At 39.6% G+C, this 114,085-nt stretch overlaps 5 protein-coding genes and 1 long non-coding RNA gene across 21 annotated transcripts; 1 reads left to right on the top strand and 5 right to left on the bottom strand.

Annotated features, from left to right (window-relative positions):
- Positions 1-8,801: 8,801 nt before the first annotated feature.
- On the bottom strand, positions 8,802-39,052 carry LOC309700075 (immunoglobulin superfamily member 8-like). Of its 12 annotated transcripts, XM_082523459.1 has the most exons (12): positions 38,953-39,052; positions 37,835-37,947; positions 31,616-31,749; positions 30,963-31,027; positions 29,962-30,091; positions 17,059-17,171; positions 16,348-16,606; positions 14,432-14,839; positions 14,018-14,071; positions 11,379-11,476; positions 10,726-10,767; positions 8,802-10,559 (listed from the first exon to the last, which is right to left on the bottom strand). In XM_082523459.1, exons 7-12 carry the CDS (start codon positions 16,589-16,591, stop codon positions 10,509-10,511), a joined length of 897 nt encoding a protein of 298 aa, XP_082379585.1. In that variant the 5' UTR covers positions 16,592-16,606; positions 17,059-17,171; positions 29,962-30,091; positions 30,963-31,027; positions 31,616-31,749; positions 37,835-37,947; positions 38,953-39,052; the 3' UTR covers positions 8,802-10,508. The 12 variants fall into 12 exon arrangements, with proteins under 12 accessions (XP_082379585.1, XP_082379580.1, XP_082379584.1 ...); XM_082523454.1 differs by lacking the exons at positions 37,835-37,947; positions 38,953-39,052 and adding an exon at positions 33,838-35,011 and having other exon boundaries at positions 31,616-31,754; XM_082523458.1 differs by lacking the exons at positions 37,835-37,947; positions 38,953-39,052 and adding an exon at positions 33,838-35,011 and having other exon boundaries at positions 31,686-31,754.
- Positions 21,737-29,947, top strand: LOC309700076. Its single transcript, XR_014274567.1, has 4 exons — positions 21,737-21,876; positions 27,852-27,942; positions 28,417-28,504; positions 28,608-29,947. It is a non-coding gene; the product is annotated as an uncharacterized lncRNA (long non-coding RNA).
- A 6,562-nt stretch (positions 39,053-45,614) lies between the features above and the next one.
- On the bottom strand, positions 45,615-72,344 carry LOC309701344 (uncharacterized protein). Of its 3 annotated transcripts, XM_082525468.1 has the most exons (9): positions 72,255-72,344; positions 69,043-69,160; positions 51,607-51,897; positions 51,298-51,377; positions 50,800-50,977; positions 50,609-50,671; positions 50,405-50,482; positions 47,674-47,930; positions 45,615-47,513 (listed from the first exon to the last, which is right to left on the bottom strand). In XM_082525468.1, exons 2-9 carry the CDS (start codon positions 69,110-69,112, stop codon positions 47,424-47,426), a joined length of 1,107 nt encoding a protein of 368 aa, XP_082381594.1. In that variant the 5' UTR covers positions 69,113-69,160; positions 72,255-72,344; the 3' UTR covers positions 45,615-47,423. The 3 variants fall into 3 exon arrangements, with proteins under 3 accessions (XP_082381594.1, XP_082381595.1, XP_082381593.1); XM_082525469.1 differs by lacking the exon at positions 72,255-72,344 and having other exon boundaries at positions 69,043-69,223; XM_082525467.1 differs by lacking the exons at positions 69,043-69,160; positions 72,255-72,344 and adding an exon at positions 55,563-55,707.
- LOC309701345 (T-lymphocyte surface antigen Ly-9-like) lies at positions 61,671-92,896 on the bottom strand. Its single transcript, XM_082525470.1, has 9 exons — positions 92,811-92,896; positions 68,187-68,471; positions 67,513-67,592; positions 66,977-67,142; positions 65,939-66,009; positions 64,901-65,075; positions 64,736-64,792; positions 64,531-64,607; positions 61,671-62,779 (listed from the first exon to the last, which is right to left on the bottom strand). Exons 1-8 carry the CDS (start codon positions 92,887-92,889, stop codon positions 64,537-64,539), a joined length of 984 nt encoding a protein of 327 aa, XP_082381596.1. The 5' UTR covers positions 92,890-92,896; the 3' UTR covers positions 61,671-62,779; positions 64,531-64,536.
- On the bottom strand, positions 72,788-82,997 carry LOC309700186 (uncharacterized protein; the record flags this gene model as incomplete). The annotated part of the gene is made up of 14 exons (XM_082523634.1): positions 72,788-73,666; positions 74,259-74,336; positions 74,466-74,522; positions 74,630-74,807; positions 75,324-75,403; positions 75,502-75,801; positions 77,596-77,764; positions 78,468-78,544; positions 78,854-79,159; positions 80,581-80,755; positions 81,290-81,369; positions 81,940-82,230; positions 82,337-82,627; positions 82,937-82,997. 14 exons carry the CDS (start codon positions 82,995-82,997, stop codon positions 73,590-73,592), a joined length of 2,220 nt encoding a protein of 739 aa, XP_082379760.1. The 3' UTR covers positions 72,788-73,589.
- A 6,162-nt stretch (positions 92,897-99,058) lies between the features above and the next one.
- On the bottom strand, positions 99,059-105,371 carry LOC309701346 (cell adhesion molecule CEACAM5-like). Of its 3 annotated transcripts, XM_082525472.1 has the most exons (8): positions 105,290-105,371; positions 104,668-104,955; positions 104,374-104,453; positions 103,750-103,915; positions 101,548-101,601; positions 101,388-101,456; positions 99,465-99,581; positions 99,059-99,323 (listed from the first exon to the last, which is right to left on the bottom strand). In XM_082525472.1, the coding sequence occupies exons 1-7, from the start codon at positions 105,348-105,350 to the stop codon at positions 99,466-99,468; spliced, it is 834 nt and encodes a 277-aa protein (XP_082381598.1). In that variant the 5' UTR covers positions 105,351-105,371; the 3' UTR covers positions 99,059-99,323; position 99,465. The 3 variants fall into 3 exon arrangements, with proteins under 3 accessions (XP_082381598.1, XP_082381597.1, XP_082381599.1); XM_082525471.1 differs by having other exon boundaries at positions 99,059-99,581; XM_082525473.1 differs by lacking the exons at positions 101,388-101,456; positions 101,548-101,601 and having other exon boundaries at positions 99,059-99,581.
- Between the last annotated feature and the right edge of the window lie 8,714 nt (positions 105,372-114,085).

Below are 114,085 nucleotides of genomic sequence, written 5' to 3'. Positions count from 1 at the left end.
AGGCCACCCAGGTGCAGGGAGACGGAAAGGCTCCAGCTGGCTCATGGATTCAAACCCAGGATCTTCTTGCTGTGAGGCGACGGTGCAAACCAGCAGAGCACCACGCCACCTGCACAAAGAGGTCAAATTCAAGTGTGGCATGAGAACTCATAGACGTGACAGCTGATCTCACTGGAACAAAGTCTCTCTTGTTTTTCTGTTGTTTTTCACTTTGAACAGTGTCTTCAGCGTGCGAGGCAGGCTGTGTACACAGCAGCTGATCCACTGTGCACTCGTTTGGTCTTACAGAGTGTTACAGAACTCCAAATATATTCTGGGTTTTTTTCTGCTTACATTCTGTTACACACCAAAGCTCAGTGTGTACATGCTAACAAATGTCATGTGTAAGTCTTCTCCAACACTGGAGAGCACATTGTTTTTGATCCAGGATTGTTTACATGGCTTTCTAGCAGCTAGCTGCCTTCATGCATGCTGCATCTAGCTGACTTTTTTTTTTTTTGCTTTTCATTGGAAGAGTGACAACGTGTCACCTGCATCCACTCACATGCATGTATCCTTGTCCACAAGAAGTATTACCAGAGGAATGCATTAAGATATTGTATCAAATCCTGGACAGCACTACTTCTGCATGCAAGTCCCTCAATAAAGCCACAGCATATAATTTCCCATCACTATCATATACACTGGATGGAGGTAATATTGCCCTAAAACAGAATAATCTCTTCAGGAATCAGGATGGAGATGTTTCATCAGGTCTAAGAAACCTCTTTTCTTATTGATTCACAGCGAGTTTTCCTTCTCCAGGGAACATTTTGGGAAGTGTAGCTTAATCCTTCCAGCAAAATAGACCCCAAAGAATAAAAGAGTATCTCCTAAATGTAGGGGTTAAGGCAGGGGTGTCAAACATTAGGCCCACGGGCCAGAATTGGCCTGGCAAAGACTCCAATCTGGCCACTGGATCACTTTTGAAAATGTGGAGGAGGGCAGAAATTTTGGACTTTTAACCATATTTAACCAGATGGCGCCGCGGATGGCAGCCTCGGTACTGCGCTCTCTCGCACTTTTCTTGTTTCTGTTTATTTTCTGCGCTTTTGGTCACTCAGACCACATCACTTTCTCCAGAGATCAACTGCTAAACATCAGGCAGTCGTCTCACTATAGTTCTTATCCATTTTTCACAAACCCGGAAAGTTTTTTGGAGATTTTAGTTGGAGGTGCAGCAGCTCTCTGTGGCTCCTGGAGAAGACGTAGACGGGGGAGTCGCGCTGGTGAAACTACGTCGGCGAGGATTCCGCACGGCACTCCCCTCCATTCACCTCGCGAATCTCCGCTCTCTTCCAAACAAAGTCGACGAATTACTGCTCTTAAACCGGACTAACAAGGACTTTGCACGCTCTGCTGCCCTCTGCTTCACTGAAACCTGGCTCAGTGAGCGAGTCCCAGACGCTGTCTTAAATCTGCCGGGCTTCCAACTTCACCGGGCGGACCGCGAAACAGAGCTCTCAGGGAAAACAAAGGGTGGTGGAGTCTGCTTCTACATTAATGAAGGTTGGTGTACTGATGTCACAGTGTTACAGAAACACTGCAGCCCACACTTGGAAAGTTTTTTCATCAACTGTAAACCTTTTTATTCACCGCGGGAGTTTTCTTCCTTCATGCTGGTCGGAGTTTACATCCCTCCACAGGCCAACGCGAACAACGCACTGTCCGAGCTGGCTGACCAGATTACCACCCTGGAGAGGAAATTCCCGGATTCCTTTACAATTATTCTTGGGGATTTTAACAGAGCAAACCTAAACTACGAACTCCCTAAATACAGACAGCATATAGACTGCCCCACCAGGGACAACATCATACTGGATCACTGCTACACCACTCTAAAAGATGCCTATCGCTCTGTGCCCCGGGCAGCTTTGGGACATTCTGATCACTGCATGGTCCATCTTATTCCAGTTTATAGGCAAAAACTCAAACGTGCCAAGCCTGTAGTCAAAACTGTGAAGAAGTGGACTAACGCAGCAAAGCAGGAACTGCAGGACTGTTTTGACTCCACTGATTGGACTGTTTTTGAAGCTGCATCTGAGAACCTAGATGAGCTCACGGACACTGTGACATCATACATCAGTTTCTGTGAAGACGTGTGTGTGCCAACAAAGACCTTTTGCACATACAACAACAATAAACCATGGTTCACTCCTAAACTCCAACATCTTCGTAAGGCCAAGGAGGACGCTTACAGAAGTGGTGACAGGGTCCTGTACAAGCAAGCCAGGAACACACTGACCAAGGAGATCAAAGCAGCTAAAAGCAGAAGCTGGAAGAACGGCTCTCAGCCAACGACCCTGCGTCAGTGTGGAGGGGCCTGCAGGAAATCACCAGCTACAGACGCCCCCCACCCACTATTGAAGCAAACAAAGACCTAGCCAACGAGTTAAACACTTTCTATTGCAGGTTTGAGACGGACAGACTCCCACGCCCCACCCTCCCCTCCCCAGGGACATTGCTTCAGACATTGACCCCCAACACACCTTCCACCTCTCCCCCCTTCACCCCCCCTCCCCAATCCAGTCTCAACGACCACCACCACCCTCCCCAATCAAGACTCAACGACTACCCCCACCCTCCCCAATCCAGACTCAACGACCTCCACCACACCTCTCACCCCCCTTTCCTCCTCCCTGAAACTAAGAATACACACTCAGGATGGGAGCCGACTATTCCAGAAACAGAAGCCCAGGAAAGCCCCCGGACCAGATGGCGTCTCACCCTCCTGCCTCAAAACCTGTGCTGAACAGCTGGCTCCCATCTTTACTCGCATCTTCAACAGATCCCTGGAGCTGTGTGAAGTTCCCTCCTGCTTCAAACGCTCCACCATCATCCCTGTTCCCAAGAAACCCACCATCACAGGACTGAATGACTACAGACCTGTCGCCTTGACGTCTGTGGTCATGAAATCCTTCGAACGACTGGTGTTAGCCCATCTGAAAGACATTACAGGCCACCAGCTGGACCCTCTGCAGTTTGCCTACCGGGCAAACAGGTCGGTGGATGATGCAGTGAACATGGGGCTGCATTACATCCTGTAACACCTTGACCGCCCGGGAACTTATGCCAGGGTCCTGTTTGTGGACTTTAGTTCGGCTTTTAACACCATTGTGCCTGAACTTCTCTCCTCCAAACTCTCCCAGCTCAGCGTGTCACCAGCTACCTGTCAGTGGATCACCAGCTTCCTGACAGACAGAAAGCAACAAGTGAGGCTGGGGGAGATCACCTCTGAAACCCGGTCCCTCAGTATTGGTGCCCCTCAAGGATGTGTCCTCTCACCACTCCTGTTCTCCCTCTACACTAACGACTGCACCGCCAAGAACTCGGCTGTCAAACTCCTAAAGTTTGCAGATGACACCACTGTCATTGGCCTCATTCAAGATGGTGATGAGTCTGCATACCGGCAAGAAGTTGAGCGGCTGGTACTCTGGTGCAGTCAGCACAATCTGGAGCTGAACACTCTTAAGACTGTAGAGATGACAGTGGACTTCAGGAGACATCCCTCAACTCTGCTCCCCCTCACCATATCAGACAGCCCTGTGTCAACTGTGAAGACCTTCAAGTTCCTGGGTACAACCATCTCCCAGGACCTGAAGTGGGAGACCAACATCAACTCCATCCTCAAAAAGACCCAGCAGAGGATGTACTTCCTGAGACAACTGGGGAAGTACAGTCTTCCACAGGAGCTGCTGATCCAGTTCTACACTGGTCATTGAGTCTATCCTGTGCTCCTCCATCACAGTCTGGTATGGAGCAGCCACTAAAGAGGACAGGAGCAGACTGCAGCGGACTGTACGGGCAGCAGAAAGGATCATCGGCGCCCCCCTGCCCTCCATCCAGGATCTGTACCTCTCAAGAACCAGGAAACGGGCAGGGAAAATCATCACAGACCCCTCACACCCTGCACACAGACTTTTTGATCTGCTGCCCTCTGGCAGACGGTACAGAAGCCTGCAGACCAGGACCACCCGACACAGGAACAGTTTCTTTCCCCTCGCCATCTCCCTTCTTAACAGTTGACCTGTCACACTGCTCCCACTGCCAGACTGCAGCTGCACCTTATGTACATTTTGTAGTATTCATTCCACCTCATTCATTTCTGTATTTTATGTATATAAGTAGATTCGTTATTTATAGTTGGTTTACACAGCTTTGTGTATGTATGTGTAATGTGTATATATAGACACGTGTGTGTGTGTGTGTGTGTGTGTGTGTGTGTGTGTGTGTGTGTGTGTGATTTACATTGCTGTGCTTGAGAGCCACCGTCTACCGGAACCAAATTCCCTGTATGTGTCTGCACATATACTTGGCCAATAAACACTATTCTGATTCTGATTCTGATTTTTTCATTTTACAAGTTTTCCTGCTAATATATCCCTCCACTGTGAACATTGAAACATCTAAATATTTAAGAAATATTTAATTGTATTTATTTTATACAATCTAAGCCCCCAAACAAATTCAAATTCAAATTTTATTTGTCACGTACACAGTCATACACAGTACGATATGCAGTGAAATGCTTGGACAACTGCTCGTGACCTAAAGGGAAAAAAAAGGAAAAGGCTATGAATAAGATAGGAAATAAATATGAAAAATTAAAAAGTGTAAATTTAACTAGGAAGGAATAAAATATAAAAAATTAAGGTTAAAAATGAAATAACTGTACAACACAAATTAGAATGAAGGGTAAATTTAACTGGGAAAGAATAAGATAAAATATATGAATTAAAGTTAAAAATAAAATAACTGTACAACAAAATACACCAATACACAATATAGAACTATATACCGGTAAGAATGTATGAGAAATATAAATATTATATACACAATAACAGCAGCTGTACAAGTATTAACTGGAAATGAAGAAATATAATGTCCAGTGTTGTGCAATCCACATTATGTCTTGTGCAGTGCAAATATGCTTAAAGTGATTTAAGTGATGAAGTGAAACAATGTCCAGAATGTCCAGTGTGTGTGTAAGAACTATATGTGTGGGTCAGTACTGTGTGGTGGTGTGATTGAGAGACCGTATCGCCTGCGGGAAGAAGCTCCTCCTCAGTCTCTCTGTGTTGGTCTTCAGGGAGCGGAATCGCTTTCCTGACCTCAACAGAGAGAACAGTCTGTTGTTGGGATGGCTGAGGTCCTTCACCATCTTCCTGGCCTTGGTCCAGCACCGCCTGCTGTAGATTGAGTGCAGGTCAGGGAGCTCGGAGCGGATGGTGCGCTCAGCTGAACGCACAACCCTCTGTAGAGCTCATCTGTCCTGCATGATGCTGTTCCCGAACCAGGTTAAGATGTTTCCCGTCAGGATGCTCTCTATGGTGCACGAGTAAAAGTTCCTGAGCACCTTGGAGGGCAGTTGGAAGTCTCTCAAGCGTCTGAGGTGGTAGAGACGCTGTCGGGCCTTTTTCACCACGGTGTTGATGTGACAGGACCATGACAGGTCCCGCGTGATGTGAACTCCGAGGTATTTGAAGCTGTCCACTCTCTCCACTGGGCACTCGTTGATGACGGGGGTCTGGTAGTTCCTCTCCTGCTTAGTGCTGAAGTCCACTATCAGCTCCTTTGTCTTACTGACGTTTAGAAGGAGGTTGTTCCTCTGGCACCAGTTCTCCAGATTCCTAATCTCCTTCAGGTAGGCCGTCTCGTTGTTATCAGAGATCAGGCCCACCACGACGGTGTCGTCAGCAAACTTGATGATGGTGGTGGAGCTGGTAGTGGACACACAGTCATATGTGTACAGAGAGTACAGCAGGGGGCTCAGAACACACCCCTGGGGGGCTCCAGTGCTGAGAGTGGTGGAGGCTGAGACATGTCCGCCCATCCTTACTGCCTGTGGTCTGCCAGTTAGGAAGTTGGAGATCCACTGACACATAGATGAGCTGAGTCCCAGATGCTCCAGCTTGGTGGTGAGTGTGGAGGGAATTATGGTGTTAAATGCAGAGCTGTAGTCTATGAAGAGCATTTTAACATAATTCCCCCTTCTAATGTCCAAGTGAGTGAGTGATGTGTGGAGGAGATGAGAGATGGCATCGTCTGTGGAACGATTTGGACGGTAAGCGAACTGTAGTGGGTCCAGTGTGTCTGGTAGTGAAGAAATGATGAAGTCTCTGACCAGGCATTCAAAGCACTTCATCACTACTGAGGTGAGGGCTACAGGGCGATAGTCATTGAGAGAAGCAGGGTGGGGTTTCTTCGGGACAGGAACAATGATGGACTCTTTGAAGCATGTGGGGATGACCGACTGAGATAAAGAGATGTTGAATATCTCAGTGAACACAGGAGCTAGCTGGTATGCGCAGTCTCTGAGGATACGACCTGGGATGCCGTCTGGTCCTGCTGACACTTTTTTTTCATTTATTGCAACAACATTTCTTGCATGTGGAAAAAAGTAAGACGTACTTTTAAAACTGCACTTCTTTTTCTTAGATGAAATATCTCAGAGATTTAAATGTGCAGTTAAACTTGGTCCGACCCTCTTAAATGTTGTCATTAAAAAAAAAAGAAGTTTATTAATGGTAATTAATGGTTTATTCCTTTATTCCTTGAACAAAATAAAAGAATAAACTATTTGCTGTTGATTATGAGCTACAGAAGAATCTAAATCATCCTCCCTCCCTCTGACAGGAAAAAATGGGCTACAATAGATCTAAATAATACCTACATGAATAACCTCTCTCTCTCTCTCTCTCTCTCTCTCACACACACACACACACACACACACACACACACACACACACACACACACACACACACACACACACACACACACTTTGTTTTTGAAGCTTTCTGTTCTGTGTATTTATTTGTTTAACATCAGCACTCGCTACAGACACATTTTGTTCTTCTTTCTTTCTTTTTTTTTGCCTGTCCCGTTTGGCTCTTTTGCCGTCAGAATTGTTGTCTAAAGGCAAACAAAGATGCCCAACGGATTTACTTTACCAAACTGACCATTCCAGCCTTGCCGTAATGGTCCATTTGATTCACCTTTTATTGTTTATTTTATTTTCACTTGCTGAATACGGGACAGACTTGACTGGGGGAAAGAAGGGGAGAAAGAAAGAGGGAAAGAGAAACAGCTGAGAAGAGGGACGGGGGAGAAGGGCAAAAGACAAAAACCAACAGAACGGGCAGAGAAAAAAATGCATATATCAATCACCTGGGTCACCTGTTGAGAAAGAAAAAAGAAAACAAGCAGAAGAGAACAAGAGTAATAGAATAAACAACATCACAATGATATATGGGAATATGACAGTAAATACTAAATATTAAACATTATTGTGCAGCACATAAGATCAACAGAACACAGTGTGCTTTGAGGTAGGAGCCAAAAAGGGTGTAGTTTGTGGGTGTGATCACCCGTGTGTACACCTGTGAGCATGGACGCGCTTGTTTTTTTAAAAGGTTCCTTCATGTAATGATCTGCTAGAGGGTGTGGGGGGGCCACAGCCCCGTCCTCCAGGGCATGAAGCAGGTATGGAGGAGATCAAAACTCCAGACATCCAGAGGCCCCCAGAACACAAGAGACCAAGGAAGACCAACAGAGGGGCAGCCGCGCCACTGTCCCAGAAAGAGCTGAGGAGAGTCCCAGATGAGGGCTCACTCAGCAGCCGCGGAGCAGAAGCCAGGGGGAGTTGCAGTGACGCGCCCGTGAGCTCCGCCGGCAGCCAGCTGTGCCTGAGTGACTGAGCCCCAGGCCGAGAGGCCGGGGGCACCCCACCTCCAAAGTGGCCCGAGCGAGCCCCAGGCTCCAGGCCCCGATAAGCGGCCGCCAAGGAGTGAGCCGGTGTATACCTGGATGCCCATCCCCGGACACAAAGAACCACCAACGCACCGATGTCTGAGGGGGTCCGCCACTGGCAGGGGAAGTGGTGGTAGGGGGAGATAGACCTCCAAACCTTGGAGGGCCTGAGATGTCCCCAGAGAGGTGGCGTCTGACACCCAACCTGACATATAGACACAGACATACAGGCACACACAGATACAAACATCCATTCCCACCCTCATGCTCTCATATGCACTTACTCCACACTCAACCAACGTGGAGACAGACATAAAGAGACGCTGTACACACGATCACACTCCCCAAGCGTACTCTACGAACCGGGTCTAGGTACCCTTGCCCCTGGAGGGGGGAACTGCACCCAGACCCAGGTGGTGTTACCCTTTTCCCTGCGGTGGGGGGAGGCAGACCGCCCCGACTCCGCAGCAGCAGGGAGGCCCCACACTCCAGACCGCAGTCGGACGGCCAACTCCTCCTCCTAGCCCCCCCCGCTCCAGCAGGCCGCAGAGAACGGGGGGTGAGAGAAGACTCCAAACCTCCCTCCACCCGCTCATTGTAGTGTTGATGCATGTGTGTTCTAAGGTGCATTTAAAACCCAGGAGGGCATGGAGCTACCTGCCAGATTTTGTTCTTCTTCACGGTTTAAGCAGTTTTACATGTCAGTAACACGTTTTTACAAATACTGAATACCCAACCCCCCCCCCCGATTGAGAAACAAACAAAATCATTCACTAATATGTGTTGTATTTAATCTCACAGATAGAATAATTGTGATAAATCCTTTAATCTTTAATTACTTTAACTGTGGTTTTTAATTTTCTGTAACAGTTTTTAAATAATTTCACACCTTAAAAAATAATCTTTATTTCATTCTAAAGATAACCTTTTATTTCTTTTATTTAAAGACCATTAAAGAAATTCATTCAAAGGTAGATGCAGATATTCCTTTAAATCACTTAATCAAGCAATTACGATTCACATATTCATATCTACCCTTCATATAATTCCTTATATCAAGATAAAATTGAGTAGCTTTCCCCCCCTGATGTATTTCACCTTAAATTCATTAGGTGGCAGAAATGTCCAAAATCTGCTTCTGTTTGCTGATCTGCAAAACTTCAAACCGAGTTTTACTGAGTTTTTTTAATCACAGATTTCATATCCGGAAACAAAACAACAACAACAACAACAACAACGACTCAGTTTTACAGATAATAATAATGAAGCAAACATTCATACAGGAACAAATTAACTTGGATTAAAGCACCATCTAACATGACAGGTCAAAGAACTTTGAGAAGTGTAAACAAACAAATTATAAAACACAAGACCGACAATATAAAAACTTAAAGCTGCAGCATTTGTTTTCAAAATGTTAAAAGCTGCAAAGAGTTCATGCTCAAAATGTTGAATATGAAATAAATGAATCATTAAAAAATTAACAATTAAATGAAATGTAAGAAAAAAATAGTAAAAGAAACAACTTTTAAACTGTTTAAAGAGTTTTTAATCATTGCTAATATCCTTATTTTTACTTACATTTATAAAATGCGTATAGCATTTCAAAATTTGTTTATGTTTGTTATTTTGCCTCCAAAAGTTCCATAAAGTCATCAAATTTATTCACATGTTGTGTTCATTTACTAAATCTTGCTCCTCTGCAGCTTTAAGAAATTTCACACAGATTTGAAAGCTGTTTCTCAAATTGGACAAGCTTTGGATATTAAATATTAAAAACACAGATAAAACTGCAGACTGTGTTGGGGCTGCATGTCTGCACTGCAGATGACCCTTAGGCCCCCTCAACAAAGTCAAAGTCAGCCCCTCTCAGCTGAATTCTACAAGTCAAATTCATTATTCATTGATTAGCTGACTAACTGCAGCTTTGATGAGTACACAAACTATTGATTAGAAATAAAATATATTTTTTAACATGTAATATTTATGTATAATTATTGTTGTTAATATTCTGGAATAGTTTCAGCTTCTCGTAAATGTTATATTTGACATGAAATACAGAAATCTTACTCATGTTATCATTGATATTTAAAGCCCTAAATCTACTTACAGATACATTCAATTATAAAGTATAAGATGACAGACGTGATTGGGAGAGGATAATTTAATATGTTATAGTAGGATCAATAAAGAATTTATCTATGAATCTATATGAATTAGGGTTACAGTCACTCCAATACTAACCTGTGGCTTCCGCCCTGAAAACAGATGTTGCATTATAGGGATCCTTTATGATAGTTCTGTTAATATGGTTTCTTATTGTGTAATCGTCTGAGGGGCTTAAAATAAAAATCAGTTCTGTGTTTTTTTGTTTCTCTTTCAACCTTTGATAAACTGAGAGCTCCTTCAATTCTTCATCACAATCTTAACTAATCCACAGAGTTAATGTCTTTGACACAAAGACCCAAGGAACCAAAAAACCTTAAGAGAACCTGAAAACTGGTAAAAGTCGTCTTAATAATATTCTGCTGCAGGATGGTAAATCACAATAAAGTCGGTACTGAAACATAAAGCTCACTTCTTTGGAATAAAACAAAAAACAGAGCAACAAAGACACATAATTAAGAATTTTGTTGTGACATTTCATCCTGTTACTTCAATACTTCAATCACATTAGCTTGTACAAGAACAGCAAACCTACTCTTCTTCCTTTGGGGTCTCATGGTCTTGTCTGCAGGGAGAAATTACCAGTATCCAGACCTTCCAGTTCCTGAACACAAGAACACATTTCAGTCTACACCATTATCCTCATTAACAGTTACTTACAGATTAGCTGTAGAGTACACATATTTACTCCGAAGACCTGTGAGCACAGGCAGTAACAAACAAGCTACAGCAAACACACAGATTACTGCTTGGGTTTCATTGTGACTTACACTGTTGACGTCCTGGTTTGTCTTTACTTTGGTGCTGAAGAACTACAGAAAAATGTGAAATACGTTTCCTCAAAAACAGTCTGCTGTTTACTGGAGTGTTACTGTGACCAACAACATCTCTCTGTCAATGCAAGTTTCAAGTCAAGTCAGCTCATAGGATTAAAAATAAAACCACACTGAACAAGTCAAAGCTAAAAGTCCCGATTCAGAGACAACTCAACGCTAAAAACAAGCAAAACCTGAATCAACCATTAAAAATATTGGGGTGGCACACCAACAGAATTTACAGCTTTAATATGCTGTCAGATACAGGTTGCTAGAAAAATATGGCAAAAGAGAGAAAAATAACATAAATAACAAGTTCATGCTTCAATTCATTGTAGGGAGTCTTCCTCTTTATTGTGCTCAAGTTTATTAGATTTATTACCAACGTAGTCTTGTCAGACTAATGGGGGACAACAAATTATGGGGGCTGCCCCCCCGGCCCCCATTGGTGCTGCATGACATTTATGATAAGAGGAAGTTAAATAAATATGTGGTAAAATGTTGCGTAGGTTTGGAAGTGATCAATAACACTCAGTCTGACTGTCTTTCCTCTAAATACCAGAATTCACTCAGAATCCTTTCAGCACTAAAGGAGAAACAGGACCCACCTCCTCTCTGATGAACATACTGGTGATGATGAGACAATAAAGGCTGAGGAAGCTGCTCACGATGTAACACGGCGTGGAGTTGTGTAAAATTACAGGCTCTGTGGAGGTCAGAGTCAATGGTTAAACAAAGCGCAAGCATGAGCAAAATCTGAAGAAATGTTAAAAGGAGACTGGTGTAGATGTTTCTTTTTCCTGCTGTATTTACTGCTGAAATACATTAATTGGGTCTGGGGCATGACTGACCTTGTGACCATCTCAAATTGCAGGGAAAAGAAACAATAAACACAACAAAAATGCAAAATTCCAGGTCCAAGTGTCGTACAAAAAATAAAGACTGAAGTGTTTCGAAACACTTTTTTTAATCTTTTTTTTTTGTTTACCTGAAAAAATACTCGAGCTAGGTCCTTCGAACTTGTTAACATTATGCTAAAGAGCCTCTGAAGCCAGTAATGACAAAACAAAACATGGAAGTAGGAGATAAATATCTGTGTGTGGTTTGTGCTTTGCTTTGCTCTGCAGGAGCTGATTGACGTGATAGACTGCATGAGCAACACCTGGGCCCAGTGAGCTATGAAAGCTCCGCCCCTGCAGCCTTAAAGTACGCATTTCAAGGCCGATTACGTCACAGCGGCGCGCCGAAGGCTGTCCCAATTCAAAGGCTGCTCAATGCGGCCCTGAAATGCGTCCTTCATTTCCCTGAATTTTAAGGACGTGGCAGTGTAGACTTCGTGGCCCAACATATCCCAGAATGCGATGGGTGTGGATAAATTTGCAGAAAAAAAACGGCGGATGAGGGGCGGCCGAAGAGTAAACTTTAAGTACTGAATATTATGTCACTTATTTATGTGCAAATGTTTAATAACGAAGAGCATTAAACATTACTGTTGGCCACATGTCGGCAAAGTTATGTGACATTAGTGACGTTTGTACTAACTTGCTTTTAAAGCCTTTACTTTAAAATATACGCCGTTCAATAGCTGAGCTCAATCTCACAGAGAATGATCAAAGCTCATGTAGAAAGAAAGAAAGAAATGAACAGAAGATTTTCTCCTTCATTTCTGTCAAACAAAGCTATGACACGTTTCCAGTGGTTAGTATCATGGTTGCTAGGCAACCTGGGCAGCGCAACAGAGGCTTTTTTTTTTTTTCACTTTATTGACAAACAACAGTATCAGTGCAACGGAGGCTAGACCGTCCCATTACACAAGCCGCTGTTGTGTTGCTTTGAAAGTTTATTTTTGGGAGGTTAAGAAAATGTGGTGTTTATTTGTTTAATAAATAATTTTGACCAGTAAACTCTCCTTGTTTAAACATGCGCCATGGTGTGGTCTTTCTTTGCTTGTGACTCCTTGATGTTGGTAAATACAATAATTGAAAAATACCACGTTACATATAATATACATATGATAATGTACAACACATTATGGAGTAGGCTTCTGCTGTGAGCATATATATAATATTATATATTAGGGAAATTTTCCTAGACATATTTTTGACCTGGGGGTAGAATTGATTGTGAAATGGAAAGGGAAAATGCTTATGAACAAAAACATGATGCATTTAAAGTAGCTCTTTTTCATTTTTATTTAAGAAGAGAATTTTTTCCACTGTGCGGTGACCAAACCTGTTCCTTTCGTGGAGATCATTTCTCCTGCCTTAAGGCAAATCCCTTCACATGGCACAGAGGAGGCTGGAGTGCAGAGACACTGGTAGAGATGCAGTTATACAGTCTACCTGAGCCCCACAAAATATCAGCTAAAGAGAATAAATAGATTAAATTGCTGCACATTTGGCAGACTAACATTTTCAGATTAACTAAACAATAAAATATATATTTTTATAACATTACATGTAAAGAGTCAAGTGGAAGTTTTTCTAAAGTTATTTAATGATATTTATACTATGAAAGCAGATTTTTTGACATTTTAAGTTTTTTCCCATTATAAGATAAAATAAACACGCACAAAACAAAAGCAAACGGCCAGAACACAAAGCTGGAAAACCCACCCAACTGACCAAAATCAACTCAAAATACTCCCACACAACAGAACCTCCTCTATTCCTCGCTGGCTCCAAATCTCTCAGTGGAATGATCAGTGGTTCGCTATCTGTCACCATCAAAACGCTCCACAAATCCCGCGAATGATTCGCTTCCTTATAAACCATTGAATCAGATACCGAAGCAGTTACGTTCTAAATGAAGCTTCGGACGTCACCGATCACGTGACTCTGGCCAAATGAATCAAGCTTTGGCACAGTGCTTCTGAAGCAGTGTGTTGATTTTTTTGACACACGTACCGGAGCTTCAGCTTCAAGTGGGCCATCACTAGTATTTGCTGTTATATTCACATAGATCATCGCGATTATGTTGTTTATTCTATTGCTCTCTTTTTCTTTGCTTGTTTTCTCTTTTTTCTTTCTCAACAAGTGATCCAGGTGATTGATATATGTATGTTTTGTCTGTTTGTTTTGTTGCTTTTTGGTTTTTGCCCCTTGTCACCGTCCCTCTTCCCCGCTTTTTTTTTTTTTTTTGCCTGTCCCGTTTGGCTCTTTTGCCATCAGAATTGTTGTCTAAAGGCAAACAAAGATGCCCAACGGATTTACTTTACCAAATTGAACACCCCGCTCCTTTTCTTTACCTCTTTCTTTCTCCCGTTTCTTTTCCCCAGTCAAGTCTGTCCCATGTTCAGCAACTGAAAATAAAATAAACAATAAAAGCAAAGGTGAATCAAATAGACCAATACGGCAAGGCTGGGATGGTCCATTTGGTAAAGTAAATCCGTTGGGCATCTTTGTTTGCCTTTAGACAATAATTCTGACGGCAAAAGAACCAAACGGGACAGGCGAAAAAAAACCCCCCAAAACATTATCATAATTCATTCAAGCAGGTCATGTATAATTGTGATGAAGCTTATTTCCAATATATAGTAATTGTAATATTACCAGTATTCATATAATTTGGTAGAATTGGTCTGAAAAATGTAATTCAAACAGAAAAGCAGCAATGGTGCCTTTAATGGTGTAACCAGTGCTTCATACATGTGTCCTCTTACTTGTAGGAGTAACTGCAACGGTTCCCATCTCTTTGGTACTCTCCATGATTTTTATCCAATTTCTTCCTCTTTCATATGTCCACTCCATCCCTTTGCATTCATAATTTCCTTCATCGGACATCGTCATTTTTGAAATCACCAGTTCAAACACTCCATTCCTGCCAGGGACCAATCGGATGCCTCCTTCTGCATAACGCTGGGCAAACCTGGACCCCGTGACCACATCCCCCTGAGGACCAAACGTCAAAATCTCCTCTGACGTCGTCCCCTTCTTCACCGACCAGGTGACAGACAGGTAGGTGGGGTGGATGAGCTCCCGGGTGACGTTGCAGGAGAGAGTTAGGTCACTTCCCTCAACGATGACAGGGGGCGGGGTCTTAGGGGACACCTTGAGCGTGTTAGGAATGACTGACGGGAAAACAAAACAAAAAAAATTTTCACACACAAACAATCTTATAAAAAGAAAAAAAAACTAGTAGTAAAAATGTTGACTTTATAAAGTAGCACGTGCCAAGCTAGCCTCTACAGCAGGGTTGGGCAATCAATTTTCCCAAGGGGCCTTGTGAAGGACCCTCTGAAGTCTAACATCCACTTTAGGATATCATTTTTTAATTTTGTGTTTCAAAAAAACCTTCCTGGAGGCGTTCCAGGCGATGGTGGAGGCATCCTGGTGGCTGGCTGAGGAATAGGTTTTCTGGCTGCTCCCGATGCCTGACACACGCCAGATTGGCCCGGGTTCAGTAAATGGTAAATGGCCTGCATTTGTATAGCGCTTTTCTAGTCCCTAAGGACCCCAAAGCGCTTCACACTACATTCAGTCATTCACCCATTCACACACTGGCAAGCTACATTAGATTAATAGTAGATTAATAGGGCAGTGTGTCCGGGTGCATTGACGGCCGATAGGGACATGCGGGGTCTGCCCTGCGCTAAGCGGTGATACGGGGTCATCCGACATCGGCTCTGGGAAGGAGAAGGAGAAAGCCCTGGAATTCACTCCACAGAAGATTTTCTACTGGAGCTGTCTTGTGTTGACACCCTACACTCAGCCTTCAACCAGGTGAGAAGAATTGATGGTCAGATGGTGCACCCTGAAGCAGCGCTGACATTTCTGCATTTTGTATTGATTAGACACTCGCACAGAGGAGGAACACATCCAGTTGTCGGTGCCTTGAAGTCGCCGGGAAATGATTTTCCAGGTGGTTCATTACAACCCAGTGGCCAATCACATTGGGTATGACAAAACTCTAGATTGAATAATGGCTCAATTTTATTGGCCGGGCAGATGTGCACCAATAGCGCTTGCCCTGCCCAGAGTGTCAGCTGGTTAACCAGCCAGTCATACAAAAAGGGCCTTTGTGCCCTTTACCATTAATGGATGTCCCATTTGAGCACATGGGCCTGGACCTTATCGGGCCATTTCACTGGAGTGCACGTGGATATTGCTTTGTATTAGTTCTGGTGGATTATGGTGAGGGGAAACCCCCTTTGTGAGCATTAAGTCAGTTTCTATAGGGACAGCTCAAACGCTTGACAATGCTTTGATACTGTGTATAAACTGGAAGCTATCTCCTCAGTTTTAACTTGATTTTACAAGGTTTGAGTGTTACAAGGTAAAGTACATCATTGCACAGCAGAGCTTTGTACTATGGCTCAAAGAAACCCGTCAGTTCTTCAAATAATATTGGTATATGACACTTTACAGTAACATTTTTTGTTTTTTATTATTATGTGCAAATAGAAATAATTTATGGCTTCCAAAGAAAGCTAGTATGCTTAGATATGTACTGTATGAGTGCCTGGATTTAAAGGTTTTTATTTTTTTGATCAGACATTTGTTAAATTTAACATTTGTTCAGGATTTAAACCTCTGTATTAATAGGTCAGAATGGTTAAATATACACACACTTTCATACCAGTGAGTTGGACCTGAGCCATATAATTTCCACTGATGACGTAGTCGGTGCTCGGTGTTTGACACTCGTAGAAGCCAGCATCCGTCAACTTCACCTCAGCAATCTTCAGCTCCACCTCATTGTCTTGGAAACGCACCACCGATATGTCGCCAGACGCCACGCGCTTGCTGTAAGACTGGTCGGAGTAGCGAGAGTCGAAAGAGGAGATTATCTTTGTCTTCTGCCCTTTCGCATCCTTTAACATATTCCATTCAAAATCCTGCAGGACAAGAGAGGAACAAAGACGATGTGAATGTTATATTACGGCAAACTTTTAACAACATTCAGACTTGAAGAAGAGGAGCATATGTTTTCTAAAAAAACCCAAAACAATAATAATAATAAAAATAATAAAAATTTATGTGAGGGACCAAAGTCTCACACATGACATTCTTGACTTCTATAACTGAAAATAAGCTCACAACAAATCCACTATTAGTTCATTTTTGAGGCACGTTCGACAATGTAGACGATGTTCAACAGTTTGAGGAAGAAACTAAAATAATAATAATTCACTAACTATATTTGTGACAGTAGAAACCACTGCACAGGGTGGCCATTTGCATCATTTCAAAGTGTAACCCATCTGTCAGACAGAACTTCAAGACTGATCTGTGTGTGTGTGTGTGTGTGTGTGTGTGTGCGTGTGTGTGTGTGTGTTGGGAAAATGACCTGCTCACTAGGCCCTGTGTATTCTTTGACATCACATCTGATGGAGACTGGCTGGCCCTCCACCCGGATTAATGGACCAGGAGGCACCGTCACCACACGGGCCGAGCACCCACCTTGAAGGACAGAGAAAACATTTTAAAAGATTAAAAGTCTATAACAGAAAAAATTATGTGTGGAGGCTGAGTTGGACTCTGAAACCTCTAAGATGAAAGAAAATCCTTCTGTATATGAAGCAAAAATAGAATTTACATGAAGAATACGCTGTATTTATATACATTTGCCCCTCAGTACAACAGACCATTGAGGTCATATTGAAGTTTGCTGGGCCTGTAGCAGCTTGAATAAGGTAATAGCATGTTTGACAATGACACTTCAATGTTTTAATCATGGACAGTCAGGTGAAAGCCACACTGGCTGACTTGCAACAAATCCTGGCTGAAGAACAGGAAGCCAAGCTTGGTCAGTGTGTGACCACACCTGGCATCCAGACCAGCATGAGGAGGAGCAGCCAGGCTGTTGTGGCTGTGTGTGGTTCTTCCACATGTTTCCACAACAAAAGAGACACCAAACAAGGCTCAATAGCAGAAATAGCTGTTTTGGCACTGGCACTTTCCTTAGAAATGCGACATCACCGAAGGTGAAATAAACAGGCCTTTGTCTCATGTGCCACCTTGCTGAGGTAACACTTGAAACAGGTGAGGTGCTGGGTGAAATGCGTCCTCCAGGCTTTACTGTGGCAGTCAGACCTGTAGAGCTCCTCTAAGAAGAGGAGAGCACTGTGCTGATGACTTTCTGGGGTCATCCTGTGCAGGCAAATCTCCTCATCAGCCCGGGTTTTTAGTTTGGCAGATCCCCAGATGCATTTGTCGGTGGCGATGGTGTTCGTGGAGTGCTTGATGTAGGAGACCTCAGATGGAGTGTACTCATCCAGGTTTCCCCAGAATAAAAAATACTCTTACATCTACAGACTTTATGTAACAGGTTTCAGAAATTGCAAACTTGCTTTAATACAGATTTTTCTTGCTGTCAAATCTTGTTATTGTTGTTGTTGTTTTTTTCAAAATTATTTGTTGTTTGTGGTTGTATTTTGCTGTTTCTTATATTTTCATTTATTAGAATCTATTTTAATCGGATGTTTTAGTGACGTCTTTTTCTCTTTGTGTGTGACCTTGGGTTTTAGAAAGGTGCCCTCAAATAAAACGTATTATTATTATTAATGTTAGAAATTATTAAGCTTCAGCAGTCAGCAGAGGTCTACAAACGAGGAAGCATTTTTACAGAGCAAGAAGAAATCTTCTATTTTTAAACGTAAAACAGAAATCTGGCCACAACGTCAAGAAAAAGCACGATGTGCATGTATGAGTCAGCCTGCTGAGTGTTTTCTGTTTCATAAGTGACAAAACTTCATAAAAGCCACATTATGTTTCCCTTCACCGTCTGTCAGCAGTAGTCTACAGTTTAAGCTGTCTTTATCTTCACATTAGGGATGGATAGTTGACATGTTGGTCTCAAGAAAGCTAATATGCAACTAATGCAAGTTACTATCATGTGACCAACCACCAACATCTTTCCGATTTAATTCAAAGTATTTTAAAACAAAATTTGAAAGTGAAGAAAATTCACACATTTGCAATACCAGGTCAAAGAACTCAGATGCAGCTCCAACAGTCCACTCAGGGTTTCTGAACTTCACCTACAACAGATGTTTTAAGTGTCCACTTGTTTGTAATTGATGGATTTGCAACAACGAACAAACACAAATCCCAAAATTGCAGCACCTTTTTTTTTTTAAAGAAATAAAACCACTAAAACATTTTGGTGGTGCACTCAAAAATATCAAAACAGAAACCATTAAAAAGGGAAAAAATGCAGACGCTTTATGGCTCGTTACAGGATAGGAAAATGAAAGTCTGGTGGTCACAGTAAAAGGGGAAGTACATTAAAGAGGCTTCCTCCTCTCCCAGAGTACTAATGTGATGTGTAATGGGACAGTTCCTATAGGGCATATATTCAGGTATGTCAGTGAACAGGTCCTGGTTTGTCCCTGTGGAGAAAACCAGGGAAACCAGGGAACTGGCCGAGCCTGATCATAATAATACAGCTCATCTTTATGGCCGGGCCATCACTTCTCAGCAGGTTAATGGGACCATGTCAACTCATGTTGGCTAACTGGTCTTAGTGGGAGTACAGTTCGCTCGGACTAATGAGAAGCTGAACTGGACAGAGACTGAGAGACATTTATTTTCAATCTCTTTGATTGACTTTTCAATTCGGCTTAATCCAACATACCAACCAAAACCTCTGTTTCACTCAAAAAGTTACAAATCAATTGGATGTTAAATGCACTATTTTTTGTTTAAATAATTATTTTTTTTTAAAAAGATAGTCCACCCTCAGACAAAAATGAAATATTAAATTGGCAGACTTCAAAACGGGGATTAATATTTGGCTTCGTGTCAAACGATCGCCTGCCCAACACTGTTGCAGTTATTTACCAAAAATGCCTGCGAGTACTTAAACTGTTTAGCACTTGTTTAGCTACAATGGCAAAATGAACTGATAAAGATGTATAAGACAGAGCAGGTAAATAATGCACAGTGATAACGATAGTTGCAAAAGTTTTTTTTTTATAAAACACACTTTCTTTTCTTCCTTTTTTTAAATAAAAGGGCACCAGCAGAGTTAATTAGCCACCAAGCAAAGAAGTGTCTCTTACTGAGCATGAAAATCCCAAAAGTGAGTGCAGTGACATAGGTTTCCATTTTCCTTCCACTTTTTTCCTTGTCCCTCGATTTCCACGTGTTTTCTCTGGAGGTAAGACCGGTCCTCTCTCGCCACTGACACTTACCACTGTATGTGAGTGCAGGAAATGCGTGACAGCATGACAGAGGAGAGAGAGTCTGTGAGTGTGAGAGAGACAGTGGATTGTGGTCAACCACCACACAGTTGCTTGGGGCCCAGACTAGTGCCAGCAGGTCTCTGACAGCAGAGACCTGGCCTCCCTGAAAGGACCCCACTCGTGCCTCTTACAGTTCAAGTGGCATTCATAGTTCTGTTTAAGTGAATGGCAGCTAGGAACAAGAATGAAAATTGAAAAGCAGAAAGAAAGAAGAAAAAAGAGGAAGAGGAGAAAAACCTAAATGCTGCCAGTTTATTTTTAACTTTAGGTGGCAGACATTTCAGTGAGGAACCTTCCACCAGTTTAACACGAGCTAGTTTAACATTAAATAACTCAGAGCGGCCAGCTCTGTGTCCAGCTCTGGTGGCTGTAACATGAGCGAGAGGCGTGCACAGCTTCCTTGGTGGTGTCAGAATACTTATAAAATAACTGACCAATTCTCCCAGTCAACTGTTGCACAGGGTAGGTTTTTGGGGTGTGTATAGGAAGGGGTGAGGGGGTAATATGGTGAAATCCTGTCCTGGTACAATACCACCATACACCCACAGCTCGCCATGCGTGCCTGATACACAGGGGCGGATCTAGAAGGGTGGCATGGGGTGGCAAGTGCCACCCTAAAATGATCTCTTGCCACAGTGCCACCATAGTTTTGCATATGACAGTGTTGTTTGTTAAAATAACATAGCATTAGCACTTTGAGCGTAGTTACAGTTAACAGTGAATATAAATGCTAAAACTGAATATATCGCATAGTGTTCCACCCCCCTCCATTAACAAATGGTTCAGCCCATAGCACAGACCGTCTTCTTTTCTAGTTTTCAGTAGCAAGCGATGCTTATGATTGTGCCAGAGCACATTTTGAACAACACCATGGGAATTTCAGATTTCACACAGGTGGTTGGTCGTTGCACTCTGGAAATGGAATAAAGGTGAGTGCTATTAACCCTCTGGGGTCCACGGACTCGCTGCACCTCCAAATCACATGACTGATTTAAGCTGACATAGCAACAAGCTGCAGCCACGCTGAGTCTTTCAGCCCTTGTTGAAAGATTGGACTTCAACACAGATCTTTGTTCATGACAGTGCAGATTTCTGACATTTTGTGTAATTTAAGCATGTAACAATTTGATTTTTTTTCTAACAAAAAACAGTGTGAAACTTAAGTTAGATTTGTGTTTGTAAATGAACCGCCCCATGTTGTGTAGCTTTCTGGATTTTATACTTATTGGGCTACATATTTATTTATTATACAAGCCATACAGTACATAAAATCACATGTTTTATGTAACTAAAGTGTTTAATTATGTGGGCTACAGAAAATAATTAAGTTATAGATGATATTTATATGAAAAACGTGTATACTTATTGCATTTGAATGTGTGTTTGTGAAAAAGAAGGGGGGATTCCCATGATGCATTCAGTATTTCCTTTTCAGCCACCTTTCTCACCCAACATGTGTTAATAGACCTCTCTGCACTGAATCACACTTTTTATTCACCTCTGTCTCTCTTCCACAGCATGTCTTTTGTCCTGTCTTCCTTCTCTCACCCCAACCGGTCGCAGCAGATGGCCCCGCCCCTCCCTGAACCTGGTTCTGCCGGAGGTTTCTTCCTGTTAAAAGGGAGTTTTTCCTTCCCACTGTCGCCAAAGTGCTTGCTCATAGGGGGTCATATGGGGGTTTTTCTCAACAATTGAATCTTTCAAAATCTTTCAAAAATGTTTGATAATTTGCATCTCTGTTTGGGACAACGTACTACTTTGAACAGTTCTCTTCAAAACTGACTCTTGTAAAGAGCCGCTTCTGCTCAAGACTAACTGACCCAAACTTGGAAAAGCAGCTTCGAGCAGGATCATCATCATCACAGCCAGCTGACATCAGACACCTCGCCAAAAAGAAACTGTTCCCGCCATCTCATTAGGTGAGTCTGACTAGTGTCACAATCAGCAGGGCTGACTGTGTGTAGAGTGAAGGGTGGACCCAAATGCAGACGGAAACAAAATGTGAAACATGACTTGAATAACAGAAAACGAGCCATTTATTGAGGCTGGCAAAATAACTGTAAACAAAAGGCAAAATGCAAGGCTAACAATAAACTAAATTGGGTGAGCTAAATTAACTTAAAAACCTACAACAGGAACATGGACTTAACATGAGGAGACTTGACATGAGGAAACTTGACGCAACTTCTTGGCTTGCAAACAACGCAGACGATCTGACAATGACACACTGAAAACACAGGACTTAAATACACAGGAGGTGATTAGGGGAAGTGGGAACACATGGAGGAACAGCTGACTGACATGAACCTAATGACAGGACAGGGGAAGTGAAACTAAATACAATGAACAAAGAGCACACGACTCCTTCAAAATAAAACAGGAAACACTGAAACTAGACATGACAACACAAGCTTAACAGACCTAACACGTAGAGCTGGGCGATATGAGATTTTTTCATATCACGATATGTTTTTTTCATTTCAGGCGATAACGATATCTATCACGATATAAGCCAAATAACTATATTTGTAAGATTTAAATGTGCCGTTGCTCACAAGTAAAATGTGAAATAATCAGCAGCTTGTTTTTAAATATTTATTTCCCATAATAAGTTCAACAGGGTAGATGTACTTAAGGAACATGAGACTTTTTCAGATAAATAAAGGCAAATATTGCAAACTACACAAAAGGCAGCCGCTAAAGCGTTTAAGTTTCAAAATAGAACAAACGAAACAGACTAAATTGTCAATTCCACTTAGAAACAAAATATTAATTCTAAAAATAAATCTTAGTTTGTTTTACAGAAGAACAGACAAAACTGACTAACTTTTGTCAATATCAAATAAACTGAGAACTAAAAGGAAATTCTCAATCTCTCCTTGTTGTATAGCTGAGCTTTTCAAACAGTTTTAACAGTTACTTTAGTCTGACAAAAGCCGAATGACGAATTAGCGCTTCCAGTCAGAGACTGAGGCTACGTCCACACGTACATGGGTATTTTTGAAAACGGAGATTTTCCGTTTTCGTTTTAAAAAATAATCCCGTCCACACATAAAGGCAGAAATGAAGGAAAACGCTGCTATGAACATGCCAAAGCAGCAGGTGGCGCTAGATTCCTAGCCGTGCAGAAATGTTGGCCAATCAGAAGTCTAGAAGCCTCGGTGGGAAAAAGTAAACAAAGCTGGGGCATAGAAGCAGAACCGAGTCGTATGTGTGGAGGGACAGTAACTGTGTGTATATGTAAGCATTTAAACACTGCAGAGAGTAGAATTAACAGTATTGTAGAAATTCATTTCACCGAAACAATAACGTGGCGCACAGTGTGACGCATGCACCAGTTTATTGTATTTCCAGACTTGCTTTCGGCACAATTTACAGTGCACGCTACTCTGTTTTTTGTCAGACTTGAAATAGCCGAAATACCTTCACACTACGGAACTTCTATGGCTCTTCCGTTCGACAATCTCTTCGGCATTGGAACCATCATCTGTTTTCTCTTCGGTCACGCTCGGTTGATTTTTCTAGTCGGCACACTCATTTCCTCCATTACCCGCTGGCTGCTTCCCAAACAAACACACGTGCGGCTTGGCACTTGTGCTGTACGTAACAAGTCACGCGACGTGACGCTGCGGCTGTGATTGGTTCAGCTCTGCGCTACTGAATTTGGATTGGCTGACCTTTTTTTTTTTTTTTTTTTTTTTTTTAGAGGACAAGAGCGGCGAGGTCTATCGCGATAGCTTAATTTCTCTATCGAGTAAAAGTTATATCGCGATACATATCGTTATCGTTCTATCGCCCAGCTCTACTAACACGTGATGAACGATACAAGAACTCAAACATAGAAACCAAGGAAACAATAAATAATAACTGCCTTTCCTTAACTAAAGCTAAATAGGAATGACACAAACTAATCACATATCTAAAATGAGACAAATACAAAATGAACTCAGAGCGCTGGGTCAGAGACCCAGCCTGTGACAACTAGCAGAAATGTAGCAGTCATGAGGCTTAGTAACACAGTAGTTACAGACTTTTCTTTTTTTTGTACAGGTAACCCGGGATTGCCGATAAAACTGGGGGCAGGGGTTTGTTGGGTCTGTGTTTCCACATGCCCCGCTAGTTTAGAGACTTATTCCTTATGAAGAACGCAAGACATAACAGAACATCTTCAACCGGTTATTTAACTCGCTAACGAGGGAGAGGCTTTGGTCAAGAATCAGCTCTTGAAGCCTAAATCCCTCAAAAAGCAGCTGTCCTCGTAGCCTTTTTATTGACATGACAGTTACAGTACACATCACAGCACAAGCACCTCCCTCCGTAAAACCCCCCAATGGTTCTAAGACAAGGCACTATGTATGTGTATGTGTAAGCACCTGTATGCATGAGCAAGAACGTGTGTGTGTGTTTGAGTGAGTGTGTGAGAATGTGTGTCTCTCTGTGTGCCTGACTTCCAACTGTTTCTAACAACATCCTTAGTCATAAAATGGTAATCTCCCCCACACCAGTTCATGGTGTTGGTTCACCATGAACAACACAGTGAAGCCACAAAAGGGCCGGAAGCTTACCACACAAGAATCAGATCTTCCAGATAAAATGTATATGCAATAAAACCTCCCCCAGCACAAAGTGGCTGGAGAGGTGGTCAGAGACAAAGGAATGTCTTGATCCTATAGATTGAACTAAGACCTTACAAATTTAAGAAACACAATGACAACATTCAACAATTAGACTTAACAGGTTTCTGCCCACTAGCTCCAAATGACACAATATTATGGACCACAGGCTGGAGGTCCAGTAGTGTCTGGCAATCATACCTCAGCAGAGACTTTGTTTCATGGATGACACTACTGGAGGTCCAGTAGTGTCTGGCAATCATACCTCAGCAGAGACTTTGTTTCATGGATGACACAAGTTAGAAATAATATAAACAGGAACAAACTTGGCAATGACAGACGAGCAGCCTCACACACCGGCACCATCTTGTCTCAATCTTTTCTCTAATTGGGAAAAAGTGACATGAACCTGTCGTGTCAAACTGCTCCACCTAGCAAACTGTTAACCAGGACATAAAGAGCGTAAGCACGTGTTGTCTTATTAATATCACTAGATGTGTCGATGTGCAGAATATTGGCAGGTTGAATGTATTCATGAGGCATGAGGATGTCGAGTGAATGGATAGTGTGTTAACCAGAGTTCTTTAGAGCACGGACAGCCTGCAGAGTGCAGCCGCACTGAACTCTTACGCCTGTGTTTGTGTGTTTGTAGCGCTAAGGAGCAACTAAAGTAAGTTATTTCAAACTTATGCACAACTCAACGTGCCTTTGTGTCCAAGTGAAATGTTGGTGGCATTTCTGAGGTGATTCATGTAGTGGGCAACATGGCTAAAACAGAGAAGTGTTAACTTTGATGGACATACAGGGGAGCACGCGGCTCGGGGGCATGACCACAGCGTGTACAATAGACCAATCTCAAAGCTTGTGGAGTTTCTATGGACACCGACTCAGAGGTGTTGAAGCCAAAATTCCAGGTGGAATTGTCACAGCATGCCAATCATTAACCAAACAAATTACAGAATCCATGGAAAATTTTGCTAATGATAAAGTCCATTATTTAAGGAAAATGTTCAACTGTGGACCCAACAATAGGTAGCACTGATGAGGCTGCTGGGGTGCAGGGTGAAATTAGCAGGGTGTGTCAAAGAGTGAACAGAACATTGCTAAGTCAGCTGACAGTTCCATAAAATGTGTTTCCTACAGCAGCAAACAGGCTTCAAGAAGTGACAGTAAGGAGAGGTTTCAAGATCTGTGGGCCAGTCGGCCTCTTGTGTAAAGGACACAGTGGTGCTGAAGTCATAGAGGCTGTGGTCAGTACAGTCAGCCCAGATTTCAGTATTCGTGACATGCCTGAGATAAAATGTGACCTCACTCCCCCTTAGTTAAAGGAAATAATGAAAACGCATCAAAAATCTCCTGACTTAACTCTTTGTGCTTGCATTGAGATGGCTCTCAGGAAGGGATCAGTGCAGCACTGTACCAGTGACAGTGAGGAAAGCTGCTCATCACTGGTTATGGGTCAAAATCTGCTCCAAAATCTAATTACCACCCCCGTTCCTTAAAAGTAGGCAAGGCAAAGTGGAACAAATTTCAAGGAAGAGAAAATATCTTGTGACCCTCCAGGTAACTGCACACAGATAGACTGAGACATATGTGAAGCATACAGTGGGTCTGTGTAATGTTTATTGGGTAGAAACTAGAGCTGGGCGATAGAACGATAACTTTTAAAATAACTTTTTCTCGATAGAAAAATTAAACTATTGCGATAGGCCTCACCGCTCTTGTCCTCTTAAAAAAAAAAAGAACAGCCAATCCAAATTAAGTAGTGCAGAGCCGAACCAATCACAGCCGCAGCGTCACGTCACGTGACTTGTTACTTACAGCACAAGTGCCAAGCCGCACGTGTGTTTGTTTGGGAAGCAGCCAGCCGCCGTGCCGCCTGGGTTATGGAGGAAATGAGTGCGCCGACTAGAGAAAAATCAACCGAGAGCGTGACCGAAGATTACCGAAGAGAAAACAGATGATGGTTCCAATGCCGGAGAGATTGTCGAACGGAAGAGCCATAGAAGTTCCGTAGTGTGAAGGTATTTCGGCTATTTCAAGTCTGACAAAAAACAAAGTAGCGCGCACTATAAATTGTGCCGAAAGCAAGTCTGGAAATACAATAAACCGGTGCATGCTCAGTCTCTGACTGGAAGCGCTAATTCGTCATTCGGCTTTTGTCAGACTAAAGTAACTGTTAAAACTGTTTGAAAAGCTCAGCTATACAACAAGGAGAGATTGAGAATTTCCTTTTAGTTCTCAGTTTATTTGATATTGACAAAAGTTAGTCAGTTTTGTCTGTTCTTCTGTAAAACAAACTAAGATTTATTTTTAGAATTAATATTTTGTTTCTAAGTGGAATTGACAATTTAGTCTGTTTCGTTTGTTCTATTTTGAAACTTAAACGCTTCAGCGGCTGCCTTTTCTGTAGTTTGCAATATTTTCCTTTATTTATCTGAAAAAGTCTCATGTTCCTTAAGTACATCTACCCTGTTGAACTTATTATGGGAAATAAATATTTAAATAAAAACAAGCTGCTGATTATTTCACATTTTACTTGTGAGCAACGGCACATTTAAATCTTACAAATAGTTATTTGGCTTATATCGTGATAGATATTGTTATCGCCTGAAACGAAAAAAATCTTATATCGCCCAGCTCTAGTAGAAACAGGCTCTAAACCAGGGCTGTTTTATACAATTATATTTGACCCTCGAGATAATTTCATATATCAATTATTAATGGTTCGTGGTATGTGGGAGCCAAATCCTCAGCCCTGCTGAGAATCTGCGCAGTGTTGGAGTTTATTTCGATGGGCACACCATGCAGCCAATCACATGCAAAGACAGATAGGGACTATATCATGCAGAGGGACGGGGGAGCTGGATTTAAAAGCTAGTGTGTTGGGAAAAAGTGACGAAGCAAGCGAAAACGTAAAGTGAGCAGCATCTGACTTCATTTCAATGATAGATGGCAAAGCTGAGTGCAGAACTAATCAAAGGAGCTGGATAAAGTGTTACCCGTTTGTATTTTCTGCCATTTTCCATTTTCAGACCTCATGTGTTCTCCCTAGTCGTAGTTAATGCATAAAAATAATGCTTTTAAGAAAACACTGAATAAAATATTGCTTTGTTGAAAAAGAAAATGTACATTTGAAATTGACATAAAATTGACATAAAATGCTCAATACAAATACACCGCCAGTAAGGATCTCAGTCACAAAGAGAAAACCTCAACACATAATATACGCAAATCCCAGCTGTCATAATGTGCACCAAATTAATCCTGTTTTTTCTCAGTCCTTACAGCGCTTTCTGTCACCTAGAGCCAGTTAATGTCTCCAGACCAGCCCTAAAGAAGTGCTCCCTGATCTTTGAAAATGAATCCACTGTGAGTGTGTGAACAACTGTCATTGTTTTAAGCCCCACAGATACAATCATAGTCTAACTGTACAATGCAATGTAGTCCAAATAATCCAGCACATATACAGCAGAAAAGAGACAGAGGGGTCCGTGAGCAGGGACCTTTCAAAATGCTACATTTTAGTTTTTATCTTTCGCCAGAATCACACTCTTACTTTTCTGTGTTCATGTATTTTAAGTGAAATTAAAGCTAATTATAGCTTAATGGCAAGAAAGCGAAAGTGGAAACTACTAAAAAAAAAAGAGAATTATCCTTTTAAGTGAATCTAAATATTTCCCTTCCTCTGTCTAAAAAAAGCATCATCTCCTCTCTCTGTTTATACCAACTCTATTGTCTGACTGGCTTTTGGAGACTCAGATTTGAAGTTTGCCGAACAGAAAAATCGATATTGTTCACTGAATGTTTTCTAACAGTAAATATTTTTCAAACATTTGTTCCCAGTTTCTGTCTTTCCATGTGTTGTCCCTTAATCTGAACTGGAACACAATGAAGCAGAGTGTAATCACCTCCTACGAGCCATCCTGTCACAGTGAGTGGAAGCTACAGTATCATATACTGGCTCATTGTGATTTACAATGTGAGCTATTCATGGTGGCCTAAAACAAACTGTGTGCATGCTCTTGTTGTTAAAGGGAATCACCCTGCGAAGCCACAAGTCAGCGTCACCTCTGTTTCCTGCTTGTCCGAAGTGAACAGTCATGAAAAGATCAATTCATACAGAAGTGAATTGTAGTGGAAGCAGCAGGATCAGTCATGGACGCACAAGTTTTTTTGCAGTCCGTTTTGTGGCACCACAAGGGAGCCTGTAGTGACTGGAGCCCCACTGGATCATCACCAGTAGGAAAAAAAAATCGTTGCAAATTTTCCAACACACACTGGATGTGATCTGGGAATGTAGTTTCTTGCAACATGTACTCATATATTTATGCAATACTTATGCTGTTTGTTTACTTCAGCTCAGCATTCAGTACAGTTATTCCCTCCAAGCTGATCACCAAACTTGTGGCTTTTAGACTCAGCAACTCCATCTGTATCTGGATCATGGACTTTCTGACCAACAGACCCCAGCATGTTAGGTCAGGCTATAACTGCTCTACCACCATCACACTCAACACTGGCACTTCACAGGGCTGTGTGCTGAGCCCGTTCCTCTATGACTGCAGACCTGAGTATGGATCCAACTCCATCATCAAGTCTGCAGATGACACCACGGTGACTGTCTCATCAGTGACAACGATGAGACTGGCTACAGGGAAGAGGTAAAGCACCTCGCTGTGTGGTCTGACAATAACCTGCTCCTGATTACCAGCAAAACTAAAGAGCTCATTGTGGACTTCAGGAGGGAGAAGACAGACACCCATGTCCCCATCTACATAAATGGCACAGCTGTTGAACGGGTCTCCAGCTTCAAGTTCTAGGGGACCCACATCTCTGAGAATCTGTCCTGGTCAACTAACACCTCCAGCCTGGTCAAGAAGGCCCATCAGTGCCTTTTTTTCTACTACAGGAGCCTTCAGACTAAAATCAGCAGGTTTAGGAACAGCTTCTTCCCCACAGCTGTCACCCTACACTGTTCACTATTGTAGTCTGTTCAGAGAGCTACGCTTCCACTGCTGCAGATATATTCATAGCACTCTGTAGATCTGTTTACCTCACACCGATACATCTGTATGTAGTACATCTGTATATTTGCTCTTATTGCACTTACTGATAAGATGCAAACTGTATTTTGTTACCCTGTATTTAGACATGTGTAATGACAGTAAAGTTGAATTCTAAATGCTATCCTAAACATTTAAACAAAAGCAGCTACACAGCTACAGGAGAAGTTTTTAGAAGTGATTTTTAGAAGGCCAGTAAAGAGCGCATGGAGACAGATGGAGGATGCCAAATCCACTGAATCTACACGCTTCCTGTTTCCACCTCATCCTTCCAGTGCTCTACTATACTCCCTGCTCTCCCTACCACAACTGTCTTAGAACTTGCCTGGGCCAGGTCTGAGTCCAGCTTTGCAACTCCAGCCAGGTCACATGACACAGGGGTTTGCTCTGATGTCAGCAGGCAGGTCAGTGGAGCCCTCTGGTGATGGATTTATGTCAGTGAAACAGGAGGAGGCCTGAAAACAGACAGAAGGCTTAACTAGCAGGACAAAGTAGCATGTAGTACTTGAAAGAGTCATCACAGCCAATCAGTTCTCAGGAAAATGGAACATCACATACATTTTCTCTTCTTTGATTTTCATCAATGTATTTCCTTTGAAATTTAAAAAATTATTATTTTTTTCATTTTGAAATATTTCCTTCTGTCAATATCTCTGCCTGATTAGAAGCTCATAGGCAGTTCCTGTCACTCTACAATAAAATAATGTAAAGGCTGCCCTCTCTGCCATCCCACTAGCTGACCTAACTGACACAAGTAAACTGTGTTAAGGTACCCTACATGGACTAAGGTTCTTGGCCACATACATATAGATTTGTGTGGTTGTAGAAATCATGCCATGAAGCTCCCAGCGCACATTTTTGATGCTTCTGTCTGTGGCAGAGGTGGTTTGGAGCTCGGCAGAGCCTTGGTGGCTTTTACTGACTATACACCCCTACCCATTTATTATGAACAAACAGCACAACTATTTGTGTTTTTTTTTTTTTCTATGTTACACTTGCATGATTTAGATTTATACTTATGTGGCAGCTATTCACTGGCCTGACAAAGCTATTTTAAATGATATCATGTCATGAATAACACAAGTTATTTTCCATGAAATCAAAAAGTGGTGAAATTCTCAAAAAATGAATGAGACGTGCATGTAATTTGACATATTTTGTTGTTTTGTGTGTGTGTTTGTCTGTATGAAATTTTGACGTGTATCTGACAAACATAATTTTGAAAACACTGGAAAGACCTCAAGACATTTTTTCTTTTGCTTACTATGTAAACAAAAATTCCCACCAATGCTTTTCAGTGTGAAATTTAGTGTGTAGAGAAAATACCTGTGCCAAGTTGTCTCCATCTAGTGGTGAATAACGCATTACCACTACATCAGGTGAGTTTTTCTCTGTGCACAGTGACACAAAACTCATTTAACAACATAAACTATTTAAAAAATGATGTAGGCAGATCAAGGCAATGTTACAGATTCAGTAAGAACAGAAGTTTATTGCAATCCTTCAAATATGCAGGGCGTCACACTAACACAGTTGCTTATGTCCAGCATAGCTCTGTTATTATCAATTTGATTCGAAACGTGTCCAGTTTATTGTCTTAAACTTGCATTAAAGTTTCAATGAACTAAAGTGGTCCCTCTGAGTCAGCACCCAGAAAGCTCGTCTCTTTTAAAAATGTGGCCATAAATACGAGCGCTGCTAGGATCTTAAAACACTGGGGCTAAATCCAGACCTGAAATCTTTGGAAGTTTCACTCAGTAACAGCACCTTTTTAATATTATTGACTATATTTTATAGTCACATTTATATAAAATGTCAAACATTATACGTTAGCTAAAGGTTGAAGTCACAGAGCTATACTGAACAACAATGCAATTTGAGTTTTTCTTGTTTGTACTATATATTTGATTTATTGTAAGCAGCGGGAGTAAAACCTAAAGAAAAAAACTGTAAAAACATGAATGAATCTCTGCTCTTACAGCTTGTGCTTTTATTGTGCCGTGATGTCTCCTTTGAAACTGTCCTCTTGCTCGTGTTTTGGATGCTCACCTCTTCTTCACCTTTCCTGTTCCTTTCACTAAACTGCTGCACTCTTGTTCTCTGCTCTCGCCTCCTGTTCTGGTTACAATTAGAATGCAGTCAGCATGTGCCAAATAAACTTGCTCCAAATCGATCATGTTTGATATGATGATGAAGTTTTTAACATCTTATTTATCAACTTATTTGATGCACTGTATCAATCAGTTATTAAACAAATATCAGACTGTAGAAAAGCCAATAATAATGCACGGAGCAAGTTCATGCCATAAGAGTTAAATGGCCATAAAAGAAAATCCTGAATGCCTAATACAGGACAGGCCAACATTGAATGCAGCCACAGATCGACATCAGTCAGCTTTCTGTACTTTCCACCTGATCACATCTGTCCTCAAAGTCATGTCATTTCCTCTGTGGTTCATTTATGTTTACTTTTACATTTGCAGTGACAAATGCTGGGTTATCTTGTTTTATTTAAGTTATTTTTAAAGGTGCAGTCAGTCATTTTTTAGGTTATTTGATAGAAAAAAAAGGATCTTGTACTCATAAATAAACATAGAATAGTGGATAAATATGACACACTGTTAAATGTGTCATTGCTCACTGCTTAATTTCCTCATTGTTTAAGCATTACTCATCCTTAGTATGTCATTTATAAATACAGATATACGTTCTTAGAAAGAACCACTTCTGAACCTGATCTCCTTACTCCAAGGAGCTTTTGTGAGTTATCATTGTGCCAGAGGAGGAGGGCATCCAATACTTCTTTCATTTCACCTGAGTTCGCCTGTGGGAAAGCACAGCGCCGAATACCCTGACTATTTCTTTGAATTCAGGAGTACTAGTGAACTAATCTTGAGTGATTACTGAATTATCTGAATAAAGCTAATGAACCAGAGAAATTCTAAACTCTTAAACATCCCAGAGATATCTGAATTTATGTCTGCACCTTCACACTCCAGATATGATGGATCATACCTGTTTTACCTCCGGTGTTGTGCCAAAAAGTGATCGTCTGACGAAAAACTGATTTCCAATGTCTGTATCCAACACAAAAACTGCAGTCGTGGTGCTTTCGATTGTACTCAGAACTCGGAAATTCTGCCTTCTGAATAGGAAGATGTAGGTAACACCAGACTGCAGATGAGCTGCATACAGGGCTGGACTGAGACAGAAAATTGGCCCGGACATTTTGACTAGAGACCGGCCCACCATTATAGGAAAAATCATAAAGCCTTTGAATGAAAATAAACACTGTTGTGACAGTGATGTTCACTGTTTTGATGGTATATATGCATCAATCTATCAATCGTTTGTTGTAAGATTCAGATAATTACAGTATTTTTTAAAAGCTAGACATTTTAAATGAGAATAAGAAAGAAAAGTATTTCCTTGTGCCCCCCTTTCCCTGTTAAAGCCCTACCTGGCCCCCTGGCAAAACTTTGCTAGATCCGCACCTGCACAGTTACCAGCTGTCAGCTACTTAGAAAAAGGATCCTGGTGTTATTTGTCTCTCAGAAACAGTTCATAACTTCCCTTCAACTCATTCATGTCACCTAAAAGGTAAACCTGTTTCTCCATCACAGCTCTGATGATCCAGTAAGGACATCTCCTGGTTTCATCTTCATGTTTCCCTCTCACCAGATATACCAACCGATATCATGACCAGCAGCTTTTTTGCAGCTGTGGCTCCAGCAAACATCAGCTGATAGTAGAAAGTAATATTAAATAAATTCTAACAACAGCTGATCAAGCTTAAACGTACTTCTGTTGTTTAGCGCGACATCCGCTGACTGAAGTAGAAACGGGAGAGGGAGGGTGGAGAATGAGAGAAGAAGAGGCAGCTGTGCAGCAAAGACACAGAATAACTCCAGCTTTGTGCCTTTTTCATTGTAGCTGAATTACGGGACTAACTGTTCCTTTTCACCTCAATAAGAAATGCGTAATATTTTCTCTGAATACCAGACCGGACGGTTGACAACTCTAATAACTTATGAACAAAATAAAGTTCAACATCATTAACTTCATAGCACCACCAAGCTGTATAGAAACTCCATCATGCTAGCTAGTACGCAGTACGGAAAAAGTCAGAAAAACGAAAATAAACTCCACCTAAACTTGGTTCATATCTGACCCAGATAGACTGCAGGTCATAACTTCTTACCTGAAGTTCAGTTCACACTTGGACCGGCGGCCGCCTCGGGTCTCTTTTCCTTCTGCGTCCCCTTTCCTTCATCCACCTGCTGGCCTCCACCACTTGCTAATGTTACTGAATCTGTGGAAGCTCCGCGATAGCCACCACACGAAGTAACGACCCTATCTAAATCCCAGTAACGACTAACGCGTTCCTGATTTTGTCATAACAACTAGTTACCATGCTCGTTACCACAATAATAACGTAGTTACTGTAACGCGTTACCTAATAACGCATTAGTCCCAACACTGCTTAGGATGTAACTACAGCCCATCCCATGCAGCAGTGTATGAATGACTAACCGTATTGTGGATGGATTATCTCAGTTGTTCTCCTGGCTGAAGTTTGGTCCTTTTACAGCATCCTGCCATGCGATTACATTTGTTCCTGACCACCGAGAACACTCACGTTAACTTTTATCGAGTGGAAAAAAAGTTAGCTTGTTTATATTATGCTAACATAGCTGTGTCGCTAGCGGTCACGTAGCACATCATTATATACCAGCTAGCCCAACTTCAGTAACCCTACAAATGTCACTGCTGTTTACTTTTCTGTCTTCATTTATGTTGGAAGTGATAGCAGAGCTGTACGTTTGAATTTGTTTCCAAAACCCCGCAGTCAGGACATGCTATATTGTATTTAGATAGAAGCTAGCGAGCTAACTCCCTGCTAACTTCTAACTCCGTTAAATGTCATAAATTCCGTTTTCATGGATGCCTGGATGTTAAACTCAATTGTTACACCTGGTAGAGCAGAACGCTGATCATTTTATTAAAGATGAAAGACTTTAGACAGTTTTTCAACTCTCAGTAATGCCATAGTGATCGTTTGATATATGGGCCTGCAGCGGAGTTTAGGCCCAGACACGGCTAGTGACGTCAGACTGAACAACCGGATAGCAACTCTTTGGTGGCAGAACTACAAAACAACCTGTTTGTTAAAATCAAGATAAGGAAGACACAGAGAGACGCAGACGCTGAAGCAGACACATATAAAATGGCAGAAGCACAGATGGAAGTGGTCGTGAGCCCAGAAATAACAGTTTTGCAAAGATCGGAAAATGACCTCAAAAAACCCCAAACACCAAATCCTGAAACACGTCCTCTGGCACAAGTTCAAACCGAAGTGGTCGTGAAAGGCAAGAAAAAAAGGGGGCAAAAACAGAAAAGAGTGGCTGAAGAACCCAGACGACCAATTACTCGGGCGTATGCTCGGGCTCTTCTAGAAGCCCAAAACAACGTGGCTGATGGAAGCAACGCGAGAAATGAAGAAGTGTCAGGAAACCCTGAAGGAACCTCTGAAAGGGAAAACCCTGGATCCCTCCCTATGTCAGAACCAAAGGACGACGTGAATATGGAGACAGAGGCAAACATGAATAACGCCAGTGGACAAAACCCTGGGCCAAATGGAGGGACGTGGCAACATCAGCCAAATCCCAGATTTATACCCCATGATGGCAGAGTCCAGTATGATTCATGTTGTGAGATTGCTGCTCTCAGGCATCAACTACAAGCTTCCCAAAACCACCAGAATGAGCTTTACTGGAAACTGGTAGCTGCTAATAAGAGGGCTTCTTATTACCAGTCTAAAGTGACCAAACTTCATGCACAGATGATCGCCGACAAAAAACAGCACGAAGAAACAATTAAAGAGCTCATAGAGCAACTGGAGGAGGCTAATGATAATAATAAGCCTGATACGAGAAAAACAGAGGTTCAAGCAAAGGACAACCAAGCAGTTGTCATGCTGGATGACATGATTCGTGTCCTGCACGAAGACGTCAGCGACCCTACCACAGAGCAGTGTGTGGATTCTTCTACACAAACCACAGAGGCTTCACACACGGACTGTGTAGGTCTGAAGGAGGCTCAATTTGAAGCCCAATACAAGACTCAACAAGAGCAAATAGGAACACTCCAAGAAGCTCAACACCAACTCAAGGAACAGGAAGATAAACATAGGCAGGACCAGGAGACACTGAACATGGAAATCAGTGAGCTTAAATCCCAGCTCTGCTCCAACAAGGAGCTTCATGACATGAAAGCAGAGACTCTTTATCAAGAGTTGAAAGAAGTCAAAGCGTCCTACATTAACATCACACAGCAGCAAAATGAACAAAATTCCAACACAGCAAATGGAAAATCTGAGCTTCTGGTGGAAAAAGACACCAAAGAACAGGACAAGGAAGAAGAAGGAGAAGACTCCCTGACATCAACTGAGATGTCTCTGCATGACTCTCTACAACAAACAGAAGACAGAGAGAAAACGATAACTACCAATCCAGCTGAACTCGAAACTGAAGCTAAGACTGTGCCAGAGAAAAAACCCAAGAAGAAGACGAAGAGGAACTGGCTGCGTCGGCTTTTCAGCTGTACCAGTCCACAGACAGACTGATTTACACAACTGTGGAAAAACTAAATAAATACACAAAAAAAAAAAAATAATTGGAAAACATAGATGTGTCATTATTTCATATAGATTTCAAATAACATACCATTTGATGTCAACATGTTTTAGTTGCATTTGCAGTGCTCGTGCTGTTATATTCTTATGATTCTGTTCATTTTATGAGTGTATCCTTCAGCCTTGCTTCACATATTTACTGCTGCTTGATCAGCTTTAGTCCTGCTAGCATCAGCACAGGTAGAAACAGATCACACATCAGAGAATCGGCCGTGCATCTAAATGCAAATGGAAACTAAAAATGAAAACATAGATAACTTAGCTGAACTTCATAGATCTGAAAGTTGACCAATGCATACATAGTGCTAAAAATCAGGTATCGGGAAAACACATTATTTTATATTATGCTGAAGTCAATTGTTATCCTTTTTTAAAACTATATCATATAATAAAGTCTGTTTTGAAGTTTACTATGGTAAAAAAAATATTTTAAGGCTTTTCAGATATACTGTAACTTCATAGGTATGAACCATCAAAGCATTTTCATCATAAATATAAAACTTCATTAGGTAGATCTGTTCAAATACTCATTAATGCAAATATCTGATCAGCCAATCACATGGCAGCAACTCAATGCAGGTGTAAAAGGTGAGGTCTAAAAAGAATAGGGATGGGTACCGGCATCCAGTGCCATGATGGCACCGGTTCTGACATAAACGGTAGTAACCAGACCGAAAAGCAGCGCACATTTCAGTGTTTTATTTCGGTGCTTTTTTTTCCTGAGCTGTGATACACTTTAGATTCTAGCCAATCATTTTACGTTTCCGAGGATAGTAGGCGGGTCCTGGTACGTACGTTCTTTTAGAGCAGAGCTACAGATTAAAAATGCCCAAGGCGAAGCGGTCAAAAGGTGAGGTCTAAAAAAAACCTTCAAGAAAATATGAATCCATCTTAATCAGTCTTTAATTATGAAGCAATCGCCTAACTCCCTCTGACAAACAGACCTGTGGAAAAATTTATAAACCACTTTTAACTTTTTCCAAGGTGAATATTGTCTGGCAGCAGGTGCCCTTCCCCTCCCAGATCACGTCAAGGACAATTACAGCAGCTATTACAAACATTATAAGCAGAATAAACCATGAAACTAAACATTTCTCCTCCTTGATATTCTTCATCCAAATCCGTGCCTCCCTGGTCCTCATTTGACATAAGCCAAGTACTCCCACCTGACATCTGCTCCCCACGCGTGTGACACTGTGTCGAGGTACGCGTGTCTATGCAAAAACCAAATTATACGCCAGTGATTGTCTGAAACCAGCAGGGGTGTTCATGTGCAAGAGGACACATCCATGGTCAGCAGAGCATTAGTAAGTTGTGGGGGATAGCTGTTAAATGGACCAGCATAACCAAATAGCCTCAAACACAAAGTAAAAACACAGCTACTCTGCATCAGAAGCTTCTTAATAATCTACTGGCCACAAGTAATACACTAAATACTCATACTCTCCAGAGGATCAACTCTTTCAATTCTAGTGTGTGTGTGTGTGTGTGTTGGGGAAATGACCTGCTCACTAGGCCCTGTGTATTCTTTGACATCACATCTGATGGAGACTGGCTGGCCCTCCACCCGGATTAATGGACCAGGAGGCACCGTCACCACACGGGCCGAGCACCCACCTTGAAGAACACAGAAGACATTTTAAAAGATTAAAAGTCTATAACAGAAAAAATTATGTGTGGAGGCTGAGTTGGACTCTGAAACCTCTAAGATGAAAGAAAATCCTTCTATATATGAAGCAAAAATAGAATTTACATGAAGAATACGCTGTATTTATATACATTTGCCCCTCAGTACAACAGACCATTGAGGTCATATTGAAGTTTGCTGGGCCTGTAGCAGCTTGAATAAGGTAATGACATGTTTGACAATGACACTGATGTTCAATGTTTTAATCATGGACAGTCAGGTGAAAGCCACACTGGCTGACTTGCAACAAATCCTGGCTGAAGAACAGGAAGCCAAGCTTGGTCAGTGCGTGACCACACCTGGCATCCAGACCAGCATGAGGAGGAGCAGCCAGGCTGTTGTGGCTGTGTGTGGTTCTTCCACATTTTTCCACAACAACAGGACAGAGACCGAGAGACATTTATTTTCAATCTCTTTGATTGACTTTTCAATTCGGCTTAGTCCAACATACCAACCAAAACCTCTGTTTCACTCAAAAAGTTACAAATCAATTGGATGTTAAATGCACTATTTTTTGTTTAAATAATTATTTTTTTTTAAAAAGATAGTCCACCCACAGACAAAAATGAAATATTAAATTGGCAGACTTCAAAATGGGGATTAATATTTGGCTTCGTGTCAAACGATCGCCTGTCCAACACTGTTGCAGTGATTTACCAAAAATGCCTGCGAGTACTTAAACTGTTTAGCACTTGTTTAGCTACAATGGCAAAATGAACTGATAAAGATGTATAAGACAGAGCAGGTAAATAATGTACAGTGATAACGATAGTTGCAAAAGTTTTTTTTTATAAAACATCTTCCTAAATCCTGTTGACTATAAACATAACATAAAAAATATTTTAAAAATACATCACTTTTTCTTTTCTTCCTTTTTTTAAATAAAAGGGCACCAGCAGAGTTAATTAGCCACCAAGCAAAGAAGTGTCTCTTACTGAGCATGAAAATCCCAAAAGTGAGTGCAGTGACATAGGTTTCCATTTTCCTTCGACTTTTTTCCTTGTCCCTCGATTTCCACGTGTTTTCTCTGGAGGTAAGACCGGTCCTCTCTCGCCACTGACAAATGTGAGTGCAGGAAATGTGTGACAGCATGACAGAGGAGAGAGAGTCTGTGAGTGTGAGAGAGACAGTGGATTGTGGTCAACCACCACACAGATGCTTGGGGCCCAGACTAGTGCCAGCAGGTCTCTGACAGCAGAGACCTGGCCTCCCTGAAAGGACCCCACTCGTGCCTCTTACAGTTCAAGTGGCATTCATAGTTCTGTTTAAGTGAATGGCAGCTAGGAACAAGAATGAAAATTGAAAAGCAGAAAGAATGAAGAAAAAAGAGGAAGAGGAGAAAAACCTAAATGCTGCCAGTTTATTTTTAACTTTAGGTGGCAGACATTTCAGTGAGGAACCTTCCACCAGTTTAGCACGAGCTAGTTTAACATTAAATAACTCAGAGCGGCCAGCTCCTGTGTCCAGCTCTGGTGGCTGTAACATGAGCGAGAGGCGTGCACAGCTTCCTTGGTGGTGTCAGAATACTTATAAAATAACTGACCAATTCTCCCAGTCAACTGTTGCACAGGGTAGGTTTTTGGGGTGTGTATAGGAAGGGGTGAGGGGGTAATATGGTGAAATCCTGTCCTGGTACAATACCACCATACACCCACAGCTCGCCATGCGTGCCTGATACACAGGGGCGGATCTAGAAGGGTGGCATGGGGTGGCAAGTGCCACCCTAAAATGATCTCTTGCCACCCCAAGTGCCACCATAGTTTTGCATATGACAGTGTTGTTTGTTAAAATAACATAGCATTAGCACTTTGAGCGTAGTTACAGTTAACAGTGAATATAAATGCTAAAACTGAATATATCGCATAGTGTCCCCCCCCCCCCCCCCCTCCATTAACAAATGGTTCAGCCCATAGCACAGACCGTCTTCTTTTCTAGTTTTCAGTAGCAAGATGCTTATGATTGTGCCAGAGCACATTTTGAACAACACCATGGGAATTTCAGATTTCACACAGGTGGTTGGTCGTTGCACTCTGGAAATGGAATAAAGGTGAGTGTTATTAACCCTCTGGGGTCCACGGACTCGCTGCACCTCCAACAGACTTCAACACAGATCTTTGTTCATGACAGTGCAGATTTCTGACATTTTGTGTAATTTAAGCATGTAACAATTAGATTTTTTTTTCTAACCAAAAACAGTGAAACTTAAATTAGATTTGTGTTTGTAAATGAACCGCCCCATGTTGTGTAGCTTTCTGGATTTTATACTTATTGGGCTACATATTTATTTATTATACAAGCCATACAGTACATAAAATCACATGTTTTATGTAACTAAAGTGTTTAATTATGTGGGCTTCAGAAAATAATTAAGTTATAGATGATATTTACATGACAAACGTGTATACTTATTGCATTTGAATGTGTGTTTGTGAAAAAAAAGGCTTTGATTTTGCCACCCCATGTGATTTCTTTGCCACCCTAAGAAAATTTCTCTAGATCCGCCGCTGCTGATACACCAGCTTAGCCCTGTCATGATTGCAAGTCCTTCATGCATACAGGGAAGCACATCCAGACACTGTCCCCTGGCACAAAGACCGGTCTTGGTACCTACTGGCTACTTTATTCTTTCATTACCCTACTTCATATTCATCACCTGCGGGCTCTGGTGAAAGTTGCAAAACTACAATGTTTAAAATAATTATGAAATCTGTACTGAGATGTTGCCACACAGTTAAATAATCTATGCCTAATAAGCACCTCACCTGGACAGCGCACAGCATTGTCTGGTTGTTGTAGATTGCCTCGATCGGTGGTGTCTTGTTGTTTAGCCCACAATACTTTGGCAGCCTGGGTGGTGTTTTGGACGTTGCTGCAGGCTGTCCTGAACTGGGGATGTGGGCCAGTAGAGGTGGGTTTGTTTTATTTTTATTTTTTTATTTTGGAAGGTGACGATACACTATGGATTTGTTGTATTCAGCAAAATTATCCTCCTCTCCACAAGTGAGCCATAGAGCCAGGGTGGGCTGACAATCTTGAACCATCACTGGCTGCTTCATCTGCTTCAGTTTTCCAGACGACAAACGTTCTGCTCAGTGGCTCTTTCTAGTTCTTGGGTCTCGCAATTTCCAGGCTAATCTTAAATCCCACTTTTGACACTAGAGTAGCAAGCTCACATCAAAGTGTTAAAATTTGCAATTCTTCTGATCAAAGACCGCTCAGCCTCAGAAATGCAGCTTTATTAGTGTTAACACACGCACACAAACAGGAAATAGTGGCCCCGGCGGTCAGCAATTGTCACGGCTGTCTCAGACATTATGCATTTTAGAGCTCACATACCCATAAATATGGAGCTAGACTGCCATCTTGTGGCCAATAAGAGGAACGATGATATAAATGCCCAAAACACAGGGTAGAATAACAGAAGGGAAACACAGAGGAGACTAAAAATAACCAAAAAACACCAAACTGGATGTTGGCATATAACTAACACCAAACAGGAACCAACAACTTAGATGCTGAAGCAGTCACTGCACCCGTGGCAGTCCTCTTAATCTGAAAAAAGTAGTGCAGCTCAAATTTGTAATAATCTCAGAAAAGCTCAGTCTAGTTTCAAAAAACTAGACTGAGCTTTTCTAGTAGTAATTTCTGCTGTTACAGGGTGAGAGGTGGGACTTTCAATAAATACGTGATTAAATCATATTGCATATGAGACTAAAACTTCATAATGAGCAAGTTATATTTTTGTGTGCAGCGGGTTGACATTGTGTGACATCGCTTTCCTGTAATCTGTTCATGGTGCAGGTGTGAAAGTTGCAATTGCACTATTGGAGCATGCAACACTAAAAAAGAGGAGTCAGTGTAAATGGAGTTAGTTTTTATAAGTGGCAGATAAATTTAGATACAACTTCTCAGCTCAGCAGTGCGGTTTGTCACACATTGTGTTTAGGATGCTAGATGCAGGCTTGCTGTAGTTTCTGGAGTGAGAGACAAAAACATTAACATTAGACTGAACGTTAGACTATAACCAGATCAACAATGCAGTCAAATATGTTATATTTCAATGAAACCTTTCCAACTCTCACTAAGTAAACAGAATAAATCGCCTGTGGTCTCATGCAACAGTCTTTATATACTCTGTTATTTCTGCTGGTGTTCTGTCTGGTACCAGTCTTTGAGTTTCAGCATCCTTTTTTGACCTATAGCAGACCTTTTAGCCATTTTTTAGCAAATTATGACACACATACTGTGTCACTTCACACCACATTTTCTCCCGTTTCCATCACATTCACCAAAATTTACAGTGTAACTTTGACTCTGTGCCTTTTTGGTATCTTGTGACTTTCACTGTACATAGCATTGGACACAGCCATAGCCAGTCAAAATGTGGGACATTGTCTCAAGATGTGGGACAGAAAAAATCCTGTGTAGTCCTACTTAAAGAGGGACATCTGATCTCCAGCTGCAGGGTTAACATACAGAGCCAGACAACCATCCACACTCACATTCACAACTATGGCCAATTTAGAATTGTAAGTTAACTTAATGCATGCGTCTGGAGAAGATCGGTGTACACACACAGGCACAGGTCACATGGTAACTTCACAAACTGAGGAAAGGGCCTAGCCAACCCACAGGTTCAAACCCACAGCCCTCTTGCTGTGAGGGGAGAGGGCTAACCGCTCAGGAGATCCAGTTCAAGTTCAGCAGATTATGAACAACGTCTGCGAAATTAGTTCCATGTATTTCCTCAAAAACATCAGAGAGCAGAATGTTTTTGATCCAGTGTTGTTTACACTCATTTACACAAGCTGACCGACCCACACAAATGTGGGTCGGTCTCCATGTCCACGTTCATACATGTTAAAGTCTCCATCCTGTGACCTTCACTTATTTTTATCCAAGGTGTGAATTGTTGAGCTTGCATGTTGCACCTGGTGGTTTTCACTTGAAGAATGACAAACTATTTGTGGGAATGAGTCACATGCAAGAAGTCACTTGTTTACCTTTGTTTACAAAAAGTGTAACTAGGGGAACTCCATAGGTATTATTTTACACAACATTGAGATATCAGGCCATCGGGTCCTACACATTGCTTGTGAATGAAACTGCAACCCTCTACATAAGAGGTAGGGAACGTTAGTCCTGGAGAGCCGGTGTCCTGCAGGTTTTAGATCTCACCCTGGGTCACCACACCTGAATCAAATGGTTAGTTCATTACCAGGAATCTGGAGAACTTCAAGACATGTTGAGGAGCTAATTTAGCCATTTAAATCAGCTGTTGGATCAAGGACATCTAAAACCTGCAGGACACCAGCTCTCGAGGCCTGGAGTTGCCCACCCCTGCTCTATATGATTTCTTCTACACAGCTTTTTTTTTTTTTAAACTGCATACATGAACATGACAACACCCAGAAAGAAAGCAAAAGCAAGTGCTTAATCTTAAACATCTTATTCCTCTCACACGACTAGAAAGCTTAAAGAGCTCAGTGAAACAGGCGTAGGCTAAGAAGGAAAGAGCAAACTGATATTTCCATCCAGAACTGCTAGCTCATTTAAAAGTGAGGAACAATCCTCTGAACATTTCGGTTAAACGATGGGCGGCGAAGACAGAACACAAGATGCCAAAGATGAAGAAGGCGATGAAAGGAAGTGAGAAAAAGGAAGAGGGGTGGGTTAAGAAAGGAAACCAAAATAGTGAATTGCAATTGTGTAATCTGTCAAAGTGCTGCTTGTTATGTTAACTTCACAATATTTCTGCTGTGTAAATGCAAGACACACACATGACACACACTCTCACACACCGTGCTCTGGGTTTCATGTTTATTACTTTTCAATGTACAATGTAAATTTCCCAGGCATTGCTCCAGCAGCGTGCCAGCTGCTCACAATATTGCTCCTCTTTGGTCCCGACACCTCTCCGGCTTCTCCTGGTGCTGCCCCTTCAACCATCCACGTCACCTCTCCCTCTGCAGCTGAGCCACAACACACACCTCCCTGCCACACTGCCAAACCTCGACAGTGACTCCAAAAGTGGCACGAAGGGATGAACAACCACTCTTCTATAAAATATTCAATCATTTGGTGTTTTGGAGACAGAGAAGCCAGAAAACACAACACATCAGTAAATCCTGCAGTAATGTCCTATAGTCTGTCATCTTGAGTGAGACCAGTCCCAGAACCTTACCAAACTTGTAGCAGATGGCTGCCCCTCCCTCAGGTTTCATCCTGTTAAAAGGGAGTTTTTCCTTCCCACTCTAGTGGGGATCGTCTGGTTCTCTTTACCTTGCAATATAAAGCACCTGCAGGCAACTGTTGTTTTTATTTGAGAATATATAAATAAAACGGAAATGAATCAAAGATGATCAGTTATCACTGTATTTAAACCATGCGAGTAAAACAAAGCTCACAAAAAATAGACGATCTCCTTCACTGTTGGGTTCAGTTTTTATTGTGTTACTGATCTATTCATTTTCATCACCATCACAACCCAGTCAGTCCATGCTGCTGATGCTTTTCAGTCAGAGAAACACAAACAATATCACCACACCATAGATTAATAACAGCGATGCATATCTTACTAATATAGCCACTGTGATATCAGTTTGCTGCAAACTAATGTGGTTTTGACAACACCGGGCCAGAGCTGCACGGAGCCACTCTGGCATCAACAAGGAATTTTCATCCTTATGAATTGCAGCTCACTGTATATTTTCTCCTTTTCAGTCTTTTCTGTGTAAACCTTAGAGATGGCTGTGTGGAAAAATCTCAGCAGATCAGCAGATTCTGAAATAGTCAGACCAGCTCATCTGCCGCCAACAACCATGGCATGTTCAAAGTCACTTAAATGTCCTTTCTGATGCTCAGTTTGAACCTCAGCAGGTTTGTCTCATTGAGCTGGTGCCATATGATTAACAGACTGGATATCGGTGTTAATGAGCAGCTGAAGGGATGTGTCTAGGAATTTGGCCTGTTTGCGTTAACAAATAATACTGAACTAAAACTTGGATCTTTTGAACATAGACTGTATAATTATTATCAAAATGCAAAGCTATCAAAATGGTTCCTCTTTTCAGTTTTGCACCACATAGATCACACCACAGTGCAGCAGGCCCTGCATTTTTCACAGCAGCTCTAGATGTCTCTAGATATGACACGAGGAAAATATGTAAAGATGCACTGGAAGGTGTGAAAATAAGCGAACAGCAGCATTGTGTGGGCGTGCCCATCATTCAGTCATTGTTGTTCACACACAATGAAGCCTGATAAGGCAGACAATAAACTAAAACATTTACAGTAACATAATATCACTTTAGTGAAGAAAGAACAGAATCTGACACTAAATGTGGCAATTTTCTGTTGCTATAAACCGACAAGTACAGGAAATCATCCACACACACACACACACACACACACACACACACACACACACACACACACACACTAAGCCTGCATGTAGAAAGCCACAAACACATTTTCAGCAAAAAGACAGGATATATGAATCACACACAACAACCGTCTGCTTGCATCGCTCTGTGCACTCAGAAAAGTGCAGAGGTGAAAATGACGCAGTTTGAAACATTCACTCCCAAACTTATACTGCAAATCATAACGACACCATTTATTTAAAAAGACCACTGTGCACAGTTTATACTGACACATACACAAATACATACAAATACAAACGCACATGTCAATCCAAACAATGCGGATAGTTAACTTTCTAGTAAAATTTAGTTAACTACAGCAGACAGCAGTCATAAGAAGGTGAGCAAAATTACAAAATAAAAAACGTAAATGACAAATCCTTAGCTTTTTGCAACATGTACACCAAAGGCTGTTCGCACAATGAAATAATCTGCAGTGACATTCTTTTTGTAGTTTGTCCAGAAAGAAGGAGCCTTCTAGATTGAAAATTGAATACTATGTTGTGTGAAAAGGTTTCTGCAGTGGCAGTGAAGCCACTCTTACATAATGTATACGTGATGGTAAAATTCACAATGTGCAAGTTTTCTTGTAGTATGCAAAACATTTTTGAGGTTTAAAAAATGTTAAAGTTTGATATTATATAGTTTGATATTTTATAGTTTGATATTTTAAAGGCACTTCTGCACTGCGGAGCCAATGCAGAGGTGCTTTGAGCCTGCAGTTTTACCTAATTGCCAACAGGGGGCGACTCTTTTGATTTAAAAAAGAAGTTTGGTTCTACAGCGATGTAAAAGAAAACGACCCTTTCTCTCCCTTGTCCTCAGAAGAAACTTTTTTTCTGATAAAACGTATCACAAGACACATGACCATAACATGATGCTTAGTTTGTAAAACATGGACCCCATTTGATTCAAACAGGGTGATAAAGCAGGGTATGCTTTAGGGCGTGGCTCTCGGTTTCTCAGTATGATCCACACCTTGCACATGATGCCTGGTTCCAAAAAGCTACACTCAAAAAATCCCATTCAAGCCCAAAACGATTAAGATACTTCAATTTTTGTGAGTTTTTGAGACCGCCATCATCAGTTTCTTTTTTATACAAAAATGCCAAATGTAATATGCAAACTGATATATATTGTTTTGCAGTTACCACTGTAGTTTGAAAAAAATGAGAATTTTCTGGCAATTATTTCATCGTTCAGGCTTTACTGGGCTGTGAGGGCCAAGAATATTTGTTTTGAGTATATAGTCTTTAGAAACTTTAGAAACCAGTTGGTTACATCATCTTTTATATGCAGTCTGACAGATTTTGCTTAACCTGCTTAACCTGGCAAAACATTTGTAGAAAGCCTCAAATGTTAAGAGGCAAAAAAAACCCTACCATTCTCAAATGAGCCACTTTATTTGAATCTAAGCTATTCTAAGCCAAGCTAAACTGAGCTAACCAGCTGCTGGTCTCAGCTCTGTATTCAACATACAAATGCCAACAGCAGTGAAGCTAAAAAACGGTAAACGTGAAAATAAGAGTATTTCCCAAAATGTAAAACTGTTTCTAGGATGTAAATATGGAATAAGTAGCAAAGAGTGACAACTACTAGCAATATTCTATATAATGTTGCATTAAACAGAAATGTCAATGTGTACACTTTGACAATTACTTTGTATTTAACATATAATTTACTCAAGTATAATGAAAAATTAAGAAAATAAAAAAAATTATAGTCTGATTGTTCATTTAAAACATCTCACATCTTTCAGAAGTCTGTTTCCTCATGTAGACTCACTTTCTGATCTAAGAGGATCTGAAATCTACGCAATATTTGTTATATACATGCAAATATTACAATATCTATATATATAATTCTTTGGCAGGTCAAGTTTCAGCATCACATTATCAGATAGATTTATAGTTTGAGACAAGCTTTTAAAAAGATGAAGAAAAAGATTAAAAATTATTTCCATATACTAAGCTCAAGTTTTTTCATTCTTTTGGTGCTTTTGGAGTTTTCTTCCTGGGCTGAGGAAGAGGAGGAGGCTGCTCTTCGCCGCCGTTACCACCTGGAGCGGAAACCTGAAGGAGAGTGAAAAAAGGTGTATCAGACCTAAATTATGTATTTCCACATGACTCACTGTTACTGTTTTCAATTTTCATTCTAAGCAGTCAGAATAATAGCAAAAATAAATCATTTTTGGTCTAAAAAACTTCTGTGTCATCTGCTTCTGTGTCCTACCTGCGTAGCCCGTCTGGGGCTGGGCTGAGGTTGGCCGTTGGCGGGCTCAGGCGCTCTGGGACGCTGCTGGGTGCGTGGCTGTTTAGAGCGATGTTGTCGGGGGCCGGTGTTGCCTGCCGGCTGCTGCTGATGGTGGTGGGGGTGATGATGCTGATCAGAATTATTTTGATTTGGATGTTGATGATGCTGATGATGATGCTGATGATGATGATGTTGTTGTTCCTGATTGCCCCACTGCAAGCGAAGCTCCCTCTCATCTGTTAAAGCAAATATAGGTGACAGGTCAGACCTGCAGAATCATAAGGAGGTGATGTCCATGATGGACGTTAGGTTAGACCAGCGGTCCCCAACCTTTTTTGCGCCACGGACCGGTTGATGCCTGACAATATTTTCACGGACCGGCCTTTAAGGTGTCGTGGAAAAATACAACAAAATAAAACTATTACTGGTACTGGAAAAAAAAGTTATTCATAACACACGTGAAAAGACCCAGGAAAACCGAGTTAATGATAAAAACGATAACAAAATAATGCTGAAAACCGATAAAAACCCTGAAAACCATACATTTCACACCTGAGCCTCAACTCTCGCGGCCCGGTACCAAACGACTCACGGACCGGTACCGGTCCGAGGCCCGGGGGTTGGGGACCGCTGGGTTAGACAACATCCTCTCCTCCCCAACCTGCTCGATGGACTTCAGCGGACAGTCCAGGACAGAGCTGGCACTCATGACCAGTTTGTTAAGTTTTTCTCTGTTCCTCTCTGCCACCACTCCTGCAGACCACTGCATAGAAAATAGCAGATGCCACCACAGTGTCATAAAATGTCCTAAGGAGAGTCCTGTTCACCCCAAAATATCTCAGCCGCCGTAGCAGGTGGAGACAACTTAGACCTTTTTTTTAGAGTGCATTTGTGTTTGTGGACTAGTCCAGTTTGTTATTGAGGTGAACACCCAGGTATTTGTACTCCTCCACCGTTTCAATGTCCAAACCCTAATCTATGAGGACAGCTGTTGGTCCACTCCCACTCCCTGCATCTTCTCCCTTAGCACTGAGGGTTTGATTGTGTTGAAGGCACTGGAGAAATCAAAACACATGACTCTCACAGTGCACCTGGCGCTCTCCAGATGAGAGAAGGCCCGATGCAACAGGTAGGTGACAGCATCATCCACCCTAATGTTCGGCTGGTAGCCAAATTTCAGCGGATCTATATCTCTCCCGACTAGTGGGCGAAGGTGAAGTATGATCCTCTCCATGGTCTTGCAACAGGTCTGAAGCATCATCAGTCAGGAAGAGCCACCAATAACCTCTGAATCCCAGAACTTCCAGGTGTATTTAGTGTCAGTTGATTTAATGCTAATGTCTTGGAAGGCATTAGCATTAATGTCCCATTATTGGATCATCTTGTTTAAAGACCCAGCCCATAAGAGCTGGTTTAGAGTCTGACAGATGGAGCACATTGTAAATGAAAGAGTGGAAAGTCAGCCACCACAGAAAACCATGGCAATAACAGGATGTATTATATGAGTGTTTCTCTAGAACGACATGTCACAAACTGAATGCATCGCTGTATTCAGTTTGTGACATGATAAGTGGCACAAAGTGTTTTGGAACAGCAACAAAAAAAGAGAACTGAGAGTTTTAACTATATATTTACTCACTTCTGAATAGCTCAACAGATAGTGAGCTCTGTGAGACACATGTCACATAAAAACCTGACTCAAACTCCACCTAGTGTTATAAAAAAGAATATGCTTTCTGACGATGCACAGACTTAACCAGCTTAAGCTGCAGGTGACTCTTGTTTGGAGTCAGAATTTATTGGATTGGATGATTGAAGTCTGAAGAAACAAGACATATTTGCAATTTATTCAGTTGTTCATTTAACAAACACTGGCCTCATTAGCCTCAGTAGCATGTAGAAGAAGCATACAGAGCCACAACAGCCTGGCACCTGCTCCTCATACTGGTCACCAGCTCGCTCATACACTGCTGTGGCATTCTATCCTATTCCTCAACCAAATGTGGATGTGTTAGTCACTTGAGCACAGGACTAGAGGCAAGCCATTTCATCCTCTCCACTCCCAAACACTGGAGTTATTCTCTGATAAACTGCGCTCTGTGCGGGTGAGCACTGTCATCTTGGAGGAAAGAGTCTGGTCCCAGACATCAGAAATAAAAGATTGCCACTACTGAAGAATCGTATCTCAATATCTCTCTGCACTGAAGCTGAGGCAGTCACACAACATCACGGAAACTGTTACCCTATTGGTGCAGCAATCAGCGTACCATTCTCTGTGTCTTCTCCACACCTTAACCCTGCGATTCAAGTGCTGTCGGAAAACTTTCAACTCACATACATAATGTCCCTGCACATGTTTAGGCTCTACTGCACATATGCTCAGACACCATGGCCTTTGTAGCAGTGTCCACAGGTGCTGACAGTCAAGTGCCTGAGTACCGGCATCAGCACTTGTAGCAGCAAAAAGACAAAAGGTCAAAACAAGTCAGTAGCAGAACAAGCTGTTTGGCACAGACATGGAAGATTTGGCAAGTTATGTAAATGAATAAGTAAATGAAAAAAATTGGAGATTTGTTTGGCCCAGTAAAAATATAAGTCATTTAAATGTAAATAATATATCAATAATATATATTATGTATTATGATATTTTGTGAGCACAGCAGCTTATATTTTAAATATGAATGCACAAACTAAATAAGCACATTCTTACCCTTTAGTCTCAAACGCCTCTTCCGTTTGGTCTTGATGCAACAAATGATGACAATTAGGATCAGCACCAGAACAATACCTGATGGTGAGTAATAACAGCAAATTGCATTAGATGTAAGAGTGAAAAAACAGAAGCTTTCTTATGCATTTTCACACCATAGCCCCAAATATGATGTCAAGATTTTAAGCAGAAGACAAACCTTACCTGCTCCACCACCCACAAAAACCCAGATGCTAATTCCAAATAGTGTGTCAGGAAAAGGAAAAGCTTTAAAATAAAAGGAGAAGAAAAGTATCTTGTTAACATATGAGCTCAATAAAATGACCACTTCAGTTCACGAACATGGAAAAAGGCACATTTGAACATTTGTACCCTTGATAACACATAATACGTACAGGACTTGCAGTCTTGTTGAACAGGCTCACTGGTCTCAGAGTTGACGCGGTTAGAAACATTGCAAAAGAAACGAGCATTCAGCACATCTTTGACTGGTCTTGTCAGGTCCTTGACAATCTCTTTTTCTGCCGTCTTTTTATCAACCATAAACCATTTGATCTGAAAAATTTTTTCACTCTGTAGACGAACAGACAATTAGTTAGTGGATTATTAGTTAGTTCAGATTTTAAGTCTAACAAGTCCAACCTCACCAAAATGAGAAATATAATAATCTTTTCATACATTTTCAATAATTTCCAAGCCTATATAATTAAATAATACATACAAAGAAACCCAACTTCCTGAAACAACATCTCTGAGTAAATGCTTGTAGACAGCACACTTCAAATCATGCTTGGTTTCAGTGGAGGAGAAATGAAGCTTATGCCCACATATTCTTCAACATCTTAATTATCAGTCAGTTATTTGTAGAGTACAACAATAAACAATGTCCTCACCTTACCAACATTGCAAGTAAAAGTGACTTTTGTCTTATCAGGTGTACATGTCCTCGTCACTGTGGGCTTCTGCACAGGATCTGAGTACAGAAAATGTGATTATATCAACATTATATAAACTACTGCTTTTCTACAATAACAAGTACTGTTGATTGATAAAACTGAACAGTGACTTTATAATAAAACCAAAGACTTTACTCTTAATTAAAGTATCTGACTAAAACAGCTTCTGATTGATCAGCACACTTGCTTGTTGTGACATAAGTAGTACAAACACAATGAATATATGTATAATGTGTTGTTACTTACCTAATACACACAAATGCACACTTGGTAAATTTTCCCCCACATTTATTCCATCTGTGTTGTGAACCTCTGGTCTGTATCGTCCTGACTTGTCTTTGGTCAGTTTTGTCAGCTTTAGTGATCCAGTTGAATCAACATCATCATTTTTCCCTTCGATCATCTGTTTCTTTCTGCGATGAAAGATTAGACTTGTGTCCTTGAACCATTTCAGGCTATCTGATTCCTTCAACTCATATTTTAGGGGCACAGTAAAGCTTGATCCTGTTGCAGCGTACACACAATCATCCTGAGAGCCTTTGAAACAGAAAGGAAAGTGAAGAAAGACAAAAAATAGATGAAAAAAATAAACTAGTCATGTTACAAAAGCTCTGAAGAATTATATATCAGAGCTGAGGTAAATTATGATTCTGTTAACATAAGGGCAAGTTTATGATTTTACTAGTTTTAAACTAGCAAAAATCAAAAATTCATTGCATCTACAGATCTATCAAAACTAGTTGTCATGACATCATGACTGTAACTAATTGAACTATTAAGCATTAACAGTGTGGTTAGTAGTTCATTTCGAACTTACACCATTTCCTGTGCATTTTTCAGGAACTACGATGGACCGCTCTTAAATTTAATGATGGGTTTTGATCAAGTTTAATTAGTGTTTTTTCCCACCACTCTCTCAACCAGTTCACAGCAAAGACTTCTGTAGCAAAGACAGGAAAGTACTGCAGAGGGTCATCAACACAGCCCAGAAGATCACTGGCTGCTCTCTGCCCAGCCTGGAGGTCACTGCAAACTCTCGGTACCTCAGCAGAGCTGGCAATATCATCAAGGACCACTCTCACCCCAGCAACCAACTGTTTGAACTATTACCGTCAGGCCGACGGTACAGGTCACATAAAACCAGGACAAACAGATTCAGGGATAGCTTCTTTCCCAGAGCTATCACCGTAGTAAATAAGCACAAAAACAACTGAACCTGCTTAGCTATACCGTACCGTCACTGCCATTATATTATGCTGCTATTCATACTGTCATTATATTAATGCTGCTATCCTGTATATATCGTACTTACTATTGTTTGAGTACTTGCGATTGTTTTATTGTACTTTTTATATTTTACATTTATATTTATTATTTATCTTGCACCAAGGGAGTGGCACTCCAATTTCGTTGTACTCTGTACAATGACAATAAAGGCTATTCTATTCTATTCTATTCTATTCTATACTGTTAATGCTCAATTCCCCTGGAACTGGAATGTAGTTGCTTCTCTGCAAAGGTGTCTACATTGCCTTGCTTGAGTTGGTACAGAGCTTGTTAACACATTTTCTGACTTCCTGTATGTCCCAGTTTTTGTAAGTGACTTCTTTTTGTGAGCTTCTACTCATGAACGTACAAAATCAGTCAAATGTCATTCAGATACAATGTACAAGTTGACAAGTCACCAGAATACAGCTGGTATTTCAGTATAAAGTTAGCAGTTGTAGTTTAGTCACATAATGTCAGTAAGAAGTTACGTATTGTTAGTTTCGACTGATTGAGCTGACAAACGTCTGTAACATTATATTCTGTGGGCGTCCTGCACACATCACTTTACTCCATCACTGAGGCTGGATGATGGTTACATTTCATCCTGTTGTCTCTCTTCAGACCACAGTGTGCAGCGATGGCATCCTCATCTAAACATGCGCTAAAGGTGAAAGGTTTGCCATCAATATATTTTATTTGTAAATGTTTAAAGAGGTGACTGGAATCTATCAGAGATCACGAGGTGCTGAGCAGACAAAATACACGAATATGTAAAAACAGTTCTCACTAAAATAGATTTTGCAATCAGTGAACAACTTTGACACAGTTTCAATTTCTGTGAAGGGAACCACAGGAAATGAGTGGTTATATAAGTCATGTTCTCATGAAGCACAACATTAATATTTTCCAGGATGATTATAAAAAATTAGCTTCTAGCCAAACCTCGTTTTGAGTCACTAGTCGTGGCTGCGTGAGTCTTTTCTCAGAGGAGGACACAAAGTGGCTCATTAGTAATTACCCTAAACCTTTGTTATTGCAAATGGAAAAAAAAAATAATATTTCAGCAGAACCACCGTTTTCTTTAACTTCAAACGAAAGTGTTTTTCTGCTCTAAATCAGAAAACCACAAGTTAGACTCAGTAATGTGAACCTTTGAATACCTTCCACTTCCTGTCAACTACAAGAGCTCATCACCAGAAATGTAGTTTTTTCTTTTATGTGTACTTAAAAAAACATTTAAAAAAGGACATAAGGACTAACAACAGACAGCACTACACTGTATTAAGATCAGACATAGCTGTTAACATGCTGAAATCATCAAAACCTCTCACAGTGAACCAAGAAGAAGTGAAATGATGTAACTCATGACATATGAATCCTGCAGAAGAGCAGAGGAGCAACAGCTTCCACCTACGAGAATACATGTTAACTGAAATAAACTGTGATATAAAGCATTGGATTCAAATTTGACAATGAACTGCAATCAAAAGCATTTTTATGGCAGTAACATGAGTAGAATGAGTCACTTGGTCTCTAAAGAAGCTGTTTCCTCTACAAAAATTCACAGAATTGTTCCGTATTGACGGGTGAAGTCGCTTTTGCAGTTCATAACCCCGTTTCAAACTGTCATGCTGACAAACAATAGAGGAATGTGTGAAGGCTGCATATACCAGACACCAACGCCATCATTACGCCTCAGCAGAAGGTGACATTTAAAAACCAGCAACGATAAGATGCACAGTGTGTTCAACAGAAATGACTTTTTTTGTAATTCGCCTCCTGTTGAGCGTTTATCAGATCTATTCACATAAACATGAAATGATTTAAACGTAAACGGCTCAAAGGAAAGAGGGGGAACAGAAGGGAATCTTTATGATTTAATTACATCAGAAACAACTTTCATTAGTTTGTTTTGTGACCATAAATTAAGAATTACAATATTTGATGGACGTAAACTAAATTTTAAAATTCTATGTTTTTAACGTTCTTATAACCCATTAGTTCATATATATTGATATAAAAATTCATAAATGCAATTTCATATAATTCAGTTTATTAAAACATTTTTGAGTGTAATTTTTTTTTGCTCTTTTTATGACTTTAATTCTTCATCCTTTCCATTGTTCAGCTCTCACAGCTCCTTTTCTGCACTGAGCGCTCGCTGCTTCTATGGGTCACCTCTACTTTTGCACCTTTGCATCGCTTCCTGTTCATCCCCATCTCAGACCAAAGTTACCACATCAGCAGCGATGGGTTTCGTCTGCAGAACGTTCTGGACTGTTTCTTTTGTCTAACATTGATGTATTTATGGCCGAGGTTTTCAGTTCACCCCCAAAAATCAAAGACATGCCTCTTTTTTTGAATGTGCATGAAAGCACAACCAAAAAGGAAAGTAAGCTTGAAGCAAATATAGAAAAAGAAAAGCAGAGTCAAGTTTTTAAAAAATAATAATAATGACAATAAAACAAACCCTGCACACCCAAAACCTCAGCAGGAACTAAACCTTCACCCTCGCTCATGTCAGCAGCCCTATCCAACAGTATTACTACAGGTCATTTGTTAGTTCCTCTTTAGTTTTATTGAGTTTTTCCTCAATAAAATAATCATATTTAAAGGACTGGTAAAATATTTTGGATTGTTTAGTTTACTACAAATAAAAAAAGTAGTTTTAATGGTTTTTCTATATTATTTACAGTCACAAAATAGATTTCCACTGAGAGACTCAAACAGAAACACAGAAATATAGACTTTTACTGCATTCTGTGGGTATTTTTAAAGGATAAGTATCTTTGTAGCGCCCATGGCTGAGAGGTTCAATTGAGTATTTCCTTGACAAAAAAAAAAAAAAAATGGTATAAATGTAAACCAATAAGTTTGGATTTTAACAATAAAAACCTTAACCTGACAGAATAAACAGATTAATTGAAACATACCTGTGGAGGAAACGAAGCAGCAGCAGAGCAGAAACGCAGCGATGCTGACAGCAGAAGCCATCTTCTTCACTGTTCTCATCACATTCAGCTAAAAAGAACAGCCTCTTTCCATTATCGAGGTTATTTCCTGTCAGAGCGCAGTAACTTCACATATTTTATGTGTGTGTGTGCCACCGTACACGCACGTGTGTGCGCATATATGGTTTTGAAAGGAAGTGATCCAAGAGGCCTCATCTGCTGTCACAGATAAAGAACAAAGCAAGCCAAGCAAATGTCACACTTAGAAGACAGAGTTCATCTTTTTTTAGTTTAGTTCAGCAGTATAAATATATCTGTGATCTCCTATTAGAGATGTTCAAAAGGTGACCAGAAGTTCAAACACCAAACTGCTAAAATCTGGGTAGCAGGTGAAATTGTAAAACTTAAAACAAAAGCAAGTGAGAAATATAAAAGCTCATAAAACCATGAGCGAGTATGTAATATGACAGTTAAAGTTATGTAAGAACACATTATATCTGCATTTGTTTCCAGTTAAACACCTGCAGTTAAAAGGTTGAAACTGTAATCATGTGGAGGTTTAAAGCTCTTACCTCTGAGGGTTTGCCATGGTCAAAGGTCAGACAGCCGCCGTCACTGCACACGTTTTACCTGCAGATACTCCTGCACGTACACGTAAATGAGAGCTGTGCATTTGTGTTTGCACAAGTCCATGTTGCCTTTGCACCACTGCCCTGTCCCCGGGAAAAGTTCAAGATGCTGAATTGATTAATCTTTGTAGAGGTGAGACACTTTTCCCCTGTTGGATTTTAATAAGACTTTAAAATGTAAATCTTTTTGTTGTCCACTTTTTGGAAGCTAACATCAAATTTGAGAGTTTTTTTTAATGAAAGGGAAAAACAACCATCCACCATCATACCAATATATGTTTATTTTTACTCCAGACTGTGGGTAAGGCTTCAAAAATACTTCTTCCTACGTTTCCCATGATGCCATGGAACTCAATGACCGCTTTTGTTTTACCATCTCTGCTATTCCTATAAGAGATGAAGGTAGCAGCTAAAATCTTATTATTATTTATTATTAATCTTATTTGCATGTGCAGTCCCTTTGCAGGTTACATGCAAAAGATCACAAAAGTGCCACGTAAAAAGTAAATCACAAACCCCCTGCACGTCCGTTTAGCTATTCTGTCATAAAAACACAAAATGCTAATGTGTTAAAGAAAGTATAGATTTTAGTAGACTTATGTTCTTAAATATACTGTTCTTCTTAAACACCATGCCCAAGTTCCAGTCTCCCATCACACTAGAACTCTACGGGGTGCGAAGCAACATCTCCATCTCACTCGGACTTTTACATTTGAAGCTGCTGAGTAAAGAACATATCGCACATGCAGGTATCTATGGGCGAAGATGTGTGCATGAATTTGACAGGAGAGAAAATACATGAGGCTTTATGTGCCAGTTTAAAGATGGTCATTTTGTCATTTCCAGCCTCTTTTTTTTGGACAATTACATTATTAAATCTTTTATGGATTTAAGACACAAAAAAAGCTCTTTCAGACCACTAACTGTGTGTAACGTGTGAGTCCTACCTGTAGATGTCTGATTAAAAAAGTAAGTCTAAGAGTGCAACTAAAGCTCACTTCTCACATGTGGTTTGACACCTCAGTGCAGGTCCTGGTCGTAAATGAAACAGGAGGAAACTCTTTGTATCATTTTCTGTAAAACACTCTGGTCCAGACTAAACTCTTCTGTTGGGTGTCATATCATTCAGCAATGCTAAACTTCTTTTGGTTTTGGTTTTAGTACCTCAATCTTGTTCCTTTTTCTGTCTCTGTTTGCATACAGATACACAAAAATAAAACATTCTGGTTTGTACACATTATGAAGGAAAAGGTTTATAATCTTTTAACTTCACACACATCACACGACCTGTCAAAGCCATCGTTTCCAGTGGTTCGTTCCACTCAAGCTTGTTGAAGCCAACAATGTGTCAAAACAGCTTAGATTGCTTAGATTTCACAGACTTTGGTGTGATGAGGAAAAAGAGAGCTTTCATACAAAAAAGCGGAGACCAAAACTCTTCAAGGATATTTTTATTTTTTCCGTGACGATCAAACTACAGCGGTCAACTGATGACTTCTGGTGTAGCTATTATAGCAAGTGAGTCACTGACACCAAGGAAATGACACCAACATTAGTGCCTGACACCCAGCAGGGACTTATTTTATTTGATCTATCCGCTTGATTATTTACCAAACTAACACACATTCACATAATGTGATTCCAGCATGGTGGGCCACCGACCATAAACACCTACACGAATGGAAATGTCGTTAAAAACCAAAAAAAAAAAAAACAAAACCCACAAATGAGGAGGTAACAGCACGTCATGGAAAAAATGGGCATTTACTTAATTTATGTCAGATCTCAAACTTTTTCTGGCGTGGAAAGCATTACTTTCCCTGTTTTCAGTATCACACATCAGAAAAGCCCTCAGAATTTCTTACTCGCTGATCTAATAGAAAAGGTGCCAACTGACCGTGCTGAGGTCACTGCGACTGTTTCAATCTTGTTTAATTAAATTTCTTTTTTAAAAAACAACAGCACACTTGCCCACACCTGCTCCACTATGTTACTGTTAATGTATGTAAAAAATATGAGTTCAGCTTTGACGATGAAAGGAAAACACTCACAGAACAGCATTTGTTTCCTGCTCATACAGTAGCTGCAGACTCAACACTTCATTTAATAGATATAAAAACAAACATATTTGCTTGCTGTCCACAGGGTGGCACCATTATATTACAGATGCATGTAGTACAAAAGCTGCTACAAACAGGAAGAACCTTTATGATATTATATTAGTAATAGTGGATAACATCTGATTTTACAAATTAGATTAGAAATCACGATGAGAAGTGAGCAGGTCCACATTATATTAATCAGACTCATAAGCTTTTCTCATGTTGTCACTTTGTGCCAGTTTGTGGTTGTTTTAGTCAAATCTTTGGAGCAAATGACATTTCCTTTTTCCTTTATATAAAGATTATTCTTTTGAATGGTCAAAAACTTTTGAACAGCTCTCTGCCACAGGCTCACCTCCAGTTACAACCACCATGAGCTAATAGTTACAGTTACAACTACTTGGGTAATCTGTGCCTTATTATTTGTCCATGTGTTTATTATCAGAAACTTTTAAATAATTAACTTTATTTATTCATCTTTATCTTAAGCTTTAAATCAAGGGAGGTAGCAAGGGAGTGTGAACCTCAAGGTGTGAAACAGCTGTGTACTGCCTTATTTAACTGAGGGCCATGCTAGGCTCAGTGAGATCATGCAGGCTCCACCAAGCTGGGTTTTTCTGTTCTTTGTTTTGATTAAAGGATGTTAGCTACTGCTCACCGCTCGTCTGCAGGCTTTATTTAATGGAAAACTTCCACAACACGTTTTATTAAATTAATGTAGGTATATGGTTACAAATTCACCCACAGGAAGTGTGATGTGGACTGGTCAACAATGAGAGACCCTGGTTTGAACCCCAGTTGACTAGAAAGGTTTTATACACCGAACATCACCCAGCAGGGCTGGTCCAGGATACCCACTATGATCTGTCTCTCTCTCTCTTTATCCACACACACACACATATATGTCTATATATGTGTGTGTGTGTGTATATATATTGTTACGAAATCAGTAACAGTAATCACCCCGGTTCTTTTTATTCCTCGGGCATCCACAGACGGCACCGGACTCAGTAGTCATTTCACAAAACCTCCACTCAACATTAACTTCTCTTTGTCTTACTTTCACAGTTCAAAGTGGGGGATGGTCTCCTAGAAATCTACTCCTAAATTCATGACACACTCAGGCCTTTATTGCATAGATAGCTAGATGCTTTATTGCATCCAGGGCAGTGTCAGTGTCTCTACAATAATTCTACATCCTACCTAACACAATTTTAAACTCTCAAATAAGCTATGCATATCTTCAATATATACAGGGAGTGCAGAATTATTAGGCAAATGAGTATTTTGTCCACATCATCCTCTTCATGCATGTTCTCTTACTCCAAGCTGTATAGGCTCGAAAGCCTACTACCAATTAAGCATATTAGGTGATGTGCATCTCTGTAATGAGAAGGGGTGTGGTCTAATGACATCAACACCCTATATCAGGTGTGCATAATTATTAGGCAACGTCCTTTCCTTTGGCAAAACGGGTCAAAAGAAGGACTTGACAGGCTCAGAAAAGTCAAAAATAGTGAGATATCTTGCAGAGGGATGCAGCAGTCTCAAAATTGCAAAGCTTCTGAAGCGTGATCATCGAACAATCAAGCGTTTCATTCAAAATAGTCAACAGGGTCGCAAGAAGCGTGTGGAAAAACCAAGGTGCAAAATAACTGCCCATGAACTGAGAAAAGTCAAGCGTGCAGCTGCCAAGATGCCACTTGCCACCAGTTTGGCCATATTTCAGAGCTGCAACATCACTGGAGTGCCCAAAAGCACAAGGTGTGCAATACTCAGAGACATGGCCAAGGTAAGAAAGGCTGAAAGACGACCACCACTGAACAAGACACACAAGCTGAAACGTCAAGACTGGGCCAAGAAATATCTCAAGACTGATTTTTCTAAGGTTTTATGGACTGATGAAATGAGAGTGAGTCTTGATGGGCCAGATGGATGGGCCCGTGGCTGGATTGGTAAAGGGCAGAGAGCTCCAGTCCGACTCAGACGCCAGCAAGGTGGAGGTGGAGTACTGGTTTGGGCTGGTATCATCAAAGATGAGCTTGTGGGGCCTTTTCGGGTTGAGGATGGAGTCAAGCTCAGCTCCCAGTCCTACTGCCAGTTTCTGGAAGGCACCTTCTTCAAGCAGTGGTACAGGAAGAAGTCTGCATCCTTCAAGAAAAACATGATTTTCATGCAGGACAATGCTCCATCACACGTGTCCAAGTACTCCACAGCGTGGCTGGCAGGAAAGGGTATAAAAGAAGAAATACTAATGACATGGCCTCCTTGTTCACCTGATCTGAACCCCATTGAGAACCTGTGGTCCATCATCAAATGTGAGATTTACAAGGAGGGAAAACAGTACACCTCTCTGAACAGTGTCTGGGAGGCTGTGGTTGCTGCTGCACGCAATGTTGATGGTGAACAGATCAAAACACTGACAGAATCCATGGATGGCAGGCTTTTGAGTGTCCTTGCAAAGAAAGGTGGCTATATTGGTCGCTGATTTGTTTTTGTTTTGTTTTTGAATGTCAGAAATGTATATTTGTGAATGTGGAGATGTTATATTGGTTTCACTGGTAAAAATAAGTAATTGAAATGGGTATATATTTGTTTTTTGTTAAGTTGCCTAATAATTATGCACAGTAATAGTCACCTGCACACACAGATATCCCCCTAAAATAGCTAAAACTAAAAACAAACTAAAAACTACTTCCAAAAACATTCAGCTTTGATATTAATGAGTTTTTTGGGTTCATTGAATATATATATTTATATATATATATATATATATATATATATATATATATATATATATATATATATATATATATATATATATATATATATATATATATATATATATATATATATATATATATATATTATATATATATTTATTTAAATATATATTTATTTAAATATATATATTTAAATATCTATCTATCTATCTATCTATCTATCTATCTATCTATCTATCTATCTATCTATCTATCTATCTATCTATCTATCTATCTAGATAGATAGATAGATAGATAGATAGATAGATAGATAGATGTATGCCAACACTTTAGAACATTTTAGTGTAATATGTAGTCTGCTGGTCCACCCTCTTGAATTGTATGGGGTCTGTGATAGACAGTCTGTCTTAAAACTAAAGAACATTTAAACTGCATGATGTAGGCCTTTAGTTAGGCCCTTTTAGTGGTTTCAATCATAACATTTTACAATTCACATAACACCTCGAGTGTGAGGTTTAACAGTGCATGGAGTCATGACTTTTGATCTGCCTAAACACTTCTTTGACACTTGGGACTCGAATATATGAGCATATACATTTGGTCTGACTGATTACACGGGGACTTGTGATGCATCAGCACACTTTATTTTTGTAAATATATTAAGAACATTATAAAAATTGATGAAAAACATGGTCATATACATATCAGTATAACATATTTAAAACATTCAGCTGATAAGTTAATATGGTGAAAAGTTTCCAAGTGAATAGACTTATTACTTTTATTTTTGGTGAGGCATAAAGACGAATACTAAGAGAAATATTCATATTCACATGACCACAATAAATCTATTCTGCTCTTAGTTTAACCAAAACACACACTTCTGTTCTTAATTTTTAATCCTTAATTCTTTTCTACAGCTCTGTATTCACTGAAAACCACAATGATGTAGTTTAGTCAAGTAATTTTTCCTCAGACTTGTTATCTTTAAAGATCCTTTTAGACGCACCATGCCATCATCCCAGGGAGGGAATCGTGTTTTTTCTTTGAGAAAAAAATATTTTTATCATTTTGCTTTAATTTCAAGGTTAATTTCTTGTCCAGCATGTGGTTCAAACATGAAAATCTCCAAATCAGAACAAAGAAAAATGCACAACAGATACTAATAAAATCCTGAATTGTCGCTCTCATTAACAATATACAGCACGAACCTGCCTAGCAAAAAAGACTGAAGCTTATTTCCTCCAAAATGAAAGACCTAAACAAAAGCATTAACACATATAGCATAAACAATATTTCTTTGTGAAGGTCTGCTTACAAAACTACACATCAGGAGATGTTGTAATAAAATACATTAGTTTTACATATCACTGACAATCATAATAAGGTTTGCATTTCTGATCTAATCACTGAATGATCGTTAAATGACCCACTTATTTAGGGTTAAATTCCTGTAATCTATAATTTTCTTTGTACATTCACAATGAACCTGACAAACATCAAAATGAAACTCTGTAGGCGTCCTGCAAACACCACGTCACCTCAGCACTCAGATTGAATGGTGTTTATATCGTATCCTGTTTCCTGTTGTCTGTCTTCAGACCACAGGCTGCATAGAAGTATGGCTCTGGGACTCTGCTGAACATGCTGTTGTTTATAGTGGTTTTGTCAAGTGGTTCTGCTGAAGGTGATGCTGTTGCTGTTCTTGATTCGTCCACTGCAAACAAAGGTCTCTGACCTGCCATCTGTTGAAATAAGCATAGGCGGCAGGTCAGACCTGCAGAATCATCTTTCAGTGTTTTTAACAAGAAAAGAGCAAAACCTGCCACTGCTAAGAATATGTAAGAATATGGATTTGATGGGCCTGTGTCAGCTTAGAAAAAATAATAAATATAAAGAATCTGATTTCCTTTGCAGCCATACTACAAAGAATGAACAATGTTGTGCCGTGCTGGAGAATTTAGCTCATCAATCAGAGCTGGCAAAGGCCCCTGGATCCCAGAACTGAAGAATCGCAAAGCTCCAAGTGTATTTAATGGTAACTAATGTAATGCTAATGTAATTAAAAATGACTCTGGTGCACTATTATTTGTTAATCTTGTTTTAAGACCATCATTATTTCAGCATGTTGCCAGTAAGCATTGTTTGTCAGATCTGGTTTAAGAACCATGCAGTCCAGCTACAGCAGGAATGAGACAGCAGCTAAGAGACGAGATGTCATTTAAATGTAGGGATAACAGCATAGTTTTACAGAAGAAGCAGTCGCACTCGCAGTGATGTTGTTCAAATGAGTGTCACAGCTTCCCCATATTTAAACAAAGTAACAAATGTAAGCAAATGGCATAAAATTAGAAACCCAACTTTGTTGTTTGTTTATTTAATGATGTAACATTATTATTATTATTATTATTATTATTATTATTATTATTATTATAGTTTAATGTCAAAGTGAATAATACACCCAAAAATGAATCAAGCTGGCTTACTAATAAGAAAGTATACCAACTCATTCTGCCAGAACAATCCAGCAACTTCTCAATTAAAAAATGAAGCTATGATTACCTTACATCTTATGATCAGCTGCAATTGTTTAGAGTAGCTACACAGCATTTACTTTATGTGTTAAGAAACACACCTCTCAGCTACTGTTTACATTTCTGTGCCAGGGACTGCACAGGTCCTGGTACTTCCATGTTCATTTAAACAATGTCCCGCAACATGAATAGTGAACATGAAGCTTATGCATAAGTTCAGTAAGTAACATCTGTAATCAGTTTCTCTGGGTGTTCAGTCTCTTCTGTCAATTTCAATACTGTCCTCTTTACTCTAGTCTAATCTACTTCCTGCTCGCCTTCTTTGGGCCAATCAGCCTCCAGTCTGTGTGGTTTAAATCTCTGCTCACTGTTATTCTACCTTTCAGACTGTAATTTGTGCAACCGACCTCCTCTCTATCTCCATCTCACAGACACTTCAGTCAGAGCTCCATCAAAGGTTCAGTCTTTATCTTCACCATCCCCAGCATCTAGACACTGGGGGGTCCTGTCCTAAATCCAGTCACTGCTGGGGCTCCGTTCTGTCATCAGAGTCTAATCGCCAAATTCATTCATTTCTTCATTTCAGTAAATCATGTTCAATTCTTTCAAGTGATCTCTCCTTATTGAAATCCTGCACTGTGCAACTTGAAGTTTGAAGTCCCTTGAAGTGAATCATTATCTGCTGTATGTAAATATTTTGAACTGAATGCAAGTAATCTTAACCATAACCCCTAAAAAAATCAAAGTACAAATAATATAAATCTAATGGACCTAAGACTGAGCCTTGGGGAGCTCCTCAAGTAACCTACATGCACAATGAATGGTGAATGGATGGGCTGTACATGGGTGAACTAAGTCATTTACGTAAGTAAAATAGTTTTTAAGATGTTCTGCCTTAGCGCAGTGGCTTATTTTTTTAACATGAACTAAAATAATAATGATAACAGTATATAAGTAAATACCGTTTATCATATGCGTCTCTTTCGTCTGGCCCGGACACAACAAACTGTGGCAGTGACGATCACCAAAATAAGAAGACCTGATGGAGAATAACATCAATTGTATTACACATGGAAAAAATAGAGAATTCATTGGTTTTGTATGTGAAGCTTGATTTCAATGATTTTCAGAGTATAATCTGACGACTGCACAGAACATGACACGTACCTGCTCCGCCTCCTATGAAAACCCAGATGCTAATTCCAAATAATTCATTAGGAAAAGCTTCAGGAATAAAACAAGAGAATAAGAAATAGATTTTATCATGACATGAGTGTAAAATGGTCAGTGTCATAACTATTTGAATGGACAGTTGATAGAAATAATACTTACAGGGTTTTGAGCACTTTTGTGCAGCAGGGTCACTGATCTCAGAGCTGATGGAGTTTGAAACATTGCAAAAGAAGCGAGTGTTTACCACATCGTCGGTTTTCCTTGTAAGTGTCTCTCCTGATCCCTGCAGCTTGTTTTCCTCGTTAAACCATTTAAATTCCAGATTATTGTATTTCTGTTGAAGAAAAGACGATTAATGGATTTGCTAAAGTTTTAAACCTCCAAGTATAAGAGCAAGCATACTAAATATATTTTGACAGCAAATATATTTTTTTAAATTTTATTTAGTTATCCAGTGTGTGTGTGTGTGTGTGTGTGTGTGTGTGTGTGTGTGTGTGTGTGTGTGTGTGTGTGTGTGTGTGTGTGTGTGTGTGTGTGTTTCAGTGTCAGGATCAGAAAAAGGCTTGTAACAATCTTTCTTTTGAACTTGCAAAATTACAGCTTTACTTTAAAACTGTAGTTTATAATGTCATTTTCTTGCCTGTGTCTGTAATTAATTGAGAAAAATAAAACAAAAAGATGACTGAGAACAGTCACTACTATAGAGCTGGTTGTTTGGCAGAGAAATTCTTAACCACATCTAAGTATATTTTGCTGTAAGCAGAGTCTTCATGACGAAAGAAAATCTGTGGGAAAAGTGACTTCAGGGACTTTGAGTGTGCCATGATTAGCTCTACAATAACCTCATAGTCAAGTCAAAACATGACTGAAAGACAATTGTTGCCCACAGGTTAGAAAATAGAGATCAGTTTTGCTTTCCCTACACTCTGCCTTTATTATCATATACTGACATAATAAAAACATGCAAATATGAGCCTAATTCATACATGCATTAAAAAAGCTGGTTCCTCAAGTGAGCACTTAATTCAATTCATAAAATGAGTTTGTCGACAGATAAACACATAATTATGCTCAGACGTATATATATATATATATACACATCTACATCTATATATATATATATATACATGTATTTATATACATGTATATATATACATATAGTGAAATCAAATGAAATGTATTCAACATTGTTCTCACCTGACTAACAGAGCACGTAAATGTAACTTCGGACTCGCCCGTACAGTTCGCTGTCACGTGGGGTTTCTGCACTGAGCACAGAAGATTTGGTTGCATCAATATTAAATACACATTGATTACACAACAAAGTTATCATCTATTGGACCAAACAGGCCACAAACATTGTTTGAATCTTTGAATAGAAAAGAAGAAATGGCAAGAGAGTAACATGAAAAACTGTGCTTCAAAAGTCCTGAACTGTCACTTTCAGAATCAATCAAACATCTAAACTAAGGCAGCAGAAAAGTATATTTCTGTCAACACAAGACAACAAACAATTCAGAAATAAATCGATTGATCAATAAATAAATCAGTAAAATTGATTTTAACCTGAAACGTTTCTTTTTTCTTGTCTTTTCTATTTCACACTCTCTACAGCAGACAGACCACACTGGACACCACAGCATAAACAACGCTTCCGTGCAAAAGTGTCTACATTGCATTGTTTGAATGACTACCGAGCGTGTAAACTGTCTGACTTCAGTGTCTGACTTCCTGCATGTCCCAGTTACTTTCAGTGACCTTTTGTGACAATATACTTGCAAAACTACAAAATCTGTGAGGAAATGTGCTTCTCTTCATAAACAGATACAGTGAATTAGATACAACTCAGTGACTATCAGCTGATATTTCATAATAAATTTTGCCCTTCCTGGTCTGTAGTCACATCAGATCAGACAGTGATTTTTAATTGTTCAGGTTGATTTTTAAATAGATTTTCTTTACTTGTTTACATTTTTGTGAGCACTGAACCCAGTTTGGACGTTCAGTCTGAAGCTGATAAACGTCTATAAAATGAAACTGTAGGTGTCCTGCACACAGCGCTTCACCTCCTCACTGATGCTGCATGATTATATTATATCCTGTTTTCTTTCTTCAGACCACAGTCTGCAGAGAAGTCATGCACATCTGCACATGCACAAGTGATGCAAAGTTTTTCATCAATTGTGAGCAAAACATCTTTTGTTGTGAATATAAATTTGTATCACTTATACTTACTGGGCTTGTAGCAGTTTTGTTGAACAGGCAGACTGATCTCAAAGCTGACCGGGTTGGAAACATTGCAAGAGAAATTAGCATTTAGCACATCTTTGGCTACTCTGGTCAGTGTCTTCCCTTTTTCTTCCAACATTTCACCATCCATTAACCATGTGATATTCTCATTCTGTGGAAGACAATGTTATTTTCAAGGAGTGTGTGTTTATTGAACTCAGGAAAAAAAAAGAAAATATTACTGATCACGGGGCTGATAGTTTATCAGAGTCTCAGCAAGTGAACTTGAATTTAAAGAGGATCAGGAAATCTCTAGAAAAGCTATTTAGTGGATTTTGAGCCTCTTAACTAAAGTTGTGACCTGAGAAAAAGAGAACGGTCATCCACAGCAGCCTGCCATCATGATTTAACTTAACCTACCTACACTCTGGCAATCGGTAAATGGGCTGGTTCTTATTCTGATTCTCCCTTGTTGACATGTTTGACTTGTTTGAAGAATAAGAATAAGGATAAGTAAAGAAAAAAAAGAACATTTTACTTACCTGACCAACACTGCAAGTAAAATTGACATGTCCATTATCTGTACACGTCTTTGTCGTCACAGTGGGCTTCTGCACACGGTCTGAGTAAAGCAAATTAGATTATATCAACAGTATATTAGGCAAGGCTGATAACACATTAATCAAAAAAAGAACAAGAAATATTGCTGCATGAAAAATCTGAGGAGTGGCTTCAGAATATTAACGTTAATATCTTAATGTGTTTGTACATACACATTCGCCTCTGTCAGTGCGCCCCAGGGTGGCTGTGGCTACAATGTAGCTGCCATCACCAGTGTGTGAATGTGTGTGTGAATGGGTGGATGACCGGTTGTGTAAAGCGCTTTGGGGTCCTTAGGGACTTGAAAAGTGCTATATAAATACAGGCCACAATGTATTTTTACCTACCTAATACACACAAATGCACACTCTGTAAGTTTCCCCCCACATTTATTCCCTCTGTGCTGTGAACCTCTGGTCTGTATCGTCCTGACATGTCTACAATAACAAGTACTGTTGATTGATAAAACTGAACAGTGACTTCATAATAAAACCAAAGATTTTACTTTTAATTATAGTATCTGACTAAAACAGCTTCTGATGGATCAGCACACTTTCTTGTTGTGATATAAGTAGTACAAACACAATGAATATATGTATAATGTGTTGTTACTTACCTAATACACACAAATGCACACTTGGTAAATCCCCCGCATTTATTCCCTCTGTGTAAACCTCTGGTTTGTATCGTCCTGACTTGTCTTTGGTGAGTTGTGTCAGCTTTAGTGATCCATTTGAATCAACAACATCATTTTTCCCCATGATCACCAGTTTCTGTCTGCGATAAAAGATTACACTTGTGTCCTTGAACCATCTCAGGTTATCTGATTCCTTCAACTTATATCCAAGTGGCACAGTAAAGCTTGATCCTGTTGCAGCGTACACACAATCATCCTGAGAGCCTGAAAGATAAAGAAACATCTTGAGGAAAAAATAAAAATAGTCATGCTAGAAAAGTCTAGTTTTCATCAACAATCATATCTCAAGTTATCATATTTGAAGGAAATTATTATCTTCTTTTGGCTTATGAGCTAGAAAACCTTTTTAGTGAGGAAAAAGACAAAATATGATAATAAGAGGAAAGAGCAGCACAATAATCAGCAGCAGCAAATCATAACAATGATATTGGCAAAAACTGAAACAGGCTATGTTCACATAGATATATTTAAGATATATATATATATATATATATATATATATAAAATATATCTATGTATATATATATATATATATATATATATATATATATAGACAAATAAACAAAACAGAAACATGGAAATCTAAAATAGTATGTGATGCTTTGGGTATTTTACAGGTGTCACGGACAACAGATAAAGTATTTGTGGAGTCTTGAAGAATTATTGTTGGAAACTGACATGTTAAAGATACTTTGAACTTTAAAAAAAACATAACCAGTAAGTTTAGAAAGAAAAGCTAAAAATATAAACACGAACACAATAATTTGTACCGTACCTGTGGAGACGATGGAGAAGCAGGAGAGCAAAAACACAACGATGGTGGCAGCAGAAGGCATCTTCTTCATTACATTCAGCTACAAAGAACAGCCGCTTTCCAGTATTGAGGTTATTTCCTGTCAGTGCACAGTAACATCACATAGTTTATGTGTGTGTGCCACCGTACATGTTTGTGTGTGCGCATGTACAGCTTTGAAAGGAAGTGATCCAAGAGGTCTCACAGTCTCACAGATAAAGAGCAAAGCAAGCAAAGCAAATGTCACACTAAGAAAACAAAGAGTGCGTCAAGTTTAAGTTTGGTTGCTCCTGCAAATATACACAAACATACTGCGTGATCTCCAGTTAGAGATATTCAACAAATAACCAACAATTCAAACGCTGAAATATTAAAAATGATGTGGTGACAAATATGTTAGAGCATAAAATGTTTTTTTTGTAATTACTTTCAAGCAAAAGTACACAAATGAGACTGAAAATGAAAATAAAGACTCCATCATGAGCTCATAAGTTTAAACATATATTTTTGTATTCTTTAGACTTTAGACATTAAGAATGAACTACTGTGAATCTAATAGGAGAAATAACGCCATATGATTTGAATTTGAGATTTCCAGTTGAACACCTGCAGCTAAAAAGGTCAAAACTCTAATCATGTTGAGGTTTAAGCATCGTACCGCTGAAGGTTTGACATGATGAAAGGTCACCGCACGCGTTTTAGCTCTCAGTCTAACATACACATGAACATACACATGAATGAGAGCTCTGCTTTTGCTTGAGTGCATGTTGTTTTTGTGCTGCCGTGCTGCCTCAGGGGAAAGTGACCCTCGTTTGTAGCTCATGGCTCATGGTTCCCTGACACCAACCTGAGCTAGCTGTAACTCTGTAGAGCTAAGACTTTTTGGTGATCTGCATTTTATCAAAAATGATTTGTCAGGTTCTCTGGAAGTGAGTGAGCATCATCAAAGTTTTTTTTTTTTAATGTCCAAATGTTAATTAATTAAAATTAGGGCAATCGCTGTCCTGGATTTTAGACCCTGAATATTCTGTTTTCAGACAGGAATTGCTTTTGTTGTTCAACAGTCACTATTCTGACTGTAGTTTGTTTTTTGATAGTAACAGTTCTCAGGTTTTAGGTTTCCATGTTTTCTCTTTGTTTTTGATCTTATGCTTCTATGTGTTTAGTCTTATGGTCATTTGTATATTCCTATTTCTGTCAGTGGTTAGAGTTATATTTCCCAAATTCCCTTCTGTTGTCAAGTTTTCTTCTTTGTCATGTGATTTTTCTCATTAGTTACTTCCAGTTTGATCATGGTAGTTCTTTCTCTCTCATGTAGTGTGTTTAACTTTGCTCCTCTTGTCTCGTTACCCTGATTTAGTTTAGATGTGTTTAGTTCCAGCTGTGTCTCAGCCCCCACTGGCCCACAGTGTGTTTGTGTGTATTTAAAGCCTCTGATTGCTTTTTACTGTTGATTGTTTTCCACGTTTGTCTTCTCTGGTGTCTCCTGGTTTAAATTTATGACTTTATCAGTCTTGGACTTCTCTGCAAAGCCTGAATAGAGTTTTGTTTTTTTGTTCATGAACTCTGTCCACAGGGTCATTGTTCACACATCACATGACACAAGAGAAAAGATTAATAATGCTTAATAACAGATTAATAACAGAATATTAGTAGTCTTTCTTTTCTTCTCCTCTCAGAAAAAAGGTGCAAGTTTCCGTCGCCACAGATGAAGTACACTTTATAACTCTGCTGAATGCTATACAGTACAGTGTATACAGTATTGCAAACTCATTATTCAAACAATCACTCAATCACTCAATCAATCAATCAATCAATCAATCAATCAATTCAAAGGTTACTCTAAATTTTTAAAATCAGTATAAAGAAGGAGTCTTTTCACTTCCTGTTTCTAAGGTGTTTTACAATAAAAGCCTTGAAGCTCCGTACGTCTCCAGTCCCCATCAGCCGTCTCTGTTTTTTTGTCGGGTCCCACTGCTAAATCCCTCACCCTGCTACACTGCAAAGCAAAACTTCAGTTTCAGTCTGACTTTGAATTCAAAATGAAGGTTTCTGTGCACAAATGCAAGAAGACACAACTGTGATTTAAACAGACGGTAAATATTTGTATGCTAATTATGTCGTAAACAAACTGCAGATCTGTGAGTTGAAATATGTTTACTCTCCAAGGCTATAGGAGTTTATCTACCTGTAGATGTTTAACAATAAGATACAAATACACAAATGGGCAATGAAGTACCACTTGTGTCGTGTGGTTTAACACCTCTCTGCAGATACTGATCACACAGGAAGAAGCAGGAAGCACACTGAAGTAGTGTGTCCTTTAAAAAAGGGGGGTTTCATATCATATAGCAGCTCCGGTCTTCTTATGGCCTTGGTTTTAGTACCTTAAACTTGTTCCTCCATCTGTCTGTGTTTGCATGCCCATTACACAGGATGTGACAGCCTCACTATGGTGCTCTGAAACATTTCCAGTGACTTGCACCACACAACTCTGGTCTTTCCAAGTTACAGCACTATGATTGTCCATGAAAACAGGTCTCCATCCACTGAGGGATGGCAAAATGGAGACACCATTCATATCTGAGTTTGTGCAGATATACAACCAAAGACTTAATTTGTGTCGCAGCCTCAGGAGGAAAGGCCTTTTCTCTCAATAGTTTCAAGTCAAGTTGTTCAAGCTGACATCCTTCACAAAGTTATAAAAACTCTGTAGTTCATCAAACGATCTGCTGTACCCAGTGTGGAGCAACGTCCTGTAAGCCTGGCTTCTAAATAACATAACTTTGCAGTTCTTTAAAATATTGTTTTCCATCTTTTCTATATGGTAAACTGTATTATGTACATCAGTACACTATTGGCATACTGTTTATTCAAATTCATCTTCAAAGAGGTCACCTGACAACATTTAGTGTAGCTATTATTGTAAATGAGTCACAGTTAATAACAGGTTTAGTGATTACCATGTCATGGACACTCTGCTACTGAACTGTTTTGGGGTAACAAATTGTGTTTCTGATGTATTTCTATTTCTTTTTATCGATTCAATTATTCTCCAACATGTTGAGTCACTGTCCACAAGCACGCTGATGACGGCAGAAGCCGCAGAAGCCAGCAGCACGTTATCTGATATCAGAAAAGCAAAATGTTCACGCCCCTTAGTTTTTAAAGTAATCAGGATTTTTTTTACTTACTTGTCTATTTGAAACGGTGCCAACTGAAAATCCTTGTGTCCTCTCTGCTGAGTGATTCTGACCCACAGTTTCAGTCTTTTTCAAACCCCCCTCTTCCCCTTTTTTGTTTGCCTTGACAGCAAGACTCTCTCTCTTTTGTGTGGTAGAGTTTCCAAATGTGGTCTAGTGTAACACTATTAATGGACACGTATGAAGCTTCCAGAATGAAAAAGAAACGGGTTCCCAGAACCCAGTAGTTGGAGCAAATAGTTGGTTAATGCGGATGTTTTGCAAAATAATAACTTAATTTGCTTCTTCAAAAGCTCAAAATTACATTCAGTAAAACTACAAAATGATATAAAAAAGGTACCTTACACTACTCACACTTGTTCACAGGGTGGCGCCATTGCATTACATATGTGTGAAACTGGAAGAACCCTTATTGTATTATAACTGTAATACTCCATGAAATATGAATTTATAGAACTATACTGTATGTGAGCAGCTGGATGACCAACAGTAAAACGACTTCACCTCCTGTAATAAGACACAAGTACAATCCCATCATATTTCATATATAAGACATATTTTTGAGGAATTTTGTTTATTAAATGAAATTATTTTGTGATTATACTCACATCAGTCATGATTGTGAAGTTGTTGATTTTAAGTTACAAGACTAAAAAGTAGAATTTATGTATGTAAAAGAAGAACAGGGATGAAAGCAGCTCCTGGGCATTATTAATTCAATCTGAGTATGTGGTTGATTGATTGATTGTCACAAAAAACTCTGGCTTCTTCTTTGAGTCCTGATGTGATCTTGTGATGGAGCGAGTTTGTGGCAGCAGCAGAACAAACAAACATCACATTGTACTGTTAAATGATTTCTCTCGATGGGTGTCTCTGCCAAGGCTGCCCTTATCTGTGTATCAGCCAATCAGAGTATTTCAGGTGAGCTCATCATCGTATCAAAATCCTTTAAATAGCTGCAGTCATACATTTCATCTGGTCTGTCTCAAACCAAATGGTCCTCGCTCTTGTTTCTATTCTGCAGATGGCAGGACTTTTGATCTGACGCATAGTCTGAGTGCGTGACGTAAACAACAACAAAGATATTGTCTGTCATCCTGAGAGTTTTTAAATTAGAAATAAGAATCACATGAATCACATGAGAAATTACATCTGTTATGCTACAAAAGTCCTCTTACAGCCAAGATGAACCTGCCCAGCAGAAACTGCAGATATTTTCCTTCAAAATGAAAGATTTAAAAGTCAAAGCCTGTCTGAGGCCTGGATGACGGGATAATGATTGTCTCTCTCTCCAGACCAGTTTCCACAGAAGTCAGGCTCTAAGCTTTATTTGTGTAGCTGACCAACTGCTGCTGCTGCTGTTGTCTCTGTTCCTGACTGGCTCAAAGGAAACTCCTCCTTGTCTATTAAAATAAGCACAGACAGGTTGCACCTGGATAATTACAACCATACCTTACATGAAATTACTGCACCCAATCTGTGCATGATATTTAGTTTCTGTGTTAAGAAATAGAAATGTAACCGTTTGTATTACATTTCTGTGCCCCATAGACTGCATGGATACAGAAATACAGATTTTATAACTAAGAGAACAATGACCCTGTAACCCTATAATTAAAAAAATAATCACAACACAGCCAAATTAATAATTTGAAATTAAACATTAAGAGTCTCACACATAAATAAGTGTTAGGTATTAAATGGGAAAAAATATCCAAAGAAAAAGGTAGAAACTGTGTTTGTTCCCCCCAACATTTAAATAATTTAATTATAAATAATTTAATTAAATGGTCCTAACACTGAGCCTTGATTGCTCCACAAGTAACCTTTACGTACTGCACAATAGTGACTGGGAGGTTATGAGAGACATCAAGTGTAACATAAACTGGCCTTGAGCTTCTACCTGAGATCAGAGGTTTTTTTTTTAAAAATAAATTATAATAATATCAATCGTAATATAAATAAATGCAAACATACATAAATAATAAATCTTACCTCTTATTGCATATTTATTTTTCTGTGTGAGGCTGGTTGCACAAACAATGCCAGTGAGGAGCAACAACAGAAAAAAACCTGATGAGTGCAAAAAATAAGAGAAAATTGTATTACTTGTAAAAAACTGGAAAAAATTAAGAATGTGCTCATTTTATTTCAGCATTTATATAAAAAATGTATGGGCTTTATACAGAAGTTGAAACCTACCGGCTCCAAAGCGCACAAAAACCCAGATGTTTGGTCCAGATTTTTCACCAGCGACATCTACAAAGTAAAACACAAAGAGAAAAATCTAAGGTTATTGTAAAATGAGTATCATAACATTGTCATTTCAATCTTTTAAAGTACAGTTAATTGTAGATACTACTCACAAAGCTTTAAGCATTCTTGGTAAACAGGCTCACTGATGGCAAAGCTGACGGGGTTAGAAACATTACAAGCGATGGGGAGGTTCATCACATCTTCAGCTTTTTTTGTTAGCGTGTCTATCAGATTTCCTTCTAACTCTTTATCCGTTGTAAGCCATTTATATTCCAAATAGTTTTCCTTCTTTAGAAGAAATTATGATTAAGATATTAATTAAATAGTTAAAAATAAAAGTGTAGAAGTTCTGGAAAGTAAAAATACTTTAAGATATTTATTATTTTCTTAAGGTTTAAATGAACAAATATGCAAAGCATATATGAAAAACAAGAAAGCTCAGAAAAACTGAGAAATTGATCTCTCTCCATATCTGATGAAAGACATGTCATATGTAGGTGGAGTTAGATATCAAGGAGGATCAGGAAGTCTCTGAAAAGGCAGTATAGTGGTGTCTGAGCCACTTGTAAACACCTCGTCATTAACTAATGATGTGATCAAAGAGCATGAGAAGCAGCCCAACTTTCATCAAATCATAACATCATTGATACAGCAGCATCTGTGAGTGAATGGTTGTCGTCAGCACAGTTTAAATCATGCTCGGTTTGGGGGGGAAAAGAAATAAAGTCCATTGTCTACAGATTCCTAAAATGCATGATATGTGTTAACTGTTTGAAAAGAACTCAAATTAAATATTGTCCTCACCTGATCAACACTGCAAGTGAAACTCACATTTATCGTAGAGCCTGTGCATTTCATCGTTACGTTTGGCTTCTGCACAGGGTCTGAGTAAAAAAAGAAAAGAAAAAATGATTATATCAACCTTTTTCTAAGTATATTTGTTTAGCTAGAAGAAGCATATTCACAATGGGTTGTTACCTACCTAATACACACAAACTCAAGCTCAGTAAATGTGCTACATTTCTTCCTTCTTCGTCATAAACTATAGGCGTGTATTGTCCCGAATTGTCTTTCATCAGTTTTGTCAGCTTTAGTGATCCAGTTGAATCAACAAAGAAGTCTTTCCTTGTGTTCCTCTTGGTCCGCTTGTCTAATTTGCTATTAAAGATTATTGTTGTGTTGTGGAACCATCTCAGGTTCTCAGATTCCTGCAACTTATGCTTAAGGGGCACAGTAAAACTTGAGCCTGTTGCAGCGTACTCATCACAACCATCCTGAGAGTCTTTGAAAGAGAAAACGAAGTAAGTATCATCAGAAACTTTAGGTTAGCCATGTTAGAAAAGCTCTGTACAGTTATAAGTATATTTATCAAATATTCAATGAAATTATGATCTTTTTATGTCAACTTTAGAGCTCTAATTTTAGGCATTTCATAGTTTCAACGCTACTATATATCTGCACCGCATCTCAGACCACTCTAGCGGACAGTTTTTGTCCACTAGAGTGGGATTTTCCACGGCATATTCTGCACCACCTCTCTGTGTGTTCATCATTTGTTTGAAGCCAGCTCACCTCCTGCAACCACTTTTCCGAGAATACGCGCTTCTTTTGCGGTTCAAACTCCTGACATTTCTTTGGAGGTGGAGGAACACCACAGTAATTGCTTAAAGGAGTTTGCTTCTCCGACATCTTTAAGAGTTCTAAACAAATGTCTGTCCTCCTCCAGAAAATCTTATGTATGCAAACGTGCGTTTCAACTTCTTAGCTGGTACGCGTCTTTTATTTTGAAAGCGCATTCGCACCTGTGGACCACCTATGTGCACCCCTGGTTATATCAGCCCTATATACAGTATAAACCTGCCTAGTAGAAACATTTCATGCTTATTTTCTTATTTTTCTTTAAACTGTGCTTTTTTTGACATTAGTCTACCTGTAGGAGGTTTCTTAGCAGGTAGCATTGGCTCTAAATACAAACATATAGCACAAGCACTGCTACCTTCCAAACCTTTAGCGTTACAGAACATTTTAATAAATTGTCTACCTACAATTTCTCTGATTGTTTACAAAACTACACTGTCTGTCTTTTTTTTTTTTTTAAGCGGTGATTAAAGTTTTAATGAATGCAGCCTTGACAGTAATTTAACATATTCGTTCCTTTCACGACAAAAGGTTGGTGTAGTTTGTGATTCAAATTCAATTGTTCTTTACTTAAAAGTAATTTGAAAATTCTTAATTTAATCAGGATAATTTAAATAACAAAGCGATCTACTGATGATCAAATAGCAATGGCAAAAAAACAAAAACCAACTAAATAAGCAGACAAAATAAATAAATAAATAAATAAAATAAAAACTACATATATCAATCACCTGGATCACCTGTTGAAAAAGAAAAAAGAAAACAAGCAGAAGAAAACGAGAGCAATACAATAAACAACATCACAATGATATATGGGAATATAACAGCAAATACTAAATATTAAACATTATTTTGACAGACTACACTGTCTGTCAAAAGGTGGAGTGGGTGGAGGGGGGTCCAGTACAATGCACAATGCAAAATATAATACAATGTCTAAGTTGACGAATCATTGACAGTCAGCTGATGTTTTAGAATATCGTCTGACACTAAAGGCCTAGTCACTTAGAGCTGTTCGAATACTAGTTATTACCTATATAGACTGATTTGTGTTTGGTTGGTTTCCTTTCTATTCTAAATTTTTGTGCACACGCAACAGCGTTTGTCCTTCAGACTGATTGTACAGCGGACTATGAAATGAAACTCTGTGGGCGTCCTGCCTTGTCACTTGTCACTTGAGGTTGGATAATTATATGTTCTATCTTCACACCACAGTCTGCATAAAAGCCATGCACACATAAACGTGTAGTAAAAGTGACTCAGCTTTGCAGTACAGTGCAACTTTGTATTTTTTATTATTAAAAAGTCTCAAAAGTTGAACGAAAATTAAAACTAAAACAAAAAAATGACTCCAGTTTGTCAGCAATTGTAACCATAATGAATTTGATTTGTCAATATTTAGACAGTTGGAAGGGAAATTGAGTAAACAAATACTTACGGGGCGCATAGCAGTTTTGTTGAACAGGCTGACTCAGCTCAGAGCTGACGGGGTTCGAAACATTACAAGAGAAACTGGCATTTACTACATCTTTGGCTACTCTTGTCAGTGTCATCTCTTTTTCTTTCAACCTTTTACCCTCCATCAGCCATTCGATTTTAAAATCATTCTGCAGAAGAAAATATCAATCATGGATTGGCATCATTCAGGGTTTAATCTTAAACCTCAAGTTTTTACAGCTTATAGAAGTCAAAGTTCAGCCAAGTCTGCTTCAGTCATGTGGGTAAAGATAATAAAATGCAAAATTGAATGTGTAATATGTCAAGGTCAAAGGTCAGACATCAGCATGTAGTAATACAAGAAGACTGACGCCAGGGTGTTGTAATAACATCATCATAGAACACCAAGTTTTAGTATAGCCCTTGCCCTTAAGGGGGAGTTGCACTCTTTAAGTGCTCTTGTTTGTTTTTATTAGTGTGTGAAATTAGTAAACACAAACAATTACAAAATTACAAAGATGGGAAAATATCACTCCTAAATAAATTCTTAACCATATCTTAGTATCTTTATCAGCAAGTGTAGGTAAATCTTCCAGAGGATGAGGACGTCTCTGAAAGAGTTGGTGAAGTTAACAGTAAACTTTAAGCTAATTTAAACTTTAAGGAAAATATGCCTGGTATAATCTGAATGTACACCAATCAAGTACACTTCATTTGACCAGATTTTGTTAAATGTAACATTTTATCTTGTACTTATATAACAAAATTACATGGAAAATTTACATCCAATTAAAATGGTTAACATCAGCATTTTAGGCAGAGGAAAACATTGTCATTTAAATCTAAATTAAAGACATGAAATATTATTCTTACCTGACTAACAACGCAAGTAAATTTGACTTCTGACTTGTTTGGACACATTATCTTCACTTTGGGCTTCTGTACACGGGCTGAGAAGAGAAGATTTGATTATAGCAATACCATCAGAAAGTACTGCTGATAAATTATTAAATAAACAATGAATACACAGGAACTAATAACAGATGCCGATTCATCAATACACATTTAATGAGTAGCAAAATACATTATTAAACTATATCAGCTTTTGTAAAAACACTCAGCTGATAAGGTAACACAGTGGCATGTTTTCAGGTGACTGCAACCTTTTATCTCTGCTCCAGATAAGGTATAAATAGTAATGCAAAAGGAAAGATTATATATTCATAGAACCAGAATAACTCTAATCTGGTGTCACCTACCCAAAACACATAAACGTGTGATTTTCATATTGCTTTCTAATGCTCCATCTTGACTGTAAACCTTTGGGATGTAGTTTCCAGAGTCATTTGCATCTAGATTTGTCAGTTTTAGGGATCCATCTGGATTAATGTCGTCCTTTTTTCCCTTGACATATATGGGATTAGGAGATTTGTTTTTTCTTTGCTCAAAGATTATTGTATCATTGTGCTTCCATTTTAAAACTGACGCTTTGTCCAGCTTGTGGTTCAGAGGCACAACAATGTTGTCACCTATTGCACCGTACAGGTTGCAAACATCCTGGGAATCTTTGAATCAGAAAGAATAAGAAAAAAAAAACACACAATCACATGACAAATTAGATGAATCATAAAACAAAAATTTGGGACAAGAAGACAACTTGATCTACATAATAAACACAGACGCAAACTTTGTAAACAACCCCACACTTCCTCTCTCTTCCTGAAACAACATAGCACTGTACTGTCAACTTTGTTTTGTCAACTTTAGAGAGCCACTTGAATCAATATCATCATTTTATTATTATCATTATTATGTTGTGGTGCCATCTCAGGTCATCTGAGTCACTTAAAGTAAAACCTGCGTCTCTTACTTACTGTACTACCATCCCGAGAGTCTTTGAAATAGAAAGAAAGGTGAAAAAAGGCAATAAGATAAGCAATGCTCTACCATATTTTGCTGTCGACCTTTAGACCACAATCTGCAAGCATTGCAAATCTAAATATGCACTGAAAATGACTTCAGTTTGTCAGCACTTGTAAGCATAATGTGTTTGATTTGTAAATGTTTAGACACTTGGAACTGAAACTGAATAACCTAATCCGGTCTTTAAGTGATGGCGTGATGAATCCTGCTTCCGGGCCCAAAGTAGTCTGCATTTAATAAGGCTGTTGTGTTTTTAACATGTTTTAATGCTTTGTATCTTGTTCTATTTTATCTCAACAAGCCCCTAAAAACAGTCAATGATCACTGTCGGCTTCTCTCAGGTTTTATTTCTGCTAATAATTTCAAAGTTCCGTTTTTAAACCCTTACGATGTAACTACAGCCGATGCAGCAGTATATTAATGACTAACCTTGTATTGTGGATGGATTATGTCAGTTGTTCTGCTGACTGAAGTTTGGTCCGTTTACAGCATCCTGCCATTCGAGTGCATTTGTCCCTGACCATTGGGAACCTCACATTAATTTTTATTGAGTGGAAAAAGTCCTCCGTTTGTTAGCGTTCGCCCACGAGCCTCACTGTTTATATTATGCTAACATAGCTGTGTCGCTAGCAATCACGCAACACATCATTAAATACCAGCTTGCCCAACTTCAGTAACCCTACAAACGTCACTGCTGTTTACTTCCCTGTCTTCATTTATGTTGAAAGTGATAGCAGAGCTGTACGTTTGAATTTGTTTCAGAAAACTCTTAGAACATGGTGTATCATATTTAGATGGAAGCTAGCGAGCTAACTCCCTGCTAACTTCTAACTCTGTTAAATTTCATAAATTCTGTTTTCATGGATGCCTGGATGTTAAACTTTATTGTTACACCTGGTAGAGCAGCAACGCTGATCATTTTATCACATGAAAGAATTTAGTTTTTGAGAGTTTTTCAACTCTCAGTAATGCTGCAGTGACCGTTCGTTTGACTTAGGGACCTGCAGCGGAGTTTGGGCCCAGACATGGCTAATGACGTCAGACTTAAAGACCGGATACTTACAGAGTTCATAGCAGTTTTGTTGAACAGGCAGACTGATGTCAGAGCTGACTGGGTTAGAAACATTACAAGAGAAACGGGCATTTGCCACATCTTTGGCTACTCTCGTCAGGGTCTTCTCTTTTTCTTCCAGTTTTTCATCATCGATAAACCAGTCGATCATAAAATTCTTCTCATTCTGTAAAAGAAAATATAATTTATTGATGAGCTGTAGGGTCATTAAGAATATGTCTCATAAAACATAAACCAAAGAAAAGTTCAAGAACAGACCAACACATTTTGAACACTTATTCTTAATTCTTTTCCATATCTCAGGGTCTTTATCAGTAAGTGTCATTTCAAAAACTTGAAAAAATCTTTAAAAAGAATTGTGAAAAGGTGATTGGTGGAATTTGAGTCCTTTGACTCATGCTATGACTTAAAAACCTGAGAAAAAGAGAATAACTGCCTACAGCAGCCCAACACAGCAAACGTCATGACTGGCCTTAACTGAAACACCTACATCATGAAAAAATGAATAGAAATAAAACGTTATCTGTGTTTGAATGCTTATAATTAATTATCTTCATTTAATTCATGCTGAGTTTCAGAGAGAGTAGGTGAGGATAGTCTTTGTCTACAAATTATTTTAACATTTATATATGAGTTAACTGTCTGAAAAAAAAATACTCTAAATAAAATATCAGTAAACCACATGAAATATTTTTCTCACCTGACCAACATTGCAAGTAAAATTGACATTTGTCTTAGAGTCTGTACACCTCACCGACACGTTGGGCTTCTGCACACGATCTGAGTAAAAAAAAATGTGGTAGCACTTTCTATTACAGCTCAGTAATAAAGGGGTCATAGTGGAGTAACAAGGGCAAACAAGAAGGTAATAATGTGGTAATTTCTTAGTTATTACTATGCAATTACCAAAGTAATAACCAAGTAATATCCAAGTAATATCATGATAAAAACAATGGTTACAGTTGAGTAATATTACTCTGAAATTTATGTAATAGGGCCCCAAAACTGGGGTAACAATGTGGACATACAGCTTGGTAATAAAGTGGTAATAGTACGGTAATAAGGAAGAAACAAGAACATAATAATGTGGCAATTTCTAAGTTATTACCACTCAATTACCTGTGGTAGAGTGGTAATAACTTTGAAATTACCACATTATTACCCGCTTGTTTGCCCCTTGTTAGCTTACTTTATCCCCTTTATTACCGATCTGTAACAGAAACCACTTTCATATAATTAGCATTATATATATATATATATATATATATATATATATATATATATATATATATATATATATATATATACATATACATATACATATACATATACATAACTATTTTTACTTACCTAATACACATAAACGCAAACTTTGTAAATGCCCTACGCTTACTCCATCTTCATCATAAACCTGTGGGGTGTATTGTCCCGACTTGTCTTTGGTCAGTTGTGTCAGCTTTAGAGATCCAGTTGAATCAACATCTTCATTTTTCCCTGTGATCACCTGTTTCTTTCTGCGTTTGAAGATTATTTTTGTAACGTGGAGCCATCTTAGACTACTAGATTCCTGCAACTTGTGCTTTAGTGGCACAGTAAAGCTTGTGCCTGCAGCAGCATACTCATCACAACCATCCTGAAAGTCTTTGAAAGAGAAAGAAAGGTGACGAAAAACAGAAGAATCAGATGAAAAATTTGATTAGCCGTGTTATATAAACTCTAACAAGCACGTTCATTTATTGTTACCTACCTAATATGCATAAGCTCAAGCTCGGTAAATCCTCTACATATGTTCCATCTTCATCGTAAACCATAGGGGTGTAAAGTCCTGACTTGTCCTTTGTGAGTTTTGTCAGCTTCAGTGATCCAGTTGACTCAACAAAGAAATCTTTTCCTTTGCCCCCCTTGTCTAATTTGCTATTAAAGATTATTGTTGTGTTGTGGAACCATCTCAGGTTCTCAGATTCCTTCAAAGTGTGTTTAAGTGGCACGGTAAAATTTGTGCCTGTTTCTGCATACTCATCACAACCATCCTGAGAGTCTTTGAACAGAAAGAAAGGTGGAAAATGACAGAAGAGCTAGATGACAAAAATAGGTAAGCCATGAAACATTATGATGACAACACATCATCAGATATAGAAACAGTATAAAACATCATGGCATGTTTTGGGTATTTTACAGGTGTTACAAGACAGCAGACCTCTATGGTATATGTTGGAGTCTTCAAGAATGATTAAGTTGGCAGATGACATGTTAAAAATACTTTTGCCTTGTAAATCTAAATGAAAAAGTTTGGAATTTAAAGCTTAAGATAAAAACCTGATGGAATAATAGATTAGCTGTACCGTACCTGTGGAGGCAATAAAGAAGTGGCTGAGCAGAAACACAGCGGTGGTGGTAACAGAGGCCATCTTCTCAATCAAATTCAGCTGAACAGAGAAGCTGCTTTTCAGCACTGAGGTTATTTTCTTCCCAAGCACTATCACAGATTTTATGCATGTACAATATGTGCATGTATGTTTCTAAAAGCAAGTGATAAGAAGCCTTCTGTACACCAAAGATGAAAAACAAATCAAGCAAAACAAGTCATACTCAGAACACAGACTGTGCATCTACTATTTTAGTTTTGTTGCTTCACCATAATGATTTACTGTAGTGACGCAACTATAATACTCTTATTATAGTATTATAATAGTATATATATAGTATATAGTATTATAATACTATTATTATAGTATTATAGTTGCTGATATTGTATAACTCTGTATGTATAATCTGACTTTTTTTGTTTCTGCTACAGCATCCTATCATTTGTTTCCTCATTGCTTTCCTATTAAAACGGGACACGATTTAAATCTTAAAATACACTCCTGTGTTTTTGGTACATGGGAGAAAAATAAATAAAAGGTGACTTATTTTGATTTTGTACTTTGACTTTACATATTAAGAGTGAGTGAGATTCAAAACTTTATTGAGTGTAATATGATAATGTAATCTTAAATTGGGAAGAACACATTTCATAAACATTTATTTCTAAACAGCTGCAGTTAAAACATACAAGCTCTTCTCGTGTAGAAGTTTAAACTTCTTACCTCAGAAGGTTTGACATGATGAAAGATCTGATACTCATGCACATAAATGACAGTTGTGCTTTTGTTTTTCCCTGAGTGGATGTTGTTTTTGTGCTGCTACACTGTCACAGCAGAAAGTGCACACCTATTTTTAGCTTGAAGTAGTTCAGCCCCTTCTCAAACCTCAGCTAATTGTAGCTTTGTTTCCACAAGGGTGGTTTTAGTTGTTTCTTGTAGAGGTAAGGCTTCTTGATGATATGCATTTTGGCAAAAATGAAAACACAAAAATGTAGAATAAATAGCAACAGAGGTGTTTTAACCTCTTGTTTTTCAAAATGTGTAAAAACATTTAACTTGTCTTCTTGTTCAGTTTTCTCAAAGTAAAGTTGGAGTTGAAGTTGCAATACAGTTATGCATCACAATGTAATGATCATAACATGTAGTATTTTCCCTGTATCTCACACAGAGTGTGGGGCTTTGTTAGTTTAATGGTACATTTTAAGATGAGCTTACATTAATTCAAAAGGTCTATTCAATTTTATAATCAATATAAAAGGAGTCTCGTCCCTTTATATTCCTCAGGTCTTTTACAATTAAAGGATTCAAGCTCCGGAAGTCTCCAGTCTCCTTCAATAGTCTCTATTTTTTGCTTGGTCCTAGATCCTTCAGGTAGATCCTGAGGTACAATAATAAACTGCAGGAATAATCAATAATAATTTAAACAGATGGCTAAGACTTGTACATGAAATGAACATAAAAAGATGGGAAAAAAACTAAGAGTATGTGCGTATGTGAACTTACCTTTAAATGTTTGAAACAAAATAATAAAGCTCACTGGGCAATGAGATGCCACTTCTCTCTTGTGGTTTAACATCTCACTGCTGATACTGATCACATGGTAAGAAGGAGGAAACACACTGAATAGTGTGTTCTTGAAACAAATATCTTCTATCGGGTTTCACATCACACCTGTAGTCTTCTTTTGGCTTTGGTTTTTGTACCTTAAACTTGTTGCTTCTTATGTCCGTATTTGTATGTGACTAGGAGCAAAAATAAAAGTCTGAGTCATACAGACTCATTTAAAAAATAGGATTTGGGCAAACTCTTGTCCTCTTTTGAAGCAAAAGGTTTATAAAGCATTAAGCCTTCAATCTTCATATCAGTACGGATGTGGCCAACTTGTTATTAACTTTGTGCAAGTGTAGCACTTTGACGCCTGCCTGTAGGCATCCATCCAAATCTTTCAAAATGAAGGAGAACTTAATGTTGTGTATCTGCTTCACTCAATTATGTACGGAGCCCCGCAGGGGACATGGGAGAAAAAAAAAATTAAGACGGACTTTTGCGAGATCTCGCAAAAGTTTTAGCCACATTCTTCGGACGCCGGCTCGAAGCCGACCGGGAGGTCGAGGCATGATGTGCCGGGAAAGCGGTGTTCCTCCCGGCTGTAGTAGGTCTCGACCTCCCGTTAGCTCGAAGCTAACGGGAAGAATGCGGCTAAAACTTTTGCGAGATCTCGCAAAAGTTTTGTGAGATCCCGAGTTTGTTTTGCGAGATCCCGCAAAAGTTTTGCGGGATCTCGCAAAAGTCCGTCTTAATTTTTTTTTCTCCCATGTCCCCTGCGGGGCTCCGTAATTATGGAACCCAAGACTTTGGGCTTTTGAGAAGGTAGGAGGCAATATTTTTGGTTCCCAAACTTTTCCTATTATGCCCACCTTGAAAAACTAAAAACATTGCACGCCCCCTTTCTGTTTTAATATTCTACTTGCAATTGGGAGGATTGCATTTCTGGTCTAACTTAATATAGATCAGATTCTTGTTACCTGTCTAGATTGATTGTCTATTTGGGGTTAATGTTCCTTAATTTTCTCCATTACATGTAGTTTACACCTTCAGTAAGAAGCTAACAAACATTAGTTGACTGAAACATGAGTGTTTTGCACAGAACACCTGACCTCATTGCTGAGGCTTGTTAGTGTATACCATACATAGTGTTTGTAGTGAGCAGAAACAGTGCACCTTATTTTATATGGTTATGCTTATTTAATGTTTATTAAAGACTAAAGACTTTATATTTGGCTCATTTATGTATGTTTATGTTGAAAAGTTTTCACTTTCTCGCTTTACACGGCCTTAGTCCTATTGAAGGATAGCATTTGTTTGGAACTACCACTTATTTCTAGCCCAGGGTAGGGAATGCAAAGTTCCCTAATAATATTAGTGTTTTATTTCAAAATACAGTAAATGCAACCCTTTAAGTTGTTCATTTTCCTCATCTATTGTCAAATTTGGTGAATGCTACAAACTCTGTCAAAGCCTCCAACTATTTCCTTATAATCTCACACATTTTAGTGCCTATCTCTAAAACCTAAAGACTGGTCAGATATTTTCTAGCTTACCCAGACCAACTAGTGGGTCTGAAAATGTTACATTGTGTCATTGTGAGTGGATGGAAACCTCCACCATGTTCCTGAGTCTCCTTGATATCTGCCCCTGGGCAGGGCCGTCATACCTTCAACAGCTCCACTCACCTGGAGCTGATTTGAGGCAATGAGGCTGGAGAGATTTAAGCCCTATGCTAACGTCCCTATGGGGCGTCTCCCATTTTGACCTCGGGACTTCCAGGCCATACTCAGCACAGATGTTCCTGTATACTATGCCGGTCACCTGGTTATGACATTCCATGTATGCCCTGTCTGCTAGCATCTTGCACCCTGCTGTTATGTGCTGGATTGGCTCAGAGGCAACTTTACACAGCCTGCACCTGGGGTCTTGCCTGGTGTGATAGACCCCAGCCTCTATGGATCTTGTGCTCAGAGCTTGTTCCTGTGCTGCCATGATTAGTGCCTCTGTGCGTCCTTTGAGTCCAGCTTTGTACAGCAACTGGTAAGACTTCTGGATGTCAGCCACATCCTTTATCTGCCGGTGGTACATACTGTGCAGGAGCCTGTCCTTCCATAATGGTCCCTCCTCTTTCTTGGGTTTCTGCTGCCTGAGGTATTCAGTGAGCACGTGTGTGGTGGAAGTGTGGTCCATGGCACAGCTACAGGGGAGGAGTGGTGCAGTGAGCTCAAGGGGGCGGTACCGGGAGGCAAGTGAGTCACAGGTGGTGGCGATTGTGTGATGACAGTGTCTTCTTTTCTGTTTGTCTATATAGTGACGGCAGAAGTGAGCCGGAGGGAGAGCTGAACCGGAACGGACTGTCTCCTGTGCAGAACTGTCAAATAAATACATCTCTTGTGAGCAGAAACATTGTGTGTATCACTTCACAACGTGGTTGGATGGAGCCATCCTCCTGACGTATTTGTGGATGTGGATGAACCCCTTCAGTGAGATCATCAACAACACTGGCTACGGACAGTGTTGGGAAGGTTACTTTTAAAATGTATTCCTCTACAAATTACAGAATACATGCCCCAAAATGTATTTTGTAATGTATTCCGTTACGTTACTCAATGACAGTAACGTATTCTGAATACTTTGGATTACTTAATATATTATCATGCTGTTTACAACTACATGAATGTACTATTGCTGTGTGATTTATTACTATTACTGAAGGTCCGCGGCTCCAAACTGTAGTAAAGGGACCTCTGACTAATATGTTAATAGGTTCGTGTCGGGCTCGTAGCTGAAAACTAGCTTTATTGTGTTGTCTGGGTCAACTTTGCTAGCGAGAGACAGAGAGAGGCGTTGAAAGGCTGCTCCAACTGAACTTATTGTTCCGGAGGGAAAACACAAACACAGTGTACAGTTGAGTCTTAATAGCTTACTTACAACTGGGCTCGTCAGGCTCTCTTTTTGGCTGCAGTGGTTATTATTTTATTTACATGCTTCCAGCTCCCGTTTCTGCTCCGTGACAGCTTGTACTTTTCCACTCTCCTTTTTCTCCCTCCCTCGCTCACAGACACATAACGGGTATGGCAGTCCATTCTCCCTGCACGGACTACACTGCCCATGAGGCTACATTCTTTAGGGCTATGCCTGTAGCATTCTGCCTATTAGCTTAGTACAACAACAACAACAAAAAGGCGCTCTCTCACCCAGGAAACACGCAGAGAGAGCGTCACCCTGTAACCATGGCAACCGTAACGCTGCCACCTGGAACCACAGCACAAACAAAACCCAAACAGTCCTGACCCGCGACAATATGAAACAGGAAAATACCGCAGTAATCCATTTATTTCAACAAAGTAACTGTATTCTGAATACCACCTTTTTAAACAGTAACTGTAACAGAATACAGTTACTCTTATTTTGTATTTTAAATACGTAACGGCGGTACATGTATTCTGTCACTCCCCAACACTGGCTACGGATACCAACTATGGAACTGAGCATACATCAGCCACTTCCCTAAACATGGATGAAATCAAGCTGTATGCAAAGAGTGAACGCGACATCGATTCACTGATCCACACCGCAAGGATATACAGCAATTACATATCTTGATGACTTTTCTGGTCTTATTGATCAGCAAAGATTAACGTAAGATTTACACAGTGTTTGTTTGATAGTATAGTACCGTAATGACACTCATACCAATGATTTGTCTGTAGAAACTGTCTGGATTTCAACCTGTGTTATGTATTTAACCTTAAATATATTTTTTATGTTATACTTTCATATTTGAAAAAAGTAAAATAAAATTGCTCATTCTGATGCGAGGAGCCTTGTTCATGTTTGTTATTGGTCACAAGCTGCCAACACCACCCAAGCTGTCAAGGCTGTGTGCAGGCAGGCAGGAAAAAAATTGGGACAACTAGAAACAGGGCATGAAAACAGAACACACATGCCAGAATGAATGTATAGACATGTTAACATGCAGGATTGAGCAATTTCTTTTTTAAAGCAAATGGTGTAAAATCCTTTAATACTTAAAACCAACAAAACAGGATGTAACAACCTCACTAGAGTTTTGTAAAACTCAATATTTCCAATGGCTTGTAGAGCACAACTCTGGTTTGTGTGGCTGCAGGACTGTGACGACCATAGCTGTGCAAAGATATTTTGGGGGCAGGTTTTAAGCTAGAAAAGAATTCAGTTGCACACAAGAGGTACACCTTTTACTTCATTTTAATACCCGTGCAGTCATGTAGATATAAAAGCACATTAAAAATCAACAGATCAGCAAATTATAGACAATTAACAATTAACAATGTACTATAACAAAAAAACAACAACAAAAAGAAAAGAAAAAAATCATATTAACATAGACCAAGGTCGTTTGCATTAAGTATTCTAAATTTATAACAAGAACAGGCAACTTTTAATATCTCCGTGAATGTGTAATGTTTTAGTCGGATACAACAGCGGTCCCCAACCTTTTTTTGCGCCACGGACCAGTTTATGTCCGACAATATTTTCACAGAGCAGCCTTTAAGGTGTCATGGATAAATACAACAAAATAAAACCAGTACCAGTTCGTGACACGCAAGAAAATACCTAGGGAAACTGAGTTAACGCTAAAAATGATTCAAAAAATAATGCTACAAAACCGCTGAAAAAACCTTAAAAACCATGAATTTCACACCCAAGCCTCAACTCTCGCAGCCCAGTACCAAACGACTCACGGACCGGTACCGGGGGTTGAGGACTACTGAGGTACAGTGCTTAGACTGCAACATGATGCACAAGTTGACTCTTTTCTGTGGCTGTGTGTTAAGTGCATGTGTGTGCAGGAAGAAGCAGAAACTGGAAAGTTTCTAAATCCAAAAGGACACATGGCCAAGAAGCAAGAACACAAATGGCAGGGAAGAATAAACTATCTGTCAAAAGAAGAGGAAGGACAAACAAGGGTAAATGGTAGAAAATGGATGACTGTATCTATCAAATTAAAACAAATATTGAATTATTAGGCATTACATGGTTTTAACAGGGAATTGATGTGATGACTGTGTAACTGAATTCACTAAATTGTATAACCCGAGGACTGAATTTGAATCAAAACCTCAAGATGATAGTTCCTTCCTAGAAAAAGGTTCAAGTAAAATTTCATGTGGTGTAAACATCTGTCTACTTCCTAGGTGTTGGAGCTAATCTAAACTTTAAATCACTTCCCACATTGTCAAGCTTATTGTAATTATCACTGGTCGGTTTTCTGTCAGCCTTCTTCAGGACAATCAGCCTCCACTCCACCTACTTTAAATCTCACTGTGCATCTATCACTCTCCCTTGCAGACGTCTTTGTGCGACCCACCTCCTTCCTATCTGTGCCTCTCCTTCGTCACTCAGGCCACATTCAAGCCTCTATCTTCATCTCTAACACCAGCATCTAGATTTCAGACTAATCCTTATCACAGCTGTGATTCCAGTCCACTGTGATGGGCCATCAGAGACTAAATACCTCAAACTGAATTCTGTACATCAATAAATCACATTTAAATCCTTCTACTGATCTCTCCTTAATTAGATTTAGCTCAGTGTTTCTCAAAGTTTTTCTGGCATGCTTGACTTTAAAAAAAAATTGAAGAAAAATTGCGCTTTCAGTTTCAAAATTTCATGTGCATTAGGGGAAAGTAGAAAGTACTGGTACTGGCGCAGTTCTGCAGAACCCCCAGCAGGAACAGAAGCAGAAACAGCAGGCATGGAGACTGGCTGGAGCTGTACAGGGCATTGGCTCGTCCCAGCCAGCGACAGCGGGGTGTAGTCCTCAGCTGGCTGAAAGAGTTCACTGAAGCTTCCAGCAGAGCACGGAGGCGGCTGGGTTAACTCGCTCGAGCTCTCAGCAGAGAATGATTGCTGAGACGGCTCAGCAGAGTTATCAGCTAGACACGGCTAGTGTTTTAATGGGATTTTCTAACAGCTTAGACTGAGCGGGCAAAGGCTGAGCTGCAGGCTGAGCTAACAGCGGTAGTGGTGGTTGTAGTGGAAATCGAGTGGGCGATGGTGTTGGTTCTCCTGAGCCCCCAGAAGATGATGGAGGTGGCTGAACAAACTGCACCAGCTGCTTAGCCTCCAGAGTCAGCTGAGGTAGGTTGCTCAGCCTCTGGGGAAGCCCTGGAAAGGGTCTCAGTCCTTTGTGATGCCAGGTCTGCAGTTACAGAAACAGGTTTTAAATGGTAAATGGCCTGTGTTTGTATAACGCTTTACGTAGTCCCTAAGGACCCCGAAGCGCTTCACACATTCAGTCATCCACCCATTCACACACTGGTGGTGGCAAGCTACATTGTAGCCACAGCCGCCCTGGGGCGCACTGACAGAGGCGAGGCTGCTGGACACTGGCGCCACCGGGCCCTCTGACCACCACCAGTAGGCAGTGTCTTGCCCAGGGACACAACGACCGAGACTGTCGGAGCCGGGGCTCGAACCGGCAACCTTCTGATTACAAGATGAAACTGTCCTGTAAAGGATTATCTCTGCCAGATTATCCGGTAAAGAGCAGTTTTGTACAAAAAAAAAAAAGACTTCATCTCCCCTTGTTCTGTATTTGTTTTGTCACTTATTCCGATATTGACATTTTCAGAAGCAAATAGAAATAGAGACAAACATGTCAACAGACAGCATAAACATGAACAGCAGCGCCCTCCACAGTTTGAGCGTACAAGTGGGACTTGTACAGACAGGAATGAAGCAAGAGAAGAGAAGGCTCTTACAACAATGCACGTCACTGCAACCCCCCCCGGCTTCTGCTCCGCGGCTGCTGAGTGAGCCCTCATCTGGGGCTCTCCTCAGCTCTTTCTGGGACAGTGGCGCGACTGCCCCTCTGTTGGTCTTCCTTGGTCTCTTGTGTTCTGGGGGCCTCTGGATGTCTGGATCTCCTCCATACCTGCTTCATGCCCTGGTGGACGGGGCTGTGGCCCCCCCCACACCCTCTAGCAGATCATTACATGAAGGAATCTTTTAAAAACAAGCGCGTCCATGCTCACAGGTGTACACACGGGTGCTCACACACACAAACTACACCCTTTTTGGCTCCTACCTCAAAGCACACTGTGTTCTGTTGATCTTATGTGCTGCACAATAATGTTTAATATTTAGTATTTACTGTTACATTCCCATAGATCATAGGTGTCAAACTCTGGCCCGCGGGCCAAATTTGGCCCGCAGCCTAATTACATTTGGCCCGCTAAGCCATACCAAATTATTATTAGAGCTGGCCTACTGGTATTATACAACTAATATACATATTGTTTAGTATTAAACTTTGCTTGTTCCATATTCAGTTTTTCAGAAAAACTTGTTTGAGTCCATAAGAAGAGATTCATTCTTAAATCTGGAGGAAGATTTTTTTTCTCAATAAATATTAATGTTAGCCCGCGACCTTGTTCCAGTTTTGAATTTTGGCCCACTGTGTATTTGAGTTTGACACCCCTGCCATAGATCATTGTGATGTTGTTTATTATATTGCTCTCTTTTTCTTCTGCTTGTTTTCTCTTTTTTCTTTCTCAACAGGTGATCCAGGTGATTGATATTTGTATTTTTTGTCTGCTTGTTTTGTTGGTTTTTGTTTTTTGCCCTTTATCCCCGTCCCTCTTCCCGGCTGTTTTTCTTTCCCTCTTTCTTTCTCCCCTTTCTTTTCCCCAGTCAAGTCTGTCCCGTATTTAGCAAGTGAAAATAAATAAAATAAACAATAAAAGGTAAATCAAATAGACCAATACGGCAAGGCTGGGATGGTCCATTTGGTAAAGTAAATCCGTTGGGCAACTTTCTTCGCCTTTAGACAATAATTCTGACGGCAAAAGAGCCAAATGGGACGGGCAACAAAAAAAGAAAAAAAAATTAACAACTTCAGTGCCATAAAAATGTAATTGCACATTTCAACAAAGAAAACAGTTAAAAAGGCATCAGCGATGACAGACAACACTACATCACGTGAAGATTGCATAGAACTGTTCATCAATGTTTTTACTTGACATGGAAACAAGGGACTGTAATCACAAGAACTATGATAAGGCAGTCTGATATTTGCAGTAAGTAGATTTACTCATTTAGTCCAATTATTAACACTTTCATTCAGTATTACTACAGTTTATTTGTTGGATCTCTTTAGGGTGAATGATTGTTGACATTTTTAAATATAATGTTCATACGTTTTTTTTTATTATGTTTTATCTAATCTACTCATTTACTCACTACATCTACACTCATTTAAAACTCCTTCAAATACAAAAAAATACACCTGACAGCATACAGAGATGAAGTGTAGCGTACCTGTGGAGGCAGTGACGAGGCAGCAGAGCAGAAACACAGCGATGGTGGCAGCAGAAGCCATCTTCTTCACTGTTGCCATCACATTCAACTAATAGCTGCTTTCCATTTTAGTTTCCTGTCAGAGCATGGTATCATCACATGCAGGGGCAGTCCTAGCCTGTGGTGCCCTGGGAAAACACTCCCGTTTCTCTAAACACAGTTCATGTGTAAATGAACTGTGTTTAGAGGACAATGGCCCATGTCACCCATATCAAAAACCGCCACCGATCACATGTTTATGTGAGTGCACATGTATGGCTTTGCAGAGAAGAGGCCTTGTCTGCTTTCATAGATAAAAAACAAAGCAAATGTGACACTTAAAACAAAATGCTTTTTAGGTTTTCTTGCTTCAGCAAATATATTTAAATATAATCTCCAGTTAGAGATGTTCAAGAGGTAACCAAAAACTCAAGTACAAACTGTCCTAATTTGGGTGGTTATGAATAATTTAGACATAAAATATAAATGTATGTTTTTCTGAAATGACTTCTTCTTAAAACCTGACAATACAAACTGATTTTTCTTGTTACTGCTACAGCATCCTGTCCTGTGCTCCCTCACAGTTCAACATTAAATTAACATTCAACATTAAACTAAATGAAAAACATTGCTGGGGTTTTTGTTGTTGTTTTTTTACTCATTGATTTCTAAGGAAAGTAAAATGAAATAAAACTGAAGTATCCCATCATGTATAAAATTAAAAGTGTATTTTATTTCAAATAAGTGAGAATAAACACCTCTGTGAGTGTAATGTGGCAAATAAAGTATGCATTGTTAATTTCAGGAGATTCGGGGTGTCCCATGAAGCAAGATCAATGGGTTATTGAGATAAGATGAACCTGAGTCAGAGCTCAAACTCTGCATCATGTTGTCACTGAAATTTTTAATCAGAATCAGAATCAGAATCAGAATCAGAATGGGGTTTATTGCCAAATGTTGAGCAGGTTTACAACATTAGGAAATTGCTGCGGTGCTTCAGTGCAAACATAGTGTCATAAATAGCACTTAAATAGACATGGAAAAAATAAAAGTAGGGATAAGAATTAAAAGTGCTACGTGGGAAGATATGTGCATGAGATATACATGAGATATATACATGAGAATAAGAATTAAGAGTGCTACGTTGAAAGTACTCCTGTTTGGATGTCTATGCAGAAAATGTTTTTTGTTTTTGTTTGTTAATTACAGCCCAAATCTGCTGACAGGTCTTTTTTTCAGAATCAGAATCAGAATCAGAATACTTTATTCATCCCGAGGGAAATTAATATTAATATTGCTATTAACTATAACTATTAAATTTTTTTTGGATAAATCAGCGTTTTTATTGTCTGACCGTTTATCATGAAGAATAGTGTTTATTATTATTGATGGAGGGAGTGAGCAGCAGCGCCCTCTGCAGTTTGTGTGAAGTGCAAAAGCTTACAGCACCTGGTATTCCCAGGCGGTCTCCCATTGAAGTACTGACCAGGACTGACCCTGCTTAGCTTCCGAGATCAGACGAGAGTAGCAAATGGGTGCAAGCAAGCCGCTGCCACACCCACTTGCCACAGCAGATGCCCCCGATTTATGGTAAGTGAATGTGTTTAATTGTAGGCAGGGACATTACTGGATATTCTTGTCTAATTGCTACGGAAGAATATTTATTTTATTATTTTACATTTACAATTTTTTTTTTCCTGGGGTCCCTGTGACACCCCATTGAAGAGCCGTAGGCTGTGGATCTCTTAAGATCTCACTGTTGGGTTTGTAAGGCCATGTTACTTCTAAATTTCTATCTTGTTCAAAGAGACGATATAAAACAAAGTTCTAAGCTAATCGACCTTAGTGTTCTCCTTTTTTAAAAATAAGGATCGATAAGAGAATCGATAAAGAATCGAATCGTTAAACAGAATCGAAAATGGAATCGGAATCGTGAAAATCTTATCAATACCCATCCCTAGTAATCATCCTTCGCACTTTTTGTCACTCTAAAACTGCAACAAATGATCAGTTACTGTTTTAACATTAATTTCATTATCTTGTTAGGGAAGTACAATTAAAAGTTATTAATCGTACTTTCAGTATTTAAACACAATAACACTAGATTTACTAAACCTGCGCAAATTTGCATAACTTCTCTGAACCCAACACCTACTAGAATTACTGACTTTTTATTTTCTGGTGCAAGTCCCGAGGTGTTATTCACCCCCTGCTGAGATTTTCACAGGTCCTCAGCTCATTTCTCCACCTGCTTTTGTTGTGCAAACCACCCATTATCGGTGAGGCCTGGCACATTTGCATTTGTTTACCCAGAGTAGCTCAGATCCAAGGCAGGCCAAACCTCTGTGTTACAATCTTCAGAAATGCCTGCCGTATCTCTACAAAATATCCCACACACTGACTAACCTGCAAATATGAAAGACACACATTCACAATATACATCGTTCCTGCATTCAGCAGTGGAGTTCCTTGACTCTCAGCACAGATCTTCTATTGTTCCATTGTGACTGTGTATGTGCAGTGTTGGGAAGGTTACTTTTAAAATGTATTCCACTACAGATTACAGATTACATGCCCCAAAATGTATTTTGTAATGTATTCTGTTACGTTACTCAATGAGAGTAACGTATTCTGAATACTTTGGATTACTTAACATATTATCATGCTGTTTACAGCTACATGAATGTGATTTATTACTATTACTGAAGGTCCGCGGCTCAAACGTTGGGTTCTGTGTCGGGCTCTTAGCCGAAAAATAACTTTACTTTGTTGTCTGGGTCAACTTTGCTAGTGAGAGACAGAGAGAGGCGTTGAAAGGCTGCTCCAACGAAACTTATTGTTTCGGAGGAAAACACGAACACAGTGTACAGTCGAGTCTTAATAGCTTACTTAGAACTGGGCTCGTCAGGCACTCTTTTTGGCTGCAGTGGTTATTATTTTATTTACATGCTTCCAGCTCCCGTTTTTGCTCGATGACAACTCGTACTTTTCCTTTTTCTCCCTCCTCGCGCTCACAGACACATAACGTGTATGGCAGTCCATTCTCCCTGCAGCACGGACTACACTGCCCATGAGGCTACATTCTTTATACCTGTAGCATTCTGCCTATTAGCTTAGCACAACAACAACAACAAAAAGGCGCTCTCTCACCCAGGAAACACGCAGAGAGAGCGCGTCACCCTGTAACCATGGCAACCGTAACGCTGCCGCCTGGAACAACAGAACGTAGCTGTCAAACAAAACCCAAACAGTCCTGACCCACGACAATATGAAACAGGAAAATACCGCAGTGTAATCCATTTATTTCAACAAAGTAACTGTATTCTAAATACCACCTTTTTAAACAGTAATTGTAACGGAATACAGTTACTCATATTTTGTATTTTAAATACGTAACGGTGGTACATGTATTCCGTTACTCCCCAACACTGTGTATGTGTAGGAGTGGCATTGCATTCCCCATTCACACAGTACACGGCAACCAATCCAGACAACTTTTGGATCAAGTTCTGGATGGCCACTGACTTGGAGACCAAATATGTCTGCAGTGCATCTCCTTACTTGGGAAAGGACCCCAGTTGTCAGAAGGGAGAGAGGCTGGCAGAGAACGTGGTCATGAAACTGATGGAGCCGTTTTTGGACGATGGGAGGAATGTCACAACGGTCAATTTCTTTACTTCACTGTTGCACAGACTGTTGCAGTGCAAAAAAACAATACTGGGCACAGTGTATAAAGTCCGGCGTGAACTTCCTCAATTTGAAAAAGACACTGCACAGTGAGAGGTACTCTCCACTTCCGTGTTTAAAAGCGGCAGTGTCTCCTTGACAATTTATGCACCTAAACCCCCCCCAAAAAACACAAGACTGTGTGTGTTCTAATTTCCATGCACCAAGACGTGACGATCGGTGACGGCAGAAAGAGGAAACCCAACACAATAACAGACTATAACCACATGAAGGTATGTGAATGTGTGTATAATTTTACACCAGTGCTACAATGTCTTCTGATGTGTGCTATATAGGCCTATAGAAAAAAAGCACACATACTCATGACTCTCTCTCTCTGCTTTTACAGTGTGGTGTAGACGTGTTGGACCAAATGGTGCGGATGTATTTCATAAGAGCAGCAACACGCAGGTGGCCAGTAGCAGTTTTCTACAATATGCTGGACCTGGCGGCGGTGAATGCCTACATTTTGTACAATTTGTGCCGATTCAGGCAGCACAAGGAAATATTAGCACAGAGGCAGGCTGCTGAAGCTGCTGCAGCTGCTGCGGCTGTAAAGACAACGCAGTGCCAGGTGCAAGAGAGCTGCAAGAGAAATCGCAGCAGGTTTACCTGTGCAACATGTCACAAATTCACCTGTGCCAAATGCAGGGATGATGGACACTGGGTCTGCAAACGCTGTAAAGTTTGAAACACTTTGAAATAAAACAGACTTGTGCACCCATATTTTGCGAATGTGTGTCTTTTGTATACGGCAGGAATTTCTGTAGGTTGTAACACAGAGGTTTGGCCTGCCTTGGATCTGAGTAAACAAATGCCAATGTTGCACGCGCACACACACACACACACACACACACACACACACACACACACACACACACACACGCAGCAAATCTGTATTTATTTGTCCCACAAGTGGAAAATCTGCATTGTTATTGCAGAAAAGTGGACAGTGCAAGACAAAAGCAGCAAAAATGAAAACTGCACAAAGAGCACAGTATAGAAAGTGCACTATACAAACAATCTGGAAACATAAATATGGACACGTGTATTGAAAATATATCTATATATAGGGATTGACAAGAAATAATATTGCATATGAGAATTATTGCACATAGAATCTACCAAGGTGTATCGTAGGCTACTATACATCTATAGTAACATCAAACGACCAGTGGGTGGCAGGGTATAGACACATCAGTGCCCAGTGTAGTGGTTTATGTGCAAGTATACCATCAACACTGACACAAATACAAGCACACAGCCTTTGAATAGCTGTCCACTGTAGTGACCAGTATGTGTGCAAAGGGCTAAACGTGGCTTCTGAATTTCCTGTGCAATTCTTCATCACTACAGAGTTCTGCACACAGTGTTGGGGAGTAACGTAATACATGTATTGTATTTAAAATACAAAATATGAGTAACTGTATTCCGTTACAGTTACCATTTAAAAAGGTGTTATTCAGAATACAGTTACTTTGTTGAAATAAAGGGAGTGCACGGCTGTGTTTTCCTGTTTCATATGTTCGGCTGTCCCCTCTCTATTTTTGGTAATTCCACGTCGGTGGAAACCCAAACAAAACTCGCATTAAGAGGCTCTAATGCCTGTGTCTCAATCTCGTGGCCCATGTCACCTACAGCCCACATAATGACTTGAAGAAATATTTATAAAATTGAGTATTAAAAAAATTATTTAATATGAAGGCAATAGGCAAAGTGTTACAGGCATCGCCCTAACGAATGTAGCCTCATGGGTAAGCTGAATGTAGCCCAGTTGTAAGTAAGCTGCTAACACGCAACTGTACACTGTGTTCATGTTTTTCTCCAAAACAATAAGTTCAGTTAGAGCAGCTTTTCTCTGGCTCCCGCTAGCAAAGTTGATCCAGACAACAAAGTAAAGCTAGTTGGCGGCTACGAGCCTGACATGGAACCCAACGTATTAGCCAGAGGTCCCTTTACTATGGTTCGGAGCCACGAACCTGTTTTATATTCGCGCAGAATAGTTTTCTATATGAGATCACTGCAAAAAGTGCAGCTTTACCTAATGTGCACCTACTGTTACTCATTTATATTAAGAATTAAAAATCTAGTTGGTATTGGTATGGCGAGTAACCTGCAGTAATAGTAATAAATCACACAGCAATAGTACATTCATGTAGTTGTAAAAAGCATGATAATATATTAAGTAATCCAAAGTATTCAGAATACGTTACTCTCATTGAGTAACGTAACAGAATACATTACAAAATACATTTTGGGGCATGTATTCTGTAATCTGTAGTGGAATACATTTTAAAAGTAACCTCCCCAACACTGTCTGCACATAACCTGAGATTGTATTATGACTATATAATGTTTATACATTAATATTATATTATATGAAGAATTGCTGATGATGCATTAAATAAAGACTGATGACAAAGGTGCTTATGACAGCTTTTGATGCATCACAGATGTAGCAGTTTTTAATGAGTAGATTAAAAATCAAAACATATAACCACAATAAATCTACTTTGTTGTTAGGTACCCACAACAAATAAACATCATTTTGTTTTTCTAATTTTCCATATTCATTGAAACAACGTTTCTCAAGTTGTTTGTCTTCAGGCTTGTTGGTTTGGATATGCCATGTCCTTCACTTTTCTTTGTGAAAAGACTTTCTCATCATTGTGTTTCCATTTTAAGGTCAATTTTTTGCCCAGCTTGGTTTCAGACAAACAATAAAGATACTACCTGTTGCACCATACAGGTCAAAAACATCCTGGGAATCTTTGAATCAGACAGAAAGAAAAAAAATGCCAGAAAGATTACATAAGTCATTGAAATCTTGAAGGGTCTAACAGCCAAGATGAACTGGTCTAGAGGAAAAAAGTAGAGGTATTAACAGCTTGTTGTCTGAATAATGATTACATTATATCCTGTTGTCTCCCTCCAGACCACAGTCTGCACAGAAGTCAGGCTCCGGGACGCTACCAACCGGCTGCTTCTGATGATGATGTTGCTGTTTCAGTGGAAGCTCATCCTTATCTGTTAACACAAGCACAGATTACATGTCAGACTTGCAGAATTAAAGCCATAGCTCAGTATTTTAGGTAAAAAGCAAATTCTGCTATGAATAGCACCATAGGTTTGATAGTATTTGGTCAGCTACAAAAAAATACAAAATTTTTTAATTTGAATGAGCATAGTGCAGAGAATGGACACTGTGGTGGTGTTTGCAGGGTTTGTGAATTTGGATTGCTTTGTGCAGTGTTGGGCAAGTTACTTTTAAAAAGTAATCAGTTATATTTAATAGTTACTTCTTCAAAAAAGTAAATAAGTTAGTAACTGAGTTACAATATTATAAAAGTAACTAATTACTAGGAAAAGTAACTATTGTGGTACTTTAAAAAATGTTTAACCCTCTGGGGTCCAGGCTATAATGGCTGTTTTTGACTACTTTTGATTTTACCTCCACATTTCACCTTTAAAAAGTATTTATCTTGCCTTGTTTGGTATCAATCTTTTCAGCACAATCTTACATGTCTGGATTTACAATTATGTTTTCATTTTGACATGCTGTATTAACATAATTAATGCACAATCTAAAATCAGACAAAAACATAAAATCAGAGTTGAAAAATGTTATATTTTTTACTGTAACAAACACAAAAAGTAACAAATCATTTTTGTAGCTTGAAATGCATATATGAATTGTACATTGTAAAGCTGTAGCTCCTAAAACTTCCCCCTCTTCCTAAACAACCAAATGCCATGTTGCCATATCATATTTTGATTGGTCGAAGTGGTACATTTTTCCACCAATAGGAAAGAGTGTTTTTGCAAGACCCTGAGATACTTAAACTCCTCCAGCTGGGGCAGTAAGTCGTCCCTGTCCCGGAGTTGGCACTCCACCCTTTTCCGGCTGAGGACCATGGCCTCAGACTTGGAGGTGCTTATTCTCATTTCTGCCGCTTCACACTGAGCTGCAAACTGCTTCAGTGTGAGCTGGAGGCCATCAACCAGCGCACCCTCACTATACGTTTAAGCATCCTAGGTCTGTCCAGCAACTCCTCCACCATCTGATCTGACTTACCAATACATGGTGATCAGGTGACAGCTCACCACCCCTCTTTACCTGAGTGTCCAAAACATATGGCTGCAGTCTGATGATGCAAATAAATCATGGATTTATAGATCATCAATCTGTGGCCTAGGTGTCCTGGTGCCACGTCCACTTATGGAGACCCTCATGTTCAAACATGGTGTTTGTTATGGACAAACTGTGGTTTGCACACACTGCCACCCAGTACACACTTCTCTACTGTGCCTCCTGCAGGTGGTGTAGCCTACAGGAGGGTCCCCATGGACTAAGGCCACCAGGCGCTTGCCTTCAGGCACTCTCTCTGCGCCTGGCTCCAGGGCAGGGCCCCGGTAACCCTATTCTGGGGAGGGTGAACTGCTCCCTGGATCTTCGACTGACAGGGGCTTTTGAATTACTCTTTGTCTGGTTCCTCACACAGGACCAATTTGCCATGGAAGACCATACCAGCGGGCAAAAGCAAAAGACAATGTAGCCCTTGGGATCCCTGAGAAACACAAACACCTCCTCCTAGATAAGGTAGCGATTCCCCCTCGGTGGCAGAAGAAGAACAATAAATATGTTTTAAAGCCTTTTTTGCCATCTCACTATATGCACTGTAATAATGGAGATTACAATAACACAATAAATTGACAAACATGCCTGTGTTTTCATGCAAAGTGCCACAGGCTGGAGTTTGCTTGTAACAATAATAATAATAATAATAATAATAATAATAATAATAATAATAATAATAATAATAATAATCTTACCCTTTATGACTTTTGCTTTTTTATGAGTACAGCAAACAATGGCAGTGAGGATCACCAACAGAAGAATACCTGATGGGGAAAGACAAAAACAACAGTGAACTATGCATGTAAAAAACAGTGAATTTGTGTTTTATTTCAGCATAACTGTAACATAACATACCTGCTCCACTGCGCACTGGAATACAGACGTCAGTGTCACATACATCAGGGAAAACTTCAAAATAATACAAGAAGAAAAATGTATTTGTAGATGTTTTTGATAAAATGGTCATTTCAGCCATCAACAGACAGTTGATAGCACATAATATTCACAAGGCTTTAAGCATTTGTGATAAACTGGCTGATTACAGAAACACTGCAAGCAAAGAGCATGTTTACCTCAGCTTTTTGATATCTTTCCATATACAGTATGAACCTGCTTAGGAGTTCAGGTTAATGCTGAGATGGAACTCCGGCAGAGGTTAAAGTCAAAAAAGGGTTTTTTATTAACCCCATGATCCAGAATTGTGGTGTGACCAAATTTGCAGGTCTCCATATAGGCTTGCTCCACCCCCTTTCCCGTGTTTGATGTTAGCTCATCAACCAAGGTAATGGGAGCAGCAGCCACTCAGAAAACAGAGATTAAATCATACATACATAACAATGTAAACTAAAATGTGCGCACTTATTTTAGAATACAGTATTATGTGATTGTATAAGTAAATACATTTAAACCAAAACCAATTCTTTATTACCCTGTAAATTAAATCCTATATTTAATAAAAGAAAAATGTGAGTGTAGTGTTATGTGTAAGCCTCTGTAACACTCATGTTTGACAGATATTACCACAGTGTGGCTGTAACTGCAGCCATCACAAATGCTTATCCTCCAGAAATTTGGATAAAAAAATGTTTTGATATTTAGATTCTTTCTTCCAAGTTGAATTTAAAATGGCGAAACAGTTTTAAAATTGTTATGTTTTTTAAAAATCGTATCTATTTTTTTCTTGGTGGTGCACCCTGGATATTCACATAATGATATTGTTTTTGTGTTGGTTTCTGATTTAAAAAAAAAAGAATACTAAAATGACACAATTTATTCTTGTCTATCGAGGATAAAAATGACTTGCTTAGACCTTAGGAAGTTATTGCTACGGTGGCCCTGATCAAACAGACTACACCATTACTGAGCTTGCGGATCAGTTTATTGAGTGATTTTTGCATCTGCAAACCTCAACCTGCTGCCCCATCACGCAATCCTCTGTGCTGTTACGTTCTGGGGCAGCAGGTTGAGGGTTGCAGATGCAAAATGACTCAATAAACTGATCCACAAGCCCAGTAATTTTGTGGGGATGGAGTTGGACTCCCTTCAGGTGGTGTCAGAGAGGCGGCTGTTGTCCAAGATAAGAACAATGCTGGATGCACTCTTTGACCTGCTGGCCAGTCACAGGAGATTACCCGAATGCACCGCTTAACAACACAGGAAATCATTCCTGCCCGTGGATATCTCCCTGTACATCTCGTCCATCGAACGCACAGTACACAGTGCAATAGTTCCATCCTTTGGCACACAGCACAAAAAAACAAGTTTTACAGTTTAGAGTAAAATGCCATATAAATTTCATCTCTGTAATATTCTGGATATTTGTATATATTAGAGCTATTTCTTATATTTTGTAATATATTGTAATAATTATTTTAGTTCAGTCTGTCACTGTTCTCATTGTCTTGCAGCAACTGTTACAACATAATTACCTCAGGATTAATAAAGTATTTTGACCCTGATTAAATGGAAAATGCTGCAAAAATATAAATCGATAAAAGTTCAATATAACACAATGGAAACAGATAAAATATAATAGAAAAAAACCCACAAATCTGAGCAAACACAACACTGGAAGTCTTTCTAGAGAGACAATAAGATGACAGAACAGCTACAGAAGTAACAGAAACTAAAACATGAAGGACTGCACTGAGACATGCTCGAAAGACGTGGAGAATTCGCCTGTGCTGTGATTCTATATTTATATTATACATTACTGTCGATAGATCTTTGCTATTGGCTGTTTACTGTTAGCTTGTCACAGTTTTTCTGTTTGCTTTGTTTGTTTGTTTTTTTACTTTTTCGTCCCAGTTACTTTGAGAGAGAATTTTGTGAGAATAATGTACAATAAGATACAACTTTTAAACTGAAAAAATCATTGACAATCAGCAGATATTTTTATAATTCCAAATAGTGTTTCAGGGCAAAAGCTTTAAAATAAAAGGAGAAGAAAAGTATCTTGTTAGCATATGAGTTAAATAAAATGACGACTTCAATTGATGAACATTTGGAAAAAGGTACATTTGAAGATTTGTGCACTTGATAGCACATAATACTTACCAGGCTTATAGCAGTTTTGTTGAACAGGCAGACTGATCTCAGAGCTGATGATGTTAGAAACATTGCAAGAGAAATGGCTGTTTGCCACGTCTTTGGCTACTCTCATCACCGTCTTCCCTTTTTCTGCCAACCGTTTAGCATTCATTAACCATTCGATCGTGTCATCCTGTGGGAGAAAACTCAATGTGTGGATTAATTGAAGGTTTTGAGTGTAAGTCTAACATAAAAAGCCAAACTTGGCTAAACTTAGTAATATATTTATCTTTTCCTACACTCTGGTTAATTCCCCAGCCTATATAATTAAGTAATAGACGCATAGAGACTCAAACTGTGCTGAAACAACATTTGTGAGTGAACGCTTATTGACAGCACAGGTAAAAACTTGAATTAGTTTCAGTAGATGAGAAATGAGGCCTTTGTCTACATAATCTTCAGCAGTTTAATTATGAGTAAGCTACTTAATGCTCAAAATGAAATTTAAATAATGTAAATTTAAATAAAACATTAAATGTGTAATATATATATATATATATATATATATATATATATATATATATATATATATATATATATATATATATATATATATATATATGAAGCATAAAATGTAAATATTGTACTGACCTGACCAATATTGCAACTAAAACTGACATTTTTTTGTGCCTCAATACACGTCATCGTCACTTTGGGCTTCTTCACGGGGTCTGAGCAAAGAAAATTTATATCAACATTATATAAACTAATGCTGATAATAACAAGTACTGTTGATTGATAAAACTGAACAGTAACTTTAAAATAAAAGCAAACACTTAATCACAGAGTGTGACTGGAACAGCTTCTGATACATTAGCACACTTGGTTGTTGTTATAGAAGAAGTACAAACACAATAAATATATGTATAATGTGTTGTTACTTACCTAATACACATAAACGCACACTTGGTAAATGTCCCACATTTAGTCCATCTGCATTGGTAACCTCTGGGATGTATCGTCCTGACATGTCTTTGGTCAGTCGTGTCAGCTTCAGTGATCCAGTTGAATCCACATAATAATTTTTCCCCGTGATCACATATTTACCTCTGCGATAAAAGATTATGGTTCTGTCCTTGAACCATCTCAGGTTAGCTGACTCCTTCAACTCATGTTTAAGGGGCACAGTAAAGCTTGAGCCTGTTGCAGCATAAACACAATCATCCTGAGAGCCTTTGAAACAGAAAAGAAGGTGAGGAATCAGATGATATAATCAGATATTAGAAAAGCAAATTATGTGTTTGTAATTGCTTAAGAACTACAAAACCTTAACTTTTTTATTTAAAAAACAAGAAAAAAATATAGTACAGTGACAGACAGACAGATAGACAGACAGATAGACAGACAGACAGATAGATAGATAGATAGATAGATAGATAGATAGATAGATAGATAGATAGGTAGATAGATAGATAGATAGATAGATAGATAAAATCATAATCAGTAAGATTGGATTTTAGAGCTAAAAAATAAACCAGACAGAATAATAAGATTATTTGTACCGTACCTGAGGAAGCACTGAAGTAGCAGCAGAGCAAAAACACAGCAATGGTGGCAGCAGAAACCATCTTCTTCACTAATCTAATCACACTGGGCTAAAAAGAGCCGCCACTTTGCAGTATCAGTGTTATTTCCTGCCAAAGCGCAGTAACATTACATATGCATGTGTGCCATCATACAAGTGTATGTATGTGCATGTATGGTTTTAAAAGGAAATGACCAAAGAGGCCTCATCTACTTTCACAAACCAAACACTCAGAACACAGACTGTGCATTTTGGTTTAGCTTTTTGCTTCAGAAAGCAAACATAAATATAGCCAAAAGATTCTCAACAGGTAACCAACAAATCAAATGCTAAACTACTATAAAATATACATTAATGTTTTGAAATAAATTGTTTTCATAAACCTGAATGTATAAACTGATTTATCTTGTGGCTGCCATAGAATCCTATCATTTGAACCTGATTTGTTTGGCCTTACTCAACCAGCAGAATGGCCGATCTGGAGGCAACGTTTTTCCTGCTTTTGAGTTGCTACTAAACTGGACCAAGAGACAAACAATATGTTAAGGATAATTCGTATAAAATGTTTGAGCCCAGGCATTACAAAATTCACAAATGTCCATCAACGTTCCCAACGCCTTGGCGAGAATGTAGAAGCTAGGAGACTATTGTGATTTTGGTGCCAATAAAGATGTATAGATATGTGATTGCAATATAGCCGATAGTGAAGAGCCCCAGAGGCTGCAGCTGGAGTTCAACTTAACCCTGAGAAAAGGTATTGGTACATGAAGTGTCAGATATGAGTGTAGCTTGTCAGTCCAATGTGTTCATCAACAATTGTAGGAACAGTGGAGACTGTGTTACCGACTGCACTGATGGAAAATGGCTTGTGCAGTTGCCAATTAATGGTACATCTGAGACATTTCCGATTAGCACAGATAACATTAAACTGTTAATATTAAAAGAAAGGGATGCCCAAACTCATTTTGGATACATACATTAAGAGGTCCATTTACTAAAGATGTACTTGGAGAACAGGTACTGGTATGATGAATTTAATTCTGATGAACTCAGAATGTAAAATAAAATCTTCTTCAGTGGTTATTTGATTTTTATTCACAACTGAATTCATTTCATGCCAATAGCACTGTTAGAAATATATCTACCTAGAAAATTGGTGACTTGTTCAAGACTTATTTTACCCACTGTATGCAGATCAACTGTCTGCATACTCTTGAAGATGTGCACTATTGTGCACCAGGAGGAACTCAGGACCCATGAGTCTGACAGTAGATCCAAGGATTTCATCTGGATATCTAATAGCAGTAAGGGTACCATTGCCTAGGCTGTAGAGTCATGGCCGAGGCCAACCCAGACAACCAGACTCAAGTGCAGATCACACAGTGAGGCACGGGTGAGCGTAATTAACAGAACTTTATTTTCAAGGGGGAGACCATAATGCAACTGTGAACTATGAAAACACTGAACTAAGAGGAATAACATGAGACTTTAATAACCTTAGCAAACAGGAGTGATACTGAACTACGTGAAATACTAGATTTACAAAGGCAGTGGGAATTCTAACAAAGGAAACTGGTACAGGGGCACAGAACAATACCACTTTACAATACCGCTTTGCAATACCACTATTCATTCACTCTCACATTCATACACTGGTGGAGGCAAGCTACAGTTGTAGCCATGACCGGTTTGGTAGTACCAGTCATGCTGAACGATGTTACAGGCAGCATAAGCTGGCCAATTACATCACTGCTCCAAATGCGTCCTTCATTTCCCCAAATTTGAAGGATGGGTCGGTGTATCCTTTGTGGCCCAACATATCCCAGAATTCATAGCGCGGCGTTGAGTGTGGATAATTTAAAAAAAAAAAAAGGCGGATGGCTGAAACGGGGCAGCCGAAGAATAAACTTTTAAAAGCAAGTACTGAATATTATGCCACTTATTTATGTGCATATGTTTGACAACGAAGAACTTTAAAACATTACTATTGGCCACATGTCGGCAAAGTTATGTGACATTAGTGATGTTAGTACTTGCAGAGTCAACTTGGTTTTAAAGCCATCCATCCATCCATCCATCCATCCATCCATTCGCTTCCGCTTATCCTTTTCAGGGTCGCGGGGGGCGCTGGAGCCTATCCCAGCTGTCATAGGGCGAGATGGCCATGAGGACCATTCACAGAGAGTTGGGGAACGGCTGCAATCACAGCATTGTAAGATGGTGAAAGATGTACCCTTAGGCCCCTTCCTCGATTCAGAGATGGTCTTTCCCTTTCCATGTAAATGGCCCTCTTGACAAGAAGGCCCTGAGTAAAGATGGTTATCCCAGCTGAACTTTTGTCAAAGCTGGGAAGGCGCCAAAAGAAGGCTCCAGCCAATCCAGGAGAGAAGGACAACTGCTGCCTAAGCGAAAACCTGTAGTGTTCCTGTATGAGTCAGGAGTATCGGAGCACTTGAGACGCATTTTTCTAAACACTACATCTCTGTGGGTTTCAAATCCCAATTGGTCCACCCCAAGGATCGGGTCCCCCAACACAAACAGAGTAACATACTGTACGCTGTTAAGTGTCATGAGAATTTGCATAATTATGGGAAATGAACTGACCTCCCAGCCCATTGTTCCCTCAGGCTACGTCCACACTAATTCATTTTCGTTTGAAAACGCATCATTTTGTCTTCGTTTTGGCCTCCCGTCCACACTGAGACAGCGTTTTTTTTGCATTAGTAGCACTGCTGTGTTTGTTGCATCATATTGCTCATATGCTTTATATATTCTGAGGTAAGTTGATCTATAGTGTTACATCATATTCTATAAGGATGTTATGTGTTTGTATACTTTCTGCCCAGTTTGACCCATTTAGCAGAAGTCAGCCTGTTTAAGGCTCTGATATCTATTCTGTATGACTTAAAGCAGTTATGACATGGTCTGATTTTCTCACCCAATAAAGGAATACAGTGGGGCAAAAAAGTATTTAGTTAGCCACCAATTGTGCAAGTTCCCCCACTTAAAATGATGACAGAGGTCAGTAATTTGCACCAGAGGTACACTTCAACTGTGAGAGACAGAATGTGAAAAAAAAATCCATGAATCCACATGGTAGGATTTGTAAAGAATTTATTCGTGAATCAGGGTGGAAAATAAGTATTTGGTCAATAACAAAAATACAACTCAATACTTTGTAACATAACCTTTGTTGGCAATAACAGAGGTCAAACGTTTACTATAGGTCTTTACCAGGTTTGCACACACAGTAGCTGGTATTTTGGCCCATTCCTCCATGCAGATCTTCTCGAGAGCAGTGATGTTTTGGGGCTGTCGCCGAGCAACACGGACTTTCAACTCCCGCCACAGATTTTCTATGGGGTTGAGGTCTGGATACTGGCTAGGCCACTCCAGGACTTTCAAATGCTTCTTACGGAGCCACTCCTTTGTTGCCCGGGCGGTGTGTTTTGGATCATTGTCATGTTGGAAGACCCAGCCTCGTTTCATCTTCAAAGTTCCCACTGATGGAAGGAGGTTTTGGCTCAAAATCTCACGATACATGGCCCCATTCATTCTGTCCTTAACATGGATCAGTCGTCCTGTCCCCTTGGCAGAAAAACAGCCCCATAGCATGATGTTTCCACCCCCATGCTTCACAGTAGGTATGGTGTTCTTGGGATGCAACTCAGTATTCTTCTTCCTCCAAACACGACGAGTTGAGTTTATACCAAAAAGTTCTACTTTGGTTTCATCTGACCACATGACATTCTCCCAATCCTCTGCTGTATCATCCATGTGCTCTCTGGCAAACTTCAGACGGGCCTGGACATGCACTGGCTTCAGCAGCGGAACGCGTCTGGCACTGCGGGATTTGATTCCCTGCCGTTGTAGTGTGTTACTGATGGTGACCTTTGTTACTGTGGTCCCAGCTCTCTGCAGGTCATTCACCAGGTCCCCCCGTGTGGTTCTGGGATCTTTGCTCACCGTTCTCATGATCATTTTGACCCCACGGGATGAGATCTTGTGTGGAGCCCCAGATCGTGGGAGATTATCAGTGGTCTTGTATGTCTTCCATTTTCTGATGATTGCTCCCACAGTTGATTTTTCACACCAAGCTGCTTGCCTATTGTAGATTCACTCTTCCCAGTCTGGTGCAGGTCTACAATACTTTTCCTGGTGTCCTTCGAAAGCTCTTTGGTCTTGGCCATGGCGGAGTTTGGAGTCTGACTGTTTGAGGCTGTGGACAGGTGTCTTTTATACAGATGATGAGTTCAAACAGGTGCCATTCATACAGGTAACGAGTGGGGGACAGAAAAGCTTCTTACAGAAGACGTTACAGGTCTGTGAGAGCCAGAGATTTTCCTTGTTTGAGGTGACCAAATACTTATTTTCCACCCTAATTTACGAATAAATTCTTTACAAATCCTACCATGTGGATTCATGGATTTTTTTTTCACATTCTGTCTCTCACTGTTGAAGTGTACCTCTGGTGCAAATTACTGACCTCTGTCATCATTTTAAGTGGGGGAACTTTCACAATCGGTGGCTGACTAAATACTTTTTTGCCCCACTGTATTTCATATATCAGTCTACTCTTCATTTTATCAGAAACAGTTATTACAGCTCGTAAATTGTCTTTTTACACATGTTTGTAAGCACTGAGCCACATTTACTAATGCCAACATAATAAAGGAGCAATATTTGTCTCTTATATATAATACATCTATATATACACTGTCAGAGATACTTGTCTTTGAGTGAAGATTTAAGGTGATAGGAAATATAAATAACTGCAACTTCAATCTTTACTGAGGCTCAGTATTTGACATGGAGTTCAAGTTCACTGCTGCAATAACTAAAGTTTAATATAATAATAACTTTAATATTGGCCATATTATGTTTACATTACCAAAGTGAGATGACTTTAGTCTCATGAACAACATAAGCTAATTTTTATTTACTAGCTAATCTTAAAATGACTATTCAGCACAGAAATGAAGCCCAACAATCATGTTCTTATAGTCCCGTGGTGTCAGCCTCAGATACTCAATAAATCAAACAAAGCTCAAATAAAAACAAACAAATGAACATAAAAAATGTCTCTGTCAAACAATGCTGTATGAAACGTTTCCAGCGATTAGTATCATGGTACTAGGCAACCTGAGCAGCTCGACGGAGGCTAGACCGTCCCATGTCACAAACCTCGCACTTCGCTACGTCGGCTGCGTCCTCCGAAGACCGAGAAGGCCGGGTCCTCCGAAGGATGCAGACCCTGAATTGGGACACAGCTATAACGTTGTTACCGGCTTCTCCAGACCTTTTCACATCTGTCACATGTGCTCCGGGTGAAGCTGCTATCTGGGAACCCATGGTAGACCTGCCAAATCTGGTATTCGATGGCAAATTCCAGTTGAACGCAATGGTGTTGAGCATTGAGCACAGGACCCACCAGAGGACAGCAGGCCCTTAAGCCACTCTCATGAAGTGTGTTTCAGATTATTTGGACATTCACACCAGTGTTCTCCTGGAGGTCATATCGTAGCTCTGGCACTGTTCATCCTGTTCCTCCTTACACAAAGGAGCAGATACCAGAGCAGTACTAGTGGATTTTGTAGATATTAAGAATGAGCGAGGATGAAAACTTCAATGAGCATTACATGAAAAAGTTATGTAATTTTTATTACATCAGCATTTCTGTACAATAGAACACCTGCAGTTAAAAAGGCCAAAACTATAATGATGAGAAGATTTATAGCTTATCTCTGAAGGTTTGGCACGATGAAAGGTAGGAAAAAACCCTTTTGGTTTATGTGTTACCCGACACTATAACAATAATGGAACACAACAGTCTCCTTTGTTAGACCTAATAGGCGACATCTCGGTTTCACTCTGACGTGTAACCTTAAAACTGATTAAAACGACAACTACACAAAATTAAAACAGCCACAAAGAACTGTTTTTGTCCTGCTGTGAGCAAAGATGGTAGTGAGTGCAACAAAATGTTTTATGAGTGTTTAAGAGAAAAAGGCTCTCTAGGACTATGTGTGTATGTGGTCTATAATATGCCACTTCTCATGTGTGGTTTAACACTCCCTGCAGATACTGAACGCCTGGGGGGGTAAGGGTATATTTTTCTTCTATACCTGTTTGTATGCAGCTGGTGTGGGAACATAAACATCAAAAATCCTGTTTGTATAGACATGTTAAAATGCATGATTTGAACCTGAAAAATAAATAAATCAATAAATCAATAAATCAATAAATCAATAAATATATATATATATAATCATGTAACCCTTAAAGTGAGGCAGTAAGTGACAATTTCACAACCTTGTTTGTGCAGCTGCAGCACTATGACAACCATCTCTGGAAAAAGCATCATTTGACTTTATTATAGCCTTCTCATGATCAAATAACTCTATGAACTAAAAATATGGAAAAAAGAAACTTGTTGCCCACAGCAGCTCAATGTGGCTAACACTAGAATTCACCAGCTGACACCTCATCCTCATTTAGGTTTGACAGCGTTTCTAGTTGGTAATGGCAGATGCCTGAGCAGGAACTGAGGCTGCAGTTTGGAGAAGCCCTCAGAGGAGACTGATGGCCCATCCCCAAGAAGCACTGATGACTGTCTGTTACAAAGGTCGAAGACTCTAACTGGTAGGCAGGCTTAAGATGACGAGCGGCTCGTGACCTCAATCAGGTTGTCAGGGATTGCACTGAATGAAGTGCCAGCATTATTGAATGTGCCAACAAACATGAAAAAGGAACGCCAGCAAAAGAGATCAGAAGAAAGTGCAGATGATGAGAAAACTTGATGAAAGAGTGAGGGAACCTGAATCAGGTAGTGACTTGGTCGGGGTCTGAACAGAGGCTCTGGCGGTGAAGCATGCTGGGAATTTTTAGGCAGGAGATAATTGCTGACAGCTAAAGGCTTAAGGGTGAGTTGAAATTAAACTGGAAGATGCAGACGGGTTACCAGGCTGGCTAGTTTGCTTCATTTGAGTAAGGTACAGTGACTACTGATTGATTCCATAACAAATAAAGGTGATGTTTTCAGTTTTGGAGGTACTGGTTGAATTTGGAAGGTCACTTAAAGGAGCATCACCTAACACAATGAAAACCTACAAAACTAGCAGCTGTAGATCTGATCATGATCAAGCAGGACAGTTGATTATAGAAGATGTTGCCATTTGATATTGCAAGGAGATGTTGCCAGAACCACAAAAGACACTGTGTGCTCTCTATCACTTTAACTTCACTCGCCTCTGTCAGTGCGCCCCAGGGCAGCTGTGGCTACATTGTAGTGTAAAGCGCTTTGGGGTACTTAGGGACTAAGTAAAGCGCTATACAAATGCAGGCCATTTACCATTTACCATTTAACACTGTGCCGTAATAAATAGGGGTGCAACGATACACAAAATTCACGGTTCGGTTCGGTTCAATACTTTGGTGTCACGGTTCGATATATTTTCGATACAAAAAAGATGTTCATGCCTTTTTAATTTGTCATTTATTAAAATTATAAATATATATTTTAACTCAAAAGTACAGTTTTTAAATTTAACCCTAACCCTTGTGCGTGTTTTTTATTTTGACAGCGAATGCGCACCTGCGGACCACTTATGTGCAGCCCTGGTTATTTAGCTCGTCATATTGCAGCCACAGAAATTATTTTGTCCATGAAACCATAAAGCTGCACTTTCTTTTTGCCTTATAGTCTGATTTGTCATAACTTTTCCGTTTTGTGGTAAGCTTTTCTTTGGCTGTCACTTCTTCACCCTGACCTGTCTTATTTGGCTCAGCAGAACTAAAATATAAATCCTGCTGCTTTTACACACGCACTCACATAAGCTCAGCGATTCTCTGCGCGATCAACCTCTCACATGTTTAAGCTTGCTGCGGGAGATTTCACTTGTCATGTTTGCGTAGTAAGCTAACGATTGATAAGACGATGTCAGAGGAATTGGTGCACAAATTATCATCACTCGCAGATCAGTGCTGTCGCTCTCTATACAAAGTTCGCGAGATTGCAAAGTGAAAGCAAAAAAACAAGCGGAAATTCAAACGCGACTTCAATATGTCACATATTGACAGTGGCTCACCCATGCCAATGACATAATTACCCAGCTACATTTCCGAAAGAATGCAAAAGCATTGACATATATTTTTCCTTCCTACAATAGCCCGACGGGCAGGGAAGAGATAGATTTTGGTAGCCCGACTGGAAAAATCGCTAGCTCCAGGACGTCGGGCTAGCGATATTGCGAGCCCTGTATCTGATTGAGGAATCACTCATCTTTGGAAAAGAGAGTTTATTACAGAGAAATGGCTCTTTCCAAAATAAAAGCTATACTATCCGCTTCTTCTGGGCTATATTCTCAGCAGCATATTAAACATATCAGGTCCCCATAAGGAGAATCATGTGCTAACGGCTGTCTAAATGACTCGGGTAAAGTTAGTAGCATGCTTGTCGTTTTTGTCTGCTTCCACTTGTCTTTGCACTAGGATGATGTTGGCGTAAATGTGCAGTCATATTTGTTGTGTTCCCACTAGTGCTTTCAGGTTAATCTCGTTGAAATGACCTTAACGCCACAACACGGCAAATCTCCGTTAACGAGCTACCGCCGATCGCCCCGTGCATGGGGCTAGACGGCCAACACGTTAACGAGCTAACTGCGCTAACACACTAGTTCCCACCCATGTAATTGAGCATTGCATGGCACATCCAACATAGTTTTACTTTAGTCCATGACTCGCTTACCTTCAGGGTCATACGTCACATGAAAACCAAAA

Source organism: Aulonocara stuartgranti (genome assembly GCF_965226115.1).
Source record: "Aulonocara stuartgranti genome assembly, chromosome: 23".
Taxonomy (NCBI): Eukaryota; Metazoa; Chordata; class Actinopteri; order Cichliformes; family Cichlidae; genus Aulonocara; species Aulonocara stuartgranti.
The sequence above is the reverse complement of the archived record's forward strand: the minus strand, read 5'-3'. Positions and strand labels throughout refer to the sequence as shown.

Coding starts and splice junctions, on each gene's coding strand:
- LOC309700075 (XM_082523449.1), bottom strand. CDS start 19,820: ATGGAAACCTATGTCACTGCACTCACTTTTGGGATTTTCATGCTCA. Junction 16,607..17,058: donor ACACAGGGCCTAGTGAGCAG/GTCATTTTCCCA, acceptor CTTGTCCTGCAG/GATTTTGAATGGAATATGTT. Junction 14,840..16,347: donor GGCTCAGGTCCAACTCACTG/GTATGAAAGTGT, acceptor TTTTCCCGTCAG/TCATTCCTAACACGCTCAAG.
- LOC309701344 (XM_082525467.1), bottom strand. CDS start 55,641: ATGAGAACAGTGAAGAAGATGGCTTCTGCTGTCAGCATCGCTGCGTTT. Junction 50,978..51,297: donor TTACTTGCAATGTTGGTAAG/GTGAGGACATTG, acceptor GTTCGTCTACAG/AGTGAAAAAATTTTTCAGAT. Junction 50,483..50,608: donor TTTTGTGGGTGGTGGAGCAG/GTAAGGTTTGTC, acceptor ACTCACCATCAG/GTATTGTTCTGGTGCTGATC.
- LOC309701345 (XM_082525470.1), bottom strand. CDS start 92,889: ATGGCAACAGTGAAGAAGATGGCTTCTGCTGCCACCATCGCTGTGTTT. Junction 67,143..67,512: donor TTACTTGCAGTGTTGGTCAG/GTAAGTAAAATG, acceptor TGTCTTCCACAG/AATGAGAATATCACATGGTT. Junction 64,793..64,900: donor ACAAAAGTGCTCAAAACCCT/GTAAGTATTATT, acceptor TTATTCCTGAAG/CTTTTCCTAATGAATTATTT.
- LOC309701346 (XM_082525471.1), bottom strand. CDS start 105,350: ATGGTTTCTGCTGCCACCATTGCTGTGTTTTTGCTCTGCTGCTACTTC. Junction 104,956..105,289: donor CTACTTCAGTGCTTCCTCAG/GTACGGTACAAA, acceptor TCTGTTTCAAAG/GCTCTCAGGATGATTGTGTT. Junction 104,454..104,667: donor TGTGCGTTTATGTGTATTAG/GTAAGTAACAAC, acceptor TTCTTTGCTCAG/ACCCCGTGAAGAAGCCCAAA.